The sequence below is a fragment of the Arachis hypogaea genome, chromosome 19 (assembly GCF_003086295.3).
Source record: "Arachis hypogaea cultivar Tifrunner chromosome 19, arahy.Tifrunner.gnm2.J5K5, whole genome shotgun sequence".
Classification (NCBI taxonomy): domain Eukaryota; kingdom Viridiplantae; phylum Streptophyta; class Magnoliopsida; order Fabales; family Fabaceae; genus Arachis; species Arachis hypogaea.
The window spans coordinates 5665128-5804061 of record NC_092054.1 but is presented as its reverse complement, the minus strand read 5'-3'; the positions used below and the strand labels follow the sequence as shown (position 1 = coordinate 5804061).

General features: G+C 34.7%; 20 protein-coding genes and 1 pseudogene across 68 annotated transcripts; 7 read left to right on the top strand and 14 right to left on the bottom strand.

The window, feature by feature from the left end:
* The first annotated feature begins 1473 nt into the window (after positions 1-1473).
* Positions 1474-7039, top strand: LOC112777748 (probable LRR receptor-like serine/threonine-protein kinase At1g05700). The gene is made up of 13 exons (XM_072226789.1): positions 1474-1836; positions 1915-2452; positions 2872-3371; positions 4122-4254; positions 4362-4433; positions 4516-4587; positions 4817-4897; positions 5102-5283; positions 5363-5592; positions 5677-5803; positions 5894-5962; positions 6049-6238; positions 6448-7039. Exons 1-13 carry the CDS (start codon positions 1764-1766, stop codon positions 6878-6880), a joined length of 2700 nt encoding a protein of 899 aa, XP_072082890.1. The 5' UTR covers positions 1474-1763; the 3' UTR covers positions 6881-7039.
* LOC112776809 (putative disease resistance RPP13-like protein 1) lies at positions 7031-11210 on the bottom strand. Its single transcript, XM_025821066.3, has 2 exons — positions 10722-11210; positions 7031-9917 (listed from the first exon to the last, which is right to left on the bottom strand). The coding sequence occupies exons 1-2, from the start codon at positions 11026-11028 to the stop codon at positions 7771-7773; spliced, it is 2454 nt and encodes an 817-aa protein (XP_025676851.1). The 5' UTR covers positions 11029-11210; the 3' UTR covers positions 7031-7770.
* A 6990-nt stretch (positions 11211-18200) lies between these two features.
* LOC112776808 (putative disease resistance RPP13-like protein 1) lies at positions 18201-25216 on the bottom strand. 2 transcript variants are annotated; one of them, XM_025821061.3, is made up of 7 exons: positions 21309-25216; positions 20734-20821; positions 20357-20470; positions 20191-20234; positions 20002-20094; positions 19093-19557; positions 18201-18762 (listed from the first exon to the last, which is right to left on the bottom strand). In XM_025821061.3, exons 1-2 carry the CDS (start codon positions 24946-24948, stop codon positions 20784-20786), a joined length of 3678 nt encoding a protein of 1225 aa, XP_025676846.1. In that variant the 5' UTR covers positions 24949-25216; the 3' UTR covers positions 18201-18762; positions 19093-19557; positions 20002-20094; positions 20191-20234; positions 20357-20470; positions 20734-20783. The 2 variants fall into 2 exon arrangements, with proteins under 2 accessions (XP_025676846.1, XP_025676848.1); XM_025821063.3 differs by having other exon boundaries at positions 19093-19314.
* A 9146-nt stretch (positions 25217-34362) lies between these two features.
* On the top strand, positions 34363-35829 carry LOC112777746 (uncharacterized). Its single transcript, XM_025822136.1, has 2 exons — positions 34363-35634; positions 35710-35829. The coding sequence occupies exons 1-2, from the start codon at positions 34363-34365 to the stop codon at positions 35827-35829; spliced, it is 1392 nt and encodes a 463-aa protein (XP_025677921.1).
* Positions 35830-36651: 822 nt separating this feature from the next.
* LOC112776806 (tubulin-folding cofactor D) lies at positions 36652-46189 on the bottom strand. Its single transcript, XM_025821060.3, has 17 exons — positions 45799-46189; positions 44956-45503; positions 44240-44342; positions 43848-44024; positions 42863-43048; positions 42479-42595; positions 42205-42309; positions 41406-41576; positions 41080-41295; positions 40408-40606; positions 39945-40150; positions 39616-39840; positions 38951-39526; positions 38593-38862; positions 38087-38131; positions 37376-37561; positions 36652-37284 (listed from the first exon to the last, which is right to left on the bottom strand). Exons 1-17 carry the CDS (start codon positions 46009-46011, stop codon positions 36994-36996), a joined length of 3834 nt encoding a protein of 1277 aa, XP_025676845.1. The 5' UTR covers positions 46012-46189; the 3' UTR covers positions 36652-36993.
* A 2773-nt stretch (positions 46190-48962) lies between these two features.
* LOC140182091 (uncharacterized) lies at positions 48963-49570 on the bottom strand. Its single transcript, XM_072228196.1, has 2 exons — positions 49400-49570; positions 48963-49286 (listed from the first exon to the last, which is right to left on the bottom strand). The coding sequence occupies exons 1-2, from the start codon at positions 49568-49570 to the stop codon at positions 48963-48965; spliced, it is 495 nt and encodes a 164-aa protein (XP_072084297.1).
* Positions 49571-54010: 4440 nt separating this feature from the next.
* On the top strand, positions 54011-56436 carry LOC112776805 (polyadenylation and cleavage factor homolog 4). 2 transcript variants are annotated; one of them, XM_072226788.1, is made up of 4 exons: positions 54011-54496; positions 55323-55436; positions 55522-55653; positions 56128-56436. In XM_072226788.1, exons 1-4 carry the CDS (start codon positions 54227-54229, stop codon positions 56152-56154), a joined length of 543 nt encoding a protein of 180 aa, XP_072082889.1. In that variant the 5' UTR covers positions 54011-54226; the 3' UTR covers positions 56155-56436. The 2 variants fall into 2 exon arrangements, with proteins under 2 accessions (XP_072082889.1, XP_025676844.1); XM_025821059.3 differs by lacking the exon at positions 56128-56436 and having other exon boundaries at positions 55522-55974.
* A 535-nt stretch (positions 56437-56971) lies between these two features.
* Positions 56972-66883, bottom strand: LOC112776804 (putative disease resistance RPP13-like protein 1). Of its 3 annotated transcripts, XM_025821057.3 has the most exons (8): positions 66572-66856; positions 64950-65292; positions 59522-63364; positions 59205-59292; positions 58636-58679; positions 58442-58539; positions 57665-58162; positions 56972-57334 (listed from the first exon to the last, which is right to left on the bottom strand). In XM_025821057.3, the coding sequence occupies exons 3-4, from the start codon at positions 63183-63185 to the stop codon at positions 59255-59257; spliced, it is 3702 nt and encodes a 1233-aa protein (XP_025676842.1). In that variant the 5' UTR covers positions 63186-63364; positions 64950-65292; positions 66572-66856; the 3' UTR covers positions 56972-57334; positions 57665-58162; positions 58442-58539; positions 58636-58679; positions 59205-59254. The 3 variants fall into 3 exon arrangements, with proteins under 3 accessions (XP_025676842.1, XP_072082887.1, XP_072082888.1); XM_072226786.1 differs by having other exon boundaries at positions 59522-65292; positions 66572-66883; XM_072226787.1 differs by lacking the exons at positions 64950-65292; positions 66572-66856 and having other exon boundaries at positions 59522-63166; positions 63251-64569.
* On the bottom strand, positions 64894-65456 carry LOC140182090 (uncharacterized). The gene is made up of 2 exons (XM_072228195.1): positions 65385-65456; positions 64894-65292 (listed from the first exon to the last, which is right to left on the bottom strand). Exons 1-2 carry the CDS (start codon positions 65454-65456, stop codon positions 64894-64896), a joined length of 471 nt encoding a protein of 156 aa, XP_072084296.1.
* Positions 66884-70582: 3699 nt separating the features above from the next.
* On the top strand, positions 70583-72480 carry LOC112777744 (uncharacterized protein At4g22758-like). Its single transcript, XM_025822134.2, has 2 exons — positions 70583-71561; positions 72004-72480. The coding sequence occupies exons 1-2, from the start codon at positions 71291-71293 to the stop codon at positions 72183-72185; spliced, it is 453 nt and encodes a 150-aa protein (XP_025677919.1). The 5' UTR covers positions 70583-71290; the 3' UTR covers positions 72186-72480.
* A 1113-nt stretch (positions 72481-73593) lies between these two features.
* LOC112776791 (putative disease resistance RPP13-like protein 1) lies at positions 73594-81945 on the bottom strand. Of its 28 annotated transcripts, none has more exons than XM_072226763.1 (11): positions 78182-81942; positions 77883-77965; positions 77485-77592; positions 77300-77362; positions 77049-77148; positions 76305-76404; positions 75946-76219; positions 75415-75622; positions 75059-75222; positions 74387-74628; positions 73594-74069 (listed from the first exon to the last, which is right to left on the bottom strand). In XM_072226763.1, exons 1-2 carry the CDS (start codon positions 81801-81803, stop codon positions 77937-77939), a joined length of 3651 nt encoding a protein of 1216 aa, XP_072082864.1. In that variant the 5' UTR covers positions 81804-81942; the 3' UTR covers positions 73594-74069; positions 74387-74628; positions 75059-75222; positions 75415-75622; positions 75946-76219; positions 76305-76404; positions 77049-77148; positions 77300-77362; positions 77485-77592; positions 77883-77936. The 28 variants fall into 28 exon arrangements, with proteins under 28 accessions (XP_072082864.1, XP_072082863.1, XP_072082868.1 ...); XM_072226762.1 differs by having other exon boundaries at positions 75059-75273; positions 75453-75622; XM_072226767.1 differs by having other exon boundaries at positions 73594-74026; positions 75059-75273; positions 75415-75668; positions 75946-76404; positions 78182-81945.
* Positions 81946-83239: 1294 nt separating this feature from the next.
* LOC112777743 (isocitrate dehydrogenase [NAD] catalytic subunit 5, mitochondrial) lies at positions 83240-84513 on the bottom strand. Its single transcript, XM_072226785.1, is given in 6 exon segments — positions 83240-83478; positions 83481-83622; positions 83931-84003; positions 84080-84189; positions 84288-84362; positions 84454-84513. Coding segments are annotated over 5 exon segments (429 nt in total). The 5' UTR covers positions 84294-84362; positions 84454-84513; the 3' UTR covers positions 83240-83380.
* An 825-nt stretch (positions 84514-85338) lies between these two features.
* Positions 85339-91241, bottom strand: LOC140172883 (putative disease resistance RPP13-like protein 1). The gene is made up of 6 exons (XM_029295949.2): positions 87483-91241; positions 87094-87166; positions 86798-86872; positions 86621-86721; positions 85739-86153; positions 85339-85584 (listed from the first exon to the last, which is right to left on the bottom strand). Exons 1-2 carry the CDS (start codon positions 91101-91103, stop codon positions 87110-87112), a joined length of 3678 nt encoding a protein of 1225 aa, XP_029151782.1. The 5' UTR covers positions 91104-91241; the 3' UTR covers positions 85339-85584; positions 85739-86153; positions 86621-86721; positions 86798-86872; positions 87094-87109.
* A 2769-nt stretch (positions 91242-94010) lies between these two features.
* On the top strand, positions 94011-96705 carry LOC112776794 (pentatricopeptide repeat-containing protein At5g19020, mitochondrial-like). Its single transcript, XM_025821042.3, has one exon. The coding sequence runs from the start codon at positions 94414-94416 to the stop codon at positions 96517-96519; it is 2106 nt and encodes a 701-aa protein (XP_025676827.1). The 5' UTR covers positions 94011-94413; the 3' UTR covers positions 96520-96705.
* A 2179-nt stretch (positions 96706-98884) lies between these two features.
* Positions 98885-104232, bottom strand: LOC112776793 (putative disease resistance RPP13-like protein 1). 3 transcript variants are annotated; one of them, XM_072226776.1, is made up of 4 exons: positions 100623-104232; positions 99805-99897; positions 99656-99728; positions 98885-99022 (listed from the first exon to the last, which is right to left on the bottom strand). In XM_072226776.1, the coding sequence occupies exon 1, from the start codon at positions 104082-104084 to the stop codon at positions 100719-100721; it is 3366 nt and encodes a 1121-aa protein (XP_072082877.1). In that variant the 5' UTR covers positions 104085-104232; the 3' UTR covers positions 98885-99022; positions 99656-99728; positions 99805-99897; positions 100623-100718. The 3 variants fall into 3 exon arrangements, with proteins under 3 accessions (XP_072082877.1, XP_029151784.1, XP_025676826.1); XM_029295951.2 differs by lacking the exons at positions 98885-99022; positions 99656-99728 and having other exon boundaries at positions 99810-99973; XM_025821041.3 differs by lacking the exons at positions 98885-99022; positions 99656-99728; positions 99805-99897 and having other exon boundaries at positions 101528-101663; positions 101764-104232.
* Positions 104233-105922: 1690 nt separating this feature from the next.
* On the bottom strand, positions 105923-107440 carry LOC112777742 (isocitrate dehydrogenase [NAD] catalytic subunit 5, mitochondrial-like). Its single transcript, XM_072228194.1, has 4 exons — positions 107307-107440; positions 106847-106918; positions 106700-106772; positions 105923-106440 (listed from the first exon to the last, which is right to left on the bottom strand). Exons 1-4 carry the CDS (start codon positions 107438-107440, stop codon positions 106249-106251), a joined length of 471 nt encoding a protein of 156 aa, XP_072084295.1. The 3' UTR covers positions 105923-106248.
* A 2938-nt stretch (positions 107441-110378) lies between these two features.
* LOC140181776 (secreted RxLR effector protein 161-like) lies at positions 110379-113373 on the top strand. The gene has a single exon (XM_072226784.1). It carries the CDS (start codon positions 110818-110820, stop codon positions 111577-111579), a length of 762 nt encoding a protein of 253 aa, XP_072082885.1. The 5' UTR covers positions 110379-110817; the 3' UTR covers positions 111580-113373.
* LOC112777741 (putative disease resistance RPP13-like protein 1) lies at positions 111894-116710 on the bottom strand. 7 transcript variants are annotated; one of them, XM_072226779.1, is made up of 4 exons: positions 116248-116379; positions 112868-114626; positions 112167-112417; positions 111894-112088 (listed from the first exon to the last, which is right to left on the bottom strand). In XM_072226779.1, exon 2 carries the CDS (start codon positions 114600-114602, stop codon positions 112878-112880), a length of 1725 nt encoding a protein of 574 aa, XP_072082880.1. In that variant the 5' UTR covers positions 114603-114626; positions 116248-116379; the 3' UTR covers positions 111894-112088; positions 112167-112417; positions 112868-112877. The 7 variants fall into 7 exon arrangements, with proteins under 7 accessions (XP_072082880.1, XP_072082881.1, XP_072082883.1 ...); XM_072226780.1 differs by having other exon boundaries at positions 112868-114609; positions 116248-116375; XM_072226782.1 differs by having other exon boundaries at positions 112868-116704.
* Positions 116711-118053: 1343 nt separating this feature from the next.
* On the bottom strand, positions 118054-121179 carry LOC112776788 (isocitrate dehydrogenase [NAD] catalytic subunit 5, mitochondrial). The gene is made up of 8 exons (XM_025821028.2): positions 120931-121179; positions 120618-120813; positions 119598-119918; positions 119357-119518; positions 119191-119265; positions 118975-119084; positions 118826-118898; positions 118054-118563 (listed from the first exon to the last, which is right to left on the bottom strand). The coding sequence occupies exons 2-8, from the start codon at positions 120768-120770 to the stop codon at positions 118372-118374; spliced, it is 1086 nt and encodes a 361-aa protein (XP_025676813.1). The 5' UTR covers positions 120771-120813; positions 120931-121179; the 3' UTR covers positions 118054-118371.
* A 914-nt stretch (positions 121180-122093) lies between these two features.
* Positions 122094-125843, top strand: LOC112779675 (glucose-6-phosphate 1-dehydrogenase, chloroplastic-like; annotated as a pseudogene).
* Positions 125844-126107: 264 nt separating this feature from the next.
* LOC112775390 (uncharacterized) lies at positions 126108-131847 on the bottom strand. Of its 10 annotated transcripts, none has more exons than XM_072226698.1 (6): positions 131694-131825; positions 131471-131617; positions 130933-131082; positions 127523-129364; positions 126843-127067; positions 126108-126703 (listed from the first exon to the last, which is right to left on the bottom strand). In XM_072226698.1, exon 4 carries the CDS (start codon positions 129224-129226, stop codon positions 127532-127534), a length of 1695 nt encoding a protein of 564 aa, XP_072082799.1. In that variant the 5' UTR covers positions 129227-129364; positions 130933-131082; positions 131471-131617; positions 131694-131825; the 3' UTR covers positions 126108-126703; positions 126843-127067; positions 127523-127531. The 10 variants fall into 10 exon arrangements, with proteins under 10 accessions (XP_072082799.1, XP_072082805.1, XP_072082802.1 ...); XM_072226704.1 differs by having other exon boundaries at positions 127523-129289; XM_072226701.1 differs by having other exon boundaries at positions 131471-131620; positions 131694-131795.
* Between the last annotated feature and the right edge of the window lie 7087 nt (positions 131848-138934).

Genomic DNA, 138934 nt, shown 5'->3' with positions numbered 1-138934 from the left:
CTTCTATACTAAATTATTAGATTCCATTGGTTATCATCAGCAAACATATCACGTAGAATTTTGTATGTAGTGAAATTTTTTTTGGAACATTTATGTAATTTTTTTATGCAAATATACGTTATATATAAATCTTTTTCAAAGAAAATCTTTTCCATAAATTCTATAAAAAGAGAAAAAATTTAAAATTCTAAATTTTAAATTCTAAACCCTAAATTCTTATATGTCAATAAGAAAAAAAAATTATATAAATAAAAGCTAAAATCTAAACCTCAATATTAATATATAATTGATAAAAAGTTATTCAAAGTTTATGTCTCAATATAAGTCACTTCATTTTAAAAAAAATTTATCTCAAATAACTATTTAACAAATTTTTTTTATTTTTACTATATATTCTAATAAATTTGTTTTTCTAGTTTTTTTTTCTTTCCACTCAATAATTATAAAGAATAAATTACTATATATACCCATAAAAGATATAAACGCTAATAAATATATCCATTAAATAAAAAAATGACCATTGTATCCATAAAAAGATGGATTCGGTATGGCAGAAAATAGAAATATTCAAACTTTAAAAAGCTATTTAAAAATTTTAAATTGTCTTTCTCTCTACCACTACTACCACCATAGATATATATGATAATTTATTCAATTATAATCTTGTTACCTTTTTTATTGATATTACTTATTTAGTATTGGGGTAACAAAATATTAAACCACCATCAAAATTTATAGACTCGAATTTTTTGGTACCTATTGATGATGTTGTTTTATCCCGATTTTTACCTAAGTCCAGGTCCCATAACACAGGCCTAACTTTTTGGTGTCCAAATCCTATTTATACCCTTACAGTAACATTCTAGTAAATTTCTGTAACTTACTCAGTTTTTGCGTTGATTAACTATCCTTTTTTTTTTTAATTCTCTTGCTAAATGCCAAGTATTCAACAGGTATTGGTTAATCAATTTCTATCCATCCTTAGTCACCCTTTTCTAATCCACCACCGATAGATTAGAGAAAGTCTAGAGACCAACATTTTTATTAAAATTTGGTCAGTATTTAACCAACAAAAAAAAAAATAATTTCACATCATTAGATATAATTTTATACCATTAAAAATATTATTGATAACTAATTAATAACTACAAATCACAAAATCTACTAATTCTTAATACTCTTCATATATATATATATATATATATATATATATATATATATATATATATATATATATATAATATTATAAACTAGTACTTTGAATAGTCTTGGTGTGAAATAGGACGAATATCTGAAGAAACAATAAACAATTATTACCACAAACAATAAAAAATAAAAAAATCATATATATGAATGAACAATAGAAGCTGACTCAGGATTTTTCCCCTTACGGCCCGGGTCAACTTTACAATATCAGATAATGTGTATATTAAAAATCATATATCATTGGAAGCTAGTAGCCTAGTACAAAAAAGAAACACAATTATAATAAAATGTTTATCAAAAAGTAAAAACGTATGTGCAGTTAACTATATATGTAAATTAATAATTGAGAGTCGTTGAATAATTTAATAAATTTAATTAAATTATTATCTAATGACTCTATGCTATCAACTTCATATAAAGTAATTACACCTGAGTTTTTACCTATCAAAAAATAAAATGCAAGTCGCAAATAAATTGCTACATACAAAAAAATCTTGAGCTATATTTAAATAGCAGCACTGAACTGAACCACTCGTAATCTTTGATATGCATGTGCAATGGCAACTTCTCTTTTTCTACTGCTTGGAGCTCTTTCTTTCATAGCAACGATCCAAGGCCAGGATCAATCAGGTTCGGTTACTTAAGAGTCATTTTGTGTTTCATCATTTCTTAATTTTAACAAGTCTAAATAATAATGATTTCTATCAGGATTTATTAGCATAGATTGTGGACTACCTGAAAATTACAGCTACGTTGAAAAGAATACAGGAATCAGTTACATTTCAGATGCTAATTTCATTGATTCTGGTGTGAGTAAGATTGTGTCGCCTCAAGATAAGGCTACTCATCAACAATATTTTACTTACCTTCGAAGCTTTCCTTATGGAACAAGAAACTGTTACAGAATAAATAATGTAACCATCAACACTGAATATTTAATCAGAACTAGTTTTTTGTATGGAAACTATGACGGTCTAAATAAGCTCCCACAGTTTGAAGTTCATGTTGGAACTAATTTGTGGGACACATTGAAATTCTCGGATGCATCAGTGAGCATATACAGAGAGCTCTCTCACTCTCCAACAAGGGATTATGTAGATATCTGTCTGGTTAACATAGGCACTGGCACACCATTCATTTCGGCTATAGAATTGAGGATTCTTGAGAAGAATAATGGTCCCAGCTCTTCCTCAGTTGCACGTCTCAAAGGATTAGACTTGGGCAGCAAGAACAATTCAACATGCAGGTGAGTGATTTCTAAAATATGGTTGCAGTTTCTGCATGCCAACTTCACTTGTTACTAGGGGTGCTCAAGACGCATGAATTTGATTAGATATAAACCTTAAAGGATTATACACCTTCTACTTTTACTATTTATGGTTAGTGTATAAAGCTACAGTAACTTAGTCTCTATAGTTTAGCTAACCACAATGGTTAAAGTATAATCCAAATTTTAATTTTATATAAACCAATTCATCAATCTGATATTGTGTGAATTCCACCATTCTAAATGCAAAGTTCATTCTGTGCCTTCTAAAAGTAACTGATAAGAAAAAAGAAGATAAAAAATATATACACAAAAAGTAATACATATATCATTTTTCTTTTAGAAATGATTAAAAGAATAAATATTTAAAAGAAAGAAAATTGGGGGTGTACATGCAGGTACAGAGATGACATATATGACTGCTTATGGGAGCCTTATTCCGTGAATGGGTGGAGACAGTTAATCAGCACAAATATTGATCCTAATCCAACTCAGAAAAAGGCAGATATTGATAATATTTATGTTCCACCAGCAAGTGTGATGAGAACAGCCGCTACACCAAGAAATGCAAGAGATTCTTTGGATTTCTACTTTCACTTGGATTATGTTGCACACATATATCATGTCAGATTCTATTTTGCTGAGGTACAAAAGCTGTCAGCAAATGAAAGTAGATCATTCAACATCAGCGTCAATGGCAATTATTGGGAAGGACCCATTGTACCCACATACAATCAAACAGTTTTCTACGATTTTTTCAGTACATATTTTGAAAGAGTTAGTGAATATCGATTCTCACTTCTTCCTACAGAGTTCTCTACCCTTCCTCCTATCACCAACGCTATTGAGATTTTTCTTTTTAAGGATTTCTCACAGCCACAAACTCAAAATGATCAAGGTATGTATAATAAAACTATAATTCTATGGCAATTGTTTTGGTATCTTTTGAAATTAAAGCTAAAGGTAAATTATTTTCTAGTATGCATAATTGTATGATAGATTTATTATACATACTTTTTATCGGTAATGCTATAGAGACCATATCTAAAGTTATTTTATATACATATAACATTTGTAACTATATATTTATTAAGACAAAAATTATATAATTATCCTAGCGATAATTTAATGAATGTTAAATAAAGTAATTTTGAATTATTTTAGCTAATTTTGTATTATTTCCAAACATTATTACACTCTTATAATGCATAAAATTATCACATTTTCAATCAATTTAACCTGTAAACTAAATTAAAGTTTGACCAAAAATAAATTTTAAAGTATGCATTAAATATACTTTAGAATTACAGAAGTATTTATAAACTTCTATATTTCTCTAAAAGTAGAAATAATGCAATAAGTTAATTATTTAGAATCCAATTCAAACACAATACTTTACATTCGAAAAAAATTATGTAAAGAAATTTATTGCATACATTAAATGAGTGCATAATCAGATTTATTACACAGTAATATACGACAAAAAATAATTTACCCTCTAACTTTAAGAAAATACCATAAACAGTAGTTGCCTAGTTCTATTTTTCTAAGCATACTCCTTAATTTCCATTCTCATTATTTGTAACTTATAGAATGGCTTATAAGTTAAAATTCTTTTGAACTGGTGTTTATCAAAATAAAATGGCAGTTGATGCTATGAGAAATATCAAGATTGCTTATAAGGTGTCAAAAAATTGGCAAGGAGATCCATGTGCCCCTGTAGCATACAAGTGGGACGGTCTAAATTGTAGTTCCGTTGGTACTTTAAAAATCACAGCCTTGTAAGTTTATTTATTAACTACCAATGTTTTGTACAACAATTGAATTCATCCTCACAAAAATGATGTATAAATTCTTAAGTTGAGAGTATCTTTGGAAATGCATGCAGGAATTTGTCTTCTAGTGGACTAACGGGACAAATTGTATATTATATCGCCAAGCTTACTGACTTAGAGTCCTTGTGAGTAACTAACTCAGCTCATTTAGTTAATATACTCAACGATTCAACCAAGTTTTGTACTGATTTGTGTTTGTGGTGTTAGGGATTTATCAAATAATAGCTTAAACGGGGAGATACCTGATTTTCTGGCAGACCTGCCATCACTTAAAGTCCTGTAAGTTCATCCCATATTTCACCATGCATTTGTATATAGTTTTCAAGTTTTATAGCCCTGTGAGAATGAAAATCATATAATAAGTTAATTATTTAAAATTTAATTCAAACATGATACTCTATTCAAATAAAATATAAATGAGAGAATTTATCTTATATGTTAAATACGTATACAATTAGACTTGTTATACGGCAATATATATAAGAAGCTGATGAGTTTTCATTTGTAGAAACTTGCATAATAACAACCTCACAGGTCAAGTTCCGAATGCACTCATCCAAAGATCAAGTGAAGGAGTACTATCACTAAGGTGTGCATCTTATTCTTATTCAATTTGATGCCATGAATCAGCAACAATATCTTGATTTCATTATTGTTGTCTTTTTCTCTTTTATATTATACCCAAAAAACTTTAAATCATGACACATAGAAACTTGAAAGTAAGAATCTCCAACCGAAGAATGCAAGTGTAGTTTTTCGTTCTGACTTAATTCTCGTTACTGAATGATGCTAGGTTGGGGCAAAATCCAAATCTGCTATGTGAATCTGCTCTTTGTGACCAACAGACAAAGGATAAAAGCAAGAAAAATAACAGAGTTATTTATATACTAGCATCTATTTCTGCAATTTTGGTGCTCCTGCTGTTAGTTCTTGCAACGGTTAACATCATTTACATCAAAAAGAGAAAACCAAAAGGTAAATAAACAATACTTCAAACTACCATTTACAATATTTGTTGTAACATAAATGTTTTTCTTTTTGGATACAATAACAGATTATTTCAAAGTTCATAAGGAGTTTAGTGATCAAACTGGATCACAGTTGGAATCTAAGAGAAGACGGTATTCATTCAATGAAGTATCTAACATGACCAATAATTTCGAAAGAGTCCTTGGTAGAGGTGGATTTGGAACAGTTTACTATGGCATTATTGATGACATTCAAGTAGCTGTCAAGATGCTTTCGCAATCATCAGTACAAGGATATCAGCAATTTCTAGCAGAGGCAAGTGATAACTATTCTTTGCTTAGTAGCTTATAATCTCAATATTTTTAGCTTGTTGTAATGAAAAGTGACACTGAATTATAGGTTAATATTTTGATGAGGGTTCATCATAGGAATCTAACTTCCCTCATTGGATATTGCAACGAAGAAACCAACATAGCACTCATCTATGAATATATGGAAAATGGCAACTTAGAAGAACATCTTTTGGGTATGTTAACAACCTATTAATTATTTTCTTCCAGGATTAACTAAATTAAATGATAAAGGATTTAGAAAGCATGTAATTATGATTATGTAGAGAAAAATAGCAGGACAAAGTTGTTCAATTGGGAAGAAAGGCTCACTATAGCTATGGATGCAGCCCAAGGTTAGAATCAAAATTCAAAACTAACTGAATTTTCCTTAAATCATTTTATCTGTTTCATTTATATATGCCAAAATGTTTTAATCCAGGACTTGAGTATCTACATAACGGTTGTAAGCCACCTATAATCCACAGAGATGTGAAATGTACAAACATTTTACTAAATGAAAATTTCCAAGCGAAAATGTCTGACTTAGGTTTGTCCAGAAGCATTCCAGTTGACGGCGGCACACATGTAACAACTGTCATTGCAGGGACTCCTGGTTACTTGGATCCAGAGTAAGTACTTGGCACTGCTTTTAAATTCTATTTCTTAGAAGAAATACAAAGACATGGAGTTTCAAGCATTACTGAAAGTATAGGATTTTTTGTCTTAGAAACAAATTTAATATTTCTATCTCAAAAATAGTATGAGTGCACATCTCTTGGAGAAGTTGTATTGAGAGAGTGAGAATGAACTGAATCAAACTATATGGTCTTTCGTGCAGGTACCAAGTATCAAATAGGCTAACAGAGAAAAGTGACGTTTATAGTTTTGGGGTAGTTTTATTGGAGATAATCACAGGTAAACCAGCAATACTTAAAGCGGTTGAGGGGAAAATTCACATAAGTGAGTGGGTTAAATCTATGCTTGCAAAAGGTGATGTAAAATGTATTGTTGATACAAGATTACAAGGAGATTTTGAGAGTAGTTCTGTTTGGAGAGCTGTTGAAATAGCAATGGCTTCTGTGTCCAATAAGTCCTCCAAAAGACCATACATGACTGATATTGTGACCGAGCTAAAGGAATGTTTGGCTATGGAGTTGGCTCGAAAACTTAACAGTTGCGAAACCATGACTATGAATTTGGCTACAGAGTCAGAAAGCAGCTCCTTGGCTAGTTCCATAATGATGTGTAAAACAGAAATGGCTGGATCTTAAGTTTATTATTGTTGTCATATGCATATTTGTATCTTGAAATTTTTCTGTTCAAAGATTTTTCTTTTCCTCTTTTTTAGTTCGTTCTTAGTTTATTAAAAGGACTAATACAATTAGTAAATTGTTGTTGTTATACTTGATATAAAGATTATATTATCGTAATTGTTGAAACATTTTAATACGCAAGATTATTTTCAATATAAAACAGATTAACAAAGAGGACAGATAGAGAAAGATAATCCTATCAAAGTTTTGCTAAGGTAATAAATTTTCCCAACTAAAAACTTTTAGTTGAAAAAATTATCAAACTAGTATCGAAAAAAAAAACAGCTTTTGTCTGATTGTTGCAGCAAAAACAATCCTCTTTCCTCACCTTTTTTCCTTGGCAACATCAGAAACTTGAAAGTTTGTTTTCCCATTTTGGTATAGCATGATTTGGATCAAGTATATACTCAAACATATGGTTTTGGAGTTAAAAGGAAAAATTAACATTATTTTGGGGCAACTCCCAACATTGGCGTGATTGTATTGGTGTGGATTACTCCAACAAAACAAACCCTGAGGAACACAAACGAGTGGTGATTTCCAGTAAGTTATTGAACTTAAATTAAGCAAATAGCAGGCAGAGTCATGACAGAAGAATGAATGAAACATGTGTATGGTACTTCATTTATTTAACTATATTATTGACAAAGAATAGCAAAATGGACTAAAGAGGGTTATCAATCAAAGTGCATTTTAGAAGTGTAAGAGACTCCAACCCTCTCAAGGCCATAACACTGCATTGAGCAGTGAATCAATAATTGCATTGGTGAACTCGGTTGTCTTTGCTTTGCCTCCAAGATCAGCAGAAATTTGACCCTAAATTCAATAAAGGTTGCAATTTTCCAAGGTTAGAACTTGTTTGTGACCAGTATGGGAGAAGTAAATTGACTCTGCAAACCCTTTGATGTTATCCACCTCGCTAGTTTCTCGCATTGCTTGACTTTAAGAGTTTTCAAACTCGCCGGGAGGCACTCGTCAGCAAAACAATTGATTTCTGGGCAATTGCATAGATGCAGCTCCTCCAGGTGAGGCGCAGCCAACCCTAGTGCCGGCAAGGATACTAAACTGCGGCAGTCTGAGATGCTTAAATAACGGAGACCTGGAAGAGCCTGTGGCACCACGACACATTTCATGCTTCGGCATTCAATAATTGTCAATTTCTTGAGATTTGGAAGGAGCCCCAATTGAAACGACGACAGTGAATCACACCCCTGTACATGTATCTTCGTTAGTGAAGCCGGCAAATAATCTGCTGAAATTGATATCAGCGACCAACATTTCAAGATTTCCAGACATTCAACATGTAGCGATTGCAGGTGGGGGATCCACTCCAAGACGGGTTGGGCCAGATGGGTTTCTGAAATGTCTAAATTGTGCGGTTGTGCCTTATAATTGCCAAAATTTAATTGTTGAATCTTGGGAGCCCTCGGCAGCGAACATACAAGCTTTGAACATTTAGCAATGGCAAGTTCCTCCAGAGCCGGAAGGTGAGCTGGCAGACTTCCTCTTAACTTCGGACAGCATCTCATTGAAAGGCTTCTAAGTTTAGGAAAACCATCAAACTCATCCGGAAAATGCCACTCCTTCCAACAAGACATATTGTCAAATACCAGAGTTTCAAGAGATTTGAAGGGTGTTTCCTGCTGAAATGATCCATCGTTTTTGTTGTAAAACTCTAAACCAATTTCCGCTAACCAATTAAAATTAGATAACTCCAGATGCTGTAAAGAGGGTAACTGTCCCAGTGAAGGAAGCTTACAGCAACTCACAGAATTTAGACGCAATTCGGTCATACTGGAGTAGCGAGAAAGGCCTAACCAATCTGGGAATGTTTTACCCGGATAACCCTTAATTGATAACTCTTTCAAGTTTTCATGAGGTTGTAACCCCTCAAGTATATGCCTTTCAGTTTTGACATCATCCGTGTAACCTCCTGGAAGCCATTGCAATTTCAAAGTGTTGATGTGCTTCTTGTTACCCATCTTTGCCTCCAAAGCTTCATCACTATTCTTGATCTTCTCCAAATTGAGAATGTGAAATGAGCCGTGAAGATTGTCCAGTGTTCCCAATTCTCTTATTCCATTCTCTTCATGCTCGCCGATGATATAATTACTTAAGAAGTTTAGATGCTTTAGCCTGCTCATTTTCTTCGGCATTTCTTTCACAAGAGAAACACCTCGAATATCAAGGTGGTGTAGATTCTCAAGATCTTGCATGCGGCTGGGAAGCATCTTTAGCTTATAACAGTCCCGCAACTTCAATGTTTGGAGATTGTATAATTTACATATTGACTTTGGCAATGTCACAATACGTGCTCCAGACAGATTTAAATACCGCAAATAAATCAATTCACCTATTGATTCAGGCAATGACTTTATACGAAATGACAAAACTCTCAATTGTTGTTGTAACAGCCAAGGTTTGCTTTCAACGTCAATTGATTGACGATGCGAAGAAAAATCTAAAGCTGTTCTCAAGTGTACTGCTCTCTTACAGGCCTCTCCAAATGACGTGATGCTATCCCTAGATCTTGAAGAAAAGGACAAATGACAAATTTTGCTATCTACCCCGTGTAGATTCTCAGATCCCTCGAGTTTGATATAGAATTTCCTAGCAAAGAACGTTGCTAGATCATGCATGAGATCATGCATTACAAATAACCCTCTATCACTACTAGAAGGTTGAAAAAATGACCTTGCAACTAATTCATCAAAATATGCACAACCAATATTTTTTAATGTGTTGTTTTTCTTTGGTTGTAAGAGATCTTCTGCCATCCATAACAAAATTAAATTGTCTTTGTCAAATTCATAATCTTGAGGATATAATGAGCAATAAACAAAACAACGCTTCAAATGTGAAGGAAGATAGTGATAACTAACTCTTAATGCAGGAGCAATTTTACTGTTGGAGAGTTCCCAAATTTCACTTTTAAGTACATTCTCCCAATCCCCTTCATTATGCTTGTTGCGCAATAAACCTCCAAGTGTCTTCACTGCCAAAGGTAATCCTTTACACTTTTCAACAATTTTTCTACCAATTATTTCTAGAGTTGTATATTGTTTAGAATTAGTAGAAACAGATGAATGCTTCAAAAACAACAACCAACAATCTTCCTTCGACAATAAATTTAGTTGATAATGTAGATTGTTTGGTGCAAACACAGAAGCAACATTTTCGTTACGGGTTGTTAGGAGAATCTTACTCCCATTATTCCCATACCGAAAAGGTTTTAGAAAATCCTCCCACATATCTCGTTGATCATGCCAGACATCATCTAAAACAACCAAGAAGGTCTTTCCTGTTAATTTTTCCTTCAAATTAGTCTGAAGTAAATCAAAATTATCCTGGTCACAGGGAGAAGAATTTATTGCCCCTATTATAGTCCTTGTAAGATGAACAAGGTCAGGATTTTCAGCAACACACACCCATGCTCTAATGTCAAATTTTCCCATGACTTTGGCATCATTGTAAACCAATTGAGCCAAAGTAGTTTTTCCTATCCCGCCCATACCCACAATGGGAATCACAGTCACAAGTGATTCAGCATCGCAGGTATCATCTAATAGCAATTTGATTATGTTCTCCTTGTCTTCGTCCCGACCAAATACGTCAGAACTAACAACGAGAGATGTGGATGGAAGTCTCCATGATGTGTCCAACTTGACACTCTTGTCCAGACCAAGTTTATCTTTTCGTTCAACAAGAGACTCTAGTGTGCCAACTATATTTTCAATGACATTGACACCACTATCTTCAATAATTGAATTAACAGGGCGAGACCAGTCATAAGAATTACCTGGATCCCTCGGAGTAGCAGTGGCAGCTTTAGTGGAGAGTTCATCGAGAAAGTCATCAGCCAAGTAGAGAGCATCTTGGAGATCAACAAGCCACTTCTTCACTCTATTGTTGCCGAACTGCTTCAGCTCAGCATCATCAAGCACAGGTTCAACATCACACAGACAATCATCCAACTTTTGAAGCGACTTCCGAGTAGAGTAGTCACCTTCGAGGATAGAGTCATCTTCAAGTATTGAAGACAGCTTGTTTGAAATAGCATCAACAAAAGAAGAGAGATAAGCTCCACCTTCAAGTTTTGAAGCCATGATGCAAAATCAGATGCAGCAGATGATGAGAAAAGAATGAAAGGGGTTGAGGGAAGTTGTTGTAGCTAGATCGATATAATGTATTCAGATCTCTGGGTCAAAGGATCTCAAGTATATGCGTTTTGCAGTGAACTATCAATGTTCTTTGCTTAGTATTATATACTTGTATAGTGCTGAAACATGTGCAATAATTAATTAATTAATTAATTTATAACATGATAAGCATATTCGTGTATAGGAAAGTTTTCAGATGTACCAAACCACTTTATTGGAAATCTGCTATTCCATTATTTATAGGCGTTCAGATCTATATTAAAATATGGTGAATTCTACTTTACCCCCTCTAAAATAACATGTAAGTTACCCTTCATGATGTATCACACTTTAATTGGTTATTATCTTAACTCTAGTTGGGTTATTTTGTAATTTATTTTTTGAGATGGGTAATTGTATAATTTCTTAAAATATTAAAATTCTACCCGTCTTTCACGCAATCTCTTTCTACAGTGCATCATTCCTTAACGAGTCGTTGAATTCCCATGGCTTGTAACTTCTTCGTTCTTCCCCAGTATAGTCAGCACCGACTTCATTACTATCTCATGTCCTCTCACTCAATCTCTTTTTTTTTTTTTTTTTTTGCCATGGATCACTCCTTACCAATATAATTAATGGTTAGTTTGATTATTTTGTATAATTTCTTAAAATATTAAAATTCTACCGGCATTTCACGCAATCTCTTTCTACAGTGCATCATTCCTTAACGAGTCGTTGAATTCGCATGGCTTGTAACTTCTTCGTTCTTCCCCAGTATAGTCAGCACCGACTTCATTGCTATCTCATGTCCTCTCACTCAATCTCTTTTTCTTTTCTTTTTTTTTTTTGCCATGGATCACTCCTTACCAATATAATTAATGGTTAGTTTGGTTATTAAATTTTTTTCATTAAAAATAATATATGGAATATATATTCATATGTAAAATATAATATAATATAATAAATTTATTCAGAGTACTTAAAAGTATAATTAAAATCAGAAATATACAAATATAATAATAAAATTTGTACTCTAAACAAGTAAACATATCTTTTATCATACATAAATTATTTAAAAAAATATAAATTGTTAAAATTAATAACACAAATTTAAAATGATAAAATTCAACTTTTTTACAAGTAATTTTTATAGTATTTTTATTCTTTTAATTTTTAATTTATTAATATTTTATTATTTAATTAATGATTAAACAAATTATTTTTATGAGAAATATTTTTTGTATAATCTTAAGGAAGAGACCAATATACCAATTTAAAATTAATGTAAAAATGATATTTTAAATAAAAAATAGTTAATATTAAAATTTTTAAATATAAAAACAAATTATATAGATATTCAGGATATAAATATGAAATACATGTTTAAAATAAATAAAGGAGACAAAAATAATTATTTATTTTTCATGAGTACTCCCATTTTATCTGTTTTATTTATTTTAAGCATATATTTTATATTTATCTTTTAAATATTTATACAAATTATTTTTGTATTTAAAAATTTTAATATTAAATATTTTTTATTTAAAATTTTATTTTTACTTTATTTTTTAAACTACTATATTGGTCTCTTCTATAAGATAATATAAAAAATAATTTTTTATAAAAATAATTTGTTTAATCATTAATTAAATAATAAAGTACTAATAAATTGTAAATTAAAAGAATAAAAATATTATAAAAAATACGGTAAAAAAGTTAGATTTTATTATTTTAAATTTGTATTATTAATTTTAATAATATATTTATTTTTTAAATAATTTATCTATGATAAAAAATATGTTTACTTGTTTAGAGTACAAATTTTATTATTATATTTATATATTCATGATTTTAATTATACTTTTAAGTATTTTAAATAGATTTATTTTATTATATTATATTTTAAATATGAATATATATTCCATCTTGTAATTAAATAAAGATATATTTTTTTAATAAAAAAATTTAATAACTGAACTAACCATTAATAATGTTAATGTTGGTAAGGAGTGATTCATGGCAAAAAAAAAAAAAAAAAAAACAACTGTGTAGATTATTGTAATTTGCAACAGTGATGAATGTATTGCAATAAAATATTAATATTTTGTTAGATTTATTTTAAATATTCAAATTTTAGTCTAACTTAATATAAAAACAACAAGTGTTTTTTGGTGACAATTTAAAGACAATTATTTATATTAGGTCAATTCAATATATATAATTTTTGTAAATTTTATATAATAAATTTATAAAATCTTATTTTTAAAGATTATATTTAATAATTATATAATATTTATATAAAAATTATTTTAAAATAAAAATAACATTATATATTATAAAAATATCAATTATAATATAAAAATATAATATTTTTTATTAATTTCACTTTAAAATGAGTATTTTATTTATAAATTATGTTTTGATGCCCAGTTAAATCTAGTACTAAGCATGACTCAAATCCATGATATATATGAAGCCATGATTCAAAATATAATATTTGAAGCCATGATTCAAAATCAAGTGCAGCAGATGATGAGTAAAGAATGAAAGGGGTTGAGAGAAGTTGTTGTAGCTAGATCGATGCAAAGTATTCAGTTCTCTGGGCTTTCTCAAGCAAAAGGAATCTCAAGTGCTTCCCGTTTGCAGAGCACAAATAGTAAAGTAACAATGTTCTTTGCTAATATTTGTATTTGTATAGTGCTGAACATGGATGATAATTAATAAATATTCATAACAATTGTTATAAAATGTTTATTTATTTCGTGCATCATTTTATAAGATTTCATTACCAATCTTAATTCTCAACATAATAATAAGGAATTGTTTCTTTCAAAGATTTATCAATTTATGGGACTGAGTGTAGATAAAATACTTGGTGAATATTTTGCCAAAGTTTTAGTAATTTTGACAGGCTATCGAATTAGACTTGTATTAAGATCTTAGTTTGAGGAGTAGATACGACTCTTTTAAAAAAAATAAATTTGATTCGAAAATTACTTAATGATAGTGTCGAAACAAAATGCCTCGAACTACCTATGGCAAATTTTAACAAATAAAAGAAAATAAATAAATAAAATAAATTAAAGTTTTGGATAAATAAAAGTGTAAAACTGAGTTTAAAGGTGTTTTACTTAAATTTCGTTAATGTTTAAAAGAAAATGTAAGTATCACTGTTGCAATTATATTATCAATAAGAATTAAAAGGGATTGAAAGTAACAAATAAACAAAGAATTGCAAAGTGACGAGGCAAAGTAAATTGCAGAAATTAAAATAAATAAGAAATTATAAAGAGAAGATGAAGAAAGAAAAATAAACGTAAAAAAGGAGTTCGGGTAAAAGTAGAGAAATTTTATTAATAGAAACTGGAAAGAAACAAATTACAAGTGTCTGAATTTAGAGAAATTACTTAAGATTCCCAATTTTACTCTGTGATGTCAAGGAGTTGAGAGCGTTTTGGGTTTTTAAGTGTTTTTCAAAAGAACTGAATTCCCTACCAAATGTGCTTAAAGCTCTATTTATAGATTAACTTAATGTCAATTGACAATTACCAAGTGAAAATTTGAATGGCATCGATAACTGTTCCGCACTTCTTGTTATTGTTTGATACCAATTCAAAAATCAAAATAAATAACCAAACTGTCAAATGACGTAATTTAACTAAAATAAACATAAATATTATATGCAGAAACATAAATATATAACTAATTATTTCTTTTCCATCATTTTTATAAAAATAATATTTTTTGAAAACCTATATCTTAACCCTTCTCATTTTTCTGTTGTGTTATCATAGGATATATATATATATATATATATAGTTATTTTTTATAATAGAATTATTGTAGTTATTTTTTATAAAAAAAAATATTAATTTAAATTGGTTCAATATTTAATTTATCAATTTTTAGCCAAATCAATTTATCTAGTTTAATTTTAATAAAAATAATACAATTTAATTAATTATATATATTAAATTTTAATTATTAAAAAATATTTTAAAATAAAAACACTTTAAACTTCTTTATTTGAGTAGCTTACTAAATTAAAATCACGAGCATATGCAATAATTTAAAATTTAAATGTTTTGTAGCACCTTGGATCCACATGCAATAGTTAAAATTTTCAATGATTTGTGACAACGATGGGTCTACATGCAATAATTTACCCCTTTTGATAATGATAATTGTAGCGACCTTAAGCTTTAAAAATATAAATATAAATAAGTTATAATTTATTTTATAAAATTAGAATTCTTTATTTTTAAAAAAAATATTTTTATTATCAATAATTGAACTAATTTTATAATAATTTAAATTTAATCAAATCCATATTATTATTATTATTATTATAAACATTGTATATAATTGCTGTAAGTATTAAATTGTATTATAAGTTTATATATATTATATTCATTACATTATTATTATTACGTTTATTATTATTATTATTATTACATGACCATCGTTACTATTGCTAGTATTATTATTACTATTATTAATTATAAAGCATAGAAAATAAAAGGATGGTTTATACTTTACATTAAGTTACATATATATATTATTATTATCATTATGGATTAGATTACGTACGTGTGTATATATATATATATATATATAAAATAGAGAAACCCAAGGCGGTTTATTAAAGAAAGTCAAGGCGGTCATATATATATCGAAGAGAGAGAGAAGAGCATATCGAAGAGAGAAAGAGAGAAAACGTAAACTCTTTTGAACTTCCGGTTTCGATTTCTTGAAATCCGTAACTCCAATAAAAAGTCTAATCCGGTAAGAGTATTCGTAACCTCCTCCTCTACACGTTGGCACCATTTTTTATTAGTGGAAGTTGACAGTGACATAGCTCCTCTTTTCTTTGGGTTTGGCCAACGAGAATTTTAGGAGGCATAGACGATTCTGGACATTTTCTTCTTCGATAGCTCAGTCAAAAAGTTTTTCCGGAGCTTCGAATATTTTGATTTCATACGAATGTATGGTTTTGGTTTCTCGTAGTTAATGTTTAATGTCACGTGAAAACTTAGGCTAGAAGACCTTAAGATAGGAATGAAATGAATGAATAATCGATGGATTGTGTATATGGTATAAAATGTGAGGTTTAGCTGTTGTCAATAATTTGCTGTTGAAGTTGGTCGGTTTGGAAAAGATTTAATATTGGTATTTGTCTGATTTTGAAATAATTTGTTACTGAAAATCATTTGAATGACTGAGAGGTGTTTGGTTTGATAGTTGGGACCCTTGAAAGGTGACAGAAATTCGAGTTTTAGAGGAGATACTGCCAAAACTTCTATAAGAGTTGGAGTTTTGATTTGAGGTGGTATTTTAAAAAGAAAGAGATTATTATGTGGCTTGTGTATTTGAGACTATTTGTTGACCCTCTGTCGCAAGATGTGATCGGGCACTTTAACTCCCCGAATTCCCCCATGGGCATGCATATATATATATAAATATTAAATATTATATTTGAGCTTGGAGTTCGTCTCCATGGAATACTATATTATTGAGCTTGGAGTTTAACTCCATGGAATACTATATTATTGAGTTTGGAGTGTGACTCCATGGAATATTATATTTGAGCTTGGAGTTTGACTCCATGGAATATTATTGAGCTTGGGGATGCGCGCACAGAGGGACTGTCCAATGGTTAACTACCAGGACATGTCGGGTTGGCTGTATAACCGACAGATGAGACTCATCAGCCATAGGACAGGCATACATCATATGCATTTGTTTGCTTTGTTTGAGTGTGCATTGTTTTAGTTTGCTTAACTGTTAAATTCTGCTTATCTGCTACTTGTTCTACTTGCTGTAAATGCTTCTCTATTTGTGTTTTCCTTGTCTGTAAAGTTTGTCTATGCAACTAAGAGGCCCCTTGTCTGGCGGAAGAATGACGAGGGTTGTTCCACCAGTGATTCGGAGGATTGGAGGAGACAGAACGTGAAGTATTGGGTTAAAGTTAAATTCAGAATTAGAATACCTTAGACAATTTACCTAACTTCTGGTTTAGTTGAATTCTTAAGCTGAAATCTGAGTGTCGAAGTTCTAGGAATGTCTTTGGCTCTCCCGGGACCTTTTATATTAACTATGCGGGCACCTTTACCATACTGAGAACCTCTAGTTCTCACAACATACTATGTTGTTGTTTTCAGATGCAGGTCGAGAGGCACCTCGTTGAGCGTCTGGAGACCCTCCATACAAGCGAAGAACTATCTTTTGGACTGTCATATTTTGTTTTATGCTACGTATATATGTTTATAGAATCTCCGCATGTACATATTTGTGTTTTGTCCCTCCTAGAGGTTAACTTGGAGATACAGGTGTTTATTTTGTGGTTTGAGTTTTATTTTGGATTGTATATAGATATATATAATCATATACTCTGGCCGGCCTTAGTTTCGCAGTCGAGTCTAGAGCTTGCTATCTGTATTTTGAAACTCTGATGTGTATATATTTTCAGTTTCCTTTTGATCTTACCTATCCATTTTATGAATATCCATGCGAGAGTCACACGATTTTCTGTTTATCGTTCTTGTTTAGCTTATCTTTCAAGGCTCTTAGATATAATTTCTTTCAACTATATTTATATGTCTTTTCTTTTAGAGGTCGTAATACCTTGTCACCTCTGCTTTATGACTTAAGCGTAAGGCTCTGTATAGTAGGGTGTTACAATAATACATATAGTGGAATTTAGTAGGACCCTTTTGATATTTCTTGTGCATGATGCCACTTTCACCCCTACTACTACTATTCTAGTTCTAGCTGGCTGAAAAGTAGTGTAAATTGCATCTTTGTTTGTCGTATTCATGCACAAAAACTACAAATTATTGCCACTATTACATCTTTTTAATATTAGGAACATCAGGATTTTCAGCAACACATGCTCATAGTTAAATTTTTCCTTCGTGAACTTATCGAAATAGTGAGACCGGAACTTACCTTGACCTTTCTGAGTGAAAGTTTCCGGGTATATTCGTATTCTTCTTTCTTTTTCCTTTTTTTTTTCTTTTACAAACACAAAGTCGATAAAAAATAGTGACAGATTGTGACAAACTAAAAGATATTGCCTTTAGTCTTCCTCACAATTACATTGATGGTTGTGCAAATATAAATTAAAATAATGGGAGCAATTATAAGAAAACAAGATAAAAATATTATAAAAACTTAGATGGTCTTAGAAAACCACTTTTTTCAAAAGTTTAAATGGATAGGAAGAAATACATGAATGATTATACAAGTTGAATGACAGATGGGTTCTGAGACATGAACTTCGTCATCACTGGCTATTTTGCTTCCAGATATGTAACATATTAGAGTATCCAAAATCCAAATATGTAAGAAGTCAGATCACCTAAACAAAATGTAAATGGTAAGAAGAACCTTACACGATGTCACGATCCATGAAATAGTGTATACATACCAATAAACAAAAATACTGAACTAAAGCATACACCCAATAATTCATTTTTAATAAAGCGTTTCTAGGAACATAGTTGATTAAATCAATAATTGCATTGGTGAACTCGGTTGTCTCTGCTTTGCCTCCAAGATCAGCAGTTCGGTAGTCGGTACTTTGCTTCTGCAACTGTGTTGAGTAGGGCATTTAGAGTTTCGTCCGCTTTATCGTGGAGATTCAAATGGCACAACATTGAAACACCACCTCAGCAGCCAAGCAGTTGGATTTCCAAAATTCTACACAAGCAAAAGTTCAGTGGAAATACAGGTAAGCGACAGAAGTATGACCCTAAATTCAATGAAGGTTGCAAGTTTCCAAGGTTAGAACTTGTTTGTGACCAGTATGGGAGAAGTAAATTGACAACAATCACTATTCACAATTTTATCTTTTTTAAAGAACAAAAAGAACACCAAATTAGTTTTATGAAATTGCAGAGGGCAAACCGATATTGAGCACTTTCATGAAACATTCATTCAAATAAATCCCATATTCTGTAATAAGTTGATAACAAGGTGAAAAGATCCATAAAATATAATATAAGGTTGAGAAAGGACTCTGCAGCTTACCTTTCCAGCAATATCAGGTGCTGATCCATGTACAGCCTCAGCTAGTGCAATACCTCATCAATGCCCCATACATGGGAAATCTTTTGCCAAGTTTTGGGTCCTTCATGTGGAGAGATTCTTTCCTCCTCATCTCTGCCTTTTATTCATGCAGACCCCTTACCGTTTACATATCCCAAAATCACTTGAATGGTTCAAGATTTACGTGAAAGAAGTTCTTCCTTCCTGAGGATTCAAGAAGTTTTCCTTCAATTGTCTGTGTTATCTTGGCACAGGATTTATTATTGATGAAAAGCCATAGATTAAAGAAGTAGGCAATGTTCTAGTCTGAGGCATTTTAGCTAGGTGCAACCAAGCATTGAATTGCTACCAGTTTTTCAAGTCACACAGGCTAGCAGTCCCAATCATAGATTCAATGTTTCATGAAAGAAATCATACTGCTTTCACGGTCTCTGGCAAGCCCAATACCTATAGAGGAAAGCTAAGTTTTTAATTGTCAAGTTTACTATAAGAAGCGTAATGAGCTAGTACGACCATAATTCTGGCAGAATATAGAAAATAGAACATTTGTTTTATGAAAAATGAAAACATCAACCTATGGAGCTAGCACCGTGTTTATATACATAAATTTGATGAATTTAAATTTTGCAAAATTAGTTACTATCATCTGATGTCTTTCAGTAAGCACAAACAATATACGTCAAGGAAGCCTTTTACAACAACCGTTGGTATATCATTGAATGCTTGCATTATCATATCTACTAAACGACTTGCATGTTCTTTGAATCTTGGACTCCACATTTAAAACAGAGCTAACTATAATTAGATAGAGACGAGGAACAAGTACGAGGAATGATAGAAATTTTAAATAATGCATAACATGGGCCCAAAAAGCTATAAACAGTATGTAACCTTGATTATTTGCTTTCTTTGCAGCAGAAGCAAATTGACATAATCGGTGGTTCTAGAGATTCACTGGTATAGCAAGTTGCTCCATTTATAAACCTGAACAAAGCAGGTAGGATTATACAGTCAATAAAAATATACAGAGACAGCGCAAGAGGTAGTAGCGATTGCAAGACACGGACAACGCAAACTTACTTCAGTGCACCCCAATTCTCAACTTTCCTCAGCCTTCAACCTTCCTATTATTTACAAAAACCAACATTTCGTTCATTTAGCACTCACAAACTATATAACACCCTATGACTATGAGTATATTAGAGATTATAGATATTGACATATAGAAAGATATTGGGATACTAACATTCGGTTTTTGCATAACCACACACCCCACCCGATGATAAAAGTCAGATGAGCAACACATTAGAATATTAGAATTTCATGAGCGCAAATCTGGAAGAACCAATGCAAGAGTATGCTGAAAAACATAGAACCTTGGCATTAGATAATATCTAGGTTTAGACCAATGTTTTACGGGGAATTAAACAAATTAAAAATATACTAAATAGATTGAAGAACTTTCAAAATCTACCACTTGTCTCTTAAGTGCTCAAGATGACAGAAGTTATAAAAAAAAATTAAAATTCAAAAGCATAAGAAAAGTAACCCTTTTTCTTCCTAATTGGAATAACTTCTTCAAGAATAAAGAAAAATAATCCATTTCAAGAAGTATCTGCTTACCCGTATGCCTTTGACCCCTCTCATTCGAATACAATGGTGTAACATCAGAATCAATCATAAGGGTAATCATCATCAGAGTAATCCGAGTCTGCAATATACCATACAAATACTGTAAGCAATAAAGAAGCAATCATGAAAAAGTTTACTTTTTGGGAAAATTGGCACCTCTAAGAACGTTTTATTTTAAAGGATAAAATATATTTTTTATCACTGAAGGTTGACAAAAATTTTAAAAATATTCTCAAGTTTTATTTTGTTTCAATTTTGTCTTAAAAGATTTCGATTTGCATCAAATATATCCTGAGGACTAATTTTTTAAAAAATTTAAAACCGATTCAACAACAATTTTATAAGAACAACATTTCAACACAAGTAAATCAAGCATAATTTTCATACATTATTATTAGATTGGTCTTAAATTTTTTGAAAATTTAGCCGTCGAGTGTATATTTGATGTAAATGGAAAACTTGTGGAACAAAATTAAAACAAAATAGAAGTTAGGGGTGATGCAAACAACTAGCATTGAAATTGGAGTGGCCGGAGTTTTAGGGAAGATCAGAGCAAAAACACTTACCGCGTTTGTAACAAACAAATTGAATCGGTGGGTGTTCCATCTCTTCCAGCTTACGCCTCAAAGGACATTCTTCCCCAATGTAGATATTTGCTATGGAAGCAAGCAAATGTTCTTCTGTGACACTCTCAAGCTTTCTACAGTCACCAATTGCTAACCTTTTGAGGGAGGTAAGATGGTGAAGCCCCTTGCTGTCAAGCGTCTCCATATTTGGAAAGTTCCACAATTCTAGAGACTCGAGAGATGAAGGAAGGCAACCCTCTCTTGGGAACGAATTTACATCGAAGCATCCACCAAGCCAAAGATAGGTAAGGCCTTCACTCTGCAAACCCTTTGATGTTATCCACCTCGCTAGTTTCTGGCACCCAATGACTACAACTTTTTCCAAACTCGGCGGGAGGCACTCTTCAACAAAACAATCGATTTTTGGGCAATTGCGTATATCCAGCTCCTCTAGGTGCGGCGCAGCCAACCCTAGCGCCGGCAAGGATACTAAACTGGGGCAGCCGGAGATGCACAAATCACGGAGACTTGGAAGAGCGTGTGGCACCTCAACATATTCCACTCTTTGGCATACACTGACTTTGAGATTCTTGAGATTTGGAAAGTCCCACAATGGAAGCAACTTCAGCGAATGACACCCCACTACAGATATCTTCGTTAGCGACTTGTGCTGCAGTTGCTCTGAAAATGTTAATTTTGAACAATAAAAGATTTCCAGAGACTGTAACGAAGCGGGCAAATAATCTTCTGAAATTGATATCGCTGACCAAACGTTACTGATTTCCAGATGTTGGATAAGTGGCGGTTGGATGTGGGGTAGACACTCCATAACGGATTTTGCCAGCTGGGTTTCTTCAATTACTACCTTGTGCCCTCGTGTCGCATATGTAGAAGACCTATTACCCTTTACATGTATTTGGTGAAGGTTGGGAGCCCTCGGCAGCGAACAAGCAAGCTCTTCACATTCAACAATGGTAAGTTCCTCCAGAGCCGGAAGGTGAGCAGGCAGACCTCCCTTTAACACCGGACAACTTTTTATTGAAAGGATTCTAAGCTTAGGAAAACCATCAAACTCATCAGGAAAATGCCATTCCCGCCAACTAGACATATTTACAATTTTCAGAGTTTCAAGAGATTTGAAGGGCGTCTCCTGCTGAAATGATGCATTGTTTTTGTTGTAAAACTCTAAACCAATTTTCTCCAACCCATCAAGATCAGAAAACTCCAGATGCTGTAAAGAGGGTAACTGTCCCAATGAAGGAAGCTCATAACAATTCATACAACGATCCAGCCTCAATTTGGTCATATTGGAGTAGCACGAAAGGCCTAACCAATCTGGGAATGTTTCACCCCGATAACCCTCAATTGATAACTTTTCCAAGTTTGGATGAGGTTGTAACTTGTCAAGTATATCTCTCTCAGTTTGAACATCATCAATGTCACCATCTGGAACCCATTTCAATTTTAAGGTGTTGATGTGCTTCTTGTTACCCATTTTTGCCTCCAAAGCTTCACCACTATTCTTGACGTTCTCCAACTTGGAAATGCAAAATGAGCCATGAAGATTGTCCAGCGATCCCAGTTCTCTTATCCCATTCTCTTCTTGCGCGCCGACGATATAGTAGCTTAAGAAGTTTAGATGCTTTAACTTGCTCATTCTTTTCGGCATCTCTTTCAGACAAGAAGCACCTCGAATATCAAGGTGGCGCAGGTTCACAAGATCATGCATGCAGCTCGGAAGCATCTCAAGTTTTGTACAATTCCTCAACTTCAAGGTTTGGAGATTGTATAATTTACATATTGACTCAGACAATGCCACAATAGGGGTGCGAGAAAGATTCAAATAACGCAAATGAATCAATTCACCTATTGAATCAGGCAATGACTCTATAGTAAATGAATAAAATGACAAAACTCTCAATCGTTGTCGTAATAACCAAGGATTGCTTTCAATATCAATTGATTGAAAACAGTCAAACACAGAAAGATCTAAAAATGTTCTCATGTGTACTGCTCTATTATAGGCTTCTTGAAATAAGTGGAAGCTACCCTTATATTCAGTAACCAAGAGATGACGAGTTTTGCTGTCTATCATGTGTAGATTTTCCCATTCATTGAGGTGGAAATGGAATTTCCCAGCAATAAATATTGCTAGATCATGTATGAGATCATGCATTACAAATAACCTTTTATTAGTACTAGAAGGTTGAAAAAATGATCTTGCAACTAATTCATCAAAATATGCACAACCAATATTTTCTAATCTGTTGTTTCCCTTTGCTTGTAAAAGATCTTCTGTCATCCATAATAGAATTAATTCATCTTTGTCAAATTCATAATCCTCAGGATATAACGAGCAATAAACAAAACACCTCTTTAAATGTGAAGGGAGGTAGTGATAACTAACTCTTAATGCAGGAACAATCTTACTATCATCTTCCGAGAGTTCCCAAATTTCACTTTCAAGTATATTTTCCCAGTCCCCTTCATAATACTTATTGCGCAATAAACCTCCAAGTGTTTTCACAGCCAAAGGTAACCCCTTACACTTTTCAACAATTTTTCTACCAATTGGTTCTAGAGTTGTATATTGTTTAGAATTAGTAGAAATAGATGAATGCTTCAAAAACACCGACCAACAATCTTCCTCCAACAATAAACTTAGTCGATAATGTAGATTGTTAGTTGCGAACACAGAAGCAACCTTTTCACTACGGGTTGTAAGGAGAATCTTACTTCCATTACTCCCATATCGAAAAGGTTTCAGAAAATCCTCCCATGTTTCTCGTTGATCATGCCAGACATCATCTAAGACAACTAAAAATGTCTTACCTGTCAACTTCATTTTCAAATCAGTCTGAAGTGAATCAAAGTTATCCATGTTACAGGAAGGAAAATCTATTGCCCCTGCTATTGTCCTTGTAACATTAACAGGATCAGAATTTTCAGCAACACACACCCATGCTCTAGTCTCAAATTTTGCCACGACTTTGATATCATTGTAAACCAGTTGAGCCAAAGTAGTTTTTCCTATTCCACCCATACCCACGATGGGGATCACAGTCACAGGTGATTGGGCGTCACAGGTATCATCTAACAGCAATTTGATTATGTTCTCCTTGTCTTGGTCCCGACCAAATATGTCAGAACTCACAACAAGAGATGTGGATGGGATTCTCCATGATGTGTCCAACTTGGCACTCTTTATCAGACCAAGTTTATCTTTTCGCCCTACAAGAAACTCTAGTGTGCCAACTATTTTTTCGATGACATTGACACCATTATCTTCAATAGTTGAATCAACAGAGTAAGACCAGGGAGAAGAGTTACCTGGATCCCTTGGAGTGGCAGTGGCAGCTTTAGTGGAGAGTTCATCAAGAAAGTCATCAGCCATATAGAGAGCATCTTGGAGATCAACAAGCCACTTCTTCACTCTATCGTTACCGAACTGCTTCAGCTCAGCATCCTCAAGCACAGGTTCAACATCACACAGATAATCATCCAACTTTTCAAGCAACTTCCGAGCAGAGTGGTTTCCTTGGAGGACAAAGTCATCATCTTCAAGTATTGAAGACAACTTCTTTGAAACAGCATCAACAAAAGAAGAGAGATAAGCTCCACCTTCAAGTTTTGAAGCCATGATTCTAAATCAAGCGCAGCAGATGATGAGAAAGGAATGAAAGGGGTTGAGAGAAGTTGTTGTAGCTAGATCGATATAATGTATTCAGATCTCTGGGTTTTCTCAAGCAAAAGGAATCTCAAGTGTTTTGCATTTGCAGAGGCAGCAGAACACAAATAATAATAAAGTAACGATGTTCTTTGCTTTAGTTTAATATTTGTATTTGTACAGTGCTGAAACATGGATAATAATTAATTAATAAATATTCATAACAATTGTTATAAAATCGTTTATTTATTTCTTGCGTCATTTTAAAAGATTTCATTACCAATCTTAATTATCAACATAACAATAAGGAATTGTTTCTTTCAAAGATTTCTGTCAGATATGTAGCATATTAGAGTATCCAAAATCCAAATATGTAAGAACTCAGATCACCTAAACAAAATGTAAATGATAAGAAGCAGCTTACACGATCCATGAAATAGTGTTTCTAGGAACATAGTTGATAAAATCTACAATAAAATGTGGCCGGTGACAAAGTCGTGTGCGTCAAGTCTTTTGATTTTATATCCACAGTGAAAAGACAGAAAGCATATCACTAGTCCAGAACAATAGACCTTCACTTTTTACGCAAAACAGGATTAGTGAGTTCACTGCTAATAAGCACTTTTTTAATTTTAAAGAAAAAAAAAGGAGGAGGAGGAAGTATGTTATCTTAATTTACCAGAGAAAGACTATGGTAATGAGATTAGCATATATATCTTCGATGCAAACAATTAACTTGCCACTTAAGACAATACTTGTAATCTAATATATGACTTTTTTTTTGTAATAATTTTATCAAAAATAAATAGGCTAAAATGATACTTTACCAGTTTACCATGGATCAATTAGTAGCTAATATCAATTACCTATCACCAACGCTCTTGAGATTTGTCTTGTTAAAAATTTCCCAATGCCACAAACTGAAAAGGATCATGGTATTATTAGCCTATGTATGTAGAGAATCACTTAAAATAATTCTGAACTGGTGTTTATCAAAATAAAATGGTAGTTGATGCTATAACAAATATGATTTACTTATAAATTTATCTATTAAAACAGAACTTAAAATAATTTTTAAATATATTATTAGTCTTCTTGCTTTCTACTATAATGTCACGTCAACTTAAGTCTCTCTAGTCTCTATCATGATGCTATGTCTGCTTAAATGACTAAATACCCATTTTGGTCCCTGAGATTCACACGATTACTCATTTTGGTCCCTGAAATTCAAAATTACCTATACTAGTTCTTCATATTCAAGTTTAGGCACCAATGTGGTCCCTCGATTCTTTCCGGTGATGACTAGGCAAATGGAATGCTCAGATGACACCCTTCCTACCACGTTGGATGATGAATAAACGACGTCGTTTATTCTTGGCACCCAAACAAGTCAGAAATGTCATCGTTTTGTATATAAAGGGAGAAGAAACGATGGAGACCCAAAATAAAGTATTCGTCTTCTTCTCTACCTCTACTATTCTTCGTTTCTAACTTGTTTGGACGCCAAAAGTAAACGATGTTGTTTACTCATCATCCAGCGTGGCAAGGAGAGTGCAATCTCAACACGGAAAGAATTGAGGGACCATATTGGTGCTGGACTTGAATCTGGAGGATCAACATAGGTAATTTTAAATTTCAGGGACCAAAATGAGTAATCGCGTGAATTTCAGGGACCAAAATGGAGATTTAGTATTAGTCCTGCTTAAATAGCAAAATTACTTTTTAATTTCTTTATTCTTAATTAAAATATTTCTCCAATTTTTCTGATCCTTTTATTATGTAATGAATTGGTGATATTGGCATTAATAAGGGTAATTAAATTTTATAATTATCTTTTATATATTTTGATCATTTAACAATTGTAATATTAGCTTTTAAATATAATTAAGAAAAATATAATTATGTATTAAGTTATAAAAGATTATAAGGATAATTATAATAGTCATTTTAACTGTCACAAATAACAAAAAACAACATAAATTATGTGTACACTTAAATATATATCTCTAATTCTAAAATATCCATTTACATTCATATATAACTATTCCGGAGAAATTAAATTTTTATAATATATTAAAACAGAGTTCAAAATAATCTCCAAATCTTTAATCTTTTAAAGAAATTATTTTTAATTTTTTTGTTTTTAATTAAATTATTTTTTAGTCTTTTAGCTTGTACTTCTCGAGATTTTTAATTTTGATATAGAGTTAGGGATTGTGTATAACAGCGTTATGGGGGATTTGGGCATATCACCGAGCTGTGATGGCGACTCATCTAAAATCGGACGGACCGATTTAAGACACTGAAATCGGACGGACCGATTTTCAATAATCGGAGGGTAGCAAATCGGTGGGTCTGATTTGCTGCATGCTGCCACGTGGCGAGCATGCACGCCACTCCTGCCTCGGTTCCGTTCAAAGAAAGCAACTTTAATAGCTTCCCAGCTTCCTTTACTTTACTTTTACCTTTTACTCTCATCACTCTCTCTCTTTGTTCCCATCACTCTCATCTCTTTCCCTCTCTGTTCCCCAACCCCAACTCCACCACCATTGTTGGACCACTGAAAACACAAGAAAAAATTGGAAAAATGCCAAAAAAAAAAAAATTAAAGATGTAAATCAATCAGAATTTTATATTGTTAATTATTTTGGGCATCCTAGTTATGTAAATTTTTATTTTTTAATATTTTGATTTAGCAAGTAAATAATAATAATAGTGATAAAATTTTACTGTTTTTAATAGCAATATATATTATTATAGCACTAAGTAGAGATTATATATATATATATATATATATATATATATATATATATATATATATATATATATATATATATATATGATATGTTTACTGTTAATGATATATATGTATGATATGGTTATAGTTACTATTAGATGTTAGACATAGAAATTGAACTAAAATTAATTAATTAGTGTTTATCCTTTTAAAGCCTGTACAATAGTTCATGAATGTTAGATTTTTTATTTGATTTGGTTTATCATGATTATTATTGAATAATATGTTGAAATGAAATGAAGATCAGTATATAAATTTAAAATTTAATTATTATTATTATTATTATTATTATTATTATTATTATTATTATTATTATTGTTGTTGTTGTTATTATTATTATTATCCGTGAAGAATTGTATTTAATTATTAGTATTATTATTATTAATGATATTACTATTATTATTATCATTGTCGGTAGGTAATTGTTAATTATTATTATTATTATTATTATTATTATTATTATTATTATTATTATTATTATTATTATTGAGTTTAATATAATTTAGACAAATAATTAGGCACATTTATTACTATGCATGTTTACAATGTATGTATGTTTAATAGGCAGATTATATTATTGTAAGGGACATGTAAGGGAAATTATATTATTGTTAATATAGTTATGTTACACTAGAATTTATAAAGGAAATGTGATCTTGTAGGGTTCACGGATGTTGGTATGCGATCACTTGAAGCCGCTCGATCGGTACAACGAAATTGTTGAGGGTCACTTACGGGAGATGGATTTTTATTATGTTTCCCAAATTGGGGTAATCCAGTGTCAGTCAGCAATGATTAATGCTCCGATTAAGAGATGGCGACCTGAGACGCACACCTTTCATTTTTCGGTTGGTGAGTGTGCGGTGACGTTGGAAGATGTGGCAATAATTCTAGGTCTGCCGACAAATGGTCTTCCGGTTACAGGACCAACCATGAGTAGTTTTGAGGCGATGGAGGCCGAGTGCTTGCACCAGTTTGAAGTTGCACCCGTCTACCTGCACTACTGGCTTGCAATGTCTGAAGACCCTAATACAAGGGTAATAACTCCAGAAGACTCTATGTAGTACACGGATATCAGGAACCAAGTCATCTCCCTGGTACGCAGGCATTGTTTCAAAGTGAACCACTACTGACGGCTCCTTGTGACACATGGCCTCAAAACATATGGGTAAAGCTTCGTACGATGCCTCCCAACCTCCGAAAATTGACTCAACCGCCTTCTGCTTTGCTAACCAAGCTTTTCGATAGCTGATGGTGTAGTTAAACTTCGACTGGACTTCCGCAATGACTGGTTTCACCTTCAAAGATGGGTCAACCTCAACCAACGGCTTTGCTTCTGCAACTGTCTTGGAGTCCAGTTTCGAATGGTCTTGAGAAATTTTCGATCTGGTACAAGTGTGACTACCATTGTACCTCCTTATCTCCCAGCAGTACTTCTTCTGCATTTTCGTAACCCTGATCAGCCAATCACAACCTTTGCCATATTGTGTACATTTAGCATAGAATGTCGTCGGTTCCGACTCATAAACCCGATAGTCTACCCCTCTACGGATGGTATAGTCTTTCATTGCCTTGATTACTTCCTCCCTTGAATTGAATTCCATCCCCACCGTAAATTCACCGTCGGCCACAACAGGAAGCTCTGCCACAATCACACCGCAAGATATATATTTTCATAAATAATCATTAAATATATATATAAAATTAAAATCCTCCTATAATAGTCTTTACATTCGCTATTCTTTCTACATTCGCTATTCTATCTACATAGAGAACTAGTAATTAATAAATTAATCAAATGGTATGGTCACAAAGGGCATACCTGCATTCATATATTGCGAAAATTCCGGTGCATTCATCGTTTTCAAGTCCAACGACCGCATGAAAGAAGGCTCCTGAAACGGAAGCGAGTTTGCTAGTGCATTAGCAACCTCCGCCACATCTGCGTTCATGGTGCCGTCAGCTCCATCTTCGTTTTCACCTGGACCAACGATCTCATAGTTACTTTCAAAATCTTCCTCGCTATCACTATTATAATTTTCCAGTTCAATATTTCGGTCTGTTTCAGATTGCTCGAACTCAATATACAACTCGATGCACGATATTCGCTGGCGATACTCGCTTCATCTGTCACGTATTTCGTCTGAAAATGAACGAATCCACCAAACACAGGTAAAGGATACCTGTACAAAATACACGATATTCTTCTAGATCTTTCTGAATGTATCTTCTCACAAATCACACTTTTCAATTCATCCAATGACAACGTGAACGGAATAACAACATCTAATGGATTTTCACATACAAATTGAACTCCCTCATATGTTTCTAATAAAATCTGTCCATAACAATAAATTTTTAATACAACTCTATTATCCATAATATTATACTACTTTAAATCGGACTCACCCTCAATAAAATCTAATCTACAAAAATAAAAAAGGATGAGAGAAGAGAAAGAACATCACCTAAATGCAGAGACTCACGGACTGAAGAAGAAGAAGAAATGGGAACTCACGGATTGAAGAAGAAGAAGAAATGGGAGTTATGGGTACAATCTTCATTTATGTACGCATGACTCACTAAATCAAACGGTCCGACCGGTTCATTCACAATTTTTCACGCATTACAAATCGCTGCCACCGATTACTTTGCAGCTGATTTACCAAGCAGCAAATCAGTGGGTCTGATTAAGGTGCCAAGGGATCAAAATTTTTTTTTACCACAAATCCCTGGGACCGATTTGTGGTCTCTTGGATTTTTTACCACAAATTCCTAGGACCGATTTGTGGTCTCTTGGATTCAACTGAATTCGGCAAGCAACAAATCGGTCCGTCCGATTACATGCAACCAGACCAACCAACCCACAAATCGGACCGTCCGATTTGAGTTTCTTTCCCTAGCAATAAATCGGACGGTCTGATTTCATCTCCCACCTAACTCCAGCTTTCCGCCGTCACAGCCTTGTATAACACCCACAATCTCCATAACGCCGGGTTACTCACAATCGGTTATCATATAAAAAAAAGAGCATGTACTTCTCATGTGTCTCATTATTATAACTTAAAATTTTTTTTATTTTTCTTCTCACTTTTATGACATTTATTTTTCTTTAAATTACTTTATGTTTTTCATATTTTTTTATTCTTTACTTTTATATAGAATACTATATGATTTCAATATTAATGTTAATTATCTTTAATAGGTATAAATTGAGTAATAAAACATAATTCATCCTCTTTTTTCATACTTATTCCTTCTTATATTTATTATATAAATCAACATTCACTTTATACCTCTTCTTTGTCTTTCTTTTCACATAATTTCATATCTCTTATTCCTTTTTTTTCATTTTTTTAATGTTTTACATAAGTATATCTCTTAGTAATATATTAAAATAGAGCTCAAGGTAGTCTCTAGATGCATTGTTAGCCTTCTTTTTAGTTTGCTAATCATGTGTATTAGGTAATAAATTCCTAAGACACTAACCTTTTACAAATTTCTTTTTAGTTTTTTATTTTTGGTCTAATTGAATTCATTAATTATATCATCCATATATCATTTCTTTTTTCTTTCAATAATTTATATTTTTAAATTTTATTTAGTTGTAATATTGTTAAAAATACATGACATTATCATGAGTCATGAAAAATAAAATTAAAAAATTAAATGTTAATTTCAACTATATTATGTCCTTTATAATTTTATTTTATTTTTTTTATTTTTGATCTAATTGTACTCATTAATTATATCATCGATATATTATTTCTTGGGGTCTCGCTATACATCCAAGTGTTTTTGATAACCAAGTCCAACCAAGTTAGTTCAAACCTAGCTAACAAAAACCAGTTTCATTAGTGAGGGCGTGTAGACACGCTCCAACTCCCAGCAGCACCGCGCGCTTCTTCTTCGCGCTTATTCTTCTTCTTCTTCTCGTTCTTTCTTCTTTGTGCTCCTTTTTCTTTTTCATGTTCCTTCTTTTTACATGCAGTTGCTATGTTTTTCTTTTCTTTTTCTCTTTATCTTGGTAATTTTTTGTAGTATTATGTATGTCTTCTTTTACTTTGTTTGATTTTTTCTTTTCTTTTATTATTTTTATTCTTGTTAAAAAGGTAAAATAAGAAGAATTATGAGAATTTGAGACAAGGAAAGAGAAACATGATGATAATGAAGAAGAAGAAGAGAACGAGGAGTTTTGAATTATGCATAATTTATTATAAAGTAGTACCGAAATTTCTTAACAATAACACCGAAGCTTCTTAATTTTCACACCGAAATTTAACTGCAAAAATATAGCTTCTTTGGTGCTGCATTTTTTTTTTGCTTATGATGATGATGATTAACTAAAAGATCACAAGATAGCACCGAAATTACTTGAATGAACATGTTTGTACTATATTACAGTCGTATTTAGTTGAATGAATGTAGATTCATACTTATTAGATTGAATTCTTGTCAGAAACAAAAAAATACCGAAATTTTTTAATTTTAACACCGAAATGTTACTAAAAAGCACAAAAACTTCTTAATTTTGACACTAAAATTTTAGGGTAAAGTACGATTTTGGTCCCTAACGTAGAGGCCGAAAATTTATTTCGTCTCCGGTCTTTTTTTCGCTACAAAATGGTCCTAAAGGTTTCAGTTTATTTTAAAATCGTCATTTTAATCAAATTTTTTATTTTTATTACCAAATTATCCCTCCTTCATGAAGGTAGCGCCGCCGCTCCCCGCCCCGCGCCGCTGCGGCCCTGTGATGGAGAAGGGGAAACCGCCTTCAGTGCCGCCGCCGCCACTCGTGCGCTGCTCGCCATTTTTGCTTCTGCTTATGGTTTTGTTTTTGTTGTTGCTTCATTATCCATTGTTGTTGTTGGTGTTTCACTGCTTCTACTTTCTGCTTTTGCATTTTACTTCTGCATTCTGTTCCTGCATTTGGTTGATTTTGGAAAAGAAGGGGGAAGGGTATTTTCGTCTGAAAGGCGATTTTAAAATAAACTGAAACCTTTGAGACCATTTTGTAGCGAAAAAAAGGTCGGGATGAAATAAATTTTCGACCTCTACATTAGAGAACAAAATCGTACTTTACCCAAAATTTTACTACAAACACATAATGTCTTTTTAATTTCCTCTTATGCTTCAATGAGAGCTTTTCTTTCTCTACTTTCTAACTAAAGATAATGAGAAGGAATATTCTAATTTGATGTTCTAATCTTGTTAAGTAATCATGATGATCAAGATAACGAAGAATTAGAGGAGGAGAAGGAGGAGTATTGAATTGTTACTCTTACTTTTTTTTTAGGTACTCATATTAGACTTGGATGAACATGTATTACAATCTTATTTGATTAAAGGAAGAAGGGATAAAAGTACACCTAAAAGTTCATACGCTGGACAGTAATACACTTGAATCGTTTAATGAGTCACGCGTGCACAGTAATTATACACTCCGGCGGACAGAATCACCATTCCGGCCATCAGCGTGTGGCGTGGTTAGTGAGAGTGGACAGGTGGCTCTATTTTATCCTTGCTGGCACGTTAAGAGTTAGTGAGCTGGCCAATTAGTGCCAACTCAGATAAAATATTTTATTTTAATGTTTAATTAGGCAAAATTAACCCTGAAACGCTTCGTTCTCTTTAATCGAATTATGAACTTCAAGATTTTGTTGGTGGTAACATAGTTTGTACGTTGAGAGAATTAGACAGCCCTAGCAGAGAAGCAATGGCATTGCTCTGAAGTGGTGAGTCAGTTCATCATTGGAGGAGTACTCGAAGAAGTCAACCCACATGACCACAGTGACGATCACGCACTGGAGGCAGGGACGATCTAAAGGTAACATCTTTTGAACTTCTCATTGTACCTATTATGATCGAACATGCTATTTGATGTTTGTTTAGTAACTAGTTTGTGGTTGTCCGAAAAAAGTTAGGGTTTTCTGGGTTTAGTTGTGGTTATGAGGGTTTTGTTTTTCTTCGTAGATGTCAACTCACATCACACTTGTGTATCATCATGGGGGGAGGTTGGAGAGAAATTCTAAAGGGGTTACAGTATACAGCGGTGGTCAAGTGTCCTTAATACCTAGAGTCAATATGGATATGCTGAACCTGTTTTTCATGGAGGGTTGTTCAAGGATTTGGGTTATATTCAGTGGAAGGAATTTTACTGGGGAAAGCCTGATGCCGGAGGTGGTGTTGCTCTTAAGCTACTTAGGCTAGATAGGGATGTGGTGAACATGTATGAGGATGCAATTAGAAATGATGATAGGGTGGTACATGTGTATTGGGAGCATACAATAGACATTCCAACTGAGGTTGAGGTGGTTGATGTAGATGCGGAAGAGGTCCCTACCCCTGAAACAGCCAATGTAAATGCAGAGAGTGTGAAATCACCTGGGGGGAGGATAAAGAAGAGGACATAAAAGAGTCAAAAACCAGCCAGAATTCTGAGGCCAAGAAAACTAACAACAACACTAGGCCAGAAGTCATCCCAGAGTTCATTACCTTCAATGAAGAAAACCAACCCAAGGAAAAGACAACAAAAAACCACACAATCTGAACCAGCAAAACAATCTCACCCACAGCCCAAACCGAAAACAATGTCACCCACAGCCCAAGTTAAGCCAGCATATGTGGCCCAAGCCCAACACACACCACATGTGGGCCAAGCCCAACATACAACTCCTGTGGCCCAAACCCAAACCACTCAAACTGGACCACCAACAACTTCTGAACCTGGAACTCAATCACAACCCAACCTTCAACAAAATCAGGTCCCTACCCAGGAATCAAGAGCAAAACAAAGAAACAGAAGAAATTCTTATAAGAGGCCAGCTCCTAGTGGACAGACCTTTGTGCAAGGAGGCATAGGTGAAGCTCCAAAAATATTTGTCCCTCGTGCAACCAGTGAGTCATCAGAGAGTGATGATGATGACTCTGATCCAGATTACCATCAGTATGAGTCTGAGGAGCTGCACAGCCCTTATTCGTCAGACTGTGATAGTGAGTACGAGGCAGAGCGCAATGTTTGGCCTCAAGGAAACCCGAATGCTGCTTTTGGCTCAGTACATTTAGAGCTGGGGATGGAATTCGAAACTATGGAGCAATTCAAAAGAGCTGTTAGGAAGTTTAATATACAAATTGGAAGGAGTATCATGTTTAGCCGAGTGGAACCATTGAAGTGTAAGGCAATTTGTTGTGAGGACAACTGTCCTTGGAGTATCTACTGTTCCAGGTCTAATGAACCAAAGAGTTTTCAAGTTAAGACGTTTGTCAACCAACATGTTTGTGCAAGAAGCCACACCAACAAGTCAGCTGATAGAAAGTGGGTTATTGAACAGCTAGAGGAGAAGTTGAGGGACCAAAGAGACTTTAAAACATCTGAAGCTGAGGCATGGTTTAGGAGAGAGTTCAATGTAACCATCAACTACAAAAAAATACAAAGGGCAATGAAGAAGGCAAGGGAGAATATTGAGGGCTCTGAGAGAGAGCAATATGCTAATTTGAGGGATTACATACTTGCCTTGTTGACAACTAATCCAGGAACAACTATTGATATGGACACTACCCCTATGCCTGATTCCCTCCCGATCTTCAAGAGACTATACATATGTTTTGACGCTTGCAAAAAAGGTTTCATACAAGGTTGCAGACCATTTATTGGACTTGATGGCACATTCTTGAAAGGTTACTACGGTGGGCAATTGCTTACAGCAGTGGGACAAGATGCTAACAATCAGATCTTTCCCATTGCATATGCAGTCGTTGACTCAGAGACAAGAGATAACTGGAGATGGTTTCTAGAACTTCTGCATCGTGATTTGGGGAACTATAGGGTGCATGGTTGGAACTTCATGAGTGACCAACAGAAGGTAATTGTTAAATGTTGTTTTCTGGTTGATTTGTATCACTCAGCTTGTTAATTGTTGTTGTCTGTGTGAACGCAGGGTCTGATACCAGCCATGGAGCAGGCTATGTCCGGAGTGCATCATCGGTTTTGTGCAATGCACATTTGGGCCAACTTCACTAAAAAATGGAAGGATAAACAGTTGAAAGGAGCAGTGTGAAAATGTTGTAGAGCCACCACTGTTACTGAATTTGAGGCTGCAATGATGAGGTTAAAGTAAATTGCATACTAAAAGATCACAAGATAACACTAAAGTTACTTAAATGAGCATGTTTGTACTATATTAGAATCTTATATAGTTGAATGAATGAAAGTTCACACTTATCAGATTGAATTTTTGTCAGAAACAAAAAAACACCGAAATTTCTTAATTTTGACACTAAAATGTTACTACAAAAACACTGAAATCTCTTCTTTAATGCTGCATTTTTTGCTTCATATTCTCCTTTCTTATTTTTTTTTATTTTTCTGTTACTTTTACTTCTTTTAAGAGGATTACTTCTCAATTAGACTTGAATGCACACTTATTGGATTGAAATTCTACATGTGAAAATTTGAAAAAAAAATGAAAAGAGGAAAAGAAACACTGTAATTTACGTATAAGAAGAAAATGACAATAACAATGATAACGATGATGATGACGATGGAGGAGAAGGAAAAGGAAGGGGGAAAATAAATTCAAATAAGAAAAGGAGGAGGAAGCAGAAGAGGTGGTGGTGATGACGATTACAAGGACAATAATTGAAAGAGAAAGATAAGGAAAAAGGAGGAGAATAAGAAGAGGCAGTAGCAATAGCGATGACGATAACAATGATAATGGAGAAGGAGGAAAAGGAAGGAGGAGAATAAATTCAAATGAAAAAAGGAGAAAGAAGAGGAGGAGGTGGTAGTGGTGGTGGTGACAACAACAACAACGAAAGAGAAAGATGAGAAAAAAGGAGAAGAGGAAGAAGTGAACCAGAAACACATTATAACAATTTGGTTGAATTTGGTTAAATGAATGATTGGATGTAGAGCTTTTCTGATTTATAAATTATAGGTAATTTATTACAGCCATTAAGAAAAAAAAAACTATGAAACTATATAAGTATCTAGTTTGATACTCTATATATATATATATATAGAGAGAGAGAGAGAGAGCTTAGTCCTAATCCGGAAGACCTGTGTCTATTAGGTTTCACAATGACATGGATGAGGGCACATTTAGGAGTACATCTTAATATGACAGGAAAAATTGACAATTCACAAGAATATTTCATATCAACACTAGCAGTTACATTGTACAAAAGCAAACCCGGGATGGGACCAAAAATAAAGTAGTAAATCAGAAGCCAGATGCCTCAACTAATGAGGAATATGATGCATTCTCATCCAAGTCTGTGGGCTTCTTAGTACTGGTTTTTCTTGATGCTCCATCAGTGTTCTTACCAATTGGCCCCACCTCCAAACCTACGATCTCACATAATGCTACCCTTTGCTGTTTTGCTAGATCCATGTCGCCATCCCAGCAACTGTCGCAAATGATTTCGAGTGCTTTCTCAATCTTGTCTTGAGCTACAAGATTCCCATTTTGTAGCAGGACAAGGTACACCTGTTCAGCTGCTGCTTTTCGAATCTGGTTTACAAGAGAGAGAAGGAAAACATGAGAAAACAGAAAACAAGATTGTACATTGTTTATAACTGATTTGCTTTTAAGCGAAAATCACCTTAGGGTACCGATGCACAAGAAAAGAAACAAGTTGTGAAAAGGCCCTCATATTGATTGGTTCTGGTACTGAAGCTACATAACCAAGTATTGCAATACCAGCATACAACTTAGAGAAGTCTTTGGATCCCTTCAATTCGATTGCAAGAGAATCCAGAACTCCAGCACAAAAAGTTGGAGTGTTGGCCTAAAAATAAATTTTATAGATCAAATGAATTATCATCAAACATCATCATATAGAGTATAAAAACAATAGATAGATCCAAAGTCTTCCCCTGGTTCATTATTTTAAACAGTAGAAATTGCTCATAAGCAGCTATGCGCTATAGAAGACATTGGGATATTAGCTGACTCTATTTTCTTTTTACCTCTGCTTTCTCACTTTTCAACATTAATGCAAAAACATGTAACAAGAAATAAATCAAATTATTGCTCTTAAAGGTATTTTATAAGAGGGAAGTTTGCAATGTAGATAGGGTACAAGATGTCTATATGACAACAATATTTGATGTACAAAGACAATACAACAACCTTCCTTCTCACATTTGTTTCCACTTGAGTGGTGTGGGACCAAACATATATTGCCAAGAAACAATTACAAACATATAATTAACCATTATGCCATAGCAGAAATCGACAGCATGTGTATGGAAAAATACATGACCTACTTAATAGGGAAAATGAAAATAAGAGAGAAAAAATGCAGACTAACCTCCATGTTAAGGAATACCTTTTTGCTGAATAGGATCTCAATGGTCTGAAATACAGATTAAGTTCATCAGTACATGAGATTTATGCAGTAATTAGAGCAAATCAATTTATGCATAAAAATTCATATTTCATAATAGAGAAGGAACCAGTATTATACTATTTATATGTACAACAAAAGGAAATTTCAAGCTAAAAATAAGGAATACTTTTAAGTATTGATGATAGGAGAGTGCTAAAAAGTACTCTAAACACAAGAAACATATAAGTGGCTAAGAATTCTTAAAATAGTGGTCCTTCAGCTACAACCTATGGCTCAGTACTGGGCTATAATGGGTAATCTTTATGTATAAGGTCTATCAACTGCACACACTTTTAATCAAGAACTGTTTTTCACATCAGGAATTTCAGCCTTCGCCCAAGAAAGAAAAGAAGCTATAAAATAGAAACATCAAGAAAGTTCAGTTTAAGAAGAAAGAATAGTTAAGCATTGCTAAGGTAACTTAATACCTTTAAAGAGGGTATGATAACTCTATCACATTTCTCATATTGTTGGAGAATCCACAGGATGTCAACAGATAGCATGTACTCCCTGGACATTCTTGTATTATGTTCTTCAGATTCAACCTCTTCTAGATATTCCAACACTGCTGAGAGTGATACCTTCTTCAATAAATCTTGCAACCCTCCAATAGAGATAACCAATCCAGATAGCATATCTTTGCTATAACAACCAAATTGAAGTAACCGCACAAAGCGTGGATAAGAGTAGGAAGGAACCTGCATCAAAACAGTGTGTTCACCAAAAAATAAAATATAATCAATGCTACCAACATCATGAACTGATAAAAGAAATCCATAAACTTACGGCCCATTTTGCTTTTGCTTCCTTAGAAATGATTTCTTCTAACTTCTCTCGAAAAGGTATATATGGAATATATATCATCTGGTTATACAAAATTCTGTGGAGAACATTTGCAGCTGCTTCTCTCAACTTATCCATCTTCTCTACGGCTTGCTTACAAATTCCTCTGATTAAACTGGTAGCAAGATTTTCATCAAATAATAAAAGCTCTTGCTTGTTCTTAGGCAAGTTATCATTTAAAGGCTGCACTAAAGATTCAATTTCCTTTCCATCTGATGTTCCGGACAAAGAGGCTGACTTATCTATCTTACAAAGCATATATGTACATTTTTCAAGGCCATCTAATGCAGCCTCACGAACCCAAGATCCAACATCACCTCGGTTATCAACAGAATAGTCATCAAGAGCTTTAAATAAACTCATCATCACCTCATTCCTTATTAGAACAAACAGAGAAATATCATTCTCAATAAGAGGTGTTGCAGCATCTTCTCTTTCACTAATTAATGTTTCACATACTGATGTGAGCCCTCTGACAGCATTTACACGTGCTTCAGCATCTCTCTCTTCAGGGTTTTTCTGCATATAGGAAAAATTTCTATAACATAATCACCAGAAGCCAAAACAGTAATGAAATAATAGACAGGATTTGCAACTGTGAAAAGCACCTCAATTGCACAAGAGCTACAAAGCTTCAAAATCACATTTCTCCACTGGCTAGCCAATAACTCATATGGCAAAACACCAATTGCCAATGCAGATCCTCTCCTTACAGCTACGTTTGGATCGGTCAGCATATTGAGGTACTTTGCTGTCACATTACTTGTACCTTTATTATCTGAAGCAAGTAAGTATGCCGGGATAAAATGTTTAAGGGCTTTAACAGCGGCATTCTGAAAATCACAAGATTATTCTATTCATGTATCCAACAAAGTGAGCATATTGGAATTACCCAAAAAATCGATGATACAAATTGCTTGTAACAAGGGGACAGGACCTGTATCTGAGAATTAGGATGTCTTATATTCTCATTAAGAGTATCAAGCAAGCTTCTCTTTATCTTTTCCGATAAAGCCACTTTAGATATGGAAATACATTCAATAAATCTAGAAACAGCTGAACGCATTATCTCTCCTCCCTTTCCACGATAAAGCCGCGCTTTCTCAATTGCAGGAACAACGTCAGCAAGAGTTTTTTGCTTATCTGTCAATGACAGTAAAAATGTCACATTTCTGCTAAACCGTATATAAAATTTTGAAACAAATTACCTTAAACAAAGAGAGGTTTAACAATAACCAGGAACAGACGCAGACTAGAGTAATCACAATAGCTGTATATATTTCAGTACTAAGAGTTCTATACAGTTTCCTCTTATTTTTCCCTTTTATTTTAATAGAACAGGTCTGTTTCACTACCGCTACTAACAGCATAATAAGAAGTTACAGGAAGAAAGTACCAACCAGAAAGAAGAGCATAGCTGCATTGATGTAAAGCCAGAACCAGCTCCCCAGTTGCTAGAGTAGCCCCATGGCGCATGCATAAATCAGATGAAAGAGTGCAAGGAATTAACTTTTCCATGACAGTGTTTGCAAAATACTGAGGGTCATATTTTACAAGAAAAGAAAGAGCCTCCGCAGCAAGTTCTCGCAAGCTTTTATCCTGAAGAAAAATTGAAACAACACGATAAAAGGAATAACCATAAACTGTTAATAACTGAGAATATGAACAAATTTATCCCCAAAATATGACATAATGCAAGGATTTGTGTGCATGTGTGACAATAATGCAAGGAATAATACTAATTAGAAGGAAAAATATAATGGACAAAATTAAAAGGTTTTATTATCCTCTATAGTCACATCTATAGAATAGAAGAGTTTTACATTGGAAATAACTCCTTTTTCATTCTTTTCCCTACTTTAAAATCGAATCTAACTTCACATTAGTAACCATAAAGCATACACATTCTAGGAAGATTTCCAATGTTACTTTGCTGTTTATGATTTCCCTATAATAATTTTATTATTCAATGTGCAGAAACAAGGATCAACTTATTTTACTTAGAAGGTAAACTAGAATGCAAGTCCGATTAGGGTTAACATTTGAGCAATTGAACTAGAAGTAAAGCATACCCAGTGGCAAATTTTTCTATCCAGCAGGTCATCCACGAACAGAAGAATATATCCTTCATACTGAGCAATGAAGACAGCAACGTGAAGATAGGAGTGTACTCGAGAAGAAAGTGAGAAATAGTCTGCAGTATTCACTATGTCAATGCCATGTGGATAATTCCCTTGCCGTCCAACATTCTCCTGAAAAGCAGCTGCTGCTGCTCTTCTGCAGTTAACCTAAGATCACAGGTTGATTAGGACATTCTGTTCACATGGAATGGTGGAATGAATATCAACCATTCTAGAACAAAATCAAGTCACAAGAAGGGCGTGAAAGATAAAAGGACCTCACGGTCATAGCATGCCACTGTAAGGAGGTGTGGAGCCAGCTGTTCTAAGTTGCTCCTCATATCTGCATGATAATATGCACGCCCAAATGCCCAACATACATAAGCAGCTGCATCACGTACATGAGAACCAACACTGTGTGGACCTCTCCGAACATCATAGTGCAGCGCCTGATTAAAAAAAATTGTTTAAAATTTCAACCATTACATAGCTGTTGTATGTCAAACAACTGCTCAACATAGTTCAAATTTAGAAGAAAACAACAATGCAACAAATCTTTGGCAACAACAGCAATGAATAAGGGAAAACTATCGTCATTAACATTGCAGTAAAGAGTCTAGTTAAATCAAAACTGTGATTGGAATGATTTATCAGGCCAACTAGAAGATTGAGAACACCAGCTGTAAACCATACTGTCAAGGAAAGGGAAGCTGTCTTAAGCTTCATAGGCATCATAAGATAGGGACAACGTACCCTAGAGTAAGAAAACAAAACTTTAAATTAGTCGAAGATTCACTCGATTCTTATATTCTATCTTTTACCATTTCTTTCCTATCATATATGTTGTGTCGCAATAAGCTGCTGCAAGGTGTCAGAATTGTTTTTAGATTCTTACTTGGAGCAACATAACAACGATAACCAAGCCTTATCCCCCAAGATAAGGTTGGCTAATGTCATGATACAGCATTAATAAAGTAATTTGACCAACTAAACAATTATAAGCTGCTATAATAACTTTTTAAGTCTCAATCTTGTATCTCTAAAGCTATGGATATATCTGTCAAATTTAAGCATCACCTTCACAACAACAGGAACAACTTCGGGAAGACTAGTAGGCAAGAGAAGGCCTCGACGAGCAAGTTCAGCCAAAGCTAAACAGCCTCCATGCCAGGAACCATCACCCTGAAAAAAGTGGTGTGTGTAAGCTATAATAGAGGATCAGAAAAGAGTTAAGCATATTATAACTATACTGTAATGCAAATGAAAACCTAGGTAGTCGAATGTAACTTTAGCTAGTAAAATATAGTTGTTAAGTCAAGAGCCCATATGAAATGATAGTCAAGTATCATACCTCCCAAGGTGAAAATAGATCCAAAACATATGATAAAACCCGCTTAGAAGGAGATGATGTCAATCGTGAAGTTATACGCCCAATGCCTTTAGCTGCAGACCAGCGGACAATGGTATCCTATAACCGAAAGCAATATTTCAGTAATTGAAGTTATAACAAATGGACAATGTCAACAAAGTCATTACAACTTTCAATAGCTTAGATAACTAATTTATACAAACCATTTACAAAGAAAGCAAGCAACAAACATCAGTTTGCTTTGTAATGTATCGTCATTTACATGTAACCAGACATAACATCATACTTCATATCATCTAATGTCAGCAACTTAGCACAAAGGTAAAACACAAAATTCACTATAAGAATCTAACCTTTTAGACATACCATATCCCTCAAAACAGATAGCAACATCAGAATAATCTCTGCAACATTTTCTGGAACCTCCATATCTTCATCTTCTGCTCCATCTATAACTTCATTTGATTTGGAGGAGTTGCCATGCGCAGCCATATTGGACTGGTCAATTGAAATGGATGTATTCAGAGAAACATTTAGTTTGGTAGTCCTTCCCTGCATCACAAGCATACATTCGTCAGGGCAAGAAAATAGATAGACATGAAGGTTCTACAGTTACTTATGAAAAGTCAGTAAAATTTTAGTTTGCTAAAAACCCTGCTACAATAACAACAACAGCAAAGCATTATTCCACTAGATGGGGTACTAAGCTGCCTATTATATTCTATTGTAGTGAAGAAAGAGGTAGAAGAACTTTCCAAGTCATCCTTCAAGTTCAGGAGAAAAAGCTTAGACAACAAACGACATTTAAAACAATTTCCATCGATGCGGCGGAACAAATAATAATTCAGAAAGTAGCCAGGCATAAGATATGGTCATAACTCTCAACTTTTAGTAGTAATTTAAACAACTGAGCACATTGCAAAGTCCATAATGATTTAGCTCACTAGTAAAACAAATCTTCAAAAATGTGAAGTTTCATCATTAAATCTTTTCTATGAACTCACTGTCAATATTAAAATTTTCACAAATTTGAACTATTGTTTATTAAATGCTATTCATATTTTCACCACCAATAATGGCTCTAATCTCATTGTTCCTGTTCTGTTACAAACTCTACGTACAGCTCTTAACTTGCATGAAGGGCGATTGCTGTTTTCTCAGCAGAACACACATTTCCAGATAGCGCATATAAGTATCACTATTAGTTCTTATGGCTTTATATATAAACCATAAGAAAAAAAAATAAACAAAAAATAGACAAGAACATTTGCAAGTACATACACACCCCAAAAAAACAGTGTCTTTGCACTTTTAAGATATCGGATCAGACATGGATAACATAAAAGCTAACCGTATATCGCCATGAGGGCAACCGATGAGGAAGGGCAGTGAGCCCAATCCGTTGGGTTAACTTCATTATAAACTTGCGAAGTAAAGGGCTTCGAGCTGCAGTTGAGGACTTATACAATATTGAAGTGTCATTCCAAACAATGGGGATTACACCAAGCAATAGATTCCGGCTGCCAGCCTGCTTAAAGAATTTATGCTACAACAGTTAGAATCGTCAAATATTATGAAGACTTAATTTAGAATTCTTTGATGCCCAAAGAAAGAAAAAGATAGAGACGCTAGATCATCTCCTGAAGCTAAATGGTGCATTCATTCAATATACATTGACATGTCATCATTCTTGGTTCTGAAAGGAAGCAGACTTTATTTGCAGAAAAGCAATAAAAGCAGAACCTTGAAAATAGCAGCCATTGCTTCAACAGCACCAAGTAATTGGAAATGATGGAGTATATCTTCGGTTACAGAAGACATGACCTCATGGGTCCACTCAACAAAGCTGAAACAGTCAAAAGTCAGTTTTTGGCAGAAATAGCAGCAGGATTGATTTTCTAGCATGATAGTTTGGAAACAACTAGTTCTATACATCAAATGCAAGAATGAATGCAGACCCAAACAAGTGTGAAGTCCTAATACATAATTACTCAGGACAAATAAACAATAATGACCACCACCAAATCATTTTCCATAAAGCAGGGCATACCGAAAATTACTGATAACAAGATCTAATGATATTTAGTAAGAATCTGCCACTATGTAACAAATTTGGCGCCCTTCTTGAGAGAGTGAATTTTAACTGTAATATTCACTGTCTACTCATGTATCTCTCATCACTTATGAGACATTCTTCCCTCAATGATAGATAAATAGAGTGCTTTTATGCGCACACTAACTAACCTAAAAGGTACTAGTTTAAAATAAAAGTTAGCAGCTTAAATAGTTTAAATTTTCAACATGCTACTCACTAGTTTCTTATTTCTTGCATATGTAAACATGAGCCACAAAGAATTAATGCAGCATGATACCACATCATTGGAAGAGACATATATTCAAAGCATGAAGAGAGAAAGCTGAATTAACAATGAGTAAGCCATAAAAATATTCATGTGAACCTCGTAAAGGCTTTTGGCATATCTGGCCGAGTAAGTAGCCTTGAGAGCACCAGTCCAGCCATAGTACGCATGGGACCAGCAGTTGCAAGGTAATCCTTACAAAACCCTATTATTCTCAACACAAGAGGGGCAAGCTCAAATTCATTGAGATTTTCATTGTTGGCAATGCTGGTGTCAACAGTGGAGATGTCAAAAGGCACCAGTACAAGTATATAAAGCCATAGTAGCATCACACACTTAGCTTCCATCTCTCCCGTGCTTTCCTGCCTCAGCGACGTTCCAGAACTCGTAAGATGACACTTCTCCAATAGAGATACAGCAAGTTCCAGATCCGACACCTGATGGGGAAAGAACTTAATCACAGCCTTGTATCCACAAACCGTGACTAATGAATATATAATGATGCATATCGGCTTGATTATTTCAAGAATTTCATCGGAAGCTGCCCCGAGCTCAATTGTTCTGGAACGAATAATGTTCATCAGTGGAGAAATCATACTTTCTAGGTAAGGTTCTATAAGTTGGCCCTGCTCTTGATACTTATCTATCTGCATATAAAGGAACAATGCACAAATTTCACACTAAGCAAAGCACACATTATGCAAAAGAGAAAAAAAAAGTAAAATACTGTACACATCATTTTGCATTCTACTTAACCCAGCATCCATATTCAAACAGTACAAAACGAATGCAACAGAAAACTGCTAGTGTCCAAGTGACTCTTATTTCTATCAAAAACATAAACCACCATCCTAGCTTTACACAAGATAAATACACAAATAATAAAATTAGCAGAAAATATAAACAATAGATAAAAAAATAAATTGGGTTGGAGGAGAGTACAATGGATCTGAATTTGTGAACAGACGAAGGATCAGAGACACGGCCATTTGAAACAGTGGCGTCAAGGAGTGACTTGAGGAGCTTCCACTCTTGGAGGAAGTACTTGTGGAGCACCCTCTCCTTGGAATCGAACTCGTCTTCGTCCTGATTCAGAGTCAGATCCTCCGAAACCCCATCATCATTGTTCTTCACTGTCTCTTGCTTCGGTTCCATATTCTCTGTCACAATGCACTGATCTTTGTAAGTTGGATTTTTCTTTATATTTTTGGCGGGATCATAGGAAGAAGTTTCGATTTTTGTATGATAAGAAAGCAGCGTGAGAATTGAATTAGCTTCAGCTTTGGAGTTGCAACATATGGCGGTTTGGTTTCAGTTCCATTTCCAGCTGAATATTGTTACGGGTCGGGTGTACCCGGTTTAACTTGCCCGCTTGGAAATTACTTTTTGCTAATAAACTAGTGTATAACTCTGTGCTCAGCACGGAAAAATTTATAAAAATAAAAAAAAAAATATGCTTCGATATTTAAAACAAAAGTACAAAATAATTATTATTTTAAGAAATTTATAAAATTATTATTAAAATCAAAGTTTAACTTAAAAAAAGTAAGTAATAATTATTTTATATTTTTTAAGATAAAATAATTATACACTGATACAGAATTTAAAATAAAATTAAAATATTTATATTAGAATACTATTTTTTCAAAGACTTCTCTATAAACAACATTGATGGTTGAATTTGCAGATATTCCTACATGAGTCATAAGTAAAACTTTTAAACATCTCTTACTCTTAACTCTTGAAAGTGCCACATATAGTTGGTCATGTGTAAAAACTGGTTTAGGCAAGCACAATTCAACATGAGATAAAGTTTGTCCCTAAAACTTGTTAATTGTCATGGCAAACGATACTATTATAGGAAACTGTCTTCGTTAGAATCTAACTGGGACAGTTTCATTTGTTGGTACCATATTCATTCTTAGAATCAAAGCAATATGACCAACATTGTTACCCGTTAAGACTTCATATTCTATGACATGATTTCCAAACTTCCTAACTTGTAGCCTTGTACCATTACAAAGACAACTGGATTAGTCAATATTCCTCAGTAACATTACCGGAATACCAATCTTGAGTATTAATTTATGTAGAGGCAAACCAGAGTAATTTATGCTATTCAGTAATTCAAGACCATAGAGATCTAGCTGACTCTCCATATTCCCTTCATCCATACAAATGGAATCCGAACTAAGATATAATTTTTCCTCTCCAGGAATGATAGCCATCAGATGGTTGTTGACCTCTTTAACGATGTCTAATGTGGGAGCCAGTATAGTTCTTGCTTTGAAAAAATCTTTTGAGGACATGTTTTCCAAAATATTTGGATAAGAAAAATGAACCAACTCATCAAATGTCTGGTCCGAAGAAGGAATAACAATATCTCCTGGAAGACATATCTCAGATTCACCATCCATATTGTCACCTATTAGACCATCACTAACTTTCAATAACCACTCACCAAATTGTTCTGTCTCATCTTGATCTAAAGCAGTCGTCCTTACAGAGAGTCTCATATTTTTTGTTAGTTTGAGCACCTGACAAAACTTCCAAAGGTAAGACGAATTCACGGTTGAATGAACGATATCTTGTCTCGATCCTCGTGAAATGACAGGAAGAATTTGTCTAAAGTCTCCACCTAGTACAACCACTTTTCCTCCAAAGGACAAATCTTTGCTATATGTTGGAGAACACCTCATGATATCACCCAAGCATTTATCAGGCACTTCATATCAGTACCTACTAACCATTGGAGCCTCATCCCAAATTATAAGTTTGGCTTTCAACAGCAACATTGCTTGAGGAAAATCAGGTTTGATGTTACATACAGAATCCTCAGTTATATTCAGCGGTATTTTGAACCTTGAGTGTGCCGTTCTTCTATTGGGAAGAAGTAAAGATGCAATACTACTCGAAGCAACGTTTAACACTATATCACCCCTTGAGCGAATCTCAGCAGACATAAGGTTCTAGAGAAATATTTTTCCAGTACCCCATGACCATACACAAAGAAAAAAACCCCTTCATCATAATATACAGCTGTAACAATTTTATCGAATGCATATCTCCGCTCAGGTGTTGCGATGTCTAACATGTCTGAGGCATTTTTCTTTAAATCATCCCTGTTAAAGTTTAGCTCTTCCCTAATAACCCTTTCGGTTAACAAAGAATTATCAACTTCAGTTGCTAAAGGCATTGGAGGATAGTCTTTCAAGGTTTTACCATAGGAATGTAAGATCTTGTCTATATCCATTAAGCACAACTGCTTAATCTCATCATCTGACATTGTTAACCATGCATATTATACGATACTGTAAAAATTCAATCAAACTAAAAATGATCAATAAGAAAGAACTTTTATCATTGTAATTAATAAAAACTCACCCCTCATGTTCATCACAGCTCTTTGTCGATACAAAATATCATCTGAGAGTTCATGCCAACATCTATCTCAGACATGTTCTGGTCTTAAGATATTGTTGGATGTTGATAGAATGACAAATAATCTCCTAACATATAATCCTGAGGCCCATGAGCTCGCTTCCTTAATTGCATCAATGAATTCTTTGTCATCTTGGAAGAGTCAAAGGGTAAAGCATGCATCTCTATACATAGCATAAATTGTTTTTCCTACTGTTCTTATATCTTGAAAACTCATATATCCTCTCTGAGTATTCAAGAGAAGTCGTTGGTAATATTCTTCAATATTTGCTGCAAAAAATTTGGTTAAAATCCCACTTTTAAGTTGTTAAATGGATTAAGCTATGCTATTTTAATTATTATGTAGCTACACATCCGCATAAGAATAATTTTCCTAAAAAATATAGAAAAATAAAAAATTGTATAATCTACAGATTATAACTGTTGAAAGTTATTTGAACATTTATTTTCTAGTGTAGATAAATCGAATAAAATGGACGTGGGGTATAGGCTGTTAAGATTTTATATTTAAATCATTAAATAAGTAAGATCAAAATTGAATATAAACTCGTCATTACCTGTAGGTACATGAGTCTTCCAATTGCGAAGCCTTTCTTTCGAAGAAACCACTTTGAAGAATTGTCCTTCCAAACAAACTTGGTTGGAAACTCAGCATAAGTCAGACTTCAAGCATAAGGATATGACATGTTCGCCGCCATCCATCCCAAAAACATGGACTTATGAGATATTGCTCTTTCGACGATATCATTTACATTAGAAATTTCACCATAAACCACAGGTTGCTCAATCACCAAATGGAATGGAAGTCTAATCACAAATGGTTCTTTCTCTTGGATTTCGTATCCAAATAGACGCCAGACTGCCTCACATGCTGAAATGTACCTACAATCATAGTAATTCCTAATTTCGTCAACAACTTGTGTGGCTTCTGACCAATCACCAGCATTGTATAGAGTAGCTGTTACGCGGTCATTACCCTTGTATACATACTTAAACAGATACTTAATAGAACTTGTTTGGCATGTGTATTTCACATTTATGTGGCACCAAACTTGAGCAACAATTCTAGATTATACGAAACAATGAACTTATTGTCCAGTACACATTCCCTTTTCTTCACTGTTCGACCGTTATAAGTACGCCTATATTTGGAAAATCCGACCTCATCAATGAGTGTTCGCTGTCTAAACTCTTTAGGATAGAACTTTGAACATGAACCATTCTTCATGCAAGGTGAATTCTTGTTGTACGGATCACATGGACCATGTACCATGTAATTTTAAATAGCTCCATGTAGATTTGGCCTTTCATTTTCATCAAGAATCTCAACTGTTATAGATTTGGCCTTTCATTTTCATCAAGAATCTCAACTGTTATAGATTTGGCCTTTCATTTTCACATCAATATCAGAGAGGAGAGGAGAGAAGTGTGGGAGTGAAAAATGGGTTACGGGCTTAAGCCGTTGGAGATTCAGTTTTTTTTTTAAGTCAAAACGGCACCGTTTGGAGGAGTTATTAACAAACCGGAAACCTTTTAAAAAAACCAACCAATTCTAACGGTTCACCGATTAATCACATATACAACCGATTTTGTAATAAATTTTTTTATCAGATGATTTACTCATAACATCTGTTAAGCCATTTTTAAATTTTATAAAATTATTTATAATAATTACAAAAAGTGCTCATAATAAAAAATTTTAAAATTTTATAAAAATATTTTATTTAAAATTGTTAATAAAATCTTAGTTGTACTCTGTTTCAAAATAAATAATTATAATGATATTAGTATTTTATACAACAATCCATACAAAAAAAATTCAAATTTCATACAATATTTTTTCGTTCATTTTTAATAGCTCATAAATACAAAAAAAATATTGTACATAATTTAAATTAATTTTGTATTAATTTTTATATAAAATACCCATAGCATTATAATTATTCAGAAGTTGCATATAATTCGAACCTTATGAATTTAATTTACTACGTATTTGCCTAAATCGAATTTATTCAATTAGATTTATATAGAGATGCAAATTCGATTTATTTAATTTAATTTATTTTTGTATGTGGTATGATTTGATTGAAAGAGCAACAATTTATAATTTTATCTAGCATCAATAAATGCAAATTATGATTTGATTCTTCTGTAATTTTATCTAGCATCAATAAAATTTTACTATCACTGGTTTTAAAAAAAATTAAAATCTAAAACGATGGTTAAAAATAAATAAAGATGATAGATTTAATTCTTCTATAATTGTATGCGTTTTTTTTCTCTTGATTTGAGTTTTTATCACAATCCACAAGTTCTATGTATTATAACTTAATGTTAATTCATATATAGTATATAAATAGATTTAATTAGAATAAATAACAATTTATTTATTTTATTTTAGACTTTATAAATGAAAAGACTAATTCACTAATATAATGAATTATAATTAATGTAATATAATTAATTAAGTAATATAAATTATAATAAATTATATTAATTATATTAATATTTAAATATCTAATCAAATCAATTAGTTGATATAATTAAGTTAGTGCAATAAATTGTATTGAATGAGTTAAAACAATTAAATTGAGAAACACTCTCCAAAGCATGCCACGTCAGTTTCATCATTAAGTGCAAACATCCAATTTTTATATAATAGAATAGATTTTCTAAAACCACTGATTAAGAAAATGATTGTAAGCCAAATTCTTTCGACTAATTAACAAATAATATATTTTTTAAGTTTCCTTTTTTAATATTTATTCGTGTATTATTTTGTTAAAATAATTTGGTTTCTGTCTACATGTAAAATTTAATATTTAATTATTAATAGTAAAATTTAGTTTAACTGTTCTTTAAGTCTATCCATCACCTCCTCTCTATTCTATTGTATAAAAATTGGATTTTTTATGCTTAATGATAAAGATGGCGTAGCATGCTTCTAAGAGTATTTTTCAATTTATTTTTTTTAATTCATTAAATCAAATCAAACCAATAATAACTAATTAGTCACAAAAAAAACAATAATAACTAATTAATAATATCAATTAATTAATTTAAATAAATATCCAAATATCATATAATTTATTATAATTTATATCAATTTATTTTGATAATATTTGCTAATTTATTTCTTTTAATTTATTAAATCAAATTAATTATACTATTTATGTGAATTAAGGACTAAACTTAAATAAGATAATTTCTTATTTATTCAAATTGAATGTAATAAATATAAATTAATTTAATTAAATAATCATAGTCTTCTGATCTTCTATATATAGTTGGCCAAATAAAATTATAAGAATTATTATTTTTATCGCTCTTATTATTTCAACTCTTCTTCTTTTTTTATTTTTTTTTATATGTAATTTTTTACGTATAAATATACTCAAAATGAGAAGATATTAATAAATGTTTAATTGATTGATTGTCTGTTAGACAAATGTTACTGTCCAAAAATGTCTCAATGAAAGTTGGACCATAATAATTTAGGGTACCCAGACATAAGGGCCAACACACAAACGAGATGCTTGAAAGTGCGCCTTTCTTGAAGTCAATGTACATCCAAGAAGCATTTTACAAACAATCATTTGTTTATCATCGAATGTTTGCATGATCATATCTATGAAACAACTTGCATTTTCTTGCAATCTTGGACCCTACATTTATAACAGACAAATATAATTAGAAAACAAGTATAATTACTATGCCATGTACGTGATAAGATTGAAATTATAATTTTAAATTATTTTTTTAAAATTAATTTGAATTATAATAGTTTGATTAATAAAAAAATAACATGTTATGTATTATTTTTTTTTTAATTTAGTGTTAATTGAATTAACTTTAAAATAGTTATTAATCAGTTTTAATAATCTACTTTTTTTAATAAATCAAACATATATACTGAATGTGATCATAAATAATATAGTAACAGTTAAATCTACTAATAAATATATTAGTTATTATCACACTATAAAATAAATTAAATATAAAGGCTATTAGCATTTATAAATTTATAAAATCACAGTCTTTGTTTGCATGCAAGGGTTTACTTATCAAATAAGAACGGAGACAAAAATGTCCATAGGACAAAAGGTCAGGGACCTATTTGTCCTTTTCTCAAAAATATAAATTAGAGATTGAATTTTGATGTAATTTTTCGCAAGCATAATTAAAGAAAGGATAAGTATGATTTTGGTCCCCAACGTAGGGGTTGAAAATTTTTTTCGTCCCTCGCCTTTTTTTCGCTCTAAAATGGTCCCCAAGGTTTCGGTTTGTTTTAAAATCGTCCTTTTTACCAATTTTATTTTTTTTTATTACCAAATTATCCTTTACTAAAAAAATTTTAAAATAAAATAAATATAAAATAAAAAAAAGAAAGGGAGATACAGAAGAAGAAAAAAAGAAAGGGGGTGGGGAGGGGGGGCCAGAAAGGTGGGGGAGGGTGGAGGGGGGGGGGGGAAAGAGGGACGCCGTCGCCGCCGCACCGCCATCCGCCACTTCTTCTTCTTCTTCTTCTCTCCTCGCCGCCGCCACCGATCTTCATTACCGCCGCCGCTCTTCGATGTTGCCGCCGCTCTTCGCTCCGCCGCCGCTCTGCTCCTCGGGGAAAGGGGAAGGGAACACGAAGGGAGAAGAGGGGGGAGGGGGTTTCGGGAAGAAGAGGGGGAAGGGGGAGGGTCCTCGCCGCCGCCACCGGTCTTCACGGACGCCGCCGCTCTTCGCTGCCGCCGCTCTGCCGCACCACCGCACCACACCACCACCACCTTCTTCTTCTTCTTCTTCTTCTTCTTCTTCTGGTTCTGCTGCTTCTGTTTTTGATTATCAATTTTTCTAGTTTCTGTTCTTTTTTTGTTGTTCTTCTGATTCATTTATCAATTATTTTTGCTGAGTTCTAAGTTCTGGGTGTTTTTCTGAGTTCTGGGTTGAGTTTTGATGATGATGATGTGTTATGGGTTCTGGGTTCTGGGTTGAGTTCTGCTGCTTTTGTTGTTGTTGTTCATTTGATTTCATTGTTGTTCTTTGCTTCTGGTTATTATTGTTGTTTCATTGGTTGATTCCATTGTTGTTCTTCTGCGCTTCTGTTCTTCAACTTCTGCGATTCTGTTCTTCAGTTTTTGAGTTTGATGATGATGATGATGATGACGACGACGACGACGATGATGACCATGATGATGTGGTGGTGGTGGTTTTGTTCTGCTGGTGGTGGTGGTGGTGGTGGTTGATTTTGGTTAATTTTGGGGTGAAGGGAGAAGGGAGAAGGGTATTTTCGTCCAAGGACGATTTTAAAATAAACCGAAACTTTGGGAACCATTTTAGAACGAAAAAAAGGCGAGGGACGAAAAAAATTTTCAGCTCCTACGTTGGGACTAAAATCATACTTATCCTATTAAAAAAATGAGATATTATTATTCTTAAAATTTGGTAATTTTTTGTTAAATATATATTATTTTGTAATTTTTTAAAAGTATTATTGATTGTTAACAAAAATAATTATAAAAAATTATATATTTAATAAAAAATTATCAATTTTTATGTATAATAATATATTATTTTTATAATCATGCTTGTAAAAATTGTATCAAAATTCAATTTCTAAGATATTTTTTGAAAATATATATTTACTACTGAATATTATTGTTGTGTTTTTAAATTATTTGAAGGTATTTTTATCGATCGTAAAATTCGAATGTATTTTTATCAGCGTTTAAATAATTCGGAGACGTTTTTAGTGGTTAACCCTAAAATAAAATGGGCCAAATAAACATAAAAGCCCTAACCCTAGTTCACCTCATCTCTTCTGCACATTCTTATGTAGTCTGAAAATCTGATAGTGTCCGCTGAAAACCCTAGACCCTTCGCGTTTCAGCAACATCTGTCTTCTTCTTCGTCTACTACTACTTCGGCCAACGCGAAACCCATGAGCAATGAGATCGCACAGATGCCTCCCCCTTCCACTCTCGGTTGCAGGTTCAATGCTATGCTCAAGCAGCGCGACGACGAGCTCAGGGCCACCGCCGGTCACGTGCCGCCTCCGTCTACGGAAGAAATCGTTCAGCTGTACGAGATGCTGCTGTCGGAGCTCACGTGCAATCAGAAGCTCATTATCACCGATCTCACCTTGATCGCTGTACACCAGAGGGAGCATGCCAGGGGCATCGCCGACGCTATCTGCGCTCGGATTCTCAAGGTCTGTCTCGGTTTTCGCGGAAAAGTTCCTCTCTTTTTCTTTTTGTTCTCGGAATTTTGTAAAAATCCCATTTTGGAGGTAGGATCGAAGATACTGCCACTGTTATATTTGGGTGAAAATTTCAGTTTTTTGTAACTTGAATGACAGAAGTTGGGTTCAAAGTCTTTCGGATTTTATTTTATTTTGTTGTTTTTGACTTTTTGCTTCTAACAATGAAAGGTGTGTCTGTGAGAGAAAGGGGACTTCAGTAACTCTGCTATTTCTGCTTTTAGGTCTAATCTTATCTGAAAAGCAATGTCGCCCAGACATAGAGTGAACAAATGGGTTATCCTCAACTTGTACTATATTATGTGTATTATCATCATTCAACTAAAACAATTAGTTGCTAATGGTCATTCAAAGAACAGGAATTAGTGCAATCTAACTGATTAGAAAAGGGAAGATTAGGTGAAAGTATGCAAACACGTTTGAGTACTTTAATTCCTTTCAGGAAACTCTAAGGGGGCGTGCAAATTGAATCTGGCTTCGTATCTAAAGGAAGTTGTTACTTTACTTTTGCTGAATTGAAGTCTTGCTATAACTTGCCAAAGAAAGGTCCATTATCGGGTATTTGATTATATATAGGCTTAGGAACACTTTCTCAGATTTCTTTTCACAAATACAACAGATCAGAAGAAATGATATACCTAAATTCTATATTGTTAATGATGGACTACAGCTATGTAATTTGTGACGAAGTGGTAGAGAGTTAGTTTGGGGTTGATTTTTAGAACCTCTGTTGAATTATACGCCTTGTTATGCCACTTGTTGAATCTCCTTTGTGCAGGTGCCTGCAGAGCAAAAGCTTCCTTCAATCTATCTCTTGGACAGTATAGTGAAGAACTTTGGAGAGGAATATGGACAGGAATATGTTAGATACTTTGCATTACGCCTGCCCGAAGTAGGTCAATTAGATTCACATTATTGTTTTACTTTGTATCATTTTGTTCTGTTCACTGAAACTTCTCGTTCTGTTCTGTCTCCAGGTTTTCTGTGAGGCATACAGGCAGGTTCAGCCTCATTTGCACCCTGCTATGCGCCATCTCTTTGGCACCTGGTCAGAAGTCTTTCCACCGTCTGCCCTACGCAAGATTGAAGCTGAGTTGCAACTTTCTCAGGTAACTGCGGCAGTTGGAGCTCTCAACTGTGGATAGTGTAAGCTTTTCGATTACATCTCTGTCTTTCATACAAAAAATGTCCAGGGGCTAGTCTGACACTTGTTTTTATCAGCTTATTCCCCAAGGATGTAATTTTTATAGAGCTGTTTTTTGTACACATGTTACCCCAACCAGAGTAAATTTTTGTGACAAATATAACAGACTCGCAATCTTTGTGAGACCAGAAGTTACCTTGACCCTTCTGAGTGGAAGCCTTAGGGTATTCAAATTTCTTTTTGTAAGGACACAAGATAATAAGAAATGATAACAGACTCGCAATTATATCGGTGGTTGTGCAAATACAAATTAAATATAATGGGAGCAATTATAGGGAGAAAAAGACAAAAAAGTGTAAAAACATAAATGGTTATCTTGATTGATTTTTGAATCATGGATGATTTTAATATACATAATTCTCTAGCTTAATGATGCTAGGTATGGACAAAATCCAAATCTATGTGAATCCGGTTCTTGTGACCAACAGAAAAAGGATGAAAGCAACGAAAACAAGTATATGGTCTTTCATGCAGGTACCAAGTATCAAATAGGCTAACAGAGAAAAGTGATGTTTATAGTTTTGGACTATTTTTATAGGAGATAATCACAGGTAAACCAGCAATAATTAAAGCCCTTAATGATGTTTAAAACAGAAATGGCTGGATCTTAAGTTTATTATTGTTGTCATATGCATATTTGTATCTTGAAATTTTTCCGTTCAAAGATTTTTCTTTTCCTCTTTTTTTAGTTCTTTCTTAGTTTATTAAAAAGACTAATACAATTAGTCAATTGTTGTTATACTTGATATAAAGATTATATTATCGTAATTCCTGAAACATTTTAATACGCAAGATTAGTTTTAATATAAAACAGATTAACAAAGAGGGCAAATTCCACTATCGAGATAGAGAAAGAGAATCCTATCAAAGTTTTGCCAAGGTAATAAATTTTCGCAATTACAAACTTTTAGTTGAAAAAATTATCAAAATAGTATCATTAGTTAAAAAAAAAAGAAAAAAAAAGAAACAGCTTTTGTCTGATTGTTGCCGTAAAAACAATCCTCTTTCCTCGCCTTTTTTCCTTCACAACATCAGAAACTTGAACGTTTGTTTTCCCATTTTGGTATTACCATGATTTGGATCAAGTATATACTCAAACATATGGTTTTGGAGTTAAAAGGAAAAATATACATTATTTTGGGATAATTCCCAACATTGGCGTGATTGTATTGGTGTGAATTACTCCAACAAAACAAACCCTGAGGAACACAAACGAGTGGCGATTTCCAGTAAGTTATTGAATTTAAATTAAGCAAATAGCAGGCAGAGTCATGAAAGAAGAATGAATGAAACATGTGTATGGTACTTCATTTATTTAACTATATTATTGACAAAGAATAGCAAAATGGACTAAAGAGGGTTATCAATCAAAGACTCAAAGTGCATTTTAGAAGCGTAAGAGACTCCAACCCTCTCAAGGCCATAACACTGCATTGATCAGTGAATCAATAATTGCATTGGTGATTGTCTTTGCTTTGCTTCCAAGATCAGCAGTTCCGTACTTCCCATCTGCAATTGTGTTGAGATTCAAATGGCGCAACATTGAAACACCACTCAGCAGTAAAGCAGTTGGATTTGCCAAAATTCTACACGAGCAAAAGTCCAGTGGAAATACAGGTAAGCAACAGAATATGACCCTAAATTCAATAAAGGTTGTAATTTTCCAAGGTTAGAGCTTGTTTGTGACCAGTATGGGAGAAGTAAATTGACAACAATTACTATTCACAATTTTATCCTTTTTAAAGAAGAAAAAGAACACCAAATTAGTTTTATGAAATTGCAGAGGGCAAACCAATATTGAGCACTTTCATGAAACAGTCATTCAAAGAAATCCCATATTCTGTAATAAGTTGATAACAAGGTGGAAAAGATCCGTAACAGATAATATAAGGTTAAGAAAGAACTTTGCAGCTTACTTTTTCAGCAATATCAGGTGCTGAACCATGTACAGCCTCAGCTAGTGCAATACCTCATCAATGCCCCATACATGGGAAATTTTTTGCCAAGGTTTGGGTCCTTCAAGTAGAGAGATTCTTTCCTCCTCATCTTCGCCTTTTATTCATGCAGACCCCTTACCGTTTTTTTACATATCCCAAAATCACTTGAATGGTTTCAAGATTGATGTGAAAGAAGAAAAGCTCTTCCTTCTTGAGGATTCAAAAAGTTTTCCTTCAATTGTCTGTGTTATCTTGGCAGAGGATTTATTATTGATGAAAAGCCACAGATTAATACATTTTACCTAGTCTAATAAAGAAGTAGGCGATGTTCTAGTCTAATACATTTTACCTAGGGTGCAACCAAGCATTGAATTGCTACCGGTTTTTCAAGTCACACAGGCTAGCAGTCCCAATTATAGATTCAATGTTTCAAGAAAGAAATCATACTGCTTTCATGGTCTCTGGCAAGCCCAATACCTATACAGGAAAGATAAGTTTTTAATTGTCAAGTTTACTATAAGAAGCCCAATACCCATTGAATTTAAATTTTGCAACATTAGTTACTATCATCTGATGTCTTTCAGTAAGCACAATTGAATTCTTGCATTATCATATCTACTAAACGACTTGCATGTTCTTGGAATCTTAGACTCTACATTTAAAACAGAGCTAACTATAATTAGATAGAGACGAGGAATGATAGAAATTTTAAATAATGCATAACATGGGCCCAAAAAGCTATAAACGGTATGTAACCTTGATTATTTGCTTTCTTTGCAGCAGAAGCAAATTTAGTTGACATAATCGGTGGTTCTAGAGATTCATTGGTATAGCAAGTTGCTCCATTTATAAACCTGAACAAAGCAGGTAGGATTATACAGTCAATAAAAATATACAGGAACAGCACAAGAGGTAGTAGCGATTGCAAGACATGGACAACGCAAACTTACTTCAGTGCACCCCAATTCTCACCTTTCCTCAGACTTCGATCTTCCTATTATTTACAAAAATCAACATTTTGTTTCATTTAGCACTCACAAACTATATAACACCCTATGACTATGAGTATATTAGAGATTATAGATAAAGTCAGATGAGCAACACATATGAGAATATTAGAATTCCATGAGCGCAAATCTGGAAGAACCAATGCAAGAGTATGCTGAAAAACATCTAGAACTTTGGCATTAAATAATACCTAGGTTTAGACCAACTTTTTACGCAGAATTAAGATAAATTAAAAATATACTTTCATAAATAGATAAATAGATTGTACCACTTTCAAAATCTACCACTTGTCTCTTAAGTGCTCAAGATGACAGAAGACAGAAGTTATAAAAAAAAAATTAAAGTTCAATGGCATAAGAAAAGTAACCCTTTTTCTTCCTAATTGGATTGACTTTTCAATAATAAAGAAAAATAATGCATTTCAAGAAGTAAAGTAACCCTTTTCCTTCCTAATTGGAATAACTTTTCAAGAATAAAGAAAAATAATGCATTTCAAGAAGTATGTGCGTACCCGTATGCCTTTGACCCCTCTCATTCACATAAAATGGTGTAAAATCAGAATCAATCGTACCAGTAATCATCATCAGAGTAATCCGAGTCTGCAATATACCATATAAAATTACAAATACTGTAAGCAATAAAGAAGCAATCATGAAAAAGTTTACTTTTTTGGAAAATTTTGGCACCCATAAGATGGTTTTATTTAAATACTAAGAATGAAAAGATAATAAACATTGCATTGGTGTATTACAAGGGAATGAAAATGGTTGATGCAAAGAATGAGCATGACTGCATGAGTTTTGGGAAGATGAGAGCAAAAACATTTACCCATGTAGTAACGGGCAAATTCAATCCGTAGGTCTTCCATCTCTTTCAGCTTACGCGTCAAAGGACATTCATTCCCAATGAAGATATTTTCTATGGATGCAAGCAAATGTTCTTCTCTTATATTATTAAGGTAGTCACAGTATCTGATTCTTAAATTTTTGAGAGAGGTAAGATGGTGAAGCCCCTTGCAGTCAAGCGTCTCCAGATTTGGTAACTTCCACAATTCTAGAAACTCAAGAGAAGCAGGAAGGCAACCCTCTCCTGGGAACGACTTTACATCACTGCATCGACAAAGCTCAAGATGGGTAAGGCCTTCACTCTGCAAACCCTTTGATGCTATCCAACTCGCGAGTTTGTGGCACTCAGTGAGTTGAAGTTTTTTCAAACTCGGCGGGAGGCCCTCGTCAGCAAAACAATCGATTTCTGGGCAATCGTATAGATGCAGCTCCTCTAGGTGGGGCACAGCCATCCCTAGCGTCGGCAAGGATACTAAACTGGGGCAATGTGAGAGCTCAAAATAACGGAGACTTTGAAGAGCCTCTGACACCACAACATATTCCATGCTTTCGCAGATATAGAATTTGAGCTTCTCGAGATTTGGAAAGCCCCCCATTGGAAACAATGTCAGTGAACCACACCCCACTACCTCTATCTCCGTTAGCGACTTGTGTTGCACTTGCTCTGGGAATGTTAATTTTGAACAATGATAGATTTGCAGAAATAGTAATGAAGCGGGCAAATAATCTGCTGAAATTGATATCGCTGACTCACAGTTACTGATACGCAGACATCGGACACGTGGCGGTTGGATGTGGGGCAGGCACTCCAATACGGAATTTGCCAGCTGGGTTCCTGAAATTTCTATGTTGTGCGGTTCCACTCCCCCGAAAGACATAGAAGAACCCTCTACAAGTAATTGGTGAAGCTTGGGAGCCCTTGGCAGCGGACATGCAAGCTCTTCACATTCAACAATGTTAAGTTCCTCCAGAGCCGGAAGGTGAGCAGGAAGATCTCCGCTTAACACCGGACAGCTTTTTAGTGAAAGGACTCTAAGCTTAGGAAAACCATTAAACTCTTGAGGAAAATGCCATTCCCGCCAAGCAGACATATTTACAATTTTCAGAGTTTCAAGACATTTGAAGGGCGTCTCCTGCTGAAATGATGCATTGTTTTTGTTGTAAAACTCTAAATCAATTTTCTCCAACCCATCAAGATCAGAAAACTCCAGATGCTGTAAAGAGGGTAACTGTCCCAATGAAGGAAGCTTACAACAATTCATACAACGATCCAGACTCAACTTGGTCATATTGGAGTAGCAAGAAAGGCCTAACCAATCTGGGAATCTTTCACCCCGATAACCCACAATTGATAACTCTTTCAAGTTTTCATGAGGTTGTAACTTGTCAAGTATATCTCTTTCAGTTTGAAGATCATCAATGTCACCATCTGGAAGCCAATTCAATTCTAAAGTGTTGATGTGCTTCTTTTTACCCATCTTCGCCTCCAAAACTTCACCACTATTCTTGACATTCTCCAACTTGGAAATGCAAAATGAGCCATGGAGATTGTCCAGCGTTCCCAGTTCTCTTATCCCATTTCCTTCATGCTCGCCGACGATATAATCACTTAAGAAGTTTATATGCTTTAGCTTGCTTATTTCCTTCGGCATCGCTTTCAGATGAGAAGCACCTCGAATGTCAAGGTGGCGCAGGTTCACAAGATCTTGCATGCTGCTGGGAAGCATCTCTAACTGAGCACAATTCTTCAACTTCAAAGTTTGGAGATTGTATAATTTACATATTGACTCGGGCAATGTCACAATAGGTGTGTCAGACAGATTCAAATAACGCAAATGGATTAATTCACCTATTGAATCTAGCAATGAAGCTAGCAAAAGCCGTTCAAATGATAAAACTCTTAAACACCCCAATTGTTGGCGTAAGAGGCAAGGATCGCTTTCAATATCAATTGATTTAGGATGGTGAAGAAAAGAAAAATATAAAAACGTTCTCATGTGTACTGCTCTATTATTGGCCTCTTGAAATAATTTGATGCTATCCTCATCTTCTGTAGCAGCATATGACAAATGACGAGTTTTGTTGTCTATCATGTGTTGATGGCCGAATTCTTTGACTTTGAAATAGAATTTTCCAGCAAAAAACGTTGCTAGATCATGCATAAGATCATGCATTACAAATAACTTTTCATTAGTATTGGAAGGTTGAAAAAATGACCTTGCAACTAATTCATCAAAATATGCACAACCAACATTTTCTAATGCGTTGTTTTCCTTTGGTTGTAAAAGGTCTTCAGCCATCCATAATAAAATTAATTCGTCTTTGTCAAATTCATAATCCTCGGGAAATATTGAGCAATAAACAAAACACCGCTTTAAATGTGAAGGAAGGTAATGATAACTAACTCTTAATGCGGGAACAATTTTACTGTCATCTTCTGAGAGTTCCCAAATTTCACTTTTAAGTATATTCTTCCAATCCCCTTCAATATGCTTATTTCGCAATAAACCTCCAAGAGTCTTTACAGCCAAAGGTAATCCCTTACACTTTTCAACAATTTTTCTACCAATTGGTTCTAGAGTTGCATACTGACTGGAATTAGTAGAAATAGATGAATGCTTCAAAAACACCGACCAACAATCTTCGTCCGACAATAAACTAAGTCGATAATGCAGATTGTTAGCTGCAAACACAGAAGCAACCTTTTCACTACGGGTTGTTAGGAGAATCTTACTTCCAGTATTCCCATAGTGAAAAGGTTTTAGAAAATCCTCCCACATATCTCGTCGATCATGCCAGACATCGTCTAAAACAACTAAAAATGTCTTTCCTGTCAGCTTTTCTTTCAAAGCAGTTTGAAGTGAATCAAAATGATCCACGTTACAAGAGGAAGAATCCATTGCCCCTATTATTGTCCTTGTAACATTAACAGGGTCAGGATTTTCAGCAACACACACCCATGCTCTAGTGCCAAATTTTTCCACAACTTTGGCATCATTGTAAACCAGTTGGGCCAAAGTAGTTTTTCCTATCCCACCCATACCCACAATGGGGATCACAGTCACAGGTGATTCAGCATCGCAGGTATCATCTAACAGCAATTTGATTATCCTCTCCTTGTCTTGGTCCCGACCAAATATGTCAGAACTTACAACGAGAGATGTGGATGGAATTCTCCATGACGAGATGTCCATCTTGGCACTCTCCTTCGGAAAAAGACGAAGATAACCTTTTCGTCTTTTAACAGACTCTAGTGTGGCGACTGTTTTTCCGATGACATTGATGCCACTATCTTCAATACATGAATCAACATAGTGAGACCAGGGAGAAGAGTTACCTGGATCTCTTTGAGTGGCAGTGGCGGCTTTAGTGGAGAGTTCATCCAGCAAGTCATCAGCCTTATACAAAGCATCTTGAAGATCAATGAGCCACTTCTTCACTTTCTTGTCACTAAACTGCTTCAGCTCAGCATCATCAAGCACAGGTCCAACATCATATAGACTTTTCTCTATCTTTTGAAGTAACTCCAGGGCAGAGTCGTTTCCTTCGAGGACAAAGTCATCATCTTCAAGTATTGCAGACAGCTTCTCCAAAACAGCATCAACAAAAGAAGAAAGATAAGCCCCACCTTCAAGTTTTGCAGCCATGATTCAAAATCAAGTGTACCAGATGATGAGAAAACAATGAAAGGGGTTGAAGGAAGTTGTTATACGTAGATCGATGTATTGTATTTAGATCTCTGGATTTTCTCAAGCACAAGGAATCTCAAGTGTTTGTGGTTTGCAGTGCACTAACAATGTTCTTTGCTTAGTTTTATATACTAGTGCTGAAACAACATATAATAATTAGTTAATAACATAATAAGCATACTCGTACATACCCCAACAATTGTTATAATATAAGCAATAAAATCAACAAATTTATCAACTAAACTAAAAATGTACGTTAATTCACTTGGTTAGACTGTTAGAGTAAGTAGTTCTTTTTTGCATCCCTTAGATTTTAAACTCAAATTCCATTAGGCATTAAAAAATAATTAAAAATATAAAAAGATTAAGGAATTTTTTATTTGTTGAATGGCAGCCAGCTGTTACAGATATAATATTAGTATTAAGTAATATTCGAATCTATTTAAAAATATATATATTTCTTAGAAAATTGTGTTCATACTCGATATTATATCTCTAATAATTTTTTTAACACTTCCTCGAGCAGTGTTTCATGGTAAATTAAAACCACTTGCAGATAAAATAATAATTTAAAATTTCAATGAATTATGATACCTTTGCTCCAATGCAAGAGTTTAAAATCCTTCCCGAAACAGTGTAACGGCTAATAACTTAGCTTTTGTCTTGTCCCTTGTGATAATGATACATATAGTGAGAATCTAGTAGGACGCTTTTTATTTATCTTCTACATGATGATGCCACTTTCACTCCTACTACTGCTTGCTGGCTAGTGCCCCCCTCTTTGTCTATAAGTGACTTAGAACTACTTAGATTATACATACTTCACTATGTTATATTATATAAGTGACTCAATAATACCCTTCTAAGATGTATATTCATACTTGAGTATTAATATGAACTTTTATCAAAATCATGTTTACCAACGTTGAATTGTAAAAAGTTTGTTTATCTTAACATGACAAATTGGTAATTCATGAAACACAAAAGAAAAGTAGTGTAAATTGTATCTGTTTATTTTATTCATGCCACAAAAAATTACAAGTTATTGCTACTATTTAAATCTTTTTTAACATTTAAAACATCAAAATTTTCAGCAACACAAATCCATGATTTATAGTCAAATTTTCTCCTCCTAAACTTGCTGACATTGTGAGACAAGAACTTACCTTGATCCAAGGGGAAGTTTTAGGGTATTTAAATACTTTTTTTTACAAGGACAAAGATTCATGTCATGGGGGTTCGGCTATATTTTTATGTTGGTTGCCGAAGACCTAACACAACCCTCCTCCTTTATCCGGGCTTGGGACCGGCTATGTACCGCAAGTGTAACATAGGCGGAGTTTACAAGGACAAAGATAATAAGAAATATTACAAAAACTAAAAGATATTGACTTAGACACTTAGGCTTTGTTTGATTGGAGAGAAATAGACAGAACGGAAGATAAATCGAAAAATTTTCTTTATAAATTACACATCAAAATTTGTAACTTTTTTTTCTCATCTCCTCTATTTCTCACCATTATATTGGTGGTTGTACAAATGCATATTAAAATAATGGGAGCAATTAGAGGGAGAAAAAGACAACAAATATAAAAACAAACTAATGGTACTTCACTACATCTATTTAACTATATTATTGACTAATCTATATTGATAAGGAATGAACTCAAACAAAAATTACTCCATTCTCTTTAATGGTATCGATAACAATACCCAGTTTACCTTCAATCCTTTCATTGTTTTTTGGTTCATAAGCCAATGCGTATACATCAGCCTCCTTTGATCGCTCGGCAATAAGCCTTCCAACCACTCTACAAGCATTGTGATCTGTCAAGGAGGGGAGAGAGTTTCGAAGATCCTTAGCGTTTGTTGTAGCGACAGAGATCACTTTGCTTGTTCCTCGGTGCATCACCTTAGCATGAATAAATCTTTTTGAAAAGAAAATGTTTAGTAAGAACGGTCTCATGTACATATCTGTCCTCTGCTTCCATGATTTCCTGTTAGGTTTCTTTGCAGCTTCACTTCGAGATCTTCGGGTCCAAGCAGCTCGAATGAAAGAGCACCCCTACAAACACACAGATGTTGATACAAAGAGTAGATTGAGCATGGAGAAGGAGAAAGAATTAAAATTACTAACACCCTGATTTGGTCCCTGACAATTTCAATCTTAGACAACCTCGTCGCTATCTTGTTATTATACTCGAAATTCCTAAACATATAAATCGTCATCGCAAGTTGTACATACACAAAGGAGGACTAATATCTCCAGTTTTTTGAATGGTAAGGGAGAAAGTTTTTTGGTAAGGCAATGATGAAAGGTGAATTTGTAATGTTCATATTCCTAGGGATTTCTTCCGGCAAATTGCATGATTAGGACAATTGTACAGCGTGAAAATTGTTAGTACCTAAATTGGGAGAATAATACTACATGACTAACAAAATTTATCGATTTTTAGCCAATACTTGGTCAACCCTAAACACTAAACCCTAAACCCTAAATTATAAACCATAAACTCTAAATTCTAAATTTTAATAGTATAAACATAAGACGTTGGCTCAAAGTATTGGCAGGACATTTCTTGTTTTTAGATTGTTCGTACAAGCTCGACCCTAAACGGGAAGAAAACAACAAAAGATTTGTGATCAATCTCCTTTGGCATTGCCATCAAGAACGGACCAAAAACCACGAGTTTTAAGTCACAACAATTACAAGTCAAAATACTCCAAACATAACACACTAAAACAACCCACACCAAACATGCACAACATGAATAAGCTCATAAGAAAACCATTGTAGTCAATTATTTTAAAGAGAACTAATGAAATTATAGAGCTCTGCCACAGCAATCAAAATTAACGCCACTTCAAGTCTTTTGGTAGTTTCCAAGAGTTGTTTCCTTTGTGCCCATTCCACCATATTGCCTTGAGCAGCCTATTAGTTTTAAGCATACCACTACCTCATGACATGCATGTCGCGATCTAGCTATAGCTACTGCACCCATTTGTTATTATACTAGCTTCTTGTATCCATTTCTTCCTCTCTTTGAAGTTTGAACTCATTTTCTCCCCTGTACTCAATGCAAGTCTTTTGAAATGCATGTTTCTTGTCATGTGTTTTATTCCTAATAAACCTCATCTCCCAACTAGTCTCTTCTTTACCCATTATCCAATCTACAATTCTTTTATTATTTACTATCACCTTTAATTCATCTTAGGCTTCAAGTTCATGAGAGGATGAAATAGGGTACGAATGGCAATTGGATTAGAAAGGCTTTTAATAATTAACATAGAAAATAATGATTTCCTAAGTGCAAGACTAATCAACTAGAAAGAAAGAAACTAACCTCATAGAGATGAGTGTGAAGGTGGAGACTTGGCTGGATGGATGAGAAGGACAACGAAGGAGGTGGCAGTGCCAACAGCTGACCACCAGCGGCCAGTGGAGGTGGCAGAAGAGAGACGGAGGAGCGGCGGACAGCTGTAGGGCCTGGGCAGCTGTGAAGGCGGCAATGCAAGTTGAAGTGGCGTCATCCCTCTTGATTGGAATTCTCTTTGGAATTGAACTTCCGATTGTGTGAGAGTGGGTTTGAGAATTGAGAATTTGAGACACAGGAGAAGCAAATGCACCACGTCTTACCACATTCTGTCATTATCTTTCAATTTTTTTTTTTCAATTTTTATATATAACAATTATAAAGAATCCTAACTTAAATTAACTCTCTGAATCTTATTAAATAAAAGTAAGTTTATATTAAAAATTTAAATATTATTTAAACTATTAAAATTATGATAGGAGAACAATGCTTTTTTTGAACCATCTAAATAATAGGTTAAAAAAATTAATTAGGTTTAATCATAATAAAAGAAAAAGTTCATTTTAATTTTAAAAATCAAATTTTAAATTAATTAGATTTAATTATAATTATAATTTTTTTATTTTTGTGGCAACCACTTTTTCGTAATCTTGTGCCACCACTGCTATTACTATATTGCGAATTTGGTGCTCCACAGTTAATGTTTTGTTACTTGTTTCTTATCAACTAAGTCGGATATTCATTTTATTATGTATGCATATGGTTCTTTTTCATTCTAAAATTGATGTTTATTTAGGTATATTGCTGGTATTTTATTTGATTTGCTTGATTCTGCATGTTCATACTCCACAGGATATTCATTTGACTATGTATGCGGATGGTTCTTTTCACTAATATGTAGATGTTCATTATTAAACACCATTCAAAAAAACCCGAATTTCTTCTCCCTCCAATATATAGTTTAAAAAAAAGAAACAAGTACGAACACAATAAAAACAAAAGGGTGGTGGCGTAGTGACGGATCGGGTTGGATTTGGCCGTTGAAGACGTGTGTGGCAGTGGTTTCGTTGTAGTGACAAGCGGGCGAATGCCGCACTAAAAAGCTTCGTGTCGACGACAGTAAACGGCGTCATAAGGGAGGCAGCGATGGGCGTCGTTGTAGGGGTTGCAACGACAGAATCATTGTAATAAAACTAGGGTTTAGGATAGATAAAGATGAAAATAAGTAAATGTATTATTGGACCTACGAGTATAGTCTGTTGTTCAAGTTGTTCAGTTATTTACCTAACAAAATTGTAAAATTATATGTTATTAAATTAAATTATTTAGAATATACTTTTATAATGATTTAATTATTCTGTCAACCAGGACGGATATAGAAAGAGGCGAATAGTGGCCTCGAATCTCACAAAATTTTAAAAAACTATATCTATATACAAATGTATTTAAGAAAATAAAAACTATATCTATACACAAATGTATATAAAAAAATAAAAAATATCATATAATTTAATAATTTTATATATATTATTTTTTACAATTTAATAAATTTACGTCTCAATTATTTAACTCATTAATATTTTTCACTTAATCCGTACCAACTTTTTGTGGTTAAAATTTTTTTTATGAAAACGTTTAGCGTACGAAAAAGTATAAGTAAACAATGAAAATACTAAATAATGTGAACAATGAATATATTAAATGTTCAATTTAATAGGTATGCAGATGATTATGTTTATTATTATTTTTAATTGGATGCGGTTACTTTTTTCATTTGATTTACTTATGCACAATTAATAATGGTTGAATGTTCAATTCATTATGTGTGCAGATAGTTATCTTAATATTAAGATTTAAGAAGTAATTTAAGAGTGAAGCATTTTTTTATTTTATTTACTCAATTTTAAAATTTATCATTCACATTATTTACAAAAATCATTATCTACTTAATAAAATCGTTTACTTTTGTTATTAATTCATTATTTTTTTGTCATCAAAATTTATTATTTTTGGTCATCATTTTTAGTTATTAATTCAATTCTTTTTAATTTAGTAATTCAACAATATACTTTAACATAAAAATATTAATAACTAATTAATGGCCAAAAATAAATTCAGATGACTTTATAACACTCTTTATGCAGTAATGTGTTACTCTTTATTCCAGCGTTTTGTTCAAACTATTTGGAACATTGTTAATGCTATAACTTATATATTACACGAAATGTTTAAGTATTTCAACGGGAATTTCAGTTATTTTAGCCATTAATTTTAATTATATATATATTTTTTATAATTAAAATTAATAACTAAAATTATTAGAATATTAGTATTTTTAAAATATTTGAAACATTTTTTATAGATGATGTTCTTCATCATTGATGCAAAAAGTACTTGTTCTTCTGCTCCCTCACCCTGAAATTTGATTAAAATTCAAGTAAAATTTCATTATTGGTAGAAACTCCAAAATCAAATTGACTATTGTTAGTAATGTTATTTTATGCCAGTAATTCAATTAGAACGGTTATTCAGCTACTTATTTATTGTCTTTTAGAAGAGTTATTTTTTATATTTTTATTCATATGATTATAAGTTTGAGATCAATAATTTGAAAATTAATTAAAAATAATAGATGATTCGAAAAATGTATAACAATATTTCATAAGTTATCGATCTTTATATTTAAAATGCATAGACTAAATAAATTTGAATTAAATAAGTTGAGAAAAAATATTACAATATCATGTATAACAGAATTAAGATGAACATATTTATAAATCTTATTTATAAATTAGTTATTTCAAATGTCGTTGAAATTTATTTCTTTTCCCACAACGTTAAAATTGAAATCTAATTAAAAATTTCTATTAAAAAAACACAGTTGTTCATCATCTGCCATCTCCGTGTACAATGCTAATGAGTAAAGAATAATATCCATTCTTTTGCAAAAGTATTTTTTATTTTTCTCAAGTCTATATTCAATATTTTAAACCATCTTTAATTTTAATTTTTATTATACTACTCTTTTACTGTATCATACATATATTATTCTTTTTTCTCTCTAACCCTTCTCTAATTCCTATTCTTTTTGCACCTCACCAGTATTACTGTCCTCTTCTCTTTCGTATCTTTTAAAATTATATTGTATTACATTATATTATTTTTATTTTTTTTTGTGTTATTTTTCTTTAGGAATTTTTACAATTTTTGTATTGTATTATATTACCTAATTTTGTTAGGTAGATAATATTTTTTGTAAACAATATAAATAATTAGTTTTAGAATTGATCAAATAAAGTAAAAAAATATTCTACCACTAAATTACCTCTTAAACTTTAATATTAGAATAATCATCTGTATAACTAATGAATTAATCAATTAAATATTCAGTCATTGTTAACTGTACATGAATAAATCGAATTTAAAGAAATAACCATCCAATTAAAAATAATAAACATAATCATCTACATATCTATTAAATTGAATATTCATCATATTCATTTTTCACATTGTTTAGTATTTTCATTTTTTACTTATATTTTTTTATAATTTTATTTATTTGATAAAACATTGTAATTTAAATCCTATTATCACGAATTCCACTAACTTTTCGTGTATGGTGTATCATTTTATGAAGAGGATAATAATAAGACACTTTTATATGTAAATAAATATAAGTTTCTATAGGCAATGAGTTATAACTCAAATGGTATAATCTCCCCATATTTAATTAAGAGGTCGTGGATTCGAGTTTTCTATCTTTGATTAAAAAAAAAAAATTTCTATATATGTGTATTGAAGTTATTTGTCATGTTATAGAGTAAACAAATAAACAATGATCATCTTATCAACAAGAAAAACTAAATAAAAGAATTAAATACATTAAAAAATAAAATGGAGATTTTTTTGCAGATATTACAGATAAAAAAAGGACAGGTGCGTGACAGGTGTAACTAATTTTTAATTAGTTAGTATTATTACTTTCTGTTTATAAAATCTTTTTAACTCTTATTTTTTGAGGATATAGGATTAGGATTTGAATTTAAAAAAAATAATTTTTAAAAGATTTGTTGCTTTTAGGAATATATAATTTTATTTATTTTTAGTATGTATTTTATTTTTTTATCTATATTTTATACTGTAACTAATTTTATAGGTGCTCTCAATTTTTTTTTAGGTTTACAATTTGAGTTATATATACATTTTCAGCAGATTTTAATATTTGTTTTTTTTTTAAATTTATCTTTTTCAACCATTATTCTAGTTTTAAATTAAATGTGATATTTAGATTTTCAATCAAATATATAACATTCAATTTTATAATATTTTAAATTTATATCGCATATCTCAAATCATAAGATAACGAACTTAAATCCTGTATTAATGTTAATATAAATATAAATTGATTGATCATACTCATTATTAACGGAAAAAAGAGTTCAACAGTAAAAATAGGACGGGGAATAAATCTTTGCATATATAGTGAACGATCTAAAATCGTCTCCTAAAGTTAACATTTGAATTTGCATAGCATTCTTCCAAGGTCACTCTATACTCAAAACCTTGCGTTGAATGCTGTTTCTTAGATGCTCTTCTTCTTCTTCTCGAAGGTTGCTGGAGTTTGGAACGGCAACCACTTCCTTTTGTTCCTACAAAACTGTTTGGTGCTACCGCTGCGTAGGCCTTGATCCTTGAACCAACCGTTTATATCATACAATCCTTATTGTTAAAGAAGAATAAGAGTTTACGATGAAGAAGACGAGTGCTTTTGAGAAGATGGTGATGCAGAAGAACAAGAGCAAGGGAAGCCACGAGGATCAGAAGAAGCAGCAGTGTAACAGGTTGTTGGTGAGTATCAACGTTCTTGGGAGCGTAGGGCCAATAAGGTTTGTGGTGAATGAAAAGGACACTGTTTCTGCGATCATTGAAACTGCTCTCAAGTCCTATGCTCGTGAAGGCAGGCTTCCTCTTCTTGGTTTTGATCCCACCGACTTCCTCCTTTATAATGCATGCTTTGATGGTATCACTCTTACTCAAGAACACTTTTTTAAGTTTGCATGAATTTTTTTTTTATATTGTTATCTAGATTATTTTTTTATTAATAATAGGCTTATTATTGTAATCTCTAGGATTTGAATTCTAGAGTTTTAAAAAAAAGAGAGATATGCTATGTGAGCTAAATACTTTTTATGTACTCTTATTAAAAAAATTACAATAGTAAACCTATTATTGATAAAAAAATAATCTAAGTAATATATATATATATATATAGATCAAACTCTAAATTTGTAAGCCATAGAAATTCTCTATATCATATGAATAGAGATACACTTGGTGTTAGAGAGTAACATGTGATTTTAGAAGAGTACGAGTCCAACATTACAATAATGTAAAGTTGGTTCATGAGATTTTTTAAGTTGACTGATTATATTTATTGGTTTTTATGGAAACTGCTTTGACAGCTCTGAATCCATTGGAAGCCATAGGATTTTATGGGGTGAGGAACTTTGTCCTGTACAAGAAGCAAGTATGTTCATCAAAGGCAGAACCGAACACAGAGCTGATATCTCAGAAAAGCCATGGTGGTAGTGGCTGGAAGGCATGGTTCAACAAATCATTTGGATTGAAAATTTTATCCCATTGAAGAGATATATTAATTTGAGATACGAAGAATGGTGTGGTGTTGACCCATTTGGTTGTTGATGGCAATGGCGAAGATGACTATGGATTAATCTCTGTTTGGATTTTAGGATTTTTTATGTTTTAGTGTCTTTTATATTTGCTCTGCCTGTTGTATAAAGTTTCTTTTTTCAAAATATATATATATATATATATCAATTTAGTGTAGTCACCAAAAAAAAATATCAATTTAGTGTAGAATTCTTGTACAATGTCGTGTTCTAGTTATGATTGTTCTTTGTTATTCAATAATAATGTGTTTGTTACAGTTGTGTACTAGTGCTACTACTAGTTTAAGTGCTTTGTTTAAGATAGCACCAACGATGTTTTTAACACTCAAGATTATATATTATATATGTTTTTTTATTAAACAAAAGATGCATCTTCTTTATATGTATATATCCATCTCTTTATTTATATATAATGCACTCTGATTTTAGATTTCAAAATTAACTTGAGAATGAATATGCTATTTGTTTGGTATTGCAATTCATTCTTCTTTATAATTAAAGGTACTACCAATCTTATTCCATATATTAAGAAATTCGATATCTAATATGCTAAATGAATGATTTTTTATGTGATGATATAAAGAATAGGATAATTAAGAGCACTCTATGTTATCAAATATAATCCATTAAAAGAAAACAAACAAACACAAAAGCCTTAGTAGTCAAAGTTGGAATATTGAAAAAAGGAAAAAAAATGTGGAAATACATATAGCCATAGAAGGTTGGGTATATTTAAAAGAAAGGTTGAGAATTAAAGAGATTTCCATACTTAATTTTTTTTAATTTATGGATAACATGCTAATAATTACGGAAGAATAAAAGATTTTGGTTTCACATTTTTTTTTAAGAAAAAATAGAAGCAGCAAACGCGGTTACACAGCAAAAATAGAAGCCATTTTAGTTTTTATCCCGAAAAAGTATAAGTAGATAAATAATGTGAATAATGGATATGTTGGATATTCAATTCAATAGGTATGCTAATGATTATGTTCATTATTATTTTTAATTAGATGGTTATTTCTTTTGATTCGATTTACTTATACACAGATAATAATGGTTAAATGTTCAATTCACTAGGTATACAGATGATTATCCAAATACTAAAGTTTAGGAAATAATTTAGGATGGAGTATTTTTTTTATTTTATTGGGTCAATTTTAAAATCTATTTTTTACATTGTTTACAAAAATCATTATTTATAAATAAGTTATTTTGTGTTTGAATTTTTAATTATAAAAGTGCTTATTTTAAAAGAAATGTGATAAAAAATAGTAATATTATGAGAGAGTCATTTTTTTTAACTTTTCTATAACCTCCTAAATAGCTTCTTAAAAAGTTGGAATTTGATTTTAAAAATTGTACTAGACATTAATACTACTATTTTTCATAGATGAAAAGCTCAAAAAAATTACTTTCCGAAACTTCCCAATGGAACCCAAACACCAGAATATGACCATGGGTTTATCACATGATACGAGAAGCATTTGTATGTGTCTTTTTCTTTTTGGAAGTATCTCGCATGGTGTGAGAAGCCCTTTTCTTGTCTTAATATTTGGTTACAGTGTGTATCACACATCATTATTGGGATGAACAGAGTTTTACAGTATTCTAAAAGCGCCGTAATGTGCAGCAATTCCTTGCCTACTCAAGAGATGATCAATAATTTCATTCGCGAACTCGGTTGCCTTTGCTTTGCCTCCAAGATCAGCAGTTCGGTACTTCCCTTCTGCAATTGTGTTGAGGATGGCATTGTGAATTTGGTCCGCTTTGTCATGGAGACTCAAATGGCGCAACACTGAAACACCGCTCAGCAGTCAAGCAGTTGGATATGCCAAATTCTACACAAGCACATGTCCCGAGAAAATACAGGTAAGCAACAGAAATATAACCCTAAATTGATAAAAGGTTGCAGGTTTCCAAGGTTAGAACATGTTTGTGACCACTATGGGAGAAGTAAGTTGACAACAATTACTATTCACAAATTTTTTCTTTTTGTAAAGAAGAGAACACCAAGTTAGTTTTATGAAATTGTAGAGGACAAAATGATATTGAGCACTTTCATGATGCATGCATTCAAATAACTCCCGTATTCTGTAATAAGTTGAGAAGATCCATAACAGATAATATAAGTTTGAGAAAGAACTTTGCAGCTTACCTTTCCAGCAATATCAGGTGCTGAACCATGCACAGCCTCAGCTAGAGCAATACCTCCCTCACGGCCTCACCAATGATGCCAGGTGATAAGATTGTAGCTTCTAGAATTTGTTTACCAAAGTGCAAAAATTACCTTGGTGTCAAGCCCAAACCCCCAACCAAGCCAGCACAAAGGTCACTAATAATGTCACCATAAAGTTTTGGCATCACTAGTACATTAAAAAGAGCAGTATTCTTCACAACCTATAGATTATAGAGATGAATGAGTAATTCCATTTTCATTACTCAAAAATTTTCAAAATTCATTTATATATTGAGAGTAATTCCAACATGGTAAGCTTGGAGATATCAGCTGGTATATGACCAATTAGTCCAATTGAAGACAAATTCATCTATATATTCTATTTCCAAAAATTATTATTATTATTATTATTGTTATTATTATTTTATTATTTCAATCATGAATTTATGCATGGTTTTTACAATTAAATGGTTAATAATTTTCTAATTTATGTGTTATTTAATGAATGATGAGCTTCCAAGGATGTGATTCTTAGAAAGCCAACAAAAGAGCTGCACACTATACCATCCCACTTGTATATTCATCATAATCAAGTGTACACACGCAAGCTAAATATGCTTAAAAGAATGGAAAGAACAAGCTGAAACTTACACATCAGCTTTCTTAACCACTTTAATAGGTGCAGTCACAGTAGGAAAGATCAATTTTAGCATTCTCTTGGAGCGTGAACCTCCTCGAGATCATCATGATGATGCATTTCATCATTCGTGCATGTTCTTCTCCTAGCTTATCCAAAGCACTCCGCTACAAGTAACCTAAGCCTTCAAATGTTAACTACCTCATGGTAGATATAATCATCTTATCGACTGAACATAAGAAAAATGGGTCTAAAATCAGGTAACATTCTAATAAGAATACTATACTGTAAAATTTGGACTCACTTTCAAATTCAAGGTGGAAATTGACAATATGAGAAAGATGCAATAAAATTAACTCTATTAACTGACCCTCTCCACCAATGAGCATTTCAATGACTTTTACGTACTTGCAAGAAGCAAAAGTGAAACCTCAGACACAGATGCTCTATCTTCGGCTTCCAATAAAACAGCAGATGAGAAGGCATAGCATGTATATATGGATAATCCACTTTGATGTTCCATTTGTGAGTTCAGCCATGGATCAATCCCATGGTTGAACTAGGGAATTCAAGTTACTCTGGTTGAAATTGAATAGAAGATTAGCTTGATGAAATCCAAGAGTACTGTATAACATCAACAAATAATTCATACAATAGGTATAATGTCACTTCCAATAAGTTAACAAATAACACTTCATTTATCAACAAAGTCTGAGTACCTGAATTTTACACATCACAATTCAGTCACATGCTCAGGTATTAAAAATTACAAATAATAAACCCAAGGACACTTGATATATGCATGAAATTTCCTATGCCAAAAAAAAAAAAAAAATCTTGCTACAGAAAATATACATTTGGAAAACATGTAATAACTTTCGGAGAGAATGAAACAAACTACCTCTTGAAGATGTTATTAGAACATCAATTCCATCTCCTATCAACCTCAATGCCCCAGACAAGGGAGATTTGGATCCTTCATGTAGAGAGATTCTTTCCTCCTCACAGGAAGAAATTTATGCTCCCCAGATATCATCTTTGCCTTTTATTCATGCAGACCCCCTGACCTCTTACATATCCCAAAATCACTTGAATGGTTCAAAATTTACGTGGAAGAAGGAAAGCTCTTCCTTCTTGAGGATTCAAGAAGTTTTCCTTCGTTTGTCTGTGTTCACCTGGCAGAGGACTTTTATTGATGAAAAAGCCACCCACGGATTAAAGAAGTAGGTGATGTTGTGCAACCAAGCAATGAATAGCTACCAGTTTTTCTGTGTCACACAAGCTAGCAGTTCCCATCATAGGTTCAACAGTTTTAGGGAAGGAATCATACTGCTTTCAGTGTCTCTGGAAGGCTGAATACCTATACAGGAAACCAAAATTTTTAATTGTCAAGTTCACAATAAGCATGATCAGAGTGTATCATAATTCTGGAAGAATACAGAAACAAAAATGTTCTTTGTACACCAAAATCAACCACCAATTTATTTGTGTATAAATACATGTGTGATTTAATTTATTTTCAATATGTATTTGTATTCCAACATGTATTTTATAATTTATACTGGTGGCTGACTTTGGTGGCTGATTTTACGTACACATAGCATAGTCGATACAGAAAATACAACATTTGTTTTATGAAAAAGGAAAACATCAACCTATGGAGGTAGCACTGTGTTTATATAATATATTTGATGAATTTAATTTTTGCTAAACTGGTTACATATATCTGATGTCTTTCAGTAAGCACAACCAAGATGTAATGGCCAACACACAAACAAGATTCTTGAAACCCCGCCTTTCTCGAAGTCAATATACATCAAACAAGCCTTTTACAACAACCGTTATCATATCTACAAAACAACTTGTATTTTCTTGCAATTTTAGACTCTACATTTAAAACAAAGACAACTAGAATTAATTTGAGACAAGGAACAAGTACAAGGAATGATAGAAAATTAAAATAATGCATAGAATGGGCACAAAAAACTATATAGCATATGTAACCTTGATTATTTGTTTTCTTTGCAGCAGAAGCAAATTCTTTAATTGACATAGTGGTGGTTCTAGAGATTCATTGGTATAGCAAGTTGCTCCATTCATAAACCTGAACAAAGCAGGGTACGATTATACAGTCAATAAAAATGTACACAGACAGTGCCAGAGGTGGCAGCAATTTGCAAGACATGGACAATGCAAACTTACTTTAGCAATTTGCAAGACATGGACAATGCAAGACATGGACAATGCAAACTTACTTTAGTGCACCGCAATTCTCACCTTGCCTCAGCCATGTATTAGTGTTGACTCTTCAATCTTCCCTATAATTAATAAAAACCAACATTACATTTCTTTTTGCACTCACAAACTATACAACACCTTATGACTATGAGTATATTAGAGATTGTAGATAATGATATACAGAAGTGTTTGGGATACTAACATTCAGTTTTTGCATAACCACACACCCCATCCAATGACAAGAGTCAGATGAGCAACACATAATAGAATTCCATGAGCGCAAATCTGGAAGACCCAATGCATGAGTATGCTGAAAACATAGAACCTTGTCAACAAATAAAATCTAGGCTTAGACCAGCACTTTACAAGGGATTAAGATAAATTAAAAATATACTTTCATAAATATCTCAAATAGATAAATAGATTGGAACACCTTCAAATCTAAGACTTGTCTCTTAAGTGCCCAAGATGACAGAATTAAGAGAAAAATTAAAACTCAAATTCGATCGCATAAGTAGGCCTTTTTCTTCCTAATTGCCTAATTGGAATGACTTTTCCCAACTAAAGCAAAATAGTCTATTTCATGAAGTATGCACGTACCTGTATGCCGCTGCTTAGTGCTCTCATCGCACGTGAAATGGTGTAAAATCAGAATCAATAGTAATAGTAATCATTATCATGAACTGCAATAGACCACACAAATACTGTAAGCGATCATGAAAAAGTTTACTTCGTAAGCATTTAATTTGTTCATCCTTAAAAAGTTGGAATAATTGGCACCAATACGAACTTTTTATTTAAAAAGTACTAAAACTTGTGTGTGAAACGGTCAGCCATAGTTACTAAGAATGAAAACCGAGGGCACTGCATTTACGGTAGATCAGAGCAAGAACACTTACCGAAATTAATCTGTAGGTCTTCCATCTCTTGCAGCTTAAGCCTCAAAGGACTTTCTCTCCCTATGTAGATTTTTTCTATGGAGGCAAGCACATGTTCTTCTGTGATATTCTCAAGCTTTTCACTGCAGCTAATTACTAAATGTTGTAGGGAGGTAAGACGGCGAAGCCCCATGCAGTCAAGCGTCTCCAGATCTGGAAAGCGCCGCAGTCTTAGAGACTCGAGAGAAGCAGGAAGGAGACCTTCACTTGGGAATGACTTAACTTCATTCCAATTCTCAAGGAGAAGATAGGTAAGGCCTTCACTCTGCAAACCATTTGATGTTATCCAACTCGCTAGTTTCTCGCACCTACAAACTTCAAGTTTTTTTAAACTCGGCGGGAGGAACTTCCCAGCAAAACAATCGATTTCTGAGCAATCGTGGATCTTTAGCTCCTCTAGGTGGGGCGCAACCAACCCTAGCGCCGGCAAGGATACTAAACTACGGCAGTTTGAGATCCATACATAACGGAGACTTGGAAGAGCCTGTGGCACCTCAACATATTCCATGTTTAGGCAATCACGGATTGTGAGTTTCTGGAGATTTGGAAGGGCCCCCAATGAAAACGACGTCAGTGAATGACACCACTGTATAGATATCTCCGTTAGCGACTTGTGTTGCAGTTGCTCTGAAAATGTTAATTTTGAACAGTCCTGGATCTGCAGATACTGTAATGAAGCGGGCACACAGTCTGCTGAAATTGATAAGGCTGACTCACAGCCTCTGATATCCAGATATTGGACACGTGGCGACTGGATGTGGGACAGGCACTCCAATGCGGACTTCGCCAGCTGGGTTTTTGAAATCACTACCTTGTGCGGTCCCGTACTCACCTTTGATTTTGAAAAACGGTTACGTACGTTAAGCTGGTGAAGCTTGGGGGCCCTCGGCAGCGAACATGCAAGCTCTTCACAATCAGCAATGGTAAGTTCCTCCAGAGCCGGAAGGTGATGAGCAGGCAGATCTCCTCTTAACACCCCACAGTTTGTTATTTCAAGGACTCTAAGCTCAGGAAAACCATCAAACTCATCAGGAATATGCCACTCCCGCCAACCACACATATCATGTATTTTCAGAGTTTCAAGAGATTTGAATGGTGTCTCCGGCTGTAAGGATGCATTGTTTTTGTTGTAGATCTCAAAATCAATTTTCTCCAGTCCACGAAGTTCATAAACCTCCAGATGCTGTAAAGAGGGTAACTGTCCCAGTACAGGAAACTCACAACAATTCATACAACGAAATAGAATCAATTTGGTCATATTGGAGTAGCCAGAAAGGCCTAACCAATCTGGAAATGTTTCACCCCGGTAACCATGAATTGATAACTCTTTCAAGTTTTGATGAGGTTGTAACTTGTCAAGTATATCTCTTTCAGTCTGAACATCATCAATGTCACCATCTGGAGGCCAATACAATTCTAAAGTGTTGATGTGCTTCTTGTTACCCATCTTTGCCTCCAAAGCTTCACCACTATTCTTGACATTCTGCAATTTGAAAATGCAAAAGGAGCCATGAAGATTGTCCAGTGTTCCCAATTCAGCTACCCCATTCTCTTCATGCTTGCCGACAATATAATCACTTAAGAACTGTAGATTCTTTAACTTGCTCATTCCCTTCGGCATCTCTTTCAAACAACAAGCACCTCGAATATCAAGGTGGCGCAGGTTCACAAGATCTTGCATGCGACTGGGAAGCATCTCTAGCTCATAACAGTTCCTCAACAACAAAGTTTGGAGATTGTATAATTCACATATTGACTCGGACAATGCCACAACAGGTGACTTAGAAAGATTCAAATAACGCAAATGAATCAATTCACCTATTGAATCAGGCATTGACTTTATAGTTAATGACAAAACTCTCAATTGTTGTCGTAAAAGCCTAGGATGCCCTTCAATATCACGTGATTGAAAATAGGGAAGCACAGAAAAATCTAAAAATGTTCTCGTGCATACTGCTCCATTATAGCCCTCTCGAAATAATTTGATGCTATCCTCATATTTTGCAGCACATGACAAATGACGGGTTTTATTGTCCATCATGTATGGACTGCCAAATTCTTTGAATTTGAAAAAAAAATTTCCAGCAAAAAATGTTGCTAAATCATGCATGAGGTCGTGCATTACAAATAACTTATTATTAGTATTGGAGGGTTGAAAAAATGACCTTGCAACTAACTCATCAAAATATGCACAACCAATATTTTCTAATGTATTGTTTTTCTTTGGTCGTAAAAGATCTTCACCCATCCATAACAAAATTAATTGGCTTTTGTCAAATTGATAATCCTCGGGATATAATGAGCAATAAACAAAACACCGCTTTAAATGTGAAGGGAGGTAATGATAACTAACTCTTAATGCGGGAACAATCTTACTATTATCTTCTGCGAGTTCCCAAATCTCACTTTCAAGTATATTCTCCCAATCTCCTTTATTATCCTTATTACGCAATAAACCCCCAAGTGTCTTCACAGCCAAAGGTAACCCCTTACATTTTTCAACAATTTTTCTACCAATTGCTTCCAGAGTTGCATATTGTTTAAGATGAGTAGAAATAGATGAATGCTTCAAAAACACCGACCAACAATCTTCCTTCGACAATAAACTCAGTCGATAATGTAGATTATTAGCAGCAAATGCAGAAGCAACATTTTCATTACGGGTTGTTAGGAGAATCTTACTTTTATTATTCCCATTATGAAAAGGTTTCAGAAAATCCTCCCACATGTCTCGTCGATCATCCCAGATATCATCTAAAACAACTAAGAATGTCTTTTCTGTCAACTTTTTTTTCAAATTAGTCTGAAGTAAATCAAAATTATCCATGGTACAGGGAGAAGAATCTATTGCCCCTATTACTATCCTTGTAACATTAACAGGGTCAGAATTTTCAGCAACACACACCCATGCTCTAGTGTCAAATTTTTCCACGACTTTGGCATCATTGTAAACAAGTTGAGCTAAAGTAGTTTTTCCTATTCCGCCCATTCCCACGATGGGGATCACAGTCACACGTGATCCAGCATCGCAGGTATCATCTAACAGCAATTTGATTATGTTCTCCTTGTCTTCGTCCCGACCAAATATGTCAGAACTTACAACAAGAGATGTTGATGGGATTCTCCATGATGTGTCCAACTTGGCACTCTCTTTCAGACCAAGTTTACCTTTTCGTCCTACAACAGACTCTAGTGTGCCAACTATTTTTTCGATGACATTGACACCACTATCTTCAATACATGAATCAACAGCGCGAGACCAGAAGGAAGAGTTACCTGGATCCCTTGGATTGGCAGTAGCAGCTTTAGTGGAGAGTTCATCAAGCAAGTCATCAGCCACATACAGAGCATCTTGGAGATCAACAAGCCACTTCTTCACTCTCTTGTCACTAAATTGCTTCAGCTCAGCATCATCAAGCACAGGTTCAACATCAGACAGAGTTTCCTCCAACCTTCCAAGCAACTCCAGGGCAGATTCGTTTCCTTCGAGGACGGAGTCATCTTTAAGTATTGAAGACAGCTTCTCTGAAATAGCATCAACAAAAGAAGACAGATAAGCTCCACCTTCAAGTTTTGCAGCCATGATTGGAAAAATCAAGTGCAGCAGATGATGAAGAAAGAACGAAAGGTGTTGAGGGAAGTTGTAGTAGCTAAGATCAATGTAGTGTATTAAGATCTGAGTTTTCTCAAGCAAATGAATCTCAAGTGTTTGTTGTTTGCAATGCACTAACAATGTTCTTTGATTGATGTTATATATTTGTACAGTACTGAAACATTATACAATAATTAATTAATAACGTGATAAGCATATTCGTAGATACCTCAATAATAGGTATTAAAAACTAATTAATATAAAGAATTTTTTTATTTGCTGAATGGCAGTCAGCTGTTAGAACTTAGAATTGTGTTCACACCGTTTAATCTTTTAAACACTTCCTCGAACGGTGTTTCATGATAAATTAAAACCACTTGCAGATAGAATAATAATTTAAAATTTCAATGAATTATGATACCATGCTCCACATGCAAGAATTTAAAATCCTTCCAAAACAATGCAAGGCTAATAAGTAATAACTTAGCTTTTGTTTTGTCCATTGATAATGATGCTATTGATACATATAATGAGAATCTAGTAGGAGGCTTTTTATTTTTCTTCTACATGATGATGCCACTTTCACTCCTACTACTACTGCTAGTTTGGCTACTGGCTACCTCTGTATCTCTCAAGGGTTAGAACTACTTACATTATACATACTTGACTATATTATATTATATAAGTTAGTGATTCAATAATACCCTTCTAACATTTGTATTCATACTTGCGTACTAAAATGAACTTTTATCAAAATCATGTTTAGCACAAATTGGTAATCCATGAAACACAAAAGAAAAGTAGTGTAAATTGTATCCTTGTTTACGTTATTCATGTCACAAAAACCTACTATTACAATCTTTTTTAACATTAAAAACATCCAAACTTTCAGCAACACAAATCCATGATTTATAGTCAAACTTCCTCCTCGTGAACTTGCTGACATTCTGAGACCAGAACTTACCTTGATCCGAGTGGAAGTTTTAGGGTATTTAGATTTTTTTTTTTACAAGGACAAAGATAATAAGAAATGTTGCAAAAAATAAAAGATATTGACTTAGACACTTAGGCTTTGTTTGATTGGAGAGAAATAGAGAAGAGAGAAGATAAATTGAAAATTTTTTTTTATAAATTACACATCAATACTTGCAACTTCTTTTTCCTCTCCTCTGTTTCCCTTCTACTTCACTCCAAATAAACAAAGTCTTAGTATTTCGGTCTTTCTCACCATTATATTGGTGTTTATGCAAATACAGGTTAAAATAATGAGATAAATAAGAGGGAGAAAAAGGCAAAACAAATATAAAAACAAACTAATGGTACTTCATTTACTTAACTATATTATTGACAAAGAATACTAAAATGGACCAAGGAGGGTTATCAGACAAAGTACATTTTAGAGACTCCAACCCTCTGTCCCTCTCAAGTCCATAACACTGCATAGGCACCCAATATTTTAAGGCTTGCCCATGCCATGTGGTTATAAAGTCACTCCCTTAGATGGGTTTTCCCATTATGATGAGGTAATCCTACTCCTCGAAAAAAGTCGGGAAAAAATAAATAGGAAATTAACAGAAAACAAAATTAGCAGCAATTCCTTGCCTACTCAAGAGCATAATATAGAGATGATCAATAATTGCATTCGTGAACTCAGTTTCTTTGCTTTGCCTCCAAGATCGGCAGTTTGGTACTTCCCTTCTGCAATTGTGCTGAGGATGGCGTTTTGAATTTGGTCGGCTTTGTCATGGAGATTCAAATGGCGCAACATTGAAACACCACTCAGCAGTAAAGCAGTTGGATTTGCCAAATTCTACACAAGCACAAGTCTGGAAAAATACAGGTAAGCAACAGAAATATAACCCAAATTGAAAAAAGGTTGCAAGTTTCCAAGGTTAGAACTTGTTTGCGACCACTATGGCAGAAGTAAATTGATAACAATTACTATTAACAATTTTTTCTTTTTAAAAGAAGACAGAGAACACCAAATTAGTTTTATGAAATTGCAGATGGCAAACTGATATTAAGCACTATCATGAAACAAGCATCCAAATAAATTCCATATTCTGTAATAAGTTAATAACAGATAATATACGGTTGAGAAAGAACTTTGCAGCTTACCTTTTCAGCAATATCAGGTGCTGAACCATTTACAGCCTTGGCTAGTGCAATACCTCCCTCACCAATGTTGCAGCTGAAACATGTATGAAATGATGTCAGATGATAAGATTGTAGGTTCTAGAATTTGCCGACCAGAGTGCAAAATTTACCTTGGTGTCAAACCCAAACACCCCCAACCAAGCCAGCAGAGGTCACTAATAACTTCACCATAAAGGTTTGGCATCACTAATACATCAAAAAGAGCAGGATTCCTCACAAGCTGTAGATTATAAAAATGAATGAGAGTAATTCCATTTTCAACACTCAAAATGAATTTCCAAACACAGTTGCACCCTAAATCCAAGTTCACAAATATACCATCATGCAGCAATTGTCAATGATAACTTCCTCATACTTTATCTCAGGATACTTCTCCGCAACCTCACAACAGCACTAAAACAAATTTCAAAATAAAAGGTTATTATTAGGATTCACAAATCAAATACGATCGATATTTATAGATAATTTGAATGTAATGATAGACCTTGAGGAAAAGACCATCAGTCTTCTGTATAATGTTGGCCTTGTGAATAGCAGATACCCCCTCTCTTCCCTGTTCTTTGGCATAGTGAAAAGCATACTCAGCGACCCTTAAACTTGCTTGGCGTGTAATGATTTTGAGACTTCCTACTACACCTCTCAACCTATAACACAATAATACTGAAAGATATATTAATCAGAACTTGGTTGATAGTATTTAACATTAACTGTTGTAAAGCTTACCTGATGTTCAGTCCCACTGTATTCTCCTGTATTTCCGCAAGGCTGTATCAGGGACAAACATTTGCATATAAATTAAGTTCTTTCCTTAGGTAAGGTTCAAGGAACGATGGCCTTTAGCAATGGGGCTGGCCATTGGCCCTTTCATGCCAACCGATTTCGCCGAACTGATTTCAAACTTTCTCATGTCATAAAACTGTGTTCTATGGTCAATTTCAGTCCCTACATAGTGCTCTTCCCCCTTCATTTATATATTCCATTTTCAAAAATTATTATTATTACTTCAATCATGAATTTATAATGTTTTTTTATAATTAAATGGTTAATAGTTTTCTAACATGTGTTATTTAATGAGGATGTGATTCTTAGAAAGCCATCAAAAGAGCTACACTCTACACCTTGCCACTTGTATGCAAGGGGGGCACATGGATATCCTTGCCAGTTTCTACTGTCCACCCTATAAGCCCTCTTGACGTTTGTGATTGCATCCACTGGTTAAATATGCTTACAAGATGGAAAGAACAAGCTAAATTTCGACAAAATAACAAGTGTTTATTCATATTGATAACACTAGTTCCAATGGATATAATAGGAATATATAAAGCAAAGCATACAAATTTATACCGTAAATAGATAATGAGTAAAGAGAGAGAAAAAAATCCTATCACTAAAAGACTTATCATTTACCTTGAAAACTGACATCAGGTTTCTTAACTACTTCTATGGGTACAGGCACACAAGGAAGGATCAATTTTAGCATTCTCTCGGAGCATATATATGTATAGCAAAAACCTTTTCCGGGGATCATCTCTGACATAATATATATAATATATATATATATATGACCAGTAATAAGTACACAGTAAGCTGGTCCCAGGAATAATTACAACCTCACCTACAATAATAAAGAATAAATTTAGAAGCTAAACAGCATCACCAAAAAGACCAACTAGACATATCACAAAAAATGGAAAGGAAAATTAATGTACCATATATATGTACATTAAAATTAAAAAAAAAAAAGCCATAGTGCATAATAGTATTTTTACTCAATTAGCTTGATGATCATAATCAATGACCAGCACCAGGGCTTGGGATCTCTCCATGTTTTCTGTAGAAATCATAATCATCAGCTGGTGGAGATTCTTAGCTTAATCTTCCATCTCTATAGCCTTATGTAATATTGAGGATAATAATAATAATATTGCTTCTTTCAAATTAACATGGCATGCAATGCCACCATCTGAATTACAACCCTCCTCAAGATTATCATGATAATGATGCATTTAATCCTTCTTGCATGTTCTTCTCCTTGCTTATCCAAAGCACTCTGCTCATAGGTGCAACCAAGCATTGAATTGCTACCAGTTTTTCCGCATCACACAGGCTGCTAGTCCCCATCATAGATTCAACAGTTTCAGGGAAGAAATCACACTACTTTCAGGATCTCTGAGAACCCAATACCTATACAGGAAATCAAAGTTTTTACTTGTCAAGTTTACTATAAGAAGCATCATGAGATAGTCCCATAGTTCTGGCAGAATATAGAAAATAGAACATTGGTTTTATGAAAAATAAAAACATCAACCTATGGAGCTAGCACTGTGTTTATATACATATATTTGATGAATTTAATTTTTGCCAGTTTGGATACTAACATCTGATGTCTTTCAGTAAGCACAACCAAGATATAATGGCCAACACACAAACAAGATGCTTGAAACCGCTCCTTTCTCAAAGTCAATATAAATCAAGGAAGCCTTCTAACAACCATTAGTTTATCATTGAATGTTTGCATTATCATATCTATGAAACGACTTGCAATCTTAGACTCTACATTAAAAACAGAGACAAGGAACAACTACGAGGAATGATAGAAATTTTCAGTAATGAATAACATCGGCAGAAAAAACTTTAAAACGGTATGTAACCTTGATTATTTGCTTTCTTTGCAGCAGAAGCAAATTCTTCACTTGACATAATAGGTGATTCTAGAGATTCATTGGTATAGCAAGTTGCTCCATTCATAAACCTAAACAAAGCAAAGTACAGTGAATAAAAATATACATGCAAGAGGTAGTTGCAAGACATAGACAATGCAAACTTACTTCAGTGCACCCCAATTCTCACATTGCCTCAGCCATGAATTTATGTTGACTCTTCAATCTTCCATGAGGGCAAATCTGGAAGGCCCAATGCAAGATAAACAAAACATATACTTTCATAAATATTATAAATAGATTGGAGCATCTTCAAAATCTACTACTTATTTTTTAAGTGCCCAAGATGACAAAAATAAAACAAAATTAAAATTAAAATTCGATGGCATAAGAAAAGCAAGTCTTTTCTTGCTAATTAGAATGACTTTTCACGAATAAAGCAAAATATTTCAGGATGTGTCTACCTGTATGCGGCCACTCTCATTGCACATCAAACGGTACAAAATCAGAATCAACAGTAGCATTAATAGTTATCCACTGCATTAAACCATGCAAATACCGTAAGCAACAAGGAAGCGATAAAAAAAGGTTTGCTTTTTGTTCTTTTCTAAGGATCTAAGTTGTTATCCTTAAAAAATTGGAAAAATTGGCACCCACAAGAAGTTTTTATTTGAAAAGTAAAACTTGAGAGAGTGTAAAGGGTAGCCATATTACAGAGAAAATGGTTAAGAATGAAAAGATAATAAACATTGTGTTGGTGTATTAACAACGGAATGAAAACGGTTGATGCAAACAATTAGCATTGTAATTGGAGAGAACTGAGTTCAGGGAAGGTCAGAGCAAGAAAACAAACCTGTACGAATTGAATATGTGGGTCTTCCATCTCTTCCAACTTACGCCTCAAAGGACATTCTTCCCCTAAGTAGATATTTTCTATGGAGGCAAGCAAATGTTCTTCTGTGATATTCTCAAGCTTTCTACAGTTACCAATTGCTAAATTTTTGAGGGAGGTAAGATGGTGAAGCCCCTTGCAATCAAGCGTCTCCAGATTTGAGAATGTAGACAATTTTAGACACACAAGAGAAGCAGGAAGTGAACCCTCTCCTGGGAACGACTTAACTTCATTCCATTCGTGAAGGATTAGACGGGTAAGGCCTTGACTCTGCAAACCCTTTGATGTTATCCACCTCTCTAGTTTCTGGCACTTAATGACTTCAAGAGTTTTCAGACTCGGCGGGAGGCACTCCCCAGCAAAACAATCGATTTCTGGGCAATTGCGTATATACAGCTCCTGTAGGTGGGGAGCAGCCAACGCTAGAGCCGGCAGGGATACTAAACCGGGACATTCTGTGATCCATATATAACACAGACTTGGAAGAGTCTGTGGCATCTCAACATATTCGATCTTTTTGCATCCACGGATTGCGAGTTTCTTGAGATTTGGAAGGGCCCCCAATGGAAACAACGTCAGTGAATCACAATCATACACATCTATCTCCGTTAGTGACTTGTGGTGCAGTTGCTCTGAGAATGTTAATTTTGGACAATCACAGATGACAAGATATTGTAACGAAGCAGGCACATAATCTGCTGAAATTGATATGGCTGAACAACAGTGCTTGATAAACAGATGTTGGACGCGTGGTGGTTGGATGTGTGGCAGCCACTCCAATACGGACTTCGCCAGCTGGGTTCCTGTGATGTCTACATTGTGCGTGGTCGCATCTGTATAAAAACCAGAATTCAGCACATGTAATTCGTGAAGCTTGGGAGCCCTTGGCAGCGAACATGCAAGCTCTTCACATTCAACAATCATAAGTTCCTCCAGAGCCGGAAGGTGAGCAGGCAGATCTCCTCTTAACACCGGACAGCTTCTTATTTCAAGGATTCTAAGCTCAGGAAAACCATCAAACTCATCAGGAAAATGCCACTCCCGCCAACGATACATATACTCAATTTTCAGAGTTTCAAGAGATTTGAAGGGTGTCATCTCCTGAAATGATGCATTGTTTTTGTTGTAGAACTCAGAATCAATTTTCTCCAACCCATCAAGTTTAGAAATCTCCAGATGCTGTAAAGAGGGTAACTGTCCCAGTGAAGGAAGCTCACAACAATTTATACAACTATCCAGACTCAATTTGGTCATATTGGAGTAGCAAGAAAGGCCTAACCAATCTGGGAATCTTTCACCCGGATAACCCTTAATTGATAACTCTTTCAAGTTTTGATGAGGTTGTAACTTGTCAAGAATATCTCTTTCGGTTTCAACGTCATCATTGTCACCATTTGGAAGCCATTTCAATTTTAAAGTGTTGATGTGCTTCTTGTTACCCATCCTTGCCTCCAAAGTTTCAACACTATTCTTCACGTTCTCCAAGTTGGAAATGCAAAATGAGCCATGAAGGTTGTCCAGTGGTCCCAATTCTCTTATCCCATTCTCTTCGTGCTTGCCGACAATATAATCAGTTAAGAAATTTAGATGCTTTAACTTGCTCATTTTCTTTGGCATCTCTTCTAGATCGGAAACACCTCGAATGTCAAGGTGCCGCAGGTTCACAAGCTCTTGCATGCGGCTTGGAAGCATCTTAAGCATATAACAATTCCTCAACTTCAAAGTTTGGAGATTGTACAATTTAAATATTGACTCAGGCAATGCCATAGCATATGTGTTAGAGAGATTCAAATAACGCAAATGAATCAGTTCACCTATTGAATCAGGTAATGACTCTGGAGAAATCTTTTTGAATGACAAAACTCTTAAACATCCCAAATGTTGTAGAAAGCTTTGAAAATTAACTGAATCACAATAGGCAAGCAAAGAAAAATCTAAAAATGTTCTCGTGTGTATTGCTTCAGCCTCTCGAATTAATTCGATGCTATCAACAAATGCTCTAGTATTTGATAAATGACGAGTTTTGCTATCTATCATGCGTTGATTGCCAAATTCTGTGAGTTTGAAATAGAATTTCCCAGCAAAAAGTGTTGCTAAATCATGCATGAGATCATGCATTACAAATAACTTTCCATTAGTATTGGAAGGTTGGAAAAAAGACCTCGCAACTAATTCATCAAAATATGCACAACCAGTCATTTCTAATGTGTTAGCTTTCTTTGGTCGTAAAAGATCTTCAGCCATCCATAACAAAATTAATTCTTCTTTGTCAAATTCATAATCCTTGGGATATAATGAACAATAAACAAAACACCACTTTAAATGTGAAGGGAGATAATAATAACTAACTCTTAATGCAGGAACAATCTTACAGTCATCTTCCGAGAGTTCCCAAATTTCACATTCAAGTGTATTCTCCCAATCCACTTCATTATACTTATTGCGCAATAACCCCCCAAGTGTCTTTACGGCCAAAGGTAACCCCTTACATTTTTCAACAATTTTTCTACCAATTGGTTCTAGAGTTGCATATTGTTTAGAACTAGTAGAAATAGATGAATGCTTCAAAAACATTGACCAACAATCTTCCTCCGACAATAAACTTAGTCGATGATATAGATTGTTAGCTGCAAACACAGAAGCAACATTTTCACTGCGGGTTGTTAAGAGAATCTTACTTCCATTATTCCCAAACCCAAAAGGTTTTAGAAAATCCTCCCACATGTCTCGTCGATCATCCCAGACATCATCTAAAACAATTAAGAATGTCTTTCCTATCAACTTTTTCATCAAAACAGTCTGAAGTAAATTAAAATTATCCATGGTACAGGGAAAAGAATCTATTGCCCCTATTATTGTCCTTGTAACATTAATAGGGTCAGCATTTTCAGCAACACACACCCATGCTCTAGTGTCAAATTTTCCAACGACTTTGGCATCATTGAAAACCAGTTGAGCCAAAGTAGTTTTTCCTATTCCGCCCATTCCCACGATGGGGATCACAGTCACACGCGATTCAGCATGACAGGTATCATCTAACAGCAATTTGATTATCTTCTCCTTTTCTTCATCACGACCAAATACGTCAGAACTTACAATAAGGGATGTGGATGGAATTCTCCATGATGAGAAGTCCACCTTGGCACTCTCTCTTAGACGAAGTTTACCTTTTCGTCCTACAACAGACTCTAGTGTGCCAACTATATTTTCAATGACATTGACACCACTATCTTCAATAATTGAATCAACAGCGCGAGACCAGAAGGAAGAGTTACCTGGATCCCTTGGACCAGCAGTGGCAGCTTTGGTGGAGAGTTCATCAAGCAAGTCATCAGCCATATAGAGAGCATCTTGAAGATCAACAAGCCACTTCTTCACTCTTTCATCACTGAACTGCTTCAGCTCAGCATCGTCAAGCACAAGTCCAACATCACACAGGCAATCGTCCAACCTTCCAAGCAACTCCAGGGCAGAGTCATTTCCTTCACGGACAAAGTCATCTTCAAGTATTGAAGACAACTTCTTTGAAACAGCATCAATAAAAGAAGAGAGATAAGCTCCACCTTCAAGTTTTGCAGCCATGACTGAAAATCAAGTGCAGCAGATGATGAGGAAAGAATGACAGGGTTGAGGAATTTGTTGGTGGATGGATATAATGTATTCAGATCTCTGGGTTTTCTCAAGGACAAGGAATCTCAAGTGTTTGCCGTTTGCAGTGGACTAACCATGTTAGTGGCTTAGTATTATATACTTGTATAGCGCTGAAACATGTATAATAATTAAATTGAATCCACTTGCACATAAAATATTAATTTAATAAAGAGGAGTGCTAGGGAACCAGCAATTTTTGTATTTTGTAACCATCAATTGGCCATCAATAGCATATTCAATGGTGTGAGATTACATCAAATGGTGGGAGATCACTCACTTTTCTTTTGATGGTTAAGTGCTGAAAATAAAATACAAAAGTTGCTAGCCCCCTAGACTTTTCCTTTAATAAATAATAAAACATACAACGTTCCTTGACTTGAATGATTTGGGACACCTTGGCTCCAGCCTTCACAAACAATAATTTAAAATCCTTCCAAAACTAAGCCATAAATTAAAAGATATTGACTTAGTCTTCCTCACAATTAATTTGATTAGTGGGTGCTGAGATGTTTTGACAGATCTCATAATAATAATAAAGAATAATTCTATTATATTATATTGGTGGTTGTGCAAATACCGGTTAAAATAATGGGAGCAATTATAGGGAGAAAAAGGCAACAAAGTGTAGAAACATAGATGGTTCTCTTGATTGATTTTGTGCTGTACACAGAGAGTAACGTTTTATATATTTTAGGGTAAAATGTCTCATTGTTTTTGATTAATTAAGCTAAACTTCTATTTCAACTGTCCTCCTTTCACTATGAATTATAATAAGTAGTATATGAATTACACGGCATACAAGACTTAGAAGTTAATATATGAATTACACGGCATACAACTGTCCTCCTACAAGCTTTGCATTTGTACTTTAAAAAGGTACCTGAAAAGATTTTGCTGCCCTCAAACTTGATTGAAGCACTGCCAACTGCAGAGAGAGAACTAACTTGTGCAGTAAAATGTGGAGAAAAAGAGGTCGAAGACATTGTGAGACAAATTATATGAAACTGAAAGCAACATGCAAAGGATAAAAGCAAGGAAGACAATCCAGTTATTTATATGTTAGCATCTGTTGATGCAATTTCTGTGCTATTAGTAGTTCTTGCAGCAGTTAACATCATTTACATTAAAAAGAGGAAGCAAAAAGGTAGAACAAACAATACTGCAAAAGAGCATACATGATTGATATTGTTACTGAACTAAAGGAATGTTTGGCTACAGTTACAAAGTTAGCTTGAAAAAATTAATAGTTGCAGAACCGCGATCATGAATTTGGCTACAGAAAGCAGCCCCTTGGCTTGATGTTACATAATGATGCTTAAACAAAATTGCTCAATTACGAATTTATCGTTGTCATGAATATTTGTATCTTGAAATTCAGATCAAAAACAACTTTATTCTCTTTCTTTTCAGTTGGTTCTTGATTTATAAAAAAGACCAATACAAATGATGTTATAATTGATAAAGAGAACATATATTATCCTGATTCTTAATACAATTTAATCAGCAAGATTATTTTTAATATAAAAAAGACTAACCAAGACGACAAATCCCACTATCAAGATAGACAAAGAGGACATTACCAAAATTTTGCTAAAGAATAATTTTCCGAATTACAAAATTTTAGTTGAAAAGTGATCAAATTTGTATAATTAATTAAAGAAAATCACAAAAGCTATTGGCTCATTATCTATTCCAGTAAAAACAATAATCTTTCTTTGCCTTTTTGCCTTGCCAATAACTAATGATCCACCTATTTCCAACAACAGAAACTTGAAAGTTTGTTTTCCCATTTGGTGTATCATGATTTGGATCAAGTATATACATAGTCAAACATATGGTTGTAGAGTTAAAAACAAAAATCATACACATTATTTTAGGACAACTCCCAACAGTGGCATGATTGTATTGATGGAATTCCTCTAAGTGCTTGTTTGGGCGCTATTATCTTGATAAAAAAAGATATTTTTTCAATGAAAAAAGATTTTTTTTTATTTTTTAGCGTGTTTGGTAAATTTTTAGTAGTAAAAATAAAAACACTAGAAAAATAAAAAAAAAACATCTTTTTTGAGAAGCTGTAAGAGCTTATTTGGGTGAGTTTCTAAGAAAAGATTTTTTTTGAATTATCTTTTTTTAAAAGATCTTATGGAAAAGTAAAACTAATTTTATGTTTGGGTATCTCATGCAAAAAAATCTTTTTATCTATCAATTATGTTTGGGTATAACGATATAAAAGTACTTTTTTTGTTTATTTATTAAATAAAAAATATCTTTTTTTTAAGAGAAAAAGATCTTTTAAAAAAAGATGTAAATTACAGCTTCTGAAAAAAATCTTTTTTTTTTTATTTTTCTAGTGCTTTTACTTTTACTACTAGAAATTTGCCAAACACGCTAAAAAATAAAAAAAGATCTTTTTTTATTGAAAAAAGATCTTTTTTTTATCAAAATAATGGCGCCCAAACAAGCACTAATTTATATCTTTTTTTAAAAGATCTTTTTTCCTTAAAAAAATGTTTTTCATATAATAAATAAATAAAAAAATATTTTTATATCGTTATACCCAAATATAATTGATAAATAAAAAAGATCTTTTTACATGAGATATCCAAACATAAAATTACTTTTACTTTTCTATAAGATCTTTTAAAAAAGATAATTCGAAAAAAGATCTTTTCTTAGAAGCTAACCCAAACAAACCCTACAAATAACTTAAATTAAGCAAATAACAGGCAGAGTCAAGAAAGACGAATGAATGAAACATGCGTATGCTACTTTATTTATTTAACTGTATTATTGACAAAGAATAGTAAAATAGAATAAAGAGGGTTATCAATCAAAAGCATTTTAGAAGTGTAAAAAAGACTCCAACCCTCTCAAGGCCATAACACTGCATAGGCAGTGAATATTTTAAGGCTTGCCCATGCCTTGTAGTTATAAGGTCACACCCTTAGATGAGTTTTTCCATTATGCTGAGGTAATCCTATCCTACTCCTCACAAAAAGCCAGGTAAAACTAAATAGGAGATTAATAGAAAACAAAATTAGCCGCAATTCCTTGCCTACTCAAGAGTTGAATTTAGAGATGATCAATAATCGCATTGGTGAACTCGGTTGTCTTTGCTTTGCCTCCAAGATCAGCAGTTCTGCAATTGCGTTGAGGATGGCATTTTGAATGTGGTCCGCTTTGTCATGGATTTGCCAAATTCTACACAAGTATTGCAGAGGAAGATCCAATTTTGAGTTTAATGTTTCACCTCCTGTGGGTCTTCAATTCTAAGAATCTCAGACTAAAATTCTTCCCTCAAACACTTAAATGGGTTTCCACTTCAGCCACCAAAGCCCCTCCTTCAGAAGACCCACAACACTTCGTTCGTATTTTCTTCAATGCAAGACAAAACCACAACCACTACGAATGCGAGCTTGCACTTGTTTCCGCTCTCAAGTGTTGTTCCTCATTCTCCGCCGCTCTGTTGGGCCGCCAGTTCCATTCCTTGGTCGTCAAACTCGGATTTCATTCCAACACCTTCATTCGTAACAGCTTGATCAGCATGTACTCTAAATGCGGCTCCTTGTTCGATGCCCAGTTGCTCTTTAAGGCTTGTCCTACGTTGGACCATGTTTCTTGTAATATCATGGTGTCTGGGTACATGAGAGCTAGCCAAATTGGCTATGCCCGCCAACTGTTTGACGTAATGCCTGGTAAAGGTTTTGTATCCTATACCACCATGATAATGGGTCTTGTTAAAAATGGTTGCTTTGGGGATGCCCTTGAAGTTTTTAAGGACATGATGGATCACAGTGTGGTCCCTAATGAGGTCACTTTGGTGAATGTAGTGTCTGCTTGCTTACATTTTGGTGAGATATGGAACTGCCGGATGGTTCACGCATTGATTATTAAGTTGGTTGTTGAGGGGCAGGTAGTTGTCTCGACTAATTTGATGCATGCTTATTGTGGTTGTTTGGGTTTAGGGGAAGCGAGGAGGCTGTTTGATGAGATGCCTGAGCCTAATTTGGTGTCCTGGAATGTGATTTTGAATGGGTATTCAAAGGCGGGGCATCTTGAGATGACCAAGGAGTTGTTTGAGAGGATTCTTGATAAGGATGTTGTTTCTTGGGGGACGATGATCGATTGTTGCATCCAAACAACTTGTTTGCATGAAGCTTTGGTGATGTATCGTGCAATGCTTCAGAATGGAATAGGGCCTAATGAAGTCATGGTTGTGAATTTGGTTTCAGCATGTGGTCGTGAGACAGCAGTCAGCGAAGGTCGGCAATTGCATGGAACAGTTGTTAAAAAAGGATTTGACTGTTACAATTTCATACAGACTACGATCATCTATTTTTATTCATCTTGTGGGATGATGGACCTTGCCAATTTACAATTTGAAGTGGGTGTAAAGGATCACCTAAAATCATGGAATGCTCTTATTGCTGGATTCATAAAAAATAAAATGATGGAGCAGGCAAGGCAAATCTTTGAAGAGTTGCCCGAAAGAGACGGATTTTCGTGGAGTACAATGATTGCTGGCTATGCACAAACTGAACAACCAAGAATGGCTCTTGATCTCTTCCACAAAATGATAGCTAGTGGGGTCAAACCAAATGAAGTTACCATGGTGGGTGTATTTTCCGCAATTGCCACTCTAGGTGCATTGAATGAAGGAAGATGGGCCCATGAGTACACTACTAGTGAATGCATTCCTTTGAATGACAATTTATGTGCAGCCATGATTGATATGTATGCAAAATGCGGGAGCATCAACACCGCCTTACAATTTTTCAATCAGATTCGAGACATTGTGTCTTCCGTGTCTGCATGGAATGCAATTATATGTGGATTAGCATCACACGGACATGCAAGTATGTGCCTAGAGGTTTTCTCTGATTTGCAAAGGTATGGTATTAAGCCCAATCCAATTACATTTATAGGAGTCCTTAGTGCTTGTTGTCATGCTGGGCTGGTGGATCATGGGCAGAGAATATTTCGAAGCATGAAGAGTGTATATAATGTTGAACCAGATATCAAGCATTATGGCTGTATGGTTGATCTTCTCGGAAGAGCTGGGTTATTAGAAGAAGCTGAAGAACTAATAAGGAGCATGCCAATAAAGGCTGACGTCGTAATATGGGGAACTTTATTAGCAGCATGCAGAACTCACGGAAATGTAGATATTGGAGAGAGGGCTGCACAGAGCTTAGCCGGGGTGGCACCATCTCATGGTGGAGGTAAAGTTCTCCTATCAAACATATATGCAGATGCAGGAAGGTGGGAAGATGTATCATTGGTAAGAAGAGTATTGTGGAGTCAGAGAATGGAAAGAATGCCTGGGTTCAGTGGTGTTGTAAGATAGTTAAAGAAGTTCCATACACATTGTTTTTGCTAATTTATCCAATGAATATGCTGAACTTTTCAGTAAGTTTTCCTTTTAGAAATCATCACTGAGCCGTTTTTATATATTGTCTAGAGCTCCTTAACAATTTTGATTCAAGTATATATTTATATATGAGCTTCAAAATAATATTTTCTTTTCCTTCAAGTTTATTGCAAATTTATTTTGTAATTTGTAACTTTGGAACCTAGAAAGAATTTAAGGGGAATTAGGAATAGTAGATTACTTTTTTTTTTCCCACTGTTGGAAATTAAAACATGATAAGATTGCTGATACAAACCAAGGTGGACCAACTTCTTACAAGATGTTGTGTATAGAAATGCTTTTAACGATGAAGGTTTAGGTATAGTTCTCTCTGAATCCACTTCCACATAAAATATTAATTTAATAAATAATAAAACATACAACGTTCCTCGACTTGAATGATTTGGGACACCTTGGCTCCAGCCTTCACAAACAATAGTTTAAAATCCTTCCAAAACTAAGCCATAAATTAAAAGATATTGACTTAGTCTTCCTCACAATTAATTTGATTAGTGGGTGCTGAGATGTTTTGACAGATCTCATAATAATAAAGAATAATTCTATTATACAATATTGGTGGTTGTGCAAATACCGGTTAAAATAATGGGAGCAATTATAGGGAGAAAAAGGCAACAAAGTGTAGAAACATAGATGGTTCTCTTGATTGATTTTGTGCTGTACACAGAGAGTAACGTTTTATATATTTTAGGGTAAAATGTCACATATTGTTTTTGATTAATTAAGCTAAACTTCTATTTCAACTGTCCTCCTTTCACTATGAATTATAGTAAGTAGTATATGAATTACACGGCATACAAAACTTAGAAGTTAATATATGAATTACACGGCATACAACCGTCCTCCTACAAGCTTTGCATTTGTACTTTAAAAAGGTACCTGAGAAAGATTTTGCTGCCCTCAAACTTGATTTAGAGGCACTGCCAACTGCAGAGAGGGAACTAACTTGTGCAGTAAAATGTGGAGAAAAAGAGGTCGAAGACATTGTGAGACAAATTATATGAAACTGAAAGCAACATGCAAAGGATAAAAGCAAGGAAGACAATCCAGTTATTTATATGTTAGCATCTGTTGATGCAATTTCTGTGCTATTAGTAATTCTTGCAGCACTTAACATCATTTACATTCAAAAGAGGAAGCAAAAAGGTAGAACAAACAATACTGCAAAAGAGCATACATGATTGATGTTGTTACTGAACTAAAGGAATGTTTGGCTACAGTTACAAAGTTAGCTTGAAAAAAATTAATAGTTGCAGAACCCCGATCATGAATTTGGCTACAGAAAGCAGCCCCTTGGCGTGATGTTACATAATGATGCTTAAACAAAATGGCTCAATTATGAATTTATCGTTGTCATGAATATTTGTATCTTGAAATTCAGATAAAAAACAACTTTATTCTCTTTTTTTTCAGTTGGTTCTTGATTTATAAAAAAGACCAAATCAAATGATGTTATAATTGATAAAGAGAACATATATTATCCTGATTCTTAATACAATTTAATCAGCAAGATTATTTTTAATATAAAAAAGACTAACCAAGACGACAAATCCCACTATCAAGATAGACAAAGAGGACATTACCAAAATTTTGCTAAAGAATAATTTTCCGAATTACAAAATTTTAGTTGAAAAGTGATCAAATTTGTATAATTAATTAAAGAAAATCACAAAAGCTATTGGCTCATTATCTATTCCAGTAAAAACAATAATCTTTCTTTGCCTTTTTGCCTTGCCAATAACTAATGATCCACCTATTTCCAACAACAGAAACTTGAAAGTTTGTTTTCCCATTTGGTGTATCATGATTTGGATCAAGTATATACATAGTCAAACATATGGTTGTAGAGTTAAAAACAAAAATCATACACATTATTTTAGGACAACTCCCAACAGTGGCATGAATGTATTGATGGAATTCCTCTAAAAATAACTTAAATTAAGCAAATAACAGGCAGAGTCAAGAAAGACGAATGAATGAAACATGTGTATGCTACTTTATTTGTTTAACTGTATTATTGACAAAGAATAGTAAAATAGAATAAAGAGGGTTATCAATCAAAAGCATTTTAGAAGTGTAAAAAAAGACTCCAACCCTCTCAAGGCCATAACACTGCAGTGAATATTTTAAGGCTTGCCCATGCCTTGTGGTTATAAGCTCACACCCTTAGATGAGTTTTTCCATTATGCTGAGGTAATCCTATCCTACTCCTCACAAAAAGCCAGGTAAAAAACTAAATAGGAGATTAACAGAAAACAAAATTAGCCGCAATTCCTTGCCTACTCGAGAGAAGAATTTAGAGATGATCAATAATCGCATTGGTGAACTCGGTTGTCTTTGCTTTGCCTCCAAGATCAACAGTTCGGTACCTCCCTTCTGCAATTGTGTTGAGGATGGCATTTTGAATGTGGTCCGCTTTGTTCTGGATATTCAAATGCCGTAACATTGAAACACCAATCATCAGTAAAGCAGTTGGATTTGCCAAATTCTACACAAATACAAGCCCAGAGAAAATACAGGTAAGCAACAGAAATAATGAAATATAACCTAAATTGAAAAAAGGTTGCAAGTTTCCAACGTTAGAACTTGTTTGTGAGTTGTGACCACTACCGGAGAAGTAAATTGACAACAATTACTATTCACAATATTTTCCTTTTTCAAAGAAGAAAGAGACACCAAATTAGTTTTCCGAAATTGCAGAGGGCAAACTGATATTGAGCACTTTCATGAAACAAGCATTCAATAAATCCCATATTTTGTAATAAGTTGATAACAAGGTGAAAAGATCCATAAGTTAGCGTTTGGAAGCAGGGACTGGAGGATTGGTTCTCAGTATTGTGTTTGGCAACCAGAGACTAGAACTAAAATTTCGGTCCCAAGACACAATTTCAGTCCCTTCAATACCTCAAGAAAGTAGGGTCACATGGTACTGAAATTTCTAGAGACGGAACAGAAACTTTAATAACATTTGTTTCCACAATTACCCTCATCCAAAATTTCTGTTACTAAGGTAATATCAGATAATATAAGGTTGAGAAAGAACTTTGCAGCTTACCTTTCCAGCAATATCAGGTGCTGAACCATGTATAGACTCAGCTAGTGCAATACCTCCCTCACCAATGTTGCAGCTGAAACATGTATGAAATGATGTCAGATGATAAGATTGTAACTTCAAGCTTTTGTTGACCAAAGTGCAAAAATTACCTTGGTGTAGAGCTCTGTGTTCTAGGGTCAATTTCAGTCCCTACATACATAGTGCACTTCCCACTCTCTGGGCACATCAGCTGCTTTGAATATCTAATCATTGCAAAGGTAAGAATTCAGAATTTTACTACTAAATTCTTTGAGAACCATATATAGAAAGATACAGAACCTGTATCAAATATTAAACAAGTGAAAAATTCATTATTGGCAACTGCATAAATCAAATAAGCCCACCCACGCTTATATCATAGATAAATAAAATCTACATTTAGACCAGCGCTTTATGTGGAATTAAGATAAATTGAAATTACAATTTGATAAATATTATAAATAGATAAATAGATTGGAGCACCTCCAAAATCTACTACTTGTCTCTTTACTCTTTAGTGTCCAAGATGACATGGTTAAAAAAGAGAAAAATAAAAATAAAAACAAAAACTCGATGAAATAAAGCAAAATAATCTATTGGTATGAAGTATGTGTATCTCATGGTACATTAAATGGTACAAAATCAGAGTCAACAGTAACATTAATCATCATCCAAATCTGCGATAAACCATACAAATACTGTAAGCAATAAAGAAGCGATCATGAAAAAGTAAACCTTTCCATTTTTTTCTAAGCATCTGATTTGTTATCCTTAAAAGAATTGGAAAAATTGGCACCCAATTATTGTCAGTGAAATAGGTAGCCACAGTACAGAGAATGGCTGAGAATGAAAAGATAATAAACTTCGGTTTGGTGTATCAACAAGGGAATGAAAATGGTTGATGCAAAGAATTAGCATTGTAATTGGAGATCAGAGCAAAATCACTTACCAAGAGAATTGAATCCGTGGGTCTTCCAGCTTATGCCTCGGAGATGATGAAGCCAATTTGGAAAGTTCCAGAATTCTAGAACCACTTAACTTCATATCATTGATCAAGAATAAGACGGGTACGGCCTTGACTCTGCAAACCCTTTGATGTTATCCAACTCGCTAGTTTCTGGCATTGCTTGATTTCAAGTGTTTCCAAACTCTGCGGGAGACACTTCTCATCAAAACAATCAATTTCTGGGCATTTGTTTATACAGAGCTGCTCTAGGTGGAGCGCAGCCAACCCTAGCGGCGGCAAGGATACTAAATTGCGGCAGTCCGAGATGCTTAAATAACGGAGACTTGGAAGAGCCTGTGGAACCTCAACATATTTCATTCTTTGGCATTTACGGATCGTGAGTTTGTTGAGATCTGGAAGGGACCCCACTGGAAACACCGTCAGTGAACCACACCCCGCTACATAGATCTCCGTTAGGGTTTTGTGTTGCAGTTGCTCTGAGAACGTTAATTTTGAACAATTACGGATTCTCAGGTATTTTAAAGAAGCGGGCAAACAATTTGCTGAAATTGATATGGCTGACTGACAGTTACTGATATGCAGGAATTGGACACGTGGCTGTTGGATGTGGGACAGGCACTCCAGTACGGACTTCGCCAGCTGGGTTTTTGAAATTACTACATTTTGCGGTGCCGCAATCATCGTAGGAAATCCATCACCCTCTACATTTAATTGGTGAAGCTTCGGAGCCCTCGGCAGCAAACAAGCAAGCTCTTCACATTCAACAATGGTAAGTTCCTGCAGAGCCGGAAGGTGAGCAGGCAGACCTCCACTTAACACCGGACAGTTTATTATTGAAAGGATTCTAAGCTCAGGAAAACCATCGAACTCATCAGGAAAATGCCACTCCCGCCAATTAGCCATGTTCTCAATTTTCAGAGTTTCTAGAGATTTGAAGGGTGTCTCCTGCTCGAATGATCCACTGTTGTTGTAAAACGCCAAATCAATTTTCTCCAACCCATCAAGTTCAGAAAATTCCAGATGCTGTAAAGAGGGTAACTGTCCCAGTGAAGGAAGTTCACAAGAATTCATACAAAAGTACAGATTCAATTTGGTCAAATTAGAGTAGCAAGAAAGGCCTAACCAATCTGGGAATGTTTCACCACGATAACCCTTAATTGATAACTCTTTCAAGTTTTGATGAGGTTGTAACTTGTCAAGTATATCTCTTTCACTTTGAAAATCATCAATGTCACCCTTTGGAAGCCAATTCAATGTTAAAGTGTTGATGTGCTTCTTGTTACCCATCTTTGCCTTCAAAGCTTCACCACTATTCTTGATGTTCTCCAAGTTGGAAATGCAAAATGAGCCATGAAGATTGTCCAGTGTTCCCAATTCTCTTATCCCATTCTCTTCGTGCTTGCCCACGATATAATCACTTAAGAAGTTTAGATGTTTCAACTTGCTCATTTCCTTCGGCATCTCTTTCAGACGAAAAGCACCTCGAATGTCAAGGTAGTGCAGGTTAACGAGATCTTGCATGCGACTGGGAAGCATCTCTAGCTTAAAACAATTTCTCAACTTCAAAGTTTGGAGATTGTATAACTTACATAATGACTCGGACAATGTCACAATAGGTGTGTTAGAGACATTCAAATAACGCAAATGAATCAATTCACCTATGGAATCAGGCAATGACTCTATAGAAAAGTGTTTAAATGACATAACTCTTAAACACACAAATTGTTGTCGTAAGAGCCAAGAATCGCTTTCAATATCAATTGATTGACCATAGCAAAGCCAAGTAAGATCTAAAAATGTTCTGATGTGTATTGCTCCATTATAGGCACCTTGAAATAATTTGATGCTATCCTCATATTTTGTAGCATATGACAAATGACGAGTTTTGTTGTCTATCTTGTGTAGATGGCCAAATTCTTTGAGTTTGAAATAGAATTTCCCAGCAAAAAAAGTTGCTAGATCATGCATGAGATCATGCATTACAAATAACCCTCTCTGAGTACTAGAAGGTTGAAAAAATGACCTTGCAACTAATTCATCAAAATAAGAACAACCAATTTTTTCTAATGTGTTGTTCTCCTTTGATTGTAAAAGATCTTCAGCCATCCATAACAAAATTAATTCATCTTTGTCAAATTCATAATCCTCAGGAAATAATGAGCAATATACAAAACACCGCTTTAAATGTGAAGGGAGGTAGTGATAACTAACTCTTAATGCAGGAACAATCATATTGTCATCTTCAGAGAGTTCCCAGATTTTACATTCAAGTATATTCTCCCAATCCCCTTCATTATACTTATTGCGCAACAAGCCCCCAAGTGTCTTCACAGCCAAAGGTAACCCCTTACACTTTTCAACAATTTTTCTACCAATTGGTTCTAGAGCTGCATATTGTTTAGAATTAGTAGAAATGGATGAATGCTTCAAAAACACAGACCAACAGTCTTCCTTCGACAATAAACTTAGTCGATAATGTAGATTGTTAGCTGCGAACACAGAAGCAACCTTTTCACTACGGGTTGTTAGGAGAATCTTACTTCCATCATTTCCATATTGAAAAGGTTTTAGAAAATTCTCCCACATGTCTCGTCGATCATTCCAGACATCGTCTAAAACAACTAAAAATGTCATTCCTGTCAATTTTTTCTTCAAATCGGTCTGAAGTGAATCAAAATGATCTATGTTACAGGGAGAAGAATCTATTGCCCCTATTATTGTCCTTGTAACATTAACAGGGTCAGGATTTTCAGCAACACAAACCCATGCTCTAGTGTCAAATTTTCCCACGACTTTGGCATCATTGTAAACCAGTTGAGCCAAAGTAGTTTTTCCTATTCCACCCATACCCACAATAGGGATCACAGTCACAGGTGATTCGGCATCACGGGTATCATCTAACAGCTTTTTGATTATCTCATTCTTGTCTTTGTCCCGACCAAATATGTCGGAACTTAAAACAAGAGATGTTGTTGGAATTCTCCATGATGAGAAGTCCACCTTGGCACTCTCTCTCAGACAAAGTTTACCTTTTCGTCGTACACCAGACTCTAGTTTGCCAACTATATTTTCAATGACATTGACACCGCTATCTTCAATAATTGAATCAACAGGGCGAGACCAGTCATAAGAGTTACCTGGATCCCTTGGAGTAGCAGTAGCAGCTTTAGTGGAGAGTTCATCGAGAAAGTCATCAGCCATATAGAGAGCATCTTGGAGATCAACAAGCCACTTCTTCACTCTCTCGTCACTGAACTGCTTCAGCTCAGCATCATCAAGCACAGGTCCAACATCACACAGACAATCATCCAACCTTTCAAGCAACTTCAGCTCAGAGTCGTTTCTTTCGAGTACAAAGTCATCTTCAAGTATTGAAGACAGCTTCTTTGAAACAGCATCAACAAAAGAAGAGAGATAAGCTCGACCCTCAAGTTTTGCAGCCATGATTGAAAATCAAGTCCAGAAGATGATGAGAAAAGAATGAAGGGGGTTGAGGGAAGTTGTTGTAGGTAGATCGATGTAATGTATTCAGATCTCTGGGTTTCTAAAAGCACAAGGAATCTCAAGTGTTTGCCGTTTGCAGTGCACTAACCATGCTCATTGCTTAGTAATATATTTGTATAGTGCTGAAACCTGTATAATAATTAAACTGAAACCACTTGTAGATAAAATAATAATTCAATAAATAATAAAACATACAGCATTCGTTGACTTGAATGATTTGTGACACCTTGGCTCCAGCCTCCAAATACAAGAATTTAAGATCCTTCCAAAACTAAGCAACAAATAAAGATACTGAGTTAGTCTTCCTCACAATTAATTTGATTAGTGGGTGCTGAGTTGTTTTGACAGATCTCATAGTAACAAATAATACTATCATACTATATTGGTGGTTGTGCAAATACCGCTTAAAATAATGGGAGTAATTATAGGGAGAAAAAGACCAAAAGAGGTGTAGAAACATGGATGGTTCTCTTGATTGATTTTTGTGCTATACAGAGAATAATGTTTTATATATTTTAGGGTAAAATATCTCATAACATATGAGACTTAGAAGTTAATATATGCCTAGAGGCTACAAGCCTTAACATAGAAGACAAGCTTTGCATTGGTAGTTAGTTTAAAAAGGTACCTGAAAAAGATTTTGCTGCCCTCAAACTTGATTTAGAGGCGCTGCCAAGTGCAGAGAGGGAACTAACTAGTGCAGTAAAATGTGGAACAGAGTGCGTAGAAAATAAGGAGCTCAAATACTTTGTGAGACAGATGATATGAAACTGAATAGCCTCATTCATTGGTGCAAAACCCAAATCTATGTGAATCTGATCCTTGTGACAAACAGGCAAAGGATAAAAGCAAGGAAAACAATGCAGATATTTATAAGCTAGAATCAATTTTTGTGCTACTAGTAGATCTTGCAGCAGTTAACATCACTTACATTAAAAAGAGAATGCAAAATGGTAGAACAAACAATACTGCAAAAGACCATACATGATTGATGCTGTGACTTGTGACCAAGGTAAAGGAATGTTTGGCTACGGTTACAAATTTGGCTCGAAAAAATTAATAGTTGCAGAGCCGTGATCATGAATTTGGCCACAGAAAGCAACCCCTTGGCATGCTGTTACAGAAAGAGCCCTTTCGCGTGCCTCATGCATATTTGTATCTTGAAGTTTTTGGGTTCAAAGAACAACTTTATTCTCTTTTTTTAGTTGGTTCTTGGTTTATAAAAAGACCAATACAAATATACAATGTTGTTTTAATTGATATAGAGAACATATACTATCTTGATTCTTAATACAATTTAATCAGCAAGATTATTTTTAATATAAAAAAGAATAACAAAGAGGACAAATCCCACTATCAAGATAGAGAAGGAGGACCATATCTAAATGTTGCTAAAGAATAATTTTCCGAATTATAAACTGTGTAAAAATTATCAAACTTTTATCATTAATTAAAGAAGAAGAAAAAAAGCTATTGTCTCATTGTTCCAGCAAAAACAATCATCTTTCTTCACCTTTTTGTCTTGCCAATAACTAGTGATCCACGTACTTCCAACAACAGAAACTCGGGAGTTTGTTTTCCCATTTGGTTTATCATGATTTGGATCAAGTATATACATAGTCAAACATATGGTTTTGGAGATAAAAACAAAAATCATACAGGCAGAGTCATGATTGTATTTTAGAACAAATCCCAACAGTGACATGATTGTATTGATGGGAATTCCTCCAAAAATAACTTAAATTAAGCAAATAACAGGCAGAGTCAAGAAAGACGAATGAATGAAACATGCGTATGGTACTTCATTTATTTAACTGTATTATTGACAAAGAATTGTAAAATAGAATAAAGAGGGTTATCAATCAAAAGCATTTTAGAAGTGTAAAAGACTCCAACCCTCAAAAAGCCATAACACTGCATGGGCAGTGAATATTTTAAGGCTTGCCCGTGCATTGTGGTTGTAAGGTCACACCATTAGATGAGTTTTCCCATTATGCTGACTGCTGAGGTAATCCTACTCCTCGAAAAAAGCCCAGGAAAAATAAATAGGAAATTAACAGAAAACAAAATTAGCAGCAATTCCTTGCCTACTCAAGAGCATAATTTAGAGATGATCAATAATTGCATTGGTGAACTCGGTTGTCCTTGCTTTGCCTCCAAGATCAGCAGTTCGGTACTTCCCTTCTGCAATTGTGTTGAGGATGGCATTTTGAATTTGGTCCGCTTTGTCATGGAGATTCAAATGGCGCAATATTGAAACACAACTCAGCAGTAAAGCAGTTGGATTTGCCAAATTCTACACAAGCACAAAGTTTCATAGGTTAGAACATGTTTGTGACCAATACCAGAGAAGTAAATTGACAACAATTACTATTCACAATTTTGTTTTTCAAAGAAAGAGAAGTTCAAATTAGTTTTATGAAATCACAGAGGGCAAACTGATCTTGAGCACCTTCATGAAACATGCATTCAAATCCCATATACTGTAATAAGTTGATGATAAGGTGAACCAGCTAATAGATAATATAAGGTTGAGAAAGAACTTTGCAGCTTACCTTTCCAGCAATATCAGGTGCTGAACCATGTACAGCCTCAGCTAGTGCAATACCTCCCTCACCAATCTTGTAGCTGAAACATGTATAATGATGTCAGATGATAAGATTGTAGCTTCTAGAATTTGTTGACCACAGTGCAAAATTTACCTTGCTGTCAAACCCAAACCCCCAACCAAGCTGTTGAATATCAGATTAGATCTGTTTTGATATAGTTTCCATCTTTAGATATCTGATTCTGTTGGATCTCCTAGTATTAAGGGATCTGATTCTATCTCCTAGTATTAAGGGATCTGATTCTATCATATCTCCTAGTATTAAGGGATTTTATTTCTGTACCTATGTATATATATATATATATTGACGCTGAGAGATGATTCTCTCAAGGGAATTAATCCAAAACACAATCCTTGTCTCACTCCATTCGTATATTTCAAGTTGGTATCAGAGCGGGTTCCGACCCGGCTCTGGTTTCTATTTGTTTTTTCTTCTTTTCCGGTTGCAATCTCTCAGCCGTGTTCCCTTTTCCCACCAGCTGACACTATTAGCTGTGTCTCTTCGTCAGAAACCTTTTCTTTTCGGCCAAAACCTTGTCAAACATCAGACCCACTCCGAAGCAACCTCAGGATCAGAACCGGAAAGCCAAGTTCGGCCTGTCCCCAAAATTTCTCCGCTGCCCAGGCTTTTTCCGGCCCTCGTTTCCCTTCTGCAGGTGTTTTCCGGCCGTTTCTGAGTGTCTACCATCATGTCTTCTAAGGTAACCCCCGACACCAACTCCAATGGTGGTAAACCGGCTGTTCTAACATCTGTCGTTTCTGGAACCGCTACAATGACCTCTGAAAAATTGATGGGTGCCAAAAATTACCTTTCTTGGGCTGATTCTGTGGAACTTTGGTTCATGGGCCAAGGCTATGAAGACCACCTTACTAAATCTGTTGATGATGTTCGCGCCGCTGACAAAACCACTTAGAAGAAGATTGATGCCCAGCTATGTAACCTTATGTGGCAGACCATTGATCCACCAAAGCTGACTATGTTTCGGGCTTACAAAACTTGTAAAAAGGTGTGGGATCGTGCTAAAACTTTATACACTAATGACATTGCAAGACTTTACCATGTTGCTAAGAAGCTGTGTAGTTTACAGCTTCAAGGAACTGATATGGAATCTTATGTTGGGGCTGTGGAAGCTGTCAAGGAAGAGTTTTCGACTCTCCTTCCCTATGTGTCTAATGCTGATGACCATCATGCTCAACAGGGAAAGCTGTTTTTGGTGCTTACGTTACTTGGGTTGCCAGCTGAACTTGAATATCTTCGGCAACAAATATTGGGCACCTCACCCGTTCCTTCCCTTCAAGACGTATTTGCACGACTCTTGCAATCCGGCCCCTCTCTTGAGACCCATACTTTCGACCAAACTGCATTGGCATCCCAATCTTCTTCTCAAGTGTCCTTTCAAGTGCCCACTCGCGGCGGCCGTGGGGGTCGTGGTAATGGTCGTGGTAATCGTACTCGCCCTAGTTGTACCCATTGCCATAGGATTGGTCATACTCAGGATAAATGTTATGCTCTCCATGGTCGTCCTACCAAGGTAGCTAATGTTGTCCAAACTAATGAGCCATCTGACGTTCACTCCGCCGCACAACCACAAGGGATATTTGTCTCTGGCAATGATTATGATGAGTTTCTCAAGTACCAAGCTTCAAAGCAGGCATCTACTCCCGTTGCTTCGGTGGCCCACTCTGGTAATTCTGTTGCTTGTATCTCTCATTCCTCTTCTCTTGGACCATGGGTCCTTGACTCAGGTGCTTCTGATCACATTTCTGGTACTTCTTCTGTCCTCTCTAAACTTGAACACCCTGCATTTCTTCCTTCTATCACTTTGGCTGATGGTTCTAAAATTGGTGCTAAGGGAATAGGTCAAGCTACTCCTCTTCCTACATTACCTTTGAAATCTGTTCTTTACATGCCCAATTGTCCTTTCAATTTGATTTCTATTAGCCAACTTACTCGTTCTCTCAATTGTTCTGTTACCTTTTTTGCTGACTCCTTCATTGTGCAGGATCGAGGGACGGGACAGACGATTGGTACAGGATGTGAGTCTCAAGGACTGTATCGGCTTGCCTTACCCACTACTACTGTGTCTTCTGTTGCTACTGTTGAGTCTCCGGACGTGGTCCATTGTCGCCTGGGACATCCCAGCCTCTCGAAATTACAAGCTATGGTCCCGAGTTTATCTCGTCTTACTACCTTAGAGTGTCAAACTTGTCATTTAGGTAAACATGTTCGTAGTTCTTTTTCAAGTCGTGTCAATACACGGGCTGCGTCTCCCTTTTCTGTTATTCATTCTGATGTATGGGGACCTAGTCGGGTTACTTCTCATTCAGGTTTTCGTTATTTTGTCACCTTTATTGATGACTTTTCTCGTTGCACTTGGCTATATTTAATGAAGGACAGATCTGAATTATTTGTACATTTCAAGTCTTTCTGTTCTGAAATTCAAAACCAATTCAAAACTTCAATTAAAATTTTACGAAGTGATAATGCTCGTGAGTATTTTTCAGCACCCTTTTCGTCTTACTTGTCCTCCCAAGGCATTCTACATCAGTCATCTTGTCCTCATACCCCTCAACAGAATGGTGTGGCTGAGCGTAAACATCGTCACTTGATTGAAACTGCTCGCACTCTTCTTCTCCATACTCATGTTCCCCTTAAATTTTGGGGTGAGGCTGTTCTGACTGCATGTTATTTAATTAATTGTATGCCTTCTTCTGTTTTGCAAAATCAAGTTCCTCATTCCATTTTATTTCCTCATGAGCACATCTTTTCTCTTCCACTACGAGTCTTTGGTTGTACTTGTTTCATCCATGATCTTACCCCAGGCAAAGACAAGTTAACTGCTCGCTCTATCAAATGTGTTTTCTTAGGGTACACTCGATTTCAAAAGGGTTATCGTTGTTATTCTCCAGCTCTTAATCGTTTCTTCGTGTCTGCCGATGTCACTTTTCTTGAGAATACCCCTTTTTTCTCTGCACCCGACATCACTTCACCTTCCATTATGGAGGTGCTTCCTGTTCCTTACTTAGATGGGCCTCCTATTCCCACAAAGCCTCTCCAAGTTTATCATCGCCGCCCACGGCCTACAGTCCAAGATAACTCATCTCTTGAACCCGTGGCTGAACCGTCCTTGGATCCTTCTTCGGGAGTTAGCAGTAGTCCTCCTATTGCTCTCAGACAAGGTACTCGTTCCACCCGTAATCCTAATCCTATTTATAATTTTCTCAGTTACCATCGTTTATCATCTTCGCACTATGCTTTTACCTCCTCTTTGTCTTCTGTTTCTATACCCAAAACAACAGCAGAAGCTCTTTCACATCCAGGGTGGCGTCAGGCTATGATTGAGGAGATGTCTGCCTTACATTCTACTGGTACTTGGGATCTTGTTCCATTGCCACCGGGCAAATCTACTGTGGGTTGTCGTTGGATCTATACTATTAAGGTCGGCTCAGACGGAACCATTGATCGATTAAAAGCCCGCCTTGTGGCTAAGGGCTACACTCAAATATTTGGTTTGGACTATGGTGATACCTTCTCTCCTGTTGCGAAGATGGCCTCTGTTCGTCTTTTTCTTTCTATGGCTGCCATTCGCCATTGGCCTCTTCATCAACTTGATATTAAAAATACTTTCTTACATGGTGATCTCGAGGAGGAAGGATACATGGAGCAACCTCCCGGGTTTGTTGCTCGGGGGGAGTCTTCCGGCTTAGTATGTCATTTACGCCGATCTTTATATGGCTTGAAACAATCCCCTCGAGCTTGATTTGGTCGTTTTAGTGCTGTTATTTCTAAATTTGGCATGATTCAAAGTGAAGCAGATCATTCAGTTTTCTTCCGTCATTCTTCCTCCATGACCTCCATATATCTGGTTGTTTATATGGATGATATTGTCATTACTGGAGATGATCATGAGGGAATCACTCAGTTAAAACAGCACTTGTTTGATCACTTTCAGACTAAGGATATGGGGAAGTTAAAATATTTCCTAGGAATTGAAGTGGCACAATCTAGTGCTGGGATCTGTATCTCAGAGAAAATATGCTCTGGATATTCTTGAAGAAACTGGAATGTTGGATTCTAGACCTGTAGATACACCAATGGATCCCAATACAAAACTTAGTCCAAATCAAGGAGAACCTCTTGCAGATCCTGGTAGATATCGCAGATTAATTGGCCGATTGAATTATTTGACAGTCACTCGGCCAGATATTTCATTTGCCACAAGTATCCTAAGTCAGTTTCTTGACTCCCCATGCGATAGTCATTGGGACGCAGCTGTTAGAGTCCTTAGATATATCAAAGGTGCTCCAGGAAAAGGTTTGTTGTATAAAGATAAAGGACATAACCAGATTGTTGGGTATACTAATGCAGATTGGGCAGGATCTCCATCTGATAGACGTTCTACATCTGGTTATTGTGTTTTTATTGGTGGAAACTTGATATCTTGGAAGAGTAAGAAGCAAAATGTTGTAGCAAGATCTAGTGCGGAAGCTGAATATAGAGCTATGGCACTTGCCACATGTGAACTTATATGGTTGAAGCAACTAGTTAAGGAACTTAAGTTTTGTGAGCCGAGTAAGATGGAACTGGTGTGCGATAATCAAGCTGCCTTACATATTGCTTCCAACCCTGTGTTTCATGAACGGACCAAGCACATAGAGATTGATTGCCATTTCATAAGGGAAAAGTTGCAAAGTGGGGAAATAGTAACAGCCTTTGTCAACTCCAACGATCAACTTGCAGATATTTTCACCAAAGCTCTCTGGGGTCCTCGGATACAATACATATGTAACAAGCTTGGTGCATATGATTTATATGCTCCAGCTTGAGGGGGAGTGTTGAATATCAGATTAGATCTATTTTGATATAGTTTCCATCTTTAGATATCTGATTCTGTTGGATCTCCTAGTATTAAGGGATCTGATTCTATCTCCTAGTATTAAGGGATCTGATTCTATCATATCTCCTAGTATTAAGGGATTTTATTTCTGTACCTATGTATATATATATATTGACGCTGAGAGATGATTCTTTCAAGGGAATTAATCCAAAACACAATCCTTGTCTCACTCCATTCGTATATTTCAAGTCAAGCCAGCACAAAGGTCACTAATAATGTTACCATAAAGGTTTGACATCACTAGACAGCAAAAAGAGCAGGATTTTTCACAAGCTGTAGATTATAAAAATGAACGAGAGTAATTCCATTTTCAATACTCAAAATGAATTTCCAAATACAGTTGCACCCTAAATCCAAGTTCACAAATATATCATCATGCAGCAATTGTCAATGACAACTTCCTTGGCGTTTGAGACTTTCTACCACACTTCTCACAACCTGTTACACAATAATACTGAAAGATATAATATCAGAACTTCTTTGATAGTATGTAACATCAACTGTTGTAAAGCTTACCTGATATTCAGGCCCACTATACTCTCCTTCTGTGTTTTTGCAGCTAAGAAGGCTATAGCAGGGACAAAATTTGCATACCATGAATGATGCCCTTTACCAATGGCGTTGGCCATTGGCCCTTTTAAGCCAACCCAGATTGATCGAACTGATTCCAAACTTTCCCATGTCAGAAAGCTCTGTGTTCTAGGGTCAATTTCAGTCCCTACATAGTGCTCTTCCCACTGTATGGGCACATAAGCTGCTTTGAATATCTAATCGTTGCGATGGTAAGAATTAAGAGTTACAACTAATTCAAAGAAACTATTCAATTCCTTAAGAATATACTAACAAGTAGATATAATAAGAACCATATATAGCAAGATATTGAAGCTGGAAGGTGAGCAGGCAGATAAATTAAAAATATACTTTCATAAATATTATAAATAGGTTAAAACACTTTCAAAATCTACGACTTATCTCTTAAGTGTTCAAGAAGACAGAATTATAAAAGAAAATTTTTAAAATTACAAAATTCATTGGCATAAGAAAAGTAAGCCTTTTTTCTTGCTAATTGGAATGACTTTCACAAATAAAGCAAAATAATCTATTCAACGAACATCATGTTGGTGTATTAACAAGGAAATGAAAATGGTTGGTCCAAAGAATTAGCATTGTAATTAGAGAGCACCGAGTTTAGGGAAGATCAGAGGAAAATCACTTACCTGTAACGAATTAAATCCGTGGGTCTTCCATCTCTTCTAGCTTCCACCTCAAAGGACATTCTTCCCCTATGTAGATATGTTCTATGGAGGCAAGCAAATGTTGTTCTGTGATATTCTCAAGCTTTTCACAGTCTGTAATTGCTAAACTTTTGAGGGAGGTAAGATGGTGAAGCCCCTTGCAGTCAAGCGTCTCCAGATTTGGAAAGTTCGACAATATTAGAGCCTGAAGAGAAGCAGGAAGGCAACCATCTCTTGGGAATGATTTTACATCAAAGCATGGACCAAGCCAAAGATGGGTAAGGCCTTCACTCTGCAAACCCTTTGATGTTATCCAACTTGCTAGTTTTTGGCACTTAGTGACTTCAAGTTTTTTCAAACTTGGTGGGAGGAACTCCTCAGCAAAGCAATCGACTTCTGGGCAATCACATATATGCAGCTCCTCTAGCTGGGGAACAGTCAACGTTAGCGCCGGCAAGGATACTAAACTGGGACACTCTGAGATGCTTAAATATTGGAGACTTGGAATAGCCTGTGGCACCACAACACATTCCATGCTTTGGCATTTACTGATCACGAGTTTCTTGAGATTTGGAAAGTCCCCCAATGGAAGCAACTTCAGTGAATCACAACCCTCTACATATATCTCCCTTAGAGACTTGTGTTGCAGTTGATCTAAGAATGTTAATTTTGAACAGTCAGATATTCTCAGATATTGTAATGAAGAGGGCAAATAATCTGCTGAAATTGATATCGCTGACCGACAGTCCTTGATTTCCAGACATTGGACACTTGGGGGTTGGATGTGGGGCAGGTACTCCAATACCGACTGCGCCAGCTGGGTTTCTGAAATTACTACCTTCTGCGGTTCACCATTATTCGTAAAAACCGGAGAACTCTGTAGATATAATTGCTGAAGCTTGGGAGCTCTCGGCAGCGAACATGCAAGCTCTGAACATCTATCAATTGTAAATTCCTCCAGAGCCGGAAGGTGAGCAGGCAGATCTCCACTTAACACAGGACAGTTTCTTATTGAAAGGATTCTAAGCTGAGGAAAACCATCAAACTCATCAGGAAAATGCCACTCCCGCCAACAATACATATACTCAATCTTCAGAGTTTCGAGAGATTTGAAGGGTGTCTCCTGCTGAAATGATCCATTATTTTTGTTGTAAAACTCCAAACCAATCTTGTCCAACCGATCAAGATCAGAAAACTCCAAATGCTGTAAAGAGGGTAACTGTCCCAGTGAAGGAAGCTCACAACAATTCATACAACAACCCAAACTCAATTTGGTCATATTGGAGTAGCAAGAAAAGCCTAACCAATCGGGGAAGCTTTCACCCGGATAACCCTTAATTGATAACTTATTCAAGTTTTCATGAGGTTGCAACTTGTCAAGTATATCTCTTTCGATTCCAATATCATCAATGTCACCATCTGGAACCCATTTCAGTTTTAAAGTGTTGATGTGCTTTTTGTTACCCATCTTTGCCTTCAAAGCTTCACCACTATTCTTGACATTCTCCAATTTGGAAATGCAAAATGAGCCATGAAGATTGTCCAATGTTCCTAATTCTCGCATCCCATTCTCTTCTTGCTCGCTGACGATATAATCACTTAAGAAGTTTAGATGCTTTAACTTGCTCATTCCCTTCGGCATCTCTTTCAGACGAGAAGCCCCTCGAATATCAAGGTGGCAAAGGTTCACAAGATCTTGCATGCAGCTCGGAAGCATCTTTAGCCTTAAACATTTTCTCAACTTCAAAGTTTGGAGATTGCATAATTTACATATTGACTCAGACAATGTCTCAATAAGTGTGAAAGATAAATTCAAATAACGCAAATAAATCAATTCACCTACTGAATCAGGTAATGATTTTAGAAAAATGTATTTAAATGACAAAACTCTTAAACACTCCAATTGTTGTCCTAAGAGCCAAAACTCGCTTTCCATAGTAATTGATGCTTGAAAGCGAAACAAAGGAAAATTTAAAAATGTTCTCATGTGTGTTGTTCCATTAAAGTCCTCTTGAAATAACTTGAAGTTATCCTCATATGTTGTGGTATATGACAAATGTCGAATTTTGCTATCTATCATATGCCGATTGCCAAATTCTTTGAGATTGAAATAGAATTTTCCAGCAAAAAACTTTGCTAGATCATGCATGAGATCATGCATCACAAATAACTTTCCACTAGTACTAGAAGGTTGAAAGAATGATCTTGCAACTAACTCATCAAAATATGCACAACCAATTTTTTCTAATGTGCTGTTTTCCTTTGGTTGTAAAAGATCTTCAGCAATCCATAGCAAAATTAATTCGTCTTTGTCAAATTCATAATCCTCAGGATATAATGAGCAATAAACAAAACACCGCTTCAAATAGGAAGGAAGATAGTGATAACTAACTCTTAATGCAGGAATAATCTTACTGTCATCTTCCGAGAGTTCCCACATTTCACTTTCAAGTATATTTTCCCAATCTCCTTTATTTAACTTATTACGCAATAAACCCCAAGTGTCTTCACAGCCAAAGGTAACCCCTTACATTTTTCAACAATTTTTCTACCAATTTGTTCTAGAGTTGCATATTGTTTAGAATTAGTAGAAATAGATGAATGCTTCAAAAACATCGACCAACAATCTTCAATCAACAATAAACTTAGTCGATAATGTAAATTACTAGCCGTGAACACAGAAGCAACATTTTCATTACGGGTTGTTAGAAGAATCTTACTTCCATTATCCCCAAAACGAAAAGGTTTTAAAAAATCCTCCCACATGTCTCGTCGATCATGCCAGACATCATCTAAGACAACTAAGAATGTCTTTCCTGTCAACTTTTCTTTCAAATTAGTCTGAAGTGAATCAAAATTATCCGTTTCCTTCAAATTATTCCGAAGTGAATCAAACTTATCCATGTTACCCGGACAAGAATCTATTGCCCCTATTATTGTCTTTGTAACATTAACAGGGTCAGGATTTTCAGCAACACACACCCATGCTCTAGTGTCAAATTTTCCCACGACTTTGGCATCATTGTAAACCAGTTGAGCCAAAGTAGTTTTGCCTATTCCGCCCATACCCACGATGGGGATCACAGTCAAAAGTGACTCAACATCGCAGGTATCATCTAACAGCAATTTGATTATGTTCTCCTTGTCTTCGTCCCGACCAAATATGTCAGAACTTACAACAAGAGATGTGGATGGAATTCTCCATGACGAGATGTCCATCTTGGCACTCTCCTTCGGAAGAAGACGAAGATAACCTTTTCGTCTTGCCACAGACTCTAGTGTGGCAACTGTTTTTTCGATGACATTGATGGCACTATCTTCAATACATGAATCAACATAGTGAGACCAGGGAGAAGAGTTACCTAGATCTCTTTGAGTGGCAGTGGCGGCTTTAGTGGAGAGTTCATCCAGCAAGTCATCAGCCTTATACAAAGCATCTTGAAGATCAATGAGCCACTTCTTCACTTTCTTGTCACTAAACTGCTTCAGCTCAGCATCATCAAGCACAGGTCCAACATCATATAGACTTTTCTCTAACTTTTGAAGTAACTCCAGGGCAGAGTCGTTTCCTTCGAGGACAAAGTCATCATCTTCAAGTATTGAAGACAGCTTCTCCAAAACAGCATCAACAAAAGAAGAGAGATAAGCCCCACCCTCAAGTTTTGCAGCCATGCTTGAAAAATCAAGTGCAGCAGATGATGAGAAAAGAATGAAAGGGGTCGAGGGAAGTTGTTGTAGCTAGATCGATGTATTGTATTCAGATCACTGGGTTTTCTCAAGCACAAGGATTAAGGAAGCTAAAGTGTTTGCGATTCGCAGTGCACTAAGCCACTAACACTGTTGTTTGCTTAGTTTTATAGTTGTATAGTGCTGAAACAATAAAAAACAAATAAAAAACTTAAGAAAAATTTTATTTGCTGAATGGCAGCTATAGATATAATATCAGTATTAAGTACTGTACGAATATATTTTTGTTTTTTAAAAATTTGTGTTCACACCGTTTAATTTTTTTAACACTTCCTCGAGCAGTGTTTCATGGTAAATTAAAAGTTAAAACCACCTGCAGAATGCAGATAACTATTTTGAAATTTTAAAATTTTTTAGGAATTGTTTTGAAATGTTTTAAATTTTTTAGGATTATTTTATATTTTATTTTTAAAATAATTTTATTCACAATGTATAAGTGAATAACGGACACGTATATAAGTATTGTCTAATGAAAATAAATATTAAAAATTATTTTGTATATTTTAAAATTTAAAGGATTAAAATATCCAATTTTTTTAATTTTAAGGACATAATAATTCTAATTTAAAATTCCAATGAACTATGATACCCTTCCTCCACATGCAAGATTTTAAAATCCTCCCAAAACAATGCACGGCTAACTTAGCTTTTGTTTTGTCCCTTTCACTCTACCTCTTTGTATCTCTCAACGGCTAAAACTACTTCCATTATACATAATTGACTATATTATATTATATAAATCACTCAATAATACCCTTCTAACACATTACAGCAACAACTAAGAGATTTTTTTGATTGGTTGCAATCGTTGGAACTCAAATCCAAAACCTATAAGTGAGAAAGAAAAGATTATGTTATTTGAGTTATAGCTAATTAGCATTTTACCAAGGTTGAATGATCGAAAATTCGTATATCTTTCCGTGACAAATTGGTAATCCATGAAACACAATAGAAAAATGGTGTAAATGGTATCTTTGTTTACCTTATTAATGTCACAAAAATTACAAGTTATTACTACAATTACAATCTTTTTCAACATTAAAAATATCGAAATTTTCAGCAACATAAATCCATCATTTATGTGAGACCAGAACTTACCTTGATCCAAGTGGGAGTTTTAGGGTATTTAGATTTTTTTTTTTTTTTAGAAGAACAAAGATAATAAGAAATATTGCAAAAAACTATAAGATATTGACTTAGACACTTAGTCTTTGTTTGATTAGAGAGAAATAGAGAAAAATTTTTCCTTTCTTAATTACACATCAAAATTTGCAACGTTTTCCTCCTCTATTTCCCAACTACTTCACTCCTAATAAACAAAGCCTTTAGTATGAAGTCTTTCTCACCATTATATTGGTGGTTGTGCAAATACCGATTAAAATAATGGGAGTAATTATAGGGAGAAAACGACAAAACAAATATAAAAACAAACTAATGGTACTTCATTTATTTAACTATATTATTGACAAAGAATACTAAAATGGACTAAGGATGGTTATCCGACAAGGTACGTTTTAGAAGTGTAAGAGACTCAACCCTCTCAAGTCCAAAACACTGCATAGGCAGCCAATATTAAAGGCTTGCCCCATGCCTTGTGGTTATAAGGTCACATCCTTAAATGAGTTTTTCCATTATGATGAGGTAATTCTAATCCTCGAAAAAAAAAGCCGGGAAAAAATAAATAGGAAATTAGCAGAAAACAAATTAGCAGCAATTCCTTGCCTACTCAAGAGCATAATTTAGAGATGATCAATAATTGCCTTGGTGAACTCGGTTGTCTTTGCTTTGCCTCCAAGATCGGCAGTTCGGTACTTCCCTTCTGCAATTGTGTTGAGGATGGCGTTTTGAATTCGGTCAGCTTTGTCATGGAGATTCAAATGGCGCAACATTGAAACACCACTCAGCAGTAAAGCAGTTGGATTTGCCAAATTCTACACAAGCACAAAGTTTCCTAGGTTAAAACATGTTTGTGACCACTACCACAGAAGTAAATTGACTACAATTACTATTCACAATTTTTTTTGAAGAAGAAAGAGAAGATCAAATTAGTTTTATGAAATCACAGAGGGCAAACTGATATTGAGCACTTTCATGAAACAAGCATTCAAATCCCATATTCTGTAATAAGTTGATGATAAGGTGAACGGATCCATAACAGATAATATAAGGTTGAAAAAGAACATTGCAGCTTACCTTTCCGGCAATATCAGGTGCTGAACCATGTACAGCCTCAGCTAGTGCAATACCTCCCTCACCAATGTTGCAGCTGAAACATGTATGAAATGATGTCAGATGATAAGATTGTAACTTCTAGCTTTTGTTGACCAAAGTGCAAAAATTACCTTGGTGTCAAGCCCAAACCCCCAACCAAGCCAGCACAAAGGTCACTAATAATGTCACCATAAAGGTTTGGCATCACTAGCACATCAAAAAGAGCAGGATTCTTCACAAGCTGTAAATTATAAAAATGAATGAGAGTAATTCCATTTGACCATTTTCAATACTCAAAATGAATTTCCAAATACAGTTGCACCCTAAATCCAAGTTCACAAATATACCATCATGCAGCAATTGTCAATGACAACTTCCTCATACTTTATATCAGGATACTTCTCCGCAACCTCGCGACAGCACTAAAACAAATTTCAAAATAAAAGGTTACTATTAGGATTCACAAATAAAATAAGCTAGATATCTATAGGTAATTTGAACATAACGATAGACCTTGAGGAAAAGACCATCAGTCTTCTGCATAATGTTGGCCTTGTGAATAGCAGATACCCTCTCTCTTCCATGTTCTTTGGCATAGTGGAAAGCATACTCAGCGACCCTTAAACTTGCTTGGCGTGTAATGATTTTGAGACTTTCTACTACACCTCTCACAACCTGTTACACAATAATACTGAAAGATATATTAATCAGAACGTGGTTGATAGTATTTAACATCAACTGTTGTAAAGCTTACCTGATGTTCAAGCCCACTGTACTCTCCTTCTGTGTTTTCGCGGATCGTGATGAGATTTACATTATCGTACCGAGTTTTGTAGCCAGGAAGGCTATAGCAGGGACGAACATTCGCATACAAATTAAGTTCTTTTCTTAGGGTAAGGTTCAACGAACGATGGCCTTTTCCAATGGGGGTGGCCATTGGCCCTTTCAAGCCAACCCGATTTTGCCGAACTGATTCCAAACTTTCCCATGTCAGAAAGCTCTGTGTTCTGGGGTCAATTTCAGTCCCTACATAGTGCTCTTCCCACTCTATGGGCACATCAGCTGCTTTGAATATCTAATCATTGCAATGGTAAGAATTCAGAGTTACAACTAATTCAAAGAATCTACGCAATTCCCTAAGAATATACTAGCAAGTAGACATAAAAAGAACCATATACAGCAAGATACTGAACCTGGAGAAAATAAAAAATCAAACAAGTGAAAAATTCATCATTGGCAACTGCATAAATCAAATAAGTGCACCCACACTTGTATCTAAGTTCTTCCATCATGCATTTACACAGACCTACAAACATTCTATCTTACAACCCCCTTTGAAACAATACTAACTGAGGGAAATATGACCGGGAACAAAACAAATTGAAGCACAGGTTGTTAAAGTGTATCCAAAATAAAACCAAATTAGGCATGCAGCATTCACAATTTTCTTAAAACAACATATATATATATATATATATATATATATATATATATATATATATATATATATATATATATATATATATATATATATATATATATATATCTTCAAATTTCAAGCAATTCATAATTATTTACTTGTGTATCAAGTATGTCATCGTAATTTAATAAAATCATGCCTTCCAGAACACACATCTTTAGCTGAAAATATTAATTTATAAATTACAGTAGTAAAACAAAGAACCTTCACTCAAAATCAACCATCCATAAAAAAAGGAATAAAAAAAAGAAAGAAACAAATATACGACACTGTAGGGGAAAAGAGAGTTGAAACCTGTTTGACAGATTCAGCGATTTCGGGGCCAATACCGTCGCCGGGGAAGAGAGTGGCACGGATCGGAGTGGAAGAAACGGAGGAGAAGAATCTGGCGGCGGTGGAGCGGTTTCCAAGGGTTCGTTTGAGGAGCTGGAAGCCAGAAGAGGCCATAGTTGACGATGCCACACTCTTTGACCCAAATTAAGAGCACTCACTGCATCGATTCAGACCAAAAAAATAAAAGAATTATTTAAGAGATTAATATAATACATGAGAGTGTTGTAATGTAGATTTGGAAGGAACGATTGATAGGGATTCAAAAGGAACGTACCTTGTGATCGGGGATTCAAAATGTTAGTGCTTCATTGAGCGGAGAATGAATTGGGAACATTAGAAAGCAGAACGAAGTTCTTTTTCTTTTTCATTAATGTAATCAATGTGATGTGTATATTTTTCTCTTTTCTGAAACAACGGTGCGGAATAAAATTGTGGTGTTTCAAAAAGCACTTTATCAGAATTAATTTCTTTAAAAAATGGTAAGAAATAAGTTTGGTAAATAAAAATATTGCTTAATAAGTACAAAAGTGTCTTTTTTTTTTTTTTGGTGACTTTAAAATAGAAGACTCGAACCCGCAACCTCTTAATTGAATATGGAGAACCTATACCATTTGAGCTCTTACTCATTGGCAATAAGTACAAAAGTGTCTGCTAAAATAAATAGAATAAAGAATAAAAATAAATAAAAAAAATGAATTTTGAAAAATAAAGCCGCCTAGTTTTTCGATGCTAAAAAGTAAAAATACAATTAAATAATTTTTCTGTTGACCAAATATCTTTTCAAATAAATCTTTTAAATTAAATTTTACGCAAACATCTAATCAAATATTATCATATGTCATATCAATAAAATTAATTAATCTTTTGAATTTAGCACCTAAAAAATTATTTTAAAACATATAAGTGTGTGTGTATTGGCAAAAAACATTGTAGAAAAGATTACGATACCGAAAAATAAAATAAAAGAAATAGGATTAATGTTTACTTAGATTTTTTTTTATCTAAGATACTAAAACACAAAGAAAATGTTTATTTCGATATACGCATAAGTATTTTGGTTTCCGAAAATTATATAAGTTGAAATAATTCCAGGAAATAAGAAACATGAGTTTAGATAATACTTTCATGTGAGACTAACTTGACTAATCAAATTTCTGAAAAAATGTTTAATAAAGACATATAATTTTTTAATAAAAATTAAATATTTATAATTGTTTTATCATTGAAAAAATAAAGCACATAGATCTTTCAGTTGACTAATACTCTAATATAGAAAGATTTATTATATACTTTAACCAAAAACGATTACAAATATAAATGATTGCAAAGAAAAACTTAGGCCTCACGTTGAGGATATTGTATGATGCGTTTTACAAAATAACCCCCCATCTACCTTATATTTTGTTTGGTCGTTCCATGAACTCAAAGGGTAAATTTGGCATGATGTCAACTCTAAGTCTCTAACAGATAAAAAGACTATCCATTTTATTTCTTTAACGAGTAACTATATAAACTGAAACCACTGAACTCAACAAACTTGTTAGGTGTAGTTTCTGAGATTGAATTTTCTCGTTGCATTAGAATTGTGAAAAGATTTCATGGCCAATATTATTGTTCCTTCTCCAACCATTTTCACATCATCTTGTGTGTTAAGGAGTGAACAACAGCAACTTTTTGGAAGCATAGATTCTTCTTATTCTTTATGGAATTCTTGCATTCAACCAAGAAACAATTCTAGGAACAATTTTCAGCTGAAATGCTCAAATGGGCATCCACTAAATAGCGTTTCTTCCCATGATGGTATGTTTCTTTACGTGATCCACTTGATTTAATTGTTGTTCTTGTTATGATGAAGCCGGAATTTTGCTGATTTTTGGGTTGAGCTTAACTTTCTCATATTCTTAAATCTTAATGCTCCACACAAGATTTAAAGTTTTGCTCATAGTTGTTGAATGCTGATCTTCTATGTTATGATGGCCCTTGTTTTCTTTAATGCCAAATGGTCATAGTTTTTTATCAGTATATGAATTTGGACAAAACTTGTTGCAAAAGAAGTTTTAGGGGTCCTGTTTATATCCTTGTTCTGAACTTTAATTTTGAAAAAGGTGTAGTTAAATTAGATTCTTTTAGCAGAAATTTCACAGCTTGAAAAAGGTGTAGTTAAATTGAAATCATATATCATATATCCACATACATTTTCAGGTGCAGTTGGAAGTTCATTGGCCAAAGAAGATAGCAAGCCTCAACCAACTGAAGCATCATATCCCTTGTCAGATTCAGAATGCATAGGATCCAACCTTAGCATAACTGTTGTTGGAGCTTCTGGAGACCTTGCCAAGAAGAAGATTTTTCCAGCACTCTTTGCTCTTTACTATGAAGATTGGCTACCTGAGGTCCTACTTCTCATTGTAGTTTTACTTCAAGTTTCAAGAAAAGCTTAACTTTAAATAACTGACATGATCATTGCCTCTGAGGCTTTGGTTTTTTATTGCAGAACTTCATTGTGTATGGTTATGCTCGGACCAAAATGACCGATGAAGAATTAAGGAACATGATTAGCAGAACTTTAACATGTAGAATTGACAAGAGGTAAATGCTATTTGGTAGCATCATGTACAAGTTCACCCTGTTTCACTTTTCCCCATAGTTCTTTTTCATGTTGTAAATATTGATGGTTCTGAACTTTGCAGGGAAAATTGTGAAGACAAAATGGATCAATTCTTGAAAAGATGTTTTTACCATTCTGGTCTGTATAACTCTGAGGATGATTTTTCAGACTTGGACTCCAAGCTGAAAGAAAAAGAGGTAATATTAACATATCAACGGTTTGTCTTTTATGCTATTTGGTTAAAACTTTTAACAAAAGTGTTCTTATCTCCTAAAATACCTCCTAAATATGCATCTCTACTACCAGGCGGTGTCATACAATTTAAGGCATTTCATGATTACTAATAACTCTATCAATGATTTCATACTAACTAACATTAGACTCAGATGGTAAACTCCTGCTTAGTAATTATTCTTGAGACTAATTCTTTATACTGCAGGATGGAAAAGATTCAAACAGGCTATTTTATCTGTCAATACCTCCAAATATATTTGTGGATGTGGTGAAATGTGCTAGCCTTAAAGCTTCTTCAAGAAATGGCTGGACAAGGGTTATTGTCGAAAAGCCATTTGGCCGCGACTCAGAATCATAAAGTGAGCTAACAAGATGTCTCAAGCAGTACCTATCTGAAGAACAAATATTCAGGTGCATATGGTTCTTTTCATTTTTCTTTCTAACCTTTACAAGCTAAAAATGAAAGTTGGTAAGAATTGAAATCATTTAGGATTGACCATTACTTGGGGAAGGAGCTTGTGGAGAATCTATCAGTGCTTCGTTTTTCAAATCTTGTTTTCGAACCTCTATGGTGCCGGAACTACATTCGAAATGTGCAGCTAATATTTTCAGAGGATTTTGGAACAGAAGGAAGAGGAGGGTGAGTCATAGTCTCGTACAAAACCTATTTCTTCATTGTGTTTTACAAACAAAATCATACTTCATTGTCTGTTTTTTTCTCCAGTTATTTTGATAACTATGGAATCATTCGCGATATAATGCAAAATCACCTTCTGCAAATACTGGCCTTGTTTGCAATGGAAACTCCTGTGAGCTTGGATGCTGAGGACATCAGAAATGAAAAGGTAAGTCTTATAAGTTTAAGCCTCGAAATTGAGTTTATGAGCTAAGTTTTATGATTCAAGATCACTAAAGCTCCAAGAGTTTAGGTGAACTAACCTTTGAACTTGCTGATGATGATTTATTAATTGATCAATTCTGTTCAATGATTACACTTAAGATTGTTGTCTCAAACTCAGGTGAAGGTTCTTAGATCAATGAGACCAATTCAGTTAGAAGATGTTGTTGTTGGTCAATATAAGGGCCACAACAAGGGTGGGAAATCATATCCTGGTTACACAGATGATCCTACTGTTCCAAAGGATAGTCTAACTCCAACATTTGCAGCAGCCGCGCTTTTCATCGACAATGCAAGATGGGATGGAGTTCCTTTTCTCATGAAAGCTGGCAAGGCTCTCCATACTAAACGGTATTAAATATTTCCTTTCCTGTAGCTGCGACTGCGCCTTTGAATTTTTCATGTTTTCTTGGAAATAGTAGTTACAAAAATCATGAATTTGTATCCAGTGCAGAAATCAGAGTCCAATTCAGGCATGTACCAGGTAACTTGTACAAGAGGAACTTTGGAACTGATCTGGACAAGACTACGAATGAGCTTGTGCTTCGAGTTCAACCTGATGAAGCTATATACTTGAAAATCAATAACAAGGTTCCTGGTCTGGGAATGCGACTAGATCGAAGCGACTTAAATTTGCTTTATAGAGCAAGGTATGAGACCTTTTCAAGATATGTACTGCCTAGAGTTAACTGAATTGACTTTATTTGGTAATGTTGCTGATTTAAACTTCTTAGAGATGATTTTTACAATATTAAGCTATAGTTAGTTTCTGCAAGCATAACATATTTTCACTCAACCAATTAAGTCTTGATAGTTCAAAAGTTTGTAAACAAGTTCCTGTGTACAAAAATTTTCAATTAGATCCCTATAATTTCAACATTAACAATTTTATGTAGGTATCCAAGGGAAATACCAGATGCATATGAGAGATTACTCTTGGATGCAATAGAAGGGGAAAGAAGGTTGTTCATTAGAAGTGATGAGCTTGATGCAGCTTGGTCACTCTTCACCCCATTGCTCAAAGAGATTGAGAGCAAGAAGATTGCTCCAGAGCTATATCCTTATGGTAGTAGAGGACCTGTTGGAGCACATTACCTTGCTGCAAAGCACAATGTAAGATGGGGTGATCTTGGTATTGAAGAATAAATGAACTAATGACGCATATTCATCATTATTTTCTCTTTATAGTACAGTGATTTTTAATTTTTTGTGATTTGGTTGCCTTAATTTTGGTTTGAAGAAGGCAATTTGATAAAGAAAAATGCCATAGTTTGTTATGTAACATGGCTTGTGCTTGCCACAATTTGAAGATAGCAAGTTGGTGTATAGTTTGGTAAATGTTGTTCAAGATCTAAATCATTATACTTTGTGCCAATTTACACCTAGATCTTGTATTTCTTAATAATATCACTGTAATAATAGTTACTGCATAGTGTACTAGCGAAAATTCCAAACCATATTAAGGAAGTAATGACATATATAACATTAAAATATATTACATGTAAAATAACACGATGATGAAAATTGAAAGTGTATATACTATATATTCATGTATCATTTTAAATAAAATTATATAATTTCGTTTATTTAACTACTCTTTATTGAAATTATAACTTGTTTAAACATGGCAACATATAGTTTTTGAAAGAGCTGTGACTTGATACAAAGTCTTTAGACTCCTGTCATGAAGACAGTACATAAAAATTGGAAATAATTGTAATCTCAGCATCTGGTATCCATTGAAGTTCAGAGGACACTGTAAAAACTGGTATCTGTACAAGCACAAAATACCCACACACAGCTCACAAAATCAAGGGAGTGGATCAAGGAAATCTCACTCCTGTACTCATTGAATTTAGAAAATGCAGAATTACAGTATGAAGTAATGAAACAGTAGAAATGAAAGATAGGGGCTGATATTAGAGAGTCAGCCTCTCTCCTAGTCTAATTCTCACTCCTTACTCCCAAAATCTGTATTCTCTCTCCAATCTGTTATCAAATACCCTCACGCCTCAGCTCTCATGCTTCCCTCACTACCCGAGCCATGTCGCAAGTTAGTTACAACCATATTTCCCAAAGCATTATTTCCCATTTTACCCCCTCTTATTTCTTCTACTATAGTGAAAAGGTAGGGGTGGAATTTTCCTTGATTTAGGATTGGAAGCTTCTATTCCTCTCTCTCCAAATACCCTTACATCATCAGGGAATGTAACGGACACCTTCAAAACTTTCACAATATCCCCTTTGCTCTATTATCACACTCCTCCAATTGCAAGCTTCTCTTTCATAGCATAAATATGCACAAACCTGCAATACCATGATTTGCATCATATTCAAACATTAGACTACAAACTGCAATAATTTTAATAGACTATAGTCACTTAAAATAGTCAAATCAAATTAAGCATATAAGATTCTAGCAGCCTCATTCTTGATTATTGCTTACCAAATTTGCAGTACTTCTTTCTTTATTTGTCATCAGCAGCATGAAGACTATTCCACATCCATTCATGTGAAAGATAATTGACAGATCATATATATGAGTACCAACTCATCGTGCTCAACATGCCCATTGTTAAATCATTCGTCAACATAGCAGCAAATGTAGGTCTCATGGCTGCCAAGGAACAATGTTCTTTTGCAATAGCCCTATCTCATCCTCTGCTTGTGCCTGTCCATAGTACAAAGGCCTTTTACCCTATTCACATATTATGTTTCGAACCTCCAGCAAAAATGAATAACAATATAATGATAAGCTAAAACAGATAAAAGCTAGAAGAAGGTCAAAGCAAGCAGCAAAAGACAAAAGTGAAGAAGAAGAGGTTGATTGGGGAGCCACAAATCTGCATTATTTTGTTCTACTCAACCGCAACTTATGAGAGACACTGAAATTCCTATTATTAGAAGTAACAAGTATGCTTCTCACTCTTAAGGAAATATGAAGAGTGCCACCACTCAATTGGAGCAAATATATAGCTCAATTTCGATATACTTATCTTTTATAATTGGTTTGATTGAACCTTATCTACAGTGAACTTTCTCATGTTCGGAATAAGATATGCACATCCAATAAGTTATGTATGTTGGACAGCTTCAATAGTTGAAAACTACATATGGGAAAGAAACCTGATAAGTTCAGTTCTTTGTCTCATTCTCTGGATGATCAATGGTTATCTGTCCTTTGTCAAAACCTTCCGGCAATAGATGCTTATTTTCCATCTCACTACATAGTGTGGATGCCAATTGATTTCTCCCACACCTACAAAGTCCACCACAGAGCTCAGACAAGACAAGAGAATCAGGAGCCATCGACCTGCCCAACATGTCCCTCAAGACCTGCACAGCACCCTCAAAGTCTTCATTATGCAAGAAAGCAGACATCAACATCTTGAACGTATGCTCATTCGGATTACAACCACTCCTTATCATGCTCCTATAAATAAGAAAGGCACGCTCAGAGTTCTTTCTCGCACACTGCCCGGTGATCAGTGCTGAAAAGGTTGACGCATTCGGGACCAAGTTCTCCTTGTCAAGTTCCTTAACCAGATACGCAGCCTTTTTCGTTTTCCCCTCCTTACACAATCCCAAAATCAATGCATTATAAGTCAGTATATCAGCCTTAATCCCATCCCTCCTCATCTCCTCATAAAGCCTTGTCCCCATTTCGCTGTTCCCAACTGAACTATACCCATTGATCAAAGTATTGTATGTCACAATATTAGAAGCCACATTGCAACCCTTCATCTCATTGAAAACCTTATTAGCCTCATGCAACTTCCTCTCCTTGCAGAACCCATTGATGATGGTGTTAAAAGTAACCACATTTGGTTGCACCCCATTATGCTCCATCAAGGACTTAACCTTCAATGCCAAACTAACCATTCCCTTATTACAATACCCTGAAATCAATGCATTAAACGACACAACATTTGGACTCAAACCCATGTCCCTCATCTTCTCCAACACCTCAAAACCCTTCTGCAACTCCCCTAACTTGCAATAAGCACATATAACCATGTTAACAGTGTATACATTGATCGAAACACAAGACCTACGCATCTCGCAGTAGAACAACAAAGCTACCTCAGGCCTCTGCAAATGAATCAGAGAACTCATGAAAGCATTGCAGGACTCAACAGTGGGGAAGAACCCATACTCCTTCATGCGGCAAAACGTGTTAGTGGCATTCCTAATTTTATTCAAATGCGCAAAAGTCTTGAAAAGCGCATCAAAAACAAGAGGGGTGGAATCACACAAACGGTAAGAACACAACAATGATTCAAAGAGCTTAGAAGGCAAATCCAAATCCAAAGCGCCTGAATCAGCGATGATCCTCTTGAGGAGCGTTTGAATGGCTCTAAAGTTTCGGTTTTTGGCAAGAGTATGGAGTAAGATGGCGTGTGTTTCGAGGGAGTGGCAACTAGGGTTTTGGTTTTGAACCCAGTTGGAAAATTTGAGGGAGAGAACGGCGTCATTTTTTAGCTTGAGGAGGATGTGTTTGACCCTGAAGGGTGTGAGGGGATGTGAGAAAGGTTGGAGATTTTCCCACTGAGAGTGAATGATGTGGCTGTGGGAAACGTTAATGAAATCAAGGTCTTGGCCTTTGGCTTGAGGAATGGTTTGATGAGGAATGGGTATGAAGAAGGAACTGTTATTGGGAATCCTCTTACTTGGCTTGGTCCTAATAGTGGAAGTGATGGATTTGAAGGGTAAGGGAGAAGAAGACTCGATGGAAGAAGTTGAGAATCGATGGAAATGGAAGCAAAAGTTTCTCCAATTTCGTAGGAAAAGGTTCAATGAACAATTCCCTTTTCCAATGGGAGTGGCCATTGGCCCTTTCAAGCAAACCCGATTTTGCCAATGTGATTCCAAGCTTTACCATGTCAGAAAGATCTGTGTCATAGGGTCAATTTCAGTTTCTACATAGTGCTCTTCCCACTCTATAGGCACATCAATTGCTTTGAATATCTAATCATTGCAATGGTAAGAATTCAGTCAATTTCTATGAATAATTAACAACTAACAAGTAGACATAATAATAACCATATATAGCAACATATAGAACTTGGGAAAAATCAAATATCAAAGTGAAAAAAAGTTCATCACTGGTGAAAGAAAAGAATAAACAAAACAAATTCATCCACACGTATATCTAAGTTTTCTGAACATGCATTTACACAGACCTACAACCATGTAGATGCCAGCACTACCGACCCTACATTACACAACAACAGCGATGCTGATGCAATAACCACTTTTCTTAGCATCTCCCCAACAATGAGTTCCTTCTATTAATAATGAGAAAGCATACCAAGTGATGGAAATATGACGAAATGAACCACAGGTCCTCAAATTTTATTCAAAATCAATCCCAATAAGGCATGTGGGCACTCACATTTTCTTAAAATTTTAAACTACATATATAATCATCGCATTTTAAGAAAATAATTCTCCAACATACCTCTTAAGCTGAAAATGTTGACTTTATCAGATGAGGTATAAATAAATAAATCATTAGTAGTAAAACAAAGGAGTCCCGCTCGCATCAATCAACCATCCATCCATGAACCAAAAAAATAAATAAATAAAAGAAAGAAAATATATGAAACTGTAAATAGGGATGTACATGGTTAAGGTTAACCAAAAATAAACAAACCTAATTTCAGTTAACCAGAAATTTGGTTTAGGTTAGTAAACCAAACTAGTTTTAAATAAGAAAACTGGTTATTAACGGGTTACAAAAGTAGTAAGGCAGTTTTAAAAATGAAAACCAGTTTTAAAAAAGTAATCGATTTTGCATTTAAAAACTGGCTTTTTTCATTTAAAAACCAGTTTTATGCAAAATCAATTTTAACTTATAAACCAATTTTTGACACTTTAAAAGGCTAGTTTAGCCTTTTTACCATTATAAAACCGGTTTTTTACCCTTTCTAAATGAAAGATCATCCAAATTTGCCCTATCGGATCATATTATAAATACCAAAAATGCTATTTGCACACTAAAATCAACCACCATGTACACAAATACATATATAGTTTAACTCATTTTTAATGTGTACTTTGTATTTCAATTTGTATTCTACCCTGGTGGCTGATTTTGGCATACACCTAGCATGATTATATAAATACATATATGAAGAATATATCAATTTAGATACACATTCTAAAAAATTGTTAGTATCATATTGAAAGCAACATAGTCATAACAAATTCTGAGGCATTTTACATAGCAAATCTAAACCTATTTCTTTTCCAACTCTTTCCCTTAAAAGCTGCAACAATATTCCTTAATTTGAATTCACTACTAATCAACATGTTAAAAAAGTAAGAGCACATATCACCAAAACAATATAGACAATAGAAAGTAACGACAACTTGCTGATAATACTATTAGCAGCAAGGAGAATGTATGTTTTGATCAATTTCAACACAGCCTATCATTCTTTTCCTCTAGTTTCTATAAACAACAGCTAAAATCAAAGAAAAAGCAGAGACAATTATGCATAATTTGAGCTAAGTGCAAGTAGAATACTAACTTGTTTGAGGCATTGGATTCTCTTAACTCAGCATCAGAAAATGCATTTGTTTGAGAGATAAGCCCGTCAAGACTGGCAGAAACATTTCCAACATGATCAACTACAATGTCCACTTCCCTGCATATGTATTCTTTTGGTTTCTCCACTACACTGCAAAAATGTAAAAAGTTCCAATTCGTCAGTGTCATGTTAACATGTGAAGCAACCAAACAAACTCTTTCATAGAAAAACTTGGAAAGTGCATGTACCAAGAAAGACAGAAAATCTTAACCAAAATAGACTATGGAATCAAATAGACCCCAAAAAAAAATTGGAATATGAATCTAAGACCAAGTTTGTACTGATATAGGCTCTGCACTGTGTTAGAAAAATTCTCCATAAAAAAAATTATTCACAACAGAAAAAAATAAACAAAAAAACAGAAAATCTTGGCATATGCATGAAGCTCCACAATGTGTATGAAATCTCCAGAAGGCTGAAGACAAAGGAAGAGAACAACTGTGGCATTGGCATATAAGTAGAGGAATAGAGGACCTACCGGAACTGAGACCATGACGGCGACTGGAGGGAACCGCAGGAAGGCGGCGACGACGACGACCGGACGACTACTGGAAGACGAGGACACGGGAGGCGACAGACGGCCGGAGAACTTGGCGCTGCTGAGAGCGTGAGAAGGGAACTTGCACTGCTGATTTTATTTAGGATTTAGGAATTAGGGTATTTTGACAGTCTGTAAATGGAGAGAGAGTGTGTGTAGAAACCTGTTTGATAGATTCGACGATCTCCGGGAAGAGAGTGGCGGCGCGCGGGTAGGAGTGGAAGCTGCGGAGGAGAACAACAAAATTGAAAAACCGAAATTAAATTATTTGGGATAATTGTTTCTAATTTATGATTTTTTTTTTTTTTGTCTCTGTCAAAATCTCTTCCTAATATTTTAAATTTATTGTAAAATTAAGTAGAATTTTAAAATATATGAATAACTTTTACAAGATGTTATTTTGAGTTAATAATTAAATTAGTTTTTAAAAAATAAATTATTTTTTAAATTTATTTTTAAAAAATTATTAATTAAATTAGCCTTTTAAAATTTATAAATTAATTATTTTTGTCTTTTCGTCACTTAATTAATAGTTTTCATTAATGATTGATGATATATAACATTAACTAATAGCATATATTATACGTAGCACTTAACTACATTAAATTGATAAATTTTTATAAATATATTTATTTAACTTCTAATGAGATATGTTAGGTGTGAGAAGGTATCAGAAAATTCTGTTAGATCTGAAAAAGAGAGCTAAGAGCGAGAGAGAAATGGACTAGAGAGCAGAGAGAAGAGAAGAGAAGGAGAAACTAAGTTCATTGATTCTGAAAAACTACTTTACAGAGTAGGTTTACTCTTGTATTTGTAGTCACAGCTGAAACAGATTTTTCTAACAACTTATTACCCTTCTAACAAACTTGACAACTCAGCATAACTAATTCCTAATCACATGCCTCACACTATAGCTAGTTTCATCTCTTATCTCTATTTATCCTCAACATTCCCCCCTTAACTTGAGCTTGGGTTGGTCAACTAGTCTTAGTTTGCATCTAATCTTCAAGAAGGCATCATGACTCACTGGTTTGGTAAGAACATCTGCAATTTGATCTTGAGATAGAATATGGACTACATATGCCTGCTTATCCTCAACTCTATGTCGAACAAAGTGGAGATCAATTTCAAAATGTTTGGATCAGCTGTGCAGAATTGGATTTTGACTCATGAGCACTGTGCTTTGATTGTCACAAAACAATGTTGGAGGAAGTCCAACCGGTATGTGCATTTCATGGAGGAGTTTCTGCAGCCACATAGTGTCTGTCATGGCATCAGCCAAGGCTCTAAACTTAGCCTCGGCGCTTGATCTGGCTACAGCCGTTTGCTTCCTGCTTGACCAATTTATGAGATTCACCCCAAGGAATATGCAATACTCAGTTGTTAACTGTCTATCCACAGGATCTGCTGCCCAATCTAAGTCACAGAATGCTAAGATTCTGAAGTCGCTGCTTCTGTGAATTTCAAGCCCAAAATCAATTGTCCCGGCCAGGTAGCGAAGGATTCTCTTTACTGCCTTCCAGTGCTGTTCCAGGGGAGCATGCATAAATTGGGACACTTTGTTCACGGAGAAGACAATATCAGGCCTAGTGATGGTGGCGTATTGCAACCCACCCACTATGGATCTGTACAAAAAGGACTTATCAAATGTTATACCTATTGTATCAAGCTTTAAGGTACTAGCCATTGGTGTGGTAATAGGTCTAGCCTCTAACATCTCAGCTCTCTTCAACAGATCCTTGACATATTTATACTGTTTCAGCACTAGAGTATCAGTTTTAGTTCTTTCAACTTCAATTCCAAGAAAAAAATTCATTTCCCCCAAGTCCTTTAGAGTGAACACTTTATTTAATTATTGGATCAAATCATCAACTTCAGTTTGATTAGTGTCAGTCATCAGTATGTCATCAACATATGCTAGAAAATATATTGTTAAAGCTTTACTGTGTCGAACAAAGAGACAAGGATCTGAGGTTGTACTTGCAAAACCAAAGCCTCTAAGTGTGCTGCTTAGCTTCAGAAACTAGGCTCTTGGATCCTGTTTCAAGCCATATAAGACCTTCTCCAATTTGCACACAAGGCCAGAACCAAGTGCACAACCCTCAGGTTGCACCATGTACACTTTTTCATGTAAATCCCCATTGAAAAATGCGTTGTTGAAATCAAACTGCCTCACTCTCCATCCTTTTGAAACAGCAATAGACAGCAATGTGCGTACTGTTGTAGGCTTGGCAACCGGACTAAAAACTTGATCATAGTCCAAACCTTCTTGCTGATGAAATCCCTTTGCGACCAACCTCGCTTTGTACTTCTGAATTGTCCCGCCCGGCTGTCTTTTGATGCGAAATACCCAGTGACATCCAATTGGTTCGACTGTTGGTGACTCTTCAACCAAGTTCCATGTCTTGCACTTCAAAAGTGCTGCATACTCCTCATCCATTGCGGCTTTCCAATGCGGAGAGGTTAGTGCTTGTACCACTGAAGAAGGTTCAACTTGTGTGAGGTCTAAAACATTACCCGGAACCAGTGCAATGAACAGTTTCGGCTTAAAAATTCTAGCCTGGCTTCTAGTAACCATAGGATGCGTTCGAGTAAGCGCTGTAGTGGGCATAGCTACGTGTCCTCTTTCTAACTGCTCAGCTAACCCTGCATTACTTGAGGGAAATACAGAAGTAGAAGTAGTTAAAGCAGTATCATCAGTTAATGGACAGTTATGAGCAGCACTAATATTGGCTGAAGACTCAGGTTGAGCTAAGGGTGTGGAGGACGGTGGAGATGGTTGGGAAAGGGATTGTTGTGCAGGGTCTAGTATTTGACGGTGTAGAGTGGCGTCTGAGTTAGGGACAGGTGTTTCATGTATGAGAGGGCTAGTAGTGTTGGAAGTACTAATTGAAGATGTGGCTTGTGTGTTGAGATGGTTTTGTTGGACAATGGTGTGGGCTAGAATGAGGTGCAATGGTGTAGATGTGATAGTTTGGAGGTGTGGGACAACAGATTTCAGTTTTGGAGTTTGATTGAAGAAGAGAGATTGATAAGAAAACTCATATTCATCAAATAAGACATGTCTGGAAACATAGAGTTTGCCGGAAGGTGAGAGACATTTGTACCCTTTATGATGAGAGGAGTAACCTAAAAATAGACATTTGTGAGTTTTAAAATCAAATTTATGAGTGTTGTAGGGTTTAAGTTGTGGATAACATGCACATCCAAAGGTTTTGAGAAACAAATAGTCTGGTTCTTTGTGATTGAGGAGCTCAAATGGTGTTTTCTGATTTGTAGTGTATGAGGGTAGTAGATTAATGAGATGAGTGGCTGTCAAGAAGGCTTGATCCCAAAACCTTAGGGGCAAAGAGGCTTGAGAGAGTAGTGATAGGCCCATTTCAATTATGTGTCGGTGTTTCCGTTCAACTCTACCGTTTTGTTGGTGAGTGTGAGGACAACTAAGCCTATGAGCAATGCCATGTTGAATGAGGAATTCTGTGAAACTATGAGAGAGGAATTCACCTCCATTGTCAGTTTGAAGACTATTAATCTTGTGTCCAGTCTTATTTTCAAGTAGCAATTTGTATTGGGTAAAGGCTTGGAGAGCTTGAGCTTTGTTTTGCAGCAGGTATAGACATGGGTATCTGGTTTTGGCATCAATGAAAGTTATATAATATCTAAAACCTGAACTCTGATGATTGGTGCTGGCCCCCAAATGTCAGAGTACACTAACTTTAGGGTTGTGTTATAGTCAGTGAGTGAGTCAGAAAAAGGCAAATTATGATGTTTTCCTTGATAATAGGGGTGTCCGCGGATCGGATCGGATCGGATATGGCCAAAATTTCGATCCGATCCGCACTACAATCATCGGATTGGATCGGATCCAATATCCACAATTTTTAAGGTTGGATCCGATCCGCACATTTACGGATCGGATCGGATATCGGATATATCCGCAAAACACAAAAATATTTTTAAAAACTTATTTTTATTAAAAAAATATCAATAAAATTTATTTTTTCTATTCTTTTAAATATGTTTACTCTTAAAATAATATTAAACATACTTTTCTTGAATAATAAATTAAAATAATTTAACATATATGATAATTATTAGTTAAAATAAAACATAAAAAGAATATTTTACTTATTTATTTCTTTATTTTTGCGGATATGCGGATATGCAGATCGGATATGCGGATACCAACACAAAATTCGCAATCCGATCCGATTAGTGTGTGGATCCGATCCGAAAGCCTTGCGGATCGGATCCATATCCGCAATTTTCGGATCGGATTCGGATAAACACCGCGGATATGCGGATCGGATCCGATCCATGGACACCCCTACTTGATAACATGCATTGCACAAAGGAGTAATAGCTGTTGTGTCTCTTTTATTCATATCATCATCCACAATTTTACAACGCTGCATTACTTTTGCTACTATTTTTGCAACCGGATGTCCTAACCTTCTATGCCATACTTCAAACTGCGACATAGACACAACTTTACAATGTGCATTTCCTTCTTCTTTTCTTTTTTGTTTTTGTTCACTTTCTTTTTCTTTTTCTTTTTCTTTTTCTTTTTCTTCTTGGTCTTGCTCATTTTCTTTTTCTTTTTTTTGTTTTTCTGTTCATGCTCAACACTACCTGTTCTAGACTCTTGTACACTAAAATGAGATTCCTGGTCACTACTAGCAGATGCAGTGGCTTATATTGCTTGCAAAGCTTCTCTTCTTTCTTCGAATGAAGGTAAACCGCTTGATGGTGTTGTCCTGGCCAATATGCCAATGTTGTCAAATTGATAAAGTCCTCCTCTAAGAGAACCTCTGAGAAGCAATTCGTTGGTCTCCTGAGCCTTAACAAAACAATCAAAAGGATGAAATTCAAAGAACACGTGATTATCTTGCGCAAATTTTACTACACTAATGAGGTTCTTTGTGATTGAGGGAACATGTAGTAGGTTTAGTAGTTTAAAGTAGTATGTGTTGGGCTGATAAGGTGGGTTAGACACAGGAAATAATATAGTTCTGCCAATATTATTGATGCACATACCTTGACCATTACCTGTGAACGCCTGCTCTGAGCTTTCATACTCTGAGCCTGTAACTAGATTGTTGCCATCAAATATAAGGTGATGTGATGCTCCTGTGTCCAAATACCACGCTCTATCCGTCAAAGGTGTGGTTGACGGCGTAGCTGCAACCAATGCTCGTGACTGTGAGTCTGTTTGTGACTGTGGTTGATGAAAGGCTGAAGACGGTGGAGTTGGTGGATTTGATGCTGCTTCATAAGGTCTTTGATAGTTCTGATTAAACCTGTGATAACAATCCTATACAATGTGTCCAATCCTTCCACATAGCTGACATTGCGGCCTTGAATTGCCATAATGGAAGGATCTGCCACCTCTAGAGCCTCGACCACGAGCTCGTCCTCAAAACTCCTGACCTCTTCCTTGATAGTTATGTTGTTGATTTTGTGAATATATAGAGTAATTGTGGTGGTGTTCTTGCAATTTTGATTCTGAACCTTGAGCCAAATTTACCTGCATAGTGCCAAGTACATTCTTCTTAAATCGCTCAACTAATTCTTCTTGTCCTACTAATAATGCCTCCACCTCACTCTCAGTTATTTCATCAGCCTTTGAATTTATCATAGTAATAAAAGCACTATAATCCTCATTTAAGCCTTGAGCTACTGCTTCGACAAATTCCTCACTAGTAAGAAGTGCACCTAATGCAGAAAGTGAGTTTGTTACCTTTTTGATCCTGGACATATATTCAGTTACAGATCCTTGAAGTTTGATGGTCTTAATTTGTGTTTTCAGCTGTTTTACTTTTGATTTCATAAGCAAATTCACACTCAGCCAACTGATGAGTAAATTCTGGATCCATTGAGGCAAAGAACCACGAGACTAAGAATTGATCCTCTTGCTCCCAAGCTTCGAACTCCTTCGTTTCAGTGTTTGTCAATCGATCTTGTTCAGATCCATATCTCCTCAGTACTTTTCTTGGATCGAGATGCTCCTTGAGTTTATTCGATTTTATGAAGGCTAGTGCTTGACGTCTCCATGGAACGAAGTTGTTTTCATCGAGCTTGAATGCGATGGTGTTGATCGTTGTTTTAGGGTTTACAATTGCGGAAGCTAGAATTTCACTTGGTAGCGCCATGGATCAGAACCTAGAGCTCTGATACCATGAGAAGGTATCAGAAAACTCTGTTAGATCTGAAAGAGAGAGCTAATAAGAATGAGAGAGAAAGGGAGTAGAGAGCAGAGAGAAGAGAAGATCAGAGAACGAGAAACTAAGTTCATTGATTCTGAAAAACTACTTTACAAAGTAGGTTTACTCTTGTATTTGTAATCACAGCTGAAACAGATTTTTCTAATAACTTATTACCCTTCTAACAAACTTGACAACTCAGCATAACTAACTCCTAATCACATGCCTCACACTACAGCTAGTTTCATCTCTTATCTCTATTTATCCTCAACAAGGTGTCATGTATAATATGAGTTAATGTTTTATATCGTTAATTATTGATGAAAATTGATAAGTAAGTGACTGAAAGACAAAAATAATTAATTTATAATATTTGAAGGACTAATTTAATTGATAAATTTTTTAATAATAATTTTAAAAATTAAACTATTTTTTAAGACTAATTTAATTGATTAACTTAGTTGAACTTATTAAAAAAAACTTAATTGTCTGCATTCTAAAATATAAAAATATCTCAAAATTAGAAGATATTTTTGTGTCTTGACCCTTTTTTTTTATCGTGAAGATAAATAAATAAAATAACAAAAAAACCTAATTACACTACAATATACATAAGAATATCTACTAAAAGAGAGACGCAAATGATAATTAACATTCCGAAAAGACTTTTCTCAAAATCCACTACGTCTATACTACAAATTAATTAGTATCCATTATTGGCGAGAGATCTTTTTCTCAAAAATTTTGTTTGATAACTTTATGAATGCTTTTAGTTTTTATGTTATCTTCACCAGGTGTATTATTATATCAAAAAATGGTAAATATTAAGATTACATTTACCACACATTAATTATTTTGTTTTTGAATTCATACATTTTTCTTTGTGGAAAATGATGTATAGGATGTATTATATGTTGAATATTTGTCATTTATCTAAAAATAAATTTTTGTAGACACATCCCTAAAATATAAAAACAAAAGATTATGTTGTCAGTAAAATATAAAATAATGCTGTAATTCATGTAAAGATAGGAAGATGGCACGAGTACAAACTAAACTTGTATACTTAATATTAGATTATATTATCCTATACAGAATATTACATATTATTATTATTATAACTAGATGCGAAAAAATATTAATGCATTTTTTTTATAAATAAGAGGATACACGTCAACACGTGTAATATTGACTAACTAAT

Coding starts and splice junctions, on each gene's coding strand:
- LOC112777748 (XM_072226789.1), top strand. CDS start 1,764: ATGGCAACTTCTCTTTTTCTACTGCTTGGAGCTCTTTCTTTCATAGCA. Junction 2,453..2,871: donor AAGAACAATTCAACATGCAG/GTGAGTGATTTC, acceptor GTGTACATGCAG/GTACAGAGATGACATATATG. Junction 3,372..4,121: donor ACAAACTCAAAATGATCAAG/GTATGTATAATA, acceptor ATAAAATGGCAG/TTGATGCTATGAGAAATATC.
- LOC112776809 (XM_025821066.3), bottom strand. CDS start 11,028: ATGGCTTCAAAACTTGAAGGTGGAGCTTATCTCTCTTCTTTTGTTGAT. Junction 9,918..10,721: donor TGCTACTCCGAGGGATCCAG/GTAATTCTTATG, acceptor TACCTTTGGCAG/TGAAGACACTTGGAGGTTTA.
- LOC112776808 (XM_025821061.3), bottom strand. CDS start 24,948: ATGGCTTCAAAACTTGAAGGTGGAGCTTATCTCTCTTCTTTTGTTGAT. Junction 20,822..21,308: donor ATTTGTTTGTTACAAACGCG/GTAAGTGTTTTT, acceptor GGTATATTGCAG/ACTCGGATTACTCTGATGAT.
- LOC112777746 (XM_025822136.1), top strand. CDS start 34,363: ATGTCACCCACAGCCCAAGTTAAGCCAGCATATGTGGCCCAAGCCCAA. Junction 35,635..35,709: donor TCATGAGTGACCAACAGAAG/GTAATTGTTAAA, acceptor GTGTGAACGCAG/GGTCTGATACCAGCCATGGA.
- LOC112776806 (XM_025821060.3), bottom strand. CDS start 46,011: ATGGAACCGAAGCAAGAGACAGTGAAGAACAATGATGATGGGGTTTCG. Junction 40,607..41,079: donor ATAGAAAAATTTGCCACTGG/GTATGCTTTACT, acceptor ATTTTTCTTCAG/GATAAAAGCTTGCGAGAACT. Junction 40,151..40,407: donor CAGCTATGCTCTTCTTTCTG/GTTGGTACTTTC, acceptor TGTCATTGACAG/ATAAGCAAAAAACTCTTGCT.
- LOC140182091 (XM_072228196.1), bottom strand. CDS start 49,570: ATGGTACATGGTCCATGTGATCCGTACAACAAGAATTCACCTTGCATG. Junction 49,287..49,399: donor CAGTGAAGAAAAGGGAATGT/GTACTGGACAAT, acceptor TATCTGTTTAAG/TATGTATACAAGGGTAATGA.
- LOC112776805 (XM_025821059.3), top strand. CDS start 54,227: ATGAGCAATGAGATCGCACAGATGCCTCCCCCTTCCACTCTCGGTTGC. Junction 54,497..55,322: donor TCTGCGCTCGGATTCTCAAG/GTCTGTCTCGGT, acceptor TCCTTTGTGCAG/GTGCCTGCAGAGCAAAAGCT. Junction 55,437..55,521: donor TTGCATTACGCCTGCCCGAA/GTAGGTCAATTA, acceptor TTCTGTCTCCAG/GTTTTCTGTGAGGCATACAG.
- LOC112776804 (XM_072226786.1), bottom strand. CDS start 63,185: ATGGCTGCAAAACTTGAAGGTGGGGCTTATCTTTCTTCTTTTGTTGAT. Junction 59,293..59,521: donor ATTTGCCCGTTACTACATGG/GTAAATGTTTTT, acceptor GGTATATTGCAG/ACTCGGATTACTCTGATGAT.
- LOC140182090 (XM_072228195.1), bottom strand. CDS start 65,456: ATGACGATTTATATGTTTAGGAATTTCGAGTATAATAACAAGATAGCG. Junction 65,293..65,384: donor GGTTGTCTAAGATTGAAATT/GTCAGGGACCAA, acceptor GTGTGTTTGTAG/GGGTGCTCTTTCATTCGAGC.
- LOC112777744 (XM_025822134.2), top strand. CDS start 71,291: ATGAAGAAGACGAGTGCTTTTGAGAAGATGGTGATGCAGAAGAACAAG. Junction 71,562..72,003: donor TTATAATGCATGCTTTGATG/GTATCACTCTTA, acceptor CTGCTTTGACAG/CTCTGAATCCATTGGAAGCC.
- LOC112776791 (XM_072226767.1), bottom strand. CDS start 81,803: ATGGCTGCAAAACTTGAAGGTGGAGCTTATCTGTCTTCTTTTGTTGAT. Junction 77,966..78,181: donor AGACCTACAGATTAATTTCG/GTAAGTGTTCTT, acceptor GGTCTATTGCAG/TTCATGATAATGATTACTAT.
- LOC140172883 (XM_029295949.2), bottom strand. CDS start 91,103: ATGGCTGCAAAACTTGAAGGTGGAGCTTATCTCTCTTCTTTTATTGAT. Junction 87,167..87,482: donor CACATATTCAATTCGTACAG/GTTTGTTTTCTT, acceptor GGTTTAATGCAG/TGGATAACTATTAATGCTAC.
- LOC112776794 (XM_025821042.3), top strand. CDS start 94,414: ATGTTTCACCTCCTGTGGGTCTTCAATTCTAAGAATCTCAGACTAAAA.
- LOC112776793 (XM_072226776.1), bottom strand. CDS start 104,084: ATGGCTGCAAAACTTGAGGGTCGAGCTTATCTCTCTTCTTTTGTTGAT.
- LOC112777742 (XM_072228194.1), bottom strand. CDS start 107,440: ATGGTAGACACTCAGAAACGGCCGGAAAACACCTGCAGAAGGGAAACG. Junction 106,919..107,306: donor GATCCTGAGGTTGCTTCGGA/GTGGGTCTGATG, acceptor AGATATCTAAAG/ATGGAAACTATATCAAAACA. Junction 106,773..106,846: donor GGTTTGGGTTTGACAGCAAG/GTAAATTTTGCA, acceptor TACATGTTTCAG/CTACAAGATTGGTGAGGGAG.
- LOC140181776 (XM_072226784.1), top strand. CDS start 110,818: ATGTTGGATTCTAGACCTGTAGATACACCAATGGATCCCAATACAAAA.
- LOC112777741 (XM_072226777.1), bottom strand. CDS start 115,325: ATGTGGGAACTCTCGGAAGATGACAGTAAGATTATTCCTGCATTAAGA.
- LOC112776788 (XM_025821028.2), bottom strand. CDS start 120,770: ATGGCCTCTTCTGGCTTCCAGCTCCTCAAACGAACCCTTGGAAACCGC. Junction 119,266..119,356: donor CTGATGGTCTTTTCCTCAAG/GTCTATCGTTAT, acceptor AATTTGTTTTAG/TGCTGTCGCGAGGTTGCGGA. Junction 118,899..118,974: donor GGTTTGGGCTTGACACCAAG/GTAATTTTTGCA, acceptor TACATGTTTCAG/CTGCAACATTGGTGAGGGAG.
- LOC112775390 (XM_072226696.1), bottom strand. CDS start 129,226: ATGGCCACTCCCATTGGAAAAGGGAATTGTTCATTGAACCTTTTCCTA.